The following is a 118,730-nucleotide window of genomic DNA, read 5'->3' as shown; positions in this document are numbered from 1 at the left end:
GTTTTAGTAATTTTTATTCCAAGAATAAAATTTGCCTCACCAAGATCTTTCATGTCAAAATGGCTTCTAAGAATATTTTTAGTTTCACCAATAACATTCATGTTAGAGCCAAAGATCAATAAATCATCAACATAGAGGCAAACAATAACATGTGAATTATTCCAAGACTTATGATAAATGCACTTATCACACTCGTTTGTTTTAAAACCATTCTTAATCATGCAGGAATCAAATTTCTCATGTCATTGCTTTGGTGTCTGTTTCAAGCCATATAGGGATTTAGTAAGTTTACACACTTTGCTTTCTTGGCCTGCTTCAACAAAACCTTTGAGTTGTTCCATATAAATTTCCTCATTTAGGTCCCCATTTAAAAAAGCAGTTTTTACATCCATTTGGTGAATATGCAAATAAAAAATTGCAAAGAATAGCAATTAAAAGCCTTATGGATGTAATTCTAGTTACCGGAGAAAAAGTATCAAAACATTCTAGGCCTTCTAGTTGTTTAAAACCTTTAGCAACTAGTCTAGCCTTATATTTTTCAACAGAACCATCCAGTTTTAATTTTTTTCTAAGGACCCATTTACACCCAATTATTTTACAACCCCGTGGTAAATCAACTAACTTCCAAGTTTTATTGGAAATAAGTGATTCCATTTCATCATTTACGTACCTCTTTCCAAAAAATAGCATCATCTGAAGATAAAGCTTCTTGTAAATTGAGAGGGTCATCTCCAACATTAAAAACATAAAAATCAGGACCAAAATCTTTTTCTACTCTAACTCTTTTACTTCTTCGTATTTCAAAATCATCATTTTCTTTATATTTCAAAACAGAAGTAGAAGAACTAGGTAGTGATAAAATATTTTCTTCTGTCCTATGACCTCCACTATTTCTAGAATCAAATGGAAATTTATTTTCATGAAAAATAGCATCACCCGATTCTATTATTATATTATCTTGCTCAAGACTAAAAAATCTATAGGTTGTACTATTTGAAGCATAATCAAGAAAAGCACAAGTAATAACTTTTTTACCCAATTTAGAAATTTTGGGATCCATTAGCCTTACATAAGCTAGACAGCCCCAAACTCTTAGATATCCGAAATTTGGCTTGTGACTTTTTCACAATTCAAATGGTGTTAATTTAGTCTTTTTATGAGACACACGGTTCAATACATAACAAGCAGTTAAAATAGCTTCACCCCAAAAATTTAGAGGTGCACTAGAATCAATAAGCATGGCATTTGTCAACTCTACTAAAGTTCTATTTTTTCTCTCCACTACACCATTAGACGCAGGAGAATAAGGTGGAGTAGTTTCATGAATTATTCCAACTGATCTAACAAAAGAATTAAACTCATTAGACTCATATTCACGGCCTCTATCACTTCTAATTCTTTTTATTTTTCTACCAAACTGATTTTCAACTTCTTGGAGATAAACTTTAAAAATTCAAAAGCATCACTTTTATTTTTCAATAAGAAAACATATGTATACTTAGAAAAATCATCAATAAAAGTGATAAAATATCTATTTCCTCCACGAGTTAAAATTCCTTCAAGTTCACAAATATCAGTATGAATCAAGTCTAACAATTCAGTTTTTCTTTCAAGTTGAAAATGAGGCTTTTTGGTGATTTTGGCTTTGCTACAAGGCTCACATTTTTCAAAATCCTTTTTAATCATTGGGATTAATCCTAAACTACTCATGATTCCCACATAACGATTATTAATATGACAAAAACGAGCATGCCAAAAATTAGTAGAAGAAAGCATATAAACAGAATTAGTAACTTTATTCATTTCAACATTCAATTTAAACATCCCATCACAAGCATACCCCTTTCCCACAAAAATACCTTTTTTCAATATTACACATTGATCAGATTCAATAATTTGCTTGAAGCCTGCTTTATTAAGAAGAAAACTTGACATCAAATTTTTTCTCGTGGAAGGAGGAAAAAGTACATCTTTCAATGTTAACACCCTTCCTGAGGTAAAGCTCAACTCCACAACTCCCTTTCTAAGCACTTGAGTAGTGTGAGAATCACCAAGCATGATGGTTTTGGGCTCTTCTAATGGAGTATACACTTTGAACCAATCTTTGTCATAGAAGACATGACGGTTTGCACCGTAATCCCCCACCATCCATCAACATTTTCAACCATATTTATGTTCGTTATCACCGCCAAGTGGCTCTTCGGTAACGTTCGCCCGAGGTGTAGGACCACGTTTCCGAAACTTGCAAAATCGAGCAATATGCCCACTCTTGCCACAGACAAATCATGGTCCTCCATTTTGTGTTTGGTTATTACCACTATTATTTTTCTTGGGAGGTCTACCGTTATTTTTCTTGATTATTTTCTTCTTAGGCTTCATAAAGGTATTTTTGTTAGCATTAGGAGCAGCATTATTTGAAGTAATTAAATTTACCTTATTTGTGACGGGTTGTAAGTTGCTCTCTTCCGTTTGCAAAAGTGCATCTTGGCCCCTTGCCTCTTCTTCCATGCGGATTCACATAATCAACGTCTCAAGAGAGGTTTCCTTTTGTTTGTGGCGCATAGTTTTTTGAAATTCCTTCCATGAAGGTGGAAGTTTATCTATTATGCCACAAACAATAAGGTTATCTCCAATTTTTATCTCCTCGGACATGAGCTCTCCAACAATCATTATAAAGTCTTGAGCTTGGTCTACCACTGATTTGTTGTCCACCATTTGGAAACGAAAAAATCTACTAGCAAAAAGATATTTTTCGGTCCAAATTTCCTCGTATCATATTTACTCTGCAACGCTTTCCAAATTTTCTTTGCAGTAGAGTAAGTTCTATCATAAAAATTATCTGATAGACAATTAAGTAAATAATACCGACACTTGTATGAATCTTCCTCGTACTTTTCAATTTTTTCTTGAAGAGAAATAAGTTCTTCATCATTCATGGAAGAGTTGTCTACTTTATTTGGATTCGTCTCAGTTAACACATAAGAAACATTGAGAAGACTTAAGTAGAAAAGTACTTTACCCTTCCGTCTCTTAAAATGAGTCCCGTTGAACCGAAATGGCTTGTTAAGATCTCCCACTTTGACATCTGCGGATTTTTCAATTGCAGCCATTTGAATCTCCTTAAAATTGTTGGTGATAATACAATAATAATAAAATTACAATTGAAAAATAAAATAAAATTGTCTTGGTACCGAGGCTCGGATATCTCGCTCTCTTTAAGGAGATTCAAGCCCACCGCAAAGAAATCTTTGCCGGCCCAAAGAAGAATCTTTCCGACTTGTCCCCTCCGGTGATACAAGCTCGATCACGTCGTATAACTCAACAAACTCTGGACAAGAAGTTGAGTCCAAAGCTCCACAAAGAATAACACCTTTCTTCAACTAATTCAACTCTCTTTTATTTTCCTCACTCTTCTGATAACTCTCCAAAGTATTTTTCTCTCTTATATATCACAAAGAGAAAGGGTGACTTCTATTTATAGAAGAAGAAAATCATCCTTATAATGAATTGGATGATACGTATGGGAACAAATGTTACAAGAGAAATAATTGCCATTGTCTTGCTCTAATGATCCCACTTCAGCCAATAATGGCTACTAAGAAATGATCCCACTTCAGCCACTTTTATGGTCACAACGTGTAAGAGTAATAAGGCATTCTAACAATAATATTTGCAATATTAAAAATGCTCCTTCACCCAACAGATAGTCTATATATGCATATTGGAATTTGGAAGTGATAAAGTCAAGTCGTTTGACTGGAAAATTTACAAACCTTTTTCTACGCACTACTTTGCTCCACTAGTTGCCCTCTTTCCTCGATATGGCACCCAGTTCACACTTCCTTACCAATACCTTATTCCTAAATTATTTTAGCTGCAGTTGTAAACTGTGATACTAAAAAAATCAGTTGTATCCATAGATAGAGCCTACACTCTGTTTCCACTTGGTTAATTTACTTCTTGACTCCTTTTAATGTGGCTATCTATATAAAGAAGCACTTCATGAGACATTGATGTAGCATAATTCCAAGAACAGCTACTCTAATCGATTCAGACTCATGAATGGTAAAGCTAGATTTAGTTGTTGAGATCTAACGATATCGTAGATAAGCAGCAAATGTGGTGTAAATTAAAAGGCCATCAACAAAGCCAAGTAAATCGCGAAAGATTGATTAGTAGCAGAGAAGTAAATGGCGTACACCAAATAAGATAATCTTCAAAGGAAAGAAACTTAATTGTTACCAGATTAATAACATTATGGACAGTCAAAACAGCAATAGGTAGAAATTGGAGGGGTATAGTGGACAAGGTACGGGGGCAGTAACAAAATATTGAGATAACCAATCAGGGATTAGTGAACAACATGCATATAGACACAAACCAAAAATAGGGACGAGAAAGTAAATAATCCCATTGGACAGAGAATAGGGTGTGGATTTTAGTAAAGGATAGGTGATTGACTTCAAGAATAGATTGCAAGAATTTTTGTCAGTGTGCTTGTAAATAGGAAGGGAAAATGCAACTGACTGTCAATAAATGCCCTTTAATTTGAGTTTGAGAAAGAAGCAGCGTGGTGTACACTGTGTAGATACGTAAAAAGAATTTTTGTATATTTTTTCATATTTAACTTTGACACCCCTTAGTAAAAAATTCTAGTTCCGCCAGAATGGCTTCATGAGAATTCAAAGTCAGTAACACAATGAAGGAATGAAGATCAAGTGAAATTTAATTTGGACCGAGTTTATGAAGAAGGGATGACGGTGGTTACCATGATATCAAGTATTTAATTTGTGAATGGCCAAATGAATCAATGAGCCAATATTACGTACTTTTGTTTGTAATGTGAAGTACAAATATGAGATAAGTACATCATCTTCATTAGATAATTAAAGTCATCTCCTACCTAAGATAAGTATAAGATTGTAGCTATGTATTTTAGTGACAATGGCATAGCAAAATGTTAAGTGTTGATGAATCTATCTCTCAAACAAGGACATTGGTTAAACAGCACCAGGAAATTACGTTCTCAACTTTATCCAAAGTGTTTCTAGAGACAAGTTTTACCATGTTAATATATAAGATCCTGTTTTTATTAGTTTTGAAAGATGATTAATTAGTACCACTATTTCGTCAGTATACTAGTGCTCAGGGATTCACATCTGCAAAAGCTTATATTTACCGCTACTCTGTCATGCTGACTGAAGTACAAATTTCACTGTGGAAACAAGTCTAAAGCAATGGGAAAATGACTCATTTAGCAATCAACAATGACAAGTCTAAAGCAATGGGGAAGACTTTGCTTGAAAGAGAGGTGCAGGTTACTAGACTGAGCATTTCCAGTATTTTCAGCTATCGGATTATTGGAGACACTACTAACATACTGAACCACAAAACAATTGAAGCTATTTTATTTGCAAAAGTCTGATTATAGGAGCTGTCATGGTGTCTTTTTCAGTGAGAAAACAAATTTGTGCTGCAAGTGATAGAAACCATTGAAAATTGAAATAAGAAACTTTTTATCTGTTAAAGAGTCAATGAAGGAATTAACAAGTTATGAAACCTAAGTCAAATGATCTAGAAATGAAGCAAAAGTTGTTTCTAAATTCTTATGCTTGTTATTGACTGCTATTTGATGTTCCAGTCAATTTAGGATTGGTACTGGAAATTGCTAAGTCAAATGATGTAGAAATGAAGCAAAAGTTGTTTCTAAATTCCTACGCTTGTTATTGACTGCTATTTGATGTTCCAGTCAATTTAGGATTAGCACTGGAATTGCTTTCTTGTTGGAGTCATTGGATTTGACTTGCCAAGCGTTAGTGATGTTGGAAGTAAGAGGAGTTTTCGGTCCTTGCAGTTTTTTTCATTATCAGGACCCACCTTAAATATTTGGGTTTTAAGTCTCAATTTCAATTGTGACTTGTGAGTGAGTGAAAAATATGGATCATATCTGTGCTTACAATCTACAGTCGAGCCAGCTGTTCATTGGGACAACTCCATTCAACTTGTTAAACAAAAGAGCCTAAGCTTGTACTTCAACATTTTACACTGCTCTTGATGGACTTCTGAAGTTGATATCTAAACAATAATGATCATTAATATTATACAAGGCATTCTTCCATAACAACTTTAGTACACATCTTATTTAATAAAGTTATTTGACACACACACACACGCGCCAAACTTGAAACATGCACAAGAGAAAAGCACAGGAAACAAGAAAGTTCAAATCTCAGACCAAACGTTGGTTGTCATCTCAATTGGGTCACCCAATTTTGCTTACACCAGGAGGAAACTTAAAGGCAGCACTACGTGTACAAAGTTTTAAACGGTATCAAACTTGAGTTGGCTCAGTCATCCTGGGATAAGAACTCATAGGCACACTCAAGAATATACTAATAGTAAGAAGACTGAGTTTTTCTCTTTTCCACTATCTACATAAGGTATATTTTTCAACATTCATCATAGTCGAATTTCCACAGACAAGAATGTTGATCCTTTTCCTTATAAATGACTTGATATATTTTACTCGCTGATGACAGAAAGTAATAATGAGAATAGCCAACGCAATAGTAAGTTCCAAAGCTTCAGTGTTTTTCTTCTCTCTTCTTACTTTTTTCTTAAGACTTTCCTGAAAACATTTGGCCTTGAGTAGAAGACCATATTAGAAATAGAAAAAGACATAAGTCTAACACATAATCTATCAAGATAACTATTTTGCTACCCCATCTACACTAGACCTCAATTTCTTTTCAAATTTTTCCCTTGTTACATTACACTCTTGAATTTTTTGAACTTTTAAGTTTCTTTCTTAATTTCACTGGACTTCGTTTTACTTTTATTTTGCCTTCTTAGATTAGACTCTTAAAAAAGTTGTCCTTCAATTCAATTCTCTTTTGTTTTTCAATTACAAGGGGATATATTTGTTTGGAAAAAAACAAAATACCTGTTTCTACATTTATATATGGTATAGACAAGACAATAATCATTTCTATTCCTGAATGGGGAGATCATTTCTCCACACGACATTAGAATGTTTTAAAAAGTTGGATACTTACCGTCTCATAAACCTTGTTACATCATTTGCGAAGAAATTCATGCTTGATCTTCTTGATATTTGCAAGGACATCTTTCATGTTCAGCCTCTAATTAGGACATTCAAATGTGCAATTCAATGCCAACTCCAAAATAGAGGACACACAATGCAACTTTTTCTCAAAATCAATCTCTTCTGGCTCCAATAAGGTGGCATCAATAATATCATCTGGTGCGATAGGTAGTGAATTACAGACCCAAGTCCTCATGCTCAAATTGCTTGAAACATTTCATCATATGGCTTTTCCTTGTGAAAGTTTCCATGAGCATAATGCCATAGCTGTACACATCACATCGTCTAGAAACTAATCCTACTGATCCATACTCTGATCCAATGTTACAAGAGTATAGTTTCTTGACGAGCCAAATAAAGAAATGAAAATAATATCTATATATTTGCTAGAAATTAAAAATAGTTGAATCTACGTTGAATAGATAAAAGCTTTTAAAACTAAAGGGATAACAAGAGTAAGGCAATCAATGGAAACAATATGATTTCTGGCAGATTAAATATTATATTAGACAGATTCAATCTATGAGCTCACTTGGCAATTTCACTTTCACACATACCTTAAGAGAAGGTAACACTCCTATTCACATACTTGCTAACTTGGCTGAACAATGCAAAATAACTAACCTTATTCACTGAGGCTATAAATCTTCCTTTCAAAATTATACTCACATTGAAGACTGATGTATTTGGCAAGCCTAACATTAGACAACTTTATTTTTTATCCTGGCTGAGTTTATATGGTCTTGAGTACACATCTTAGAGTATATGAGTCCAGTCATTGAACATTTAAATCCCTAAGTTAACTATGATAGATTAGATACAGAACTATCATATATATAGGAATGTATATGAAACACATACAAGAAAAAGTACAACATAATATGATGGAATTGCTACATTTACTTCAGTTAGCTCTATCATGCCTTTTCTTCAATGGAATTGAAGCCTTCCTTTTCTCCTTTAATTGATAGAGACGGGGCTTGAAGCCCTTAATAGATACAAGGCTCTCAGTATAGTAGAAAACTGAATGAATAACACGTGTTCCCATTATCCTACATTGTTTTGTTCTCAGGTTGAACAAGAAAGGCATGTTTGGAGAATTTTCAACTACTATATCTCCGCTAGTAAGACCCCAATGCGTAGAAAAATGGAAACCAATGCCAAAGGTGAATTTCTTTTGCCACACACCCTCTCCAAAGCTACCACCTTCAATCATCCAAACCTCAAGACACTTCTTGAATTCATCGTGTGAAGAGTATGCAAGCAATGCAAGTGACCCGTGATAGTTCATGGCCCTAAAACTGTGAGATTCAATTAACAACACTTCCGGTACTGGAATTATGCTAAATGTCTCGCTCCTCAAATCGAACGAGGCAAGAACAATTTCATTTGTGTTTCTGATAACCCAGTAAGTAAACCCTTCAACAATTGCATCACAATTACAGGTAGTCACGTTTAAGCGAACATCAGTCTTAACTTCTCTCCAAGATTCCAATTTGGTTGAATAAACCTCAACTATAGTCCCTGGCCAACCTTTATAATAGTTTCTAATCCTCACGACCTTGTAATCATCAGAATTCTTTTCATACCCAAAACCCACACTCACATAACATTTCTGTGTTTTTTGAACCTTAATATTGTGCATAGGGAGCAACTTGAATTGATGTATCGAAGGGTTCCATAGGCAAATCAATTTACGGGAACTAGTGCTTAGACAAACCAAACCATTGATTGAACCTACAACAGAATAAGCAAACCTATTGGGTTCAGTAAGCTTTATTAAGCAGCTCGGATTTCGTATTGGGGTCAACATCAAACCATTTATTGCACTACTCTGAACAAGGATATAATGGTCATTAGGGTCTGAACTAAATCTCTTGAGGTGCAAAGAAATGAACCAGGGGGTTGAAATCAGAGCGCGCCAGCATGTACACACGCACTTTAATTGCAGCAAAGCTTTGACAGGTAATCTTAAGAAAATCTCCACAATAATCTCTTCGGCAAGAATCGAAATTAGTCCTGAATTCTGCATCTTCTAATATAAGGAAAAGCGAGTCGTGCAGACAATTTATCAAACAGTTTGTGTGCAGAAAATAGAGTGGCCCTAATTGAACTGAATCTTTACAAGAAATTACCTTGAATGCTGATTTTCGGATTCTTTTTCCACAGTTGTCAGCTTCGCTTCCCAAATTCTTCCCCCTTCTCTCAACGGCTGACTTTAAGTCCATGGGATTGTCGGGAATTCTTTTTTATTTTTCTGGGAAAGATTCTTTTACTACTACTTTTTTTTGGGGTGGAAAGTCTTAAGATGCTGACATGAGGCTGACATGGAAAGCCACTTAGCATTTTTAATGATATACTAGAATAGGTTTGCCCCTGCCAATAATTTTGACACTCACATTTTGTTTTGTTTTTTCATTCGCTTTAGAGTCGACTAATTTGTATTCGTGTTAGAAAGTTTCACTATTAAATAAAATATTTTCTACTAAAAGTGATTTCATATCTAGAGTTCAAACCTTCGAGTTAATATTAGATAAATACTTATCAGTTCATTACACCCTTTGATAGTTTTTGGCAGTCAAATATTACTTTTTCTTTTCCTTCTTTTGAATTTCGAGTACATATAGTCAATTGATACACTAAAGCAGGTTCCTCATTATGAAGCATTTAAAAATTATTTGATTTACAAGCAAATTATACATAAATTATATTTAACTAAGAATAAGTTGATTAATAATATTTACAGTGTTGTATTTATAGTCGAATTTTTAGTTTGGTGCATAAAAAATTATTGATTATAATATTAGCTACTGTATAATCATATGAGATTAACATAATTGAGCATTAAATAATGAAATGTAAACATGTAATACTAATTCATTTATATAAATGAGAACTATTTTTATAGATAAATTTTGAGGTGGATGTGTCTACTAAACTATTAAAATTTAGCTATGACAACATTAATATGAAGATTGGTAGCTTTACAGATAACAGAATAGGCACAATATACTTGATCTAGAAGTCTGACAATAGTTTTAATAGGCCATTTCTGATAAAGGTTATATGCGATAAGACTTTCTCAATACCTTTTGTACAGAGAAACTTATCTGTTCAAATTTGGAAGTGATCAGCTATGGAGAACTATCTTTTGTAAAAAAAATGAAAAAATTAATCGAAACTTTAAAGCATCCAACATGGGAAAAATCATTTTGATTAACTAAGCATATCTTTCTAACCAATTAAATGGATTACAAAAAAAGGAAGTTCCCATCTAAGAGTATTTTGGCTTTTGCAAAGTACTTCTTCCGTCCCATTTTAGTTGTTATTTTTAGTTTAGAAAATTTGTCTCAGAATAATTATCAATTTAGCTATTCAAAATAAAAGTCGTTAATTATTTTCAACTATACTCTTAACACTGAATCATTCTTTTTAATACTGTTTTATTCTCAAAAATCATCTAATAAATAAGGTAACTTATTATTATTATTATTATTTTTAATGGACGTGAAGAACTAAAACGACAGCTAAAATGAAAGAAGGAACTATTTTTGATAACTTGTTTAACCAAACTACTCGCAAAATAGTAAACAAGGAGTATTATATATTTGCTACAAGAACAAAATTAACCAAAGTAAAAGGTTTACAGAATTATTTAATGATATTTTCTGAAAAAAATTTATAACTGACAAAAAGAAATATCTTGAAATAGGTTACTAAGTATAACTTTTAGTCCACTAAGTTTCAAGTAAAAAAATCAATTAGTATATAGTATATATATTTTAAGTATATGATTTACATAATTAATTTCGAAGAAGTTTTATAGATTTGCTAATAAAAGTTTATGACGGTAGTTCTTGGGCAAAATGACAGGAATGCCTGATATTACCACAACAAACTCCAGAAAAAGAGATATTCATGGTAAGACTATGAAATATGAAGAATGTAATAGAACATGAGCTACGAAAAAGGTAAAAGCAAAATAAGCTTGTAGTATATCTAATCTAGCAAAAACCCAATTAAGAAAGGCATTTAAGTGAACTTTGAAAATAAGAATGAGCTTGCATAGTAACTAAATTATCAGTAACTCGATTACATGAGATATTTCAAAAAGTTACAATTTAGCATTCGGATAATTCAAGAGCTCATTCATATTGAGCATTGACGCACCAGCTAAACATACATAAGATCATACCTATGTGAAGCACCAACTCTTCAAGTAGCTAGGAGCATCAAGAATAGTGGCCACACCAGTAAAGTTAGCATCTCCTACTTCACAACAGAAACTTAACATTGGATGATACTTGTCCCTTCTCTTACAAATACCATGAAACTTAATTGGGTGTCTGTGCAGTCACAGCCTGTACTCTGAACAAAGAAAAAAAAAACAATGGCGGGAATTGATGCACTGACATCAAGGTAAATTATTGAAAAGAGTTCATAAAATCAAACATACGGTAAGAACTAATGATTCAGCCAAGGCATATTATTAGATGTATCCTGCAATTACACTTGCACAGAATCTTATCACACAACAAAGAAGGATTTCGGTATGTTTCACAAAAAACAAGCACTCAACATTTGCTAGTAGTTTAAAATTCTTCTTTTGGGCATTATTTGTACTTTTTCCTAGAGTCTATGTTTCATTTATGCTAATTGCAGATTAAATATATGCTTAAGGTTCAGATAAATGCAGTTAACATTTTTCATTCTGCTCTTATCAATTGCTAAACTTATATAAATCTTCACTTTTTCCAAACTTTTGTAGCTTATTCCATTATGTTCGTAAAAAAATTAATTTCAAATTTATCAGTGTTAGAAGAACGATTATATACGTTCAAGCGATGCTTTCCTTTGACGGAACAAGGAAAGTCATTGACTTGTAAGTTTTCTAAGTTCTTTTACTTTTATATTGGATTTTTCATTTGCTAAAAAATAAACTTTATACGGTCAATTAATTGTTAGATTTTCAAAACAAAGTTCTTTTTGTTCAGGTATACTTTGCAAATTATTATTAAATTATTTATAATTCTTTGAGGTAAAAAATAAAAAGAATAAGATTAAGGCACACACAGAATAAAAATTAATCCTTCGCAGAAAAGAAATAAAAATGAATATCTATAAAACTTTCATTACAATTTTTAAAATAAAGTATATATGAGAAGAGATATATACCTTTTCATATTTTGTTAAAAAGTTCCTCACGTAACTACATAGTAGTAACATCAAATTATTTTATGATATTTCATGTGCGAATCTTCTTTGGATTAACTTTTTACAACTTTCAGTCCCTTGCTATGGTCTTTCATCTTGTGAGGATTTAAGGGCTTGTTTGAACATGATCTTCTTTTTGCAAAAAATAAATAAATAAATAAAAACAATGTTTGGTTACATAGTGGAGGGATTTTTTGAATTTTTTTTTTCTAAAGATGAGTTTCAAGTTTTAAAAAGTGATTTTGACCAATTTTTTATGTAAATTATTTTTTTTCTTCGAATTCTAATGTTGTCCAAATACAACTTTAGTTATCAAATACTACTGTTTATCAATATCACATTTTTTATATCCAAACGACTACAAAATTAACATATATTTTTTTATAAGTAAAGGCCTAAATCTATCAAGTACACTGTGTTTTGTTTATTGTTTTATTTCGAGTCAAATATTCATTATTGTAGTTATTAGGTGAAATCTTTCTAAGTTGCTTTTTTTTAAAAAAAATTCCAACTATGCATTTAAAGTAATAAGGTTTAAAAACTTGTCTAATATATGCTAAATTCAGTTCTCTTATCAGATTGTTTAATAAGGTTTTACAAATTATTTAATTACAAATTGAACTAAATATTTGAAAATTACATTGTGCTTCATTTAGTTTGTTATTTGGGATACACTTATGAAAAGACCAATCACCCCTAATTGATGCAACAGATAAACATCAATTTGATTTAGCTTCAAATTGGGGATCTTGGAAATGAGAACTTTGATTGACGTGTCAGATTAGCATTTAAGAGGGCTGACAGGACTTAAAAGGTCGTCAGCCAACATCATAAAATATTTTTTTACTCTTACTGTGTAATGTACACCTGCTCTAGGTTGGATATTTTTGATGAAATGACGAAACTGCCCTTGGCCATGTTCTTTCTTTGGATTTTTAACTAGAATGGATATTATGTGAATGGATAAAATTGCCCTTGGTCGTCCAAGGCTTCACATTTCTATATAATAGAAATAGAAATATGCAATCTTGATTTTAGGCCAGTTTGTGTGACAATCATAATGTTAAGACTTTAAGATATCATAATCATGCTATTATATAGGACATACAACTAAATGCACAAAACTGAGTTTAATATTAATCCTTTTTCAAGGAATGAATTTAATCTGGGACAAAATTACTAGCCAATATTAGGGAATGTATGTGCAACTTTAATCATTCCCAATATCAACACTGTTCTTTTTCTTTTCAATCCAGCTATGGAAAATTCTCAGCTTGATCAACCCATAATCTTAAAAAGAATTAGCACTTTGTTTGGATAGTTCTTACATATTGTTTCATAATGTACTGTATCGTATTGTATTGTTTTGATTGCTCCTTATTTTTCTTTTTACGATTTGATGAATTAAGCTGACCTAGATTTTATCAGTATTGATAGCCTTTGTGTGAACACAAAAATACTTTACATACCAGATTCCTTTATTTTAGCAACAATCACAATGACTAATCACAATACCATGTATGACCACATATTTTTGCCTCAATAAAGGATATGCTCTCTGATTTTTTCTTCCCTGATGACCCTGTATTCTATCCCTGATACCCAGCAATAGGTTATGCCAGTAGCACTCTACTGAATTTCTTCTTTGTAGACATCTTATCAATTGGCACTTTCCTGGATCAGGTTGAGCTACTTGCTCCAGTGTTTTTCTTCACTCCGTCTGGCAGAACAGGTTCTGTAACCTGTTTCATGGTGCATGAGTATGCTCCATCTAAACATTCTTCATTTTAGTAGTTTCTTTTAGATCTCCACTCTCCTTTCATTTCTCTGTCCAATGCTATAGCTTTCTACAAAAGGAGGTGTTTCCTTCATTCAAGCTGATCATGTGAAGTCCTGCTTTGAAAATTTTCCAGAACCTACAGTGGTGAACCAGGTTCATCTACATGTTTCCCCTATTGTTCCCCCTATCTGCCCGCCAATTTGTTGAATCAATAAACTTGGGCTTTAGCTGCATTCCCCTTCTTCCTTGCAAATAGTGAAAAAGATTGTTATTGTTGAACAAGATTGTTATTGTTTAAGTCTTATGTTATGATATAGCAAACACTATCCAGCTATCATTTTAGCTTGCTTTCTGTCACTCTTATTTGCAAGACCAATCAAAGATGAGTTCTAGGCACCCAGGCAAGCTTGGATCTTTTTCCTTTTATAACGGGATGAATCAGATCCTTTTTGGTCCATTCAGGCAGAGCCCATGTGAACCTGTTTCCTACACCTGTTGTAATCTTCCTGATTGGCTTGGAGTTTCTTGTTGCAGTCTTTAGATTTCTTTCCTCATAGCTTATCCCCATTGGACACCGATTTTGCAAAGTCCCAACTTGCCACAGAGAGTACACAATTCCTCATCTGACAATTTTTGTTTGGCTATCCTATCAAACCCAATCTTGTGGTTATATTGTGGGTTTGGCTGGTAAGATTTGGGAGCAATTGAGAAAGCTTAAGTCCAACATTTTGCTCTTTCAAGTTCATCCTGTTCTTAGCAACTTTGAGCTGATCTCTCTGGATTTTCTTTCTCAAGACGCAGTTCCTCTTTTATATTTTTTAGTTCAGATTCAACCCCAAGTTGTTCGTTGCTCATCCCTGTTTTAACCAGTTTTATTGTCTACTTAAGGACTTCATATTGAAGTGACAGGATAGATGAACCGAGTTGAGCAACCTGTTCTTTCAACAAACAGTTTTCCTTTTCATTCTTGTCTCTGCAGGCTTCACTACTCAGCAGTTGATCTTTTAAGTAAGTATATTCACTTAGGTACTCAACTCTTTTTGTACTCATCTCTTGGTATTCATCAATTCCATCAGTTTTTCCTTTGAGAGTAGATCCAACTTGCCTTTAGGCCCATATGTACTTGCCTTAATATCCTTCTCAGCATCGGATTCTGAGTCTTTAGTAGCCATGAGAGTTGTATGGTCAGATTCATCATCAGAGCCCTAGGTTTCCACCATAGTTTTTGTGGTCTCCTTGCTTTTTCTACAATGTGTTTGCCCCTTCTTCTTTTCCTTCTCTGCCTTTTTTCTTTTCCACTCAATTTCTCATAGTGGATAATCTTTGATCAAGTGATCAGTCTTCTCGCACTTGAAGCATACTCCAATCTGTGGCTTGACAAAGCTCCCTCCCCTTCCTGAAGAATTGTTTCTTCCATATTGATTTTTCTATTTAAGGAATTTGCAAAAGTTTCTGGCAATCAAAGCCATCTCATCTTCATCTTCTGCTTTTGTGGCTTTGAGTGCAAGAGATCTTCCTATGCCTGCTTTTTCAGCCTTTGCATTCTCCATATTTATCTCAAAAGTTTTCAGATTTCCTACAAGTTCATCTAGAGACACGATCTCTATATCCTTTGCTTCCCTTATGGCTGTAACCTTCATCTTGAAGGACTTGAGTAGAGTTCTTAGGATTTTATCTACTGAATCTTCACTAATGATGGTTTTTCCAAGGGAGGTCAGTTCATTAACTATGGAGATGTCGTGAACATCTATGAAACTGTTTCTCCAAGCTTCATCCTGAAATTTTCAAAGTTAATAGCCAACATAGCCTTCCTGAACTTCCTTACATAAGTAGTTCCTTCATGAGCATTCTTCAGGGCATCCCAGATTTGCTTGGCAGTTGTACATCCGAAGATTCTATTGTACTCGTCTGGTCCAAGCCCACAAATTAGGACATTCTTGGTCTTAGCATTCTTTTCCAGGATTTTGTAGTCACATTCTGTATGTTCACTCTTTTCCTTTTTCACTTTAGTTCCACCATTAGCATCCTTCATGAGGTATTTAGGTCCTTCATAATCCTGTCCCAGCTCATAACCCTCAGCCTGTAGATGATCCTCTATTTGAGCTTTCCACCATCCATAGCATTGTCAATTGAACAGTGGTGGCCTTCTAGGAGAGTGTCCTTCACCGTGTCTAAGAGGTGGTGCAGCATTCATCATGTTTCTTTCTTGAGGTGTTAACCCTTTAAAGAAAGATCGCTTTCATACCACTTGTTGTGCTACACGCCTACTATCCATGTCAATACTAGATTTTCGCCTATAGAATAGAACATATGACTCCACCTGTTTCACGCTAGCATTTGCAGAATAATAAAGAACAGTAAAGTAAGAGACGCAACAATTTTACGTGGAAACCACCCGGCTCACAAGGGTGAAAAAACCATGACCTACACCTTTGTAGGATTTTTCCCAAACTCCACTACAGCTGTGAGCTTTTGAAAATTCAAGTTACAAACTCTGTAACTTATGAACTAGCCTCTAATTCCTATCTTAATAATATCCCTAGAGTAGCAAGCACCCTTCAAGTTATCCCAAGTTGAAGTTGAATTTGACTTACAATTTGTACCTACAATTTATGCTTATATGAAAGCGGATAAAGATACAACTCGATGAACAGACCTAATAAATAAATCTAGACTCAAGAACTGTAACACATAAACTCTATCAAACAACTTCTTCAATCTTCTTCATTGTATTAGGTGGCACTTCAGTATTTAGAACTTTTCTCAATTGTAGCTTTGACAACTTTTGCTCAACTTCTGATTTTCTCTCTTTATTAATGTGCAAACTTTCTAAGACTTGGATATAAATAGCAAAGTAGGCGGTAATTGTCAAAATCTAAACCCTTTGTTACTCAGCCCATTAGTTGTAATAGGGTTCTAGTTGACTTAGTAATCTTGCCTTTCCATGCGACTTCATTGTCCTTGTAGAAGTCTAAAGTATCTTGATAATTATGGCAAGTAATCCTACAAATCTTGACCATCAAGTCTTTACCATAAAATACAAATCCTACTCCAAGTAGGACTGTGATCTAGAGCATATTTACCCACCTGTTTCACCCTCCTGGTTCGTCCGTGTCTGAATCTCTGCATTGTCTGAGATGGAACATGTTCATGGACTTGTTCCATCAACCAACTCTCATTCATTCTTCTGCTTTAGTCTTAAGCCTGCTTCTGAGATGGATAATGAAACATGTTTACAGACCTGTTTCATTCATCATGCTCTTGCTTTGTGTCTGTATCTTTCTTCTGAGATAAAACATATTCCCAGACTTAATTCAATCAACTCCATAATCACAGCTTTGTGTCTGTATCTTTCTTCTGAGATAAAACATATTCTCAGACTTGATTCAATCAACTCCATAATCACACCTTCTGCTTACATCTGGACCATTATGCTTTTACTAGCTTTGTCACGACCCGACTAGGGGCCATGACGAGTACCCGGGGCTAACCACTGAGCACCACTCATTCTATTACTCATTCTACGTTCATTCATTATTCTCATGCTTATAATCATAGGAGAACCATTTTCATTTGAAACATATTTACTTTTATATACATAAGCCCTTCGGCTATCAAAATAGTATACATACCATAAGAACATCATGAGACCATACTACCCACACATACGTATCTACGAGCCTCTACTGGAGTACTAGACATATGGACGGGACAGGACCCCGTCGTGCCCAAAATATATGTACACAAAATAATGAGCAATGGCACCTCCAGAACAATGGAGTGCTCTCAAAGTCTGTTGATAGCTCCTATGAATCTGGATCACCTCCTCGTCACCGTGGTCATGAACACGGCGTCCAAAGAAAAGGACGTCGCACGAGCATTGTACCGAGTATGTAAGGCATAAACAACAACAATACATCAATGAAATAATGAGACATCAAGTGAAGGACAACTTCAGAATCGATCGTCAAGTTTGATAGAAATAAAGCATGCTAATTCACTTCATAAACATCATCATATCATGTATGCATATCTATATAAACTGCCCGACCATATAGGTACGGTGTGATCATCATTAGCCTACGTCCAGGCCTCTCACGTCCGAGGTAACCATCTCATGCCGCCCACTAGTGGTGTCTACCCATGCCATCTAGACATTGTGTATACGCCACGGTGTAATATCATCATCATGTACTCATCATAATGCATGCATAGAAACTCAAAGACAACTATACTTTATCGGGGTGACATAAGGTCGTGAACCCCCGATTCCGTTATGGAGCATTCATAAGCATTCTGCCTCACCTTGAAGGAATTAGCACATAAGGTGAGTGTATACAATAAACAACATCAATGGATCATAGTTAGAATCATTAGCTTTAGAATCTTTAGGCTTAACTTATCATCATCACTATCATGCTCATAATATCTCCCGTTTCTCTGTCTCATGTGAAGCTCTTTATAATCATAGACTCATAATTTCTGGGATGTAAGAAAGTCATGGGAAAATAGGAGAATTCATGCCATAGGAGTCATGCCTTATAAGGAAGGGACTAGCCTTACATACCTTTTCGTTTAGCTGAAGCTATTCTATCGCTTGATCGTTCTCCTTCAATGCTCACGTTTCTACCTTCAAGAGAGTTCGTATTAACATTAGCTAATCGATCACATGAACATGCTCAACTAAAGCTAGAGAAAATTGGGCAGCATTTTCTTTGTTTATACAACTTTCCTCATATCATATATCAACTCCCAAACGTCTATAATTACATTCACAACATCATAAGCAACAATCTTCATACACCTACATTATCCACATTTCCCAAATTTCACTTCAATTCATCCATAACCATGGTCATAGTACACTATTGCATTTACTCACAATATAATGTTTATTCCATGTTCTTAATATCATTTATAACATAATCATAATCACAACATATCAAGAATCATGACTCATTCCAAGCTACTACTCAAAATCTCATTATGCTCATCTTTGTAACCCATTTTCTATCTCCTTTCATAATCCAAGTCTTTCAACCCCTCAATACCCTAAAAAATATGGACTGATCATAAAACTTACTTTAGATAATGTGGGAATGAGATTTGAGTGGAAATACTTCACTTGAGCCAAAACCCTAGTTCACTTCCAATGGGATTTCTTGCCTTGGATGAATCCTAATGAGTTTCTTACACTTGATTTTCTTGGTTTTGAAGAAGTTGATCATAAATTTTTCTTGAGTTCTTGTGGAAGAAGTGTGGAGAGCTTTCTAGAGAGTTCTTGAAGTGTGAAGTGAAAAATGAAATGAATTAAATGAAGTTGGGGTCCCTTATATTAATCTTAAAATCTGTCCCGACTCGGTTTCACGGACCAACATACGGTCCGTATCTTTTATATGGACCGTATGTCTGACCGTATATTTGGTCCAGTGAAAGTCCCCATTCTGGGCAGAACATACGGCCAGTATGTTTTATACGGTCCGTATGTTGGACCGTATATTGCCCAGCTTTTCGAAATTCGTTCTCGTCGACTCGTTTGATCTCCAATCCTTATGGAACCTTCTTAACACTTGTTTAACACCTCATTAACAATATAAGGGATGTTATAACTCTTCTCCAAGACATTATTAAGTCCTCATTAACTTGTTACTCGTAAATCTTTCTCGATACATAACGTATACCTTGCCTTTGTTGGCAAACTTTCTTCTCTTGCCTCGAATGTCTTTGAAATCTCAATTAGGATCATTAAATACTATTTCTTACTTATTGAAATATCGTATACTTCGTGTCCTTCGTTAGTCTATTCACTGTGCGTCAACGAAAAATTTTCCGAGGTGTAACAAACTTCTTCCCTCTACTGCTCTATACTGGCTCACCTCTGTATATCTAAACTCTGAAGATCATGTCTTATTCACTTCATATATCATCTATATACCGTGGAACATCCTTATAGATATGTTCCATTTATCCTTGTCTTGCTCTGATTTGTTTGCTTCTGTCTCTGATCTATTTACTACACTTGGCACTGTGACACGTCTGCAGACCAGGTTCACGTGTATAGTGTTTTGCTTGTCTGCAACTATTTAGTTCAAGATCCCATAGAACATATTCACTTCATATGTTTCTAGAACTGGTTTGTTATCTTGGTTAATTTACTTTGTCAGTCATCAAAATAGATATTCTTAAATCAACAGAAGCGCGCATAAAACTGATCAATTTTCTTAATACACATAGCAACTCAATTATAAATTTTAGACCATGATGAGGCAAGTCGCTAAGCCTTTAAATCACTAAGTAAACTACGGGAGTTTTGGTGGCATCACTATATCTATTTCAGTTCAGCTATATGTTGGATAGGATCTTAATCAATGTTGAGTTGCCTGATGAATTCTCTGTAACCTCAGTGATTCATCTTGTTAGGGTGTGTTCAGATCATGAACCTTTACTAGTGTCTATGAATTCTTTTACTTATACTCCTATTTCTATTATGTGAAGCTGAGCTAAACAAAGCAAAGTCAGAGTATGTTCACTCCCAAAAGCTACAAGATGTCGTTTTGAGGCAAAAAGCTTAAGCTAAATGGCTAGAACATAGGGACAAAAACACTGCATATTTTCACAGTGTGATCAAAAGGAGAAGAAGGATATTGACAATTCAAAGAATACAAGATGATAACTGAACTTAGAGGGAAGTCAATACAGAGATTTGCACTCCCTAAATGTTATTGAAAATGACATTGTCACGACCCAACTGGAGGGCCATGACCGGCACCCCAGAGCTAACACACCGAGCGCCTTTAAACAACATCTCACACCGAGCACCTCTAAACATACGTCTCATAATCATTTCTGAGTGGACCATAAAGATAGCTCATGGATATCATAATCTGTAAGGACATATATCACAACATAACGACACATCTCTATATAATCTTCAACAATTATGCCCATCATCACCAGCCGACAAAGCTACTAAAATATTATATAACGACATGAACCGGTAGGGTTATGAAACGTCTAACTGTCCACATATATGTCTACGAGCCTCTACATAGAATACAAGTGACCATAAAGACCAATACTAATAGAGTGCAGCTCCGAAGTAAATGGAGCGCTCCTGATTTCGCTAACGAAGCTCCTATGAGTCAGATCCGTCTACCTGTCTAGCTGCGGGCATGAACGCAGCGTCCACAAGAAAGGACGTTAGTATAAACAATGTACTGAGTATGTAAGGCATGGATAACAACATAACAAGAAATATGGAACATAACATAAGATGAGGATAACCTGTACATCTGATTGCCTCATAAGGCGGATACCATGCATGCTAACTTTAACTTTTTAAATCAACATTATAAGTATATATATAAACTGCCCGACCATGTAGGTACGGTGTTATGCTTCCCAGCTATATAAGCACGGTGTTATCATCATTAGCCCGCGTCCGGGGTACTCATCTCACGCTGCCCACTAGTGGTGTCTGCCGGGCCATGTAGGCACGGTGTTATTATCATTATCTATAAGCCTCCCACCGTAGTGTTGTCTGCCCGGCCATGTAGGCACGGTGTTATTAAAATACATATATATAAAGCATGCATGAAATCCCAATTAAAAGCCACAACTCTATCGGAGTGACGTAAGGTCAGTAGCCTCCGATTATATTATGGAACAATCATCATCGCTATATCTCACCTTAAACGGACAACTATCATAAAGTGAGATCAACAACAATGAATAAAATTAAGGAAATCGTGAAATAAGCTCAATAATCTCATAATAGCATCAAATCCATAAGCTTTGGAATCTCCAAAAATGGAATCATCATCATCATCATCATTATCATCATGGAACATACTTATCTTTAGCATCATAAGAAACTCTAAGAATCATGAACTTCTAACTTTTGGGAATAAGAATGTTATGGAAAACATGTATGGGTTCATAAGAAAAGAATCATGCCTTTAGAAAGAAAGGGACTAGCCTTAACATACCTTTTTGGTCTCCTACTACTTAACGCTTATCCTTTCAAGCTCGTAAATCTACATTCAAATTCACACTATTGTTAGGCTTATCGTCATATGCTTATCTTAAGCCTTCAAATTAAACCCCTTTAGAATCTGCCAATATTCGGGCAACATCTCTCCGGTTTATATCCCTAGCCTGAAATGACAATACCAACAACCAACAACCAACACAACAACAACACTAACACCAACAACATCATCATCAATACCAAAATATTCCATAAAACATCCCACACAATGTTTATCAACATACAGTAACAATATATACTTCTTTTCTTCCCAATCAAGGAGCATAATCTCATCAACACACCAACAACATTAGGTACCATCCATATACATGGAAATTAGCTCAACAACACCACAACATGCTCAAAACAGTCCATAAACTCAACAGCTACAATACAACACTTTATGACCTTTCCTCCATAACTATTTTCACTTTTAAGACTTGCTAAACCTTCAAATCAATTCAACAAAAGAGATAGGATGAAGAACATACCTTATATTTGAAGAAATTTAGCCAAACCAACTTTATTCAAGACCAAACTCACCACAACATCAAGTAGGAACAAGAACAATCACTTTTCATGAACTAGTTTAGTGTAATCTTGTTGAATTCTTGATTTAAGGGATTATAAGTGTTTAAGAGAAGTGTGTGGATGTTTTTAGAGCTCACAAGAAGTGTAAATGATGAAAAAAGGGAAATAATAGGGTATTTATACCCTATGAAAGTCGGTTCCACCGACTTTCCAAGTGGGGCCCGTGGGGAAGCCATTTGGCAGCTTAGAGGCTTATCTTGAAATGCCCATAACTCCCTACTCCGATGTCGTTTTGATGAACGGTTTGTTGCGTTGGAAACTAGACTTCCTGAACTTCAATTTAGGATTTTGTTGCACTTCAAAACTCCTGATATACTAGGAGATAGACCTCTCTAAATTTGACCCAAAATTTCTGTCCAAAATTCTGCCAAATTTTCCAAATTTTCGACAAATTTATTTCTTCCCGGTTACGACTTACGAGATCGTAATTCATCCTTTACTTCATTGTTACGTACTTCCCATGGCTTGTACCTTCCAAAACTTCATGGGACGTCTATGATACTCCATTAATACGGTGAAATACGTGGCGTGCTCATGTTCTGAAAGTGCGAGGTGTAACAGACATCCATTTTAGCGTAGAGATATTAGAAGAGCTCTTCCGATATAGAAGAACTTAATTTATAATACTACAAATAAAGTATCTCCAATTTTTGAAGACTTCCAATCTCCTTGGATATAATCCCTGCCAAATTGTAGAGATAAAAAAAGATCAATCAATGTTTTTTTCTAACTTCAGTGAAAACCCTCAGAAAGAGCATATCTGGATTAAGTTTGTCTGACTACTCAAGTTTACCAATGTTGCTTCCATGTATAGATTATGATATACACTATCGTTGAACCAATTTAACTTCTATAGACTTCATATATCAACAATCAACAACTTCATGCATAATGCAAGCAGAGACGCAGTTTAAACTTTCTATATTTTAAATTTTAGGGTAGTGACATCAGGTATTAGTAACTAGGTTCTAAATTTAATTTTTGTTCATATTTAGTGTATTTCTTAATACAAATACATGATTTGAATTAAAATTACTAGATTCGGCCGAACCCGTCTGTCAACCTATAAGTCAATCCCTGCATTGTGAAATGCAAGCCCCCAGGCAATAAAAGGGGACGTCAGTACATTTGAATTATACTGGTATATAAAGCAACTGAATGAAATAAACATGGCACATGAAATAATAGAACTGAAACTGTATCTGTAAGCTGAACATGAACATGAGTATCATTTGACCATGTAACATGAGTAAAACATTTTAAGTGGAGAGCCTTAGTATAACCGACATGTAACCACCACGCGAGCACGTGGCATCTGATCTCTGCCCGATCAGCTACGCCATCTTGTACCTTGCCGGGGTACAAGACATGAACATGACATGAATGGATCCAATAGCTCGCAATTGGTAACATGAAGGAATCGTCGCGATCCTTATCCTACGCTGGCATACGTAGTTTCAGGCTGTCTGAGCCTTCTCGGTAATCTATGCAACTCCCAAACATGAACATGGATATAATTGTCTTAGTAGCCCATGAATTATATAAACATGATTGTAAACATGATTCGTGATTGTATTATAACATGAAGATAGATGTATAGTATAACTTGTGTGAAAACATGGAAGCATGTAGAGGTTCATGAAAAAAGCATAACAGTTCATCTCTTGCATTTAAGAACCCATGGAATGCAAAGCATGGGTGTACATTGATTAGGATTCTCAATAACCAAAATGGAATATCAAGAATACAACAACGAAATAATACTACAAGCGTGGTATAACATGGCACTTGTAACTTAGGGTTATCATGAATTGTAATAGAAACCCTAGGTTTATGGAACTTCTTGTTTTCATGGATGAACATGGCGTGAAGAAGAACAATGATGTTCCCACATGTGGATAAAAATCCTACATACCTTAATCGCTCCAAAACTTGTTGTAATGGTCTGAACTTGAAGAAGAAATCCAAAAGCTTTAATCTTGAATCCTTGTGACGGGTTTTCTTGAAAACCCTAGGTTAGAGCAATGATTTTCTATTTAGAATTCATGTACGTATGTTAGAATTCACTTGGAGGACTTGGAATAGGCTTAACTTGGTGTATTGGATTGATGGGAGAATAAAACCTTTGTGCTAAGGCTTGAGAATATGAAAAATAGAATAAAAGGCTGAAGTCCCGTATTTATACTTTTACTGCATCCGCAATCATACGACCCATATTTAGATATACAGTCCGTATATCTTGGTCGTATTTCAATTAGTCAAATTTCCATAGACTAAGGTTTTTCCCATGAGATATACGGATAGAAAGTACAGCTCGTACTTAGATATACGGTCACAAATACTGCCTGTACTTGACGTACGGTCCGTATAAATTGGACGTATTTTACTTTGGCAAATTTCAGTAGCTCAAGATTTTCCACACATCGATACGGACCAAAAGTACAATCCATATTTATTTATACGATCAACTGTACGGCCAGTATAACTGGGCGTATAACTAATACTTCACTGAACTGAAACGAATTTAATTCTAACACTTCCCGTCTAGTTTTCTAAGTCCCGAATCATGAACATAGCTTAGTTTGAAGGTACGAGGTGTCACAGGGCACATGTCAGTTTATTGATGTCAGGAGTCTTATCATCTGATTTCCCACCAAATGAAAGTACTCTTCCACTGCTAGGGCATAATATGCTCGAAAAGTGGGGGACTACTTGTATGGGGTAAAACCCAGACTTGACGGTTGTATGATTCGGGAGGCGACATGTGGAGAGTAAAGACATAATGGGCATGATTAAGCAAGGATGACACTGGTCTCCATGCTTGACCACGATCGGTGAGGTTGGTTTCTCTCATTGGAAGGAATGGGATTATGATGCGAGCCCATCTATCTCAGGAGATACATGATCGTGTAGAAGATAATAACCGGTCAAGATAAATTCAAACTGTAACCGTCCTCGAAGAATCCAGAATTCACTCATGAAGACTTTCAACCACGTACATAACACTGAATTGTGTAGATAATGATCATCAAGAGGGGCGTGCAATATGAAAAATATTACTTAGGGTTTGGCTATAAAACTTCCCTTCCGCTCACTTGTATCCCGTCTGATTTTTCATCACTAAGACGACTACTTTACATCATTGTTGCTCTCAAGCTCTTAAGTTCACGAAGCTATTGTTATAGGCGTATAATAACAGTCGTTATAAAAGCCAAAAAATTTCGGAATGAACGAGATTGTTATAGAGAGGTTTGACTGTACTTAGTACGCATTTGAAGTTTGAACATAAAAAATGTGAAAAAACTAGCATTTGAAGTTAAGTTAAAAAAATATTTGAAAATCGAAGTTGTGTTTGGATATGCTTTTGACTTGAAATAAGTTGAAATTTTGTGAGTGCAGTTGAAAACTCGTTCTAAATTTAAAATATTGATTTCTTCAAAAAAAATAAAAATTAATTCAATATATAATCAAATAATGTTTTGAAATTACTCACGGGGGAGTATGAGGAGGGTTTAGTCATGTAGTTGGCAGGTGTTGGAAAAAATAGAAGTCTTTTCATAGAAAGTGAAATAAAGTTTATTAAAGACATCTCTCTTTTCTCTGCTATGCACCATAACAATCATCTGGTTTCCCGCCAAAATGAAAGAACTCTTCAATTTCTCAGGCATAATTCCATCTTGCTCGAAAAGTGGGAGACTATCTGTATGTGGTAAAATCTAGACTTGACAGTTGTATGATTCGGGAGGCGACATGTGGAAAGTAAAGACAGATCGGGCATGAGTCAGTAAGGATGACACCGATCTCCACGCCTGAGCACGATCAGTGAGGCTGGTTTCTCTCATTGGAAGGACCGAGATTATGATGCAAGCCCATCTAGTTTCAGAGATACATCAGCGTGTAGAAGATAATGACCGGTTAAGATAAGTTCAAATTGTAACCGTCCTCGAAGAATCCAGAATTCATTCATGAAGACTCTCAACCACGTACATAACACTGAATTGTGCAGATAATGATCATTAAGAGTGGCGTGCAATACGGACTAAGTTACTTAAGGTTGGACAATAAAAACATCCCTTCTGCTCACTTGTATCCCATCTGATTTGTCTTCACTAAGACGATTACTAAGTTCCCGATGCTAATGTTATAGGTGTATAATAACGGTCGTTATAAAAGCCAAAAAAATCTCAGAATGAGCGAGATTGTCATAGAGAGGTTTGACTGTATTTGGTACGCATTTTAACATAAAAATGTGAAAAAACTAGTATTTGAAGTTAACTTTAAAAAAGACATCTGGAAATCGAAGTTGTGTTTGGATGCATTTCACTTGGAAAAAGTTGAAATTTCGTGAGTGCAGTTGAAAACCGATCTAAATTAAAAAAATTAATTTCTTCCAAAAAAAAGAATCTAAAATATAATTAAACAGTATTTTGAAATTACTTGCTTGGAAAAAAGAAAAAAGAAAAATAATTCTATGGGCAAACTCCTTAAAGAAACAAAACTTTCTTCTCAAGGAAAGTGTGTGCGCTAGTGTGTATAGACGTAAAAGTGAAGGGGCAATATGGGTAATTTGTTCTAGCTTAGAGGGTTTTTGGAGGGTTTTAGCTTCCTCCTGTTGTCAATGGCAGTTCTGAGTAAGTAGCCGAAACTAAGAGGAGCCCATCAACATCCCCAATTGAATTGATAGGAGTTTGCTGCAGCCATGTTGAAGGTTCTCAAATCCTCATGTCTTCTACAAAGTCGTTTCCACGCTCAAGTTCGGTCCAATACGCCATTGCTTCGGGTTTTAGGTTCAAACCGAAGAGGTCCCTATTTGTATCGACGATTCTTTTGTTCGGATTCTACCGAACCAAACTCCGAGGCCAAGCAGGCCGAGGCCGAATGCGAAGGCGGTGGAGATGCTGCTGATTCAAAGGCTTCCGCAGCTATTGTTCCCACTGTATTTAGACCTGAAGATTGCCTAACGGTTAGTTGGACAGACCAATAGATATTTACAGTCTTTTACACAATTTTACATATAAACTAACATGTTTGGTGTTGGAAATACACAATAGTCTAATATTTGGTGGCTGCGCACCTCTCTACCTCACAAGGTAGGCCCCCCTTGTGGGACTATACTGGGTATGTTGTGGTTGCTAATTTGGACCCCCAAACAAAAAAAGATGTAAAATGAGATGCTTCTGTGGGTTTTAGTTTTGCATTGGGTAGTTGTCGCATGATTTGTCATGCAAATTTGTACATATGGATGACTGCTTATGATGAAATTTCTATTCATTGTGGTTGGCACTGACCAAGAATTGGAATACTTTCATATAAGATATTCCCTCCGTTTCAATTTATGTGAAGCTATTTGACTGGAAAAATAGTTTAAGAAAAATAGAAACTTTCGAACTTGTGGTGTAAAATGAGGCACATATATTTTGTGTGCCTATAAATCATTGCATAAAGGTAAATTGTTTCCAAATATGAAAAGGGTTCACATAACTTGAAACGGAGGGAGTATAATTTCGACTTTGGTTACCCGCAAGGGTGGCTCAGTTGGTTGAGCATGGGGCTTTCATAATGGAGGTCTCAGGTTCGAAACCCCCTGCCTACGACAGCAGGGGATTTGCCTTCTGGGTTGAGCTCGTCGCACGGGGCTTGCCTAGTGCGGTTATCTCTCCTGTGTGGTTTGCGAGCTATTACACAGGAGCGGGGTTTACCCTGTGCGCACCCGAAGGGTAGCGGCTGTGGGTTCCCATGTCATAAAAAAATAAATAAATTCGACTTTGGTTGCAACACTATGTTAAGATTAGGGCAATAGCAAGGGACGCTTGGTTAATAAGTTAATTTAGCTTTGTAAATTAAAAATGTGGATCACAAAGATTATATTTTCTAGTTTAATTGTATCCTCATTATTCTGTAGTGAAGGGCCTTCCCTACCTTGATTTGTCCTCCTACAACGTTGTGAAGGTCTTTAAACATTTTTGTTTTCAAAGAACAACTCTTGATACTCTCTCCATCTCAAAAGAATGGCTTTATCATTAGATGCCTTGATGCGAACCCTGCCACTCCATTTGGGTCAAAATGAATAGTATTGTAGACCTTTTTTAATCATGTTGTAGTATTAAAAGAACCTTGATTTGAATCTTAGGATCTTACCAGCCTCACATCGCTGAGCTACTCTTTTAACGCTATTGGAGCTTCAATTGGCATTATCATTTTAATGAAACAGTCTTGGAACTCTAAGAAATTTTATGAAGGCAGAAATTCGAGATGCCTATGGTTAGAGTTTGGGGATAAAAACACTAGATTCCTCTACAAGATGGCGAACACTTGTAAAATATTTAATTACATTGACTATTTGGTATCAAACTGGAGAGTTTTTGGAGGATGAAAAACACATAAGCAGTGAGATCTTGAGAATTAACAAATCCTTGTACACTGCCTTGACCAAATGAATACTTTCAGGAATCAGGACAACACTCCATCTACTTCTTGAGGAAGAGAATTAGTGGATGCAGAGACAAAGAAATTTTAGGTGTCATTACAGATTCTAATGGGGACAAAGCAGCAGGAGAGGATGTTTTCATCATTTCTTAAAAAAAATGTTTGAATACTATCGAATTTGATCTTTACAACACAAAAATGCTTGAGGCGAGGGGTTCCACTTTCCCTATTATAGTCTACAATGATTATGGAACGTTTAAGTAAGATGTTTTCAGCAGTGGAACGTTAGGGACGGATGCACCTAACGGTGTGGCCTAGTGATCAATGAAGTGGGTTGAGAACCATGAGGTATCATGTTTAAAAGCCAGCAGAGCCAAAAACACTAGGTGATTTCTTTCCATCTGTCCTAGTCTTGGTGGATAGAGTTATCCGGTACCTGTTGCTGCCTTGTTGGTGGGAGGCGGCTATCTCGTGGAATTAGTTGAGGTGCACGCAAGCTGGGCTGGACACTTTGGTTATAAAAAAACATTAGGGACGGGTTCAGGGGTTCAATCCTAGTGTGCGGAATCATGGGGATTTTCATCTTACTCATATTCTTTACACTGATGATTCCCTAATTTTCTGCAAACATAACTGGGCTCAGATTCTCCATCTTAGGTTGATTGTTTGTTTTTTGAAGCAGTGTGCAGGCTTCGTGTTATTACCCATAAATATTTGGGCCTTTTTCTAGGTGCGAAAACAAAAGCCATAACAATCTGGGATGGCATTTTGGAAAAGTGAGAAAAAGCTTCTTTGGAAGAGAAAATATCTTTCACTTGGAGGCAGGCTCTTATTGACAAACAAACATGATTCTCCACCCATGTGCACGATGTCTCTGTTTTCTGTACTTGTTTTAGTGGCGAAAAGGTGGGATCCAGAGAGATTTCTCGTGGCAACGGAACAGATATCACAAAACCTTCAATTTCAATTTGGTAAAATGGGATAGTCACTTTAGATAGGAGAGTACGGGGCCGCTTAGTTAAACATTTCAAGGTTCAAAACATCCGCTTGATCTACAAGTGGCTCTGAAGATTCAATCAAGAAGAGAAGGCTCTTTGTAGGTCAATTGTTGAACTGAAATATGGGCTCTGGAATCCTTGGACAACTAAACTTCCAGAGTCACATTGCTTCTATGGCATTTGGAAGCACATTAGCTCATTGGAACAAGTTGAAAATAAGAGGAAGATCAAGTTTTAGAAGGATGTTTGGCTTGGCCAAACAATTAAGGGAGCAGTATCATACCCTCTTTAATGTTGCAGTGTCTCAGGAAGCTATAATGTCAGGATTTCGGATGCTATGACCATATAAATTGGAAATTCTTATTAAATACTCGCAGGCAGATGGGGTTTGGTAGTAAATGGCTGAGCTGGATTGAGTTTTGTATTAAAACTGTCAGGTTTTCTGTTCTTGTAAATGGAGAATTTGTGGGGTTTTCCATCTGAGGGGGTTGGAGACAGCCAGACAGGGTGACCCTCTATCTCCTTTCCTTTTTATTCTGGCAACGGAAGGATTTGATAGCATGATGAGAATTGCAATACATAATAGATGGATCAGGGGATTTCAAATTGGTGGTAGAGCTGGGGAGGAAATGGAGATCTGCACTTATTGTATGCTGATGACACTGTTATTTTTTGTGAACATATCAGATTGATGTTGATAGTTTTTGAAGCTGTAGCAGGTTTGAGGGTCAATTGGGAGAAAAGCAGTCTATTTCCTGTCAAAGAAGTCCCTCATATTCTAGAACTGGCAAGCATATTAAGGTGCAGAGTGGAGAATTTGCCTACAACTTACCTAGGTATGCCACTGGGTAGCCAAGCATGAGGCACTGGAAATCTGGGATGGTATAGTGGAGAAAACTGAGAAGAAGCTTGCAAGGTGGAAAGCACAATATTTGTCACTTGAGGGAAGATTAACCTTGATTAACTCTGTGCTAGATTCTCTTCCCACATATGTGATGTCCTTATTTCCTATTCCTTCAACAGTAGTTACAAAATTAGACAAGCTAAGGAGGAAATTTCCATGCAAGTTTGCAAAGAAGGAAAGGGTTACAGTTTGGTGAAATGGGATAAAGTAATACTTAGTAAAGTAAGGGTTGGATTGGGAATCAGAAATCTAAGACTACAAAACAATAGTCTTATGATAAAGTGGCTATGAAGATATAATGGGGAGGAAAATGCCCTATGGAAGGAAGTGATCATGGCTAAATTTGGTGAACTTAGTCCTTGGTGTACAGAAACAGTCACTGAACCCTTTGGGGTTGGAGTGTGGAGAACTATCAGGGCTTTGTGGCCATTGATGGAAGCAAATCTGAAAGTTAATGTGGGTAATGGAGTCAAGATTAAATTCTGGAAAGAAGGATGGATTGACCAAACTCCTCTAATGGAATCATTCCCAGATCTGTTCATTATTTGTAATAATCCCGATGCAAGAGTGTGTGAATGTTGGGCACCCCAGGGGTGGGACCTTTCTTTTAGAAGGCTGCTAAATGATTGGGAAGCGGAGATGGTGGCATCATTACTTGGAAAACTAAGAGGCTCCAACGGTATCACAACAGAATCTTACAAGATTATATGGAAGCATAGCAAGGATGGTTGTTTCACAGTCAACATAGCATACAAGATAGAGATGCAAGGTGGAGCTGGAAGGCCATAATATCAATGGAATTCCATCTGGAAAACCTTGTTGCCTACCAAGGTGAAATGTTTCACATGGTTAGTGGTAATGAGAGCCTGTCTTACTCAAGAAGTTTTACAAAAGAAAGGGATGCAGTTAGTACCCAGATGTTTTCTCTGCAACAAAACAGGGGAAACTAACAAACATCTGTTTCTTCATTGTGAGTTCACTGCCCATCTTTGGGAAATCTTTCTCAAACATTCTAATACAAGATGGATCATGCCAGAGCACACTTCAGATCTGTTCAGTTGCTGGATTTGAAGGGGAGGGAGCTAAATTCAGAAAAGGTGGAGGATAATACCAGCCTGCATATGGTGGACTGTGTGGAGAGAAAGAAATGGGAGATGTTTTGAAGATAGATCCAATTCTATTCAGAAAGTTAAATGGAATTGTCTTGTATCTTTACTTTTCTAGTGTAAACAACTTTGTATAGAGGAAACAGATCAGATTGTAGATTTACTAGGTTTTCTGTAAGTATTTTTTCTTTCTTTTGGTTACTCACTTTTTGGAGGTGGCCAGCGTACCCTTAATGCTGAGGAATACAACTTTAGCCGTTTCAAAAAAAAAAAAAAAAAAAAGATACCACTCTATGACTGGGAAGTGGACACTGTGTCCTCATTACTGCTCCAGCTTCACAACAACAATACTCTCTGATTTGGAAAGGTGATGCAAAATGTAAATTTATAGTAAATGCTGCAAGAAACTAAGTGACCTTTCCAGTACTTTACCTCATTGGCCTCAGTGTTATCAAAGGCGAAAAGCGCAAAAAAGCTCTAAGGTCACCTGGAGCTTTAAGCGCAAAGCGCAAATAAAGTGTGGGCTTTAATGAAAAAAAGCGCAAAGGTGCGAACATACAAATATATATATGTTTAGTCCAAGACTAGTAATAATAACCATGAATAACAAATATATGGACAAGGAAATTGTAGAAACATTACGATAAAGTGAAATATCAATTATCTAGTGTCACCTCATCAAGAGAGGCTCATTGGCAAGGAAAAGTATGTCTTAGAGCCTTGATGAAGACACTGAAGCGCACATAAAGCGAGGCGAAGCGCTCAACATGTTTTGAGCCTCGCTTCAGGGCTTAAGCGCACCTTAAGCGCGCCTTTGACAACACTGATTGGCCTTGGAAGTGTATTTGGAGAAACAAGGTACCGTGAAGGTGGAGTGTTCCACCTGGCTGCTAGTCCAAGGGAGCATGCTTAACTCATGAAAATCTTCAAAAAAGAGGGGTCAATATATGTAGCAGATACTCACTATGTGAAAGGCAAAGTGAGGATATCGATCACATCTTCTTACATTGCTTATCGGTCACATCTTCTTACATTGCTCATTCACCAAGCAAATCTGGCATCTCATACTAAACGTTGTGGGAGTTAACCGGATAATGCCGAGGACAAACATAGAGCTGCTGTAATGCTGGTGCATTAAAGGGATGGGAAAGGCAAAAATGAAGACATGGAACTCAACTCCCTTAGCCGTCTTGTGAACTATTTGGATGGAAAGGAATGCTATCATGTTTAAAGCAAAGCTGGATCAGTAATTAGCATTAAATACAGATGTATCAAATGATATAGAGGCCACGATAGACTTTTTGAGTTTGTTATGGATTCAGCAGTGATGCTCTCTCTCAGGGGCGAATTTACATAAAAAAAAAATGGGTCACGTGAACCCATGGTCATCGGACTAAACTCGGTATATTATAATTCTTAAAATATATCTAATATTAAATGAAGGAACACATGGTCAAATGAGATTGAGTGGAGCACGGGTTAAGCATTGGATTTAAGCCCTTAAGGTCACGGGATCGAACCCTACTACATGCACTTTTGCGTCTTTTTTTTTTTTTTTTTTTTTTAATTTCTAAAATGGTGAACCTATCTTCTTGAAATCCTGAATTCGCCTCTGCTTTCTCTGTACATAGTCTAACAGCACCTTCAGGTTACTGGTTATTCAATATAATTACCTTTAGTGATTAAAAAAATTATTCTCTTTTCAATCATCTGAAACTAAATCTGTTATGACTGATTGTTCCTAATGATCTTGAATGATTTCTCACCTGCAAGAAAGCTGGTGATTCACATTGTTCAGCAAAAGAAAAAACATTGTTTGCTAATTGTAATTAAAATACTCTTCTTCCCATATCCTATTTCTAGAAGCCAGTTTCAACTAGTTATGCCTCTTAATTGTGGCTGTACAGAAGGCACTTTGATGGATGTTAACTTTTAACATTTCGTCTTCCATGTGGAGGCCTAGGAGAAGGTCACTTCATGCTTTAATTTAATTTAATCAACAACTTTTAGGTTATATAAAAAGTAAAGAATTGGATAATACATTAAAGATAGTGTAATAGGATTGTCCTAGTACCTCATTTTTTTTTTTCAAAAGAACTTTTGGTTCATCAATGTATCCCAAATTTTGCTAGTTGAGATAATGCAAGATCCGTGTAAAAGTGGTACTTAGCAACCTTCCCTAGAAAAAGAGAGGTACTACTGCAATGGAAACATCATTTCTTGTAGGCTTCTTATTTGCTCATAGTTCTATCTGTTCGTAAGATTTAAGGGGTGCTACCCTTTTATTGCTTTCTTGTTTGGTTGAAGTTTTACTTTTGGATAAGATTTATCTGTAAGACTTGCAATTAAGGGCTTTATGTCATTTATCATGCTGAAGATCCATGAAGTGCGCTAATTCTTTTTAATGATGCACGTTGTTTTGTTGGTGCAGGTTCTAGCACTGCCACTTCCTCACAGACCATTATTTCCAGGGTTTTATATGCCTATTTATGTGAAGGTATGGTTCCTTGTCTAGGACAATAACTATGTCTTGCTTTGTCTTTTAGATGTCCAGAATAAAAAACTTAAAGCATTCAGAGCATAATTACTGCCATATTTCTGAGAGTTGTACTGTTTCAACCAGCATTCAGCTTTAAGAATTCTACTTCATTGATAGAATATTCCTGGCTGTATACGGCTAAGATGGCGTTGTTAATAACAATGAAACTTTTTACTTGATCAAAAAAATAAAAATAAAAGAGAGAAGATTCCTGGCTGAAGTTGTAAGATTGAAAAGCTAAAAACCTTCAATTAGGAGCACTGAGCATCTTTTGCTCAATTGTAATTTTCTTTTTCCTTTGTTAGTTTCCAGAACGATACGTAATGACATGCAACAAATTGCTCTGAGGCTCCATAAAATCCGTAAATTTAACTGCAGGATCCGAAGGTATTAGCAGCCTTGGTGGAAAGTCGAAAAAGGCAAGCACCTTATGCTGGTGCTTTCCTTCTGAAAGATGAGCAAGGGACTGATCCTAATGTTGTCTCTGCGTCAGATACAGAAAAAAACATCTATGAGATCAAAGGAAAAGACTTGTTTAACCGTCTTCATGAAGTTGGTACACTTGCTCAGGTACATCTTGTTGTTACCTTATGTATTCTGGTGCTTTATTTTTGGTAATTGAAGAAGTTTCTGATCAAGGTTGATGCAATTTATGATGAGCCAGATAACAAGTATTCAAGGAGACCAGGTTATTCTTATTGGTCACAGGCGGATACGTATGACAGAGGTGGTAAGTAGATGTCTGCTTATGTTTTGCTGTTATTAGTAGCTCCATATGTTTCTTTTTTGTCCTCTTTACTTCTGGTTTTAACCACATTTTCCATCATCACCTTATTTTGAAGACTGTGGATTTGACATCTTGGGTTCGTACCTTTTCCTTTGGGCTTCATATATCTGAGAAGCTGTGAATTGTTAATCGATAGTGGTCTCCCTTTTTGGCTAAACGAGTTGTTTCTCCGCTGTGTGTATAATGTGTTACCAATAGAATGAAACACTCTTATTTATTCTTGATTGCCTGTTTGCTAGAGAAAGGAGCACTACATTGTGTTAATTTTGGACAACTGGTTTCCTGCAAAGTCATACGAATATATATCTTATTGAACTTCGGGGTTGTAGAAGAGAAAAGCAAATGAACTAATTCTATGTTGTCTAGTTTAGCATGTGTTTGATTGTCGACGCATTTGGTTTGAATGCATCCTAGACTTTTCCAATATCAATATTTTTGAATGAAATCCCGAGGGCAAGTGGCGTACGGTTCAGCACTCGCGGATAATGGGCCTGCCCCTATACCCTTCTCCACCTTAATACTAAGCTTTTATCTGCAGCAAGGTTTGAATCCGTGACGCGCGCCTAACCCACATATCATCTTGCGCTCTTACCACTAGACCAAAGCCCCTCCTTGAGGCCATCACAACAGTTGGCTCCAGAATCTGTAGATCTGCATTGTGACAAAAAAGATGAAATTGAAGAGTGGGCGTACCAGAAATTCGTTCATGACAAATTTGAATATAGAAAATAAATAACTGCAGTCGGCGCTTAAACATATAGTAAACATATAGGAGTTTGAACAGAATCCTAAATGTTGCTCTCTAATCTGGTACAGAGTCGTCTTCTTTGTTTTAGGTGTAAAGTTGGATACTGATGTCTCCGTATTTTTCCTTTTATTTTGTGGTTGAGGACCTCTTATCCTCTTGTATTGGACTTAAGTCTCTCAATCCCTCAGCTTTCTCAATAATAATTTTCCTATTATATTGTACATACTATTTGACATTTGCAGTCAGTATTCCTTATATAGTTATTTCTTTTATTTCAATAAACCTTTCTTCAATGTGGTTATCAAAAAGAAAAAACCTTTCTTCAATGTATTAGTTTGTAACAATTTGTAGACTATGCAGTTAGATTTTACCCGCTGTTGAATGTCCACTGTCAGCATATTGTTGTTTCTTTTGTCTCGATAAACCATTTTATGAAATGTACAAGAGTATCACGTACTGAAACAGTGACATCCATTTGCAGGTCAGTGAGGAACCCCTTACAGTGAAAGTTGATCATCTCAAGGCATGCCTCAATTGTTTGCGCATTCTTTCTACCGGGCAGTGGTGAACTCTTAATGCCTGATGTTCAATTTAAAGTTATTTCAAGTTTGTTTCCTTAATTATGATGCAGGAGGAACCATACAACAAGGGCGACGATGTTATAAAGGCGACATCTTTTGAAGTTCTATCAACCCTAAGAGATGTTCTGAAGACAAGTTCTCTTTGGAAAGATCATGTTCAAACTTATATCCAGGTGTGATTCATTTCTTCCTAAATGTTAAGCCCTAATTGTTTGATTTGGTGAGAACTCCGATATAAATATTTCATTTGCTAATCCACTACTTTCTTGCCCACTCTAAATTGCTTGCCTTTTGATATTCCGAGCGACGCTATTGTGTGAAGCTCTACAATGATGGTGATTCTGCTTAATTTCATGCCCTATGTTTGGCATTTCATGCCGTTTATTTTGGAAAATCGTTGTTCGTCTTGGTGGTACTCAAAGCCGTGACTAGATTCTTTGCCTTATATTTGGTGCCCTACTGAAAGAGTAGACTAACAAAAGACGTAAAGGCGGCTAAGAACTGGAAGTTGATACATGTGGATGTGGTTGTCTGAACAAAATGTATAGATTTATAGGGAGCTGGGAAGTTTATACGTATGGAGAACCTCCTGATAAATTTCTAAAGAGACAATACTGATTGTCTTATCAATAGTGCCATATCCAACAAAGGAGGAATATGTATCTCACAGTCTCCTGGGGTTAGGGACACCGGAATCTTGAAGAGATGCATTGTTGGATCTTTTTCTGAAGGAGAAACAGAGGTTCCCACTCTATCGGACATCAGGAGGTGGGTTGTGGTTACATGGAAAGCGATTTTTGGGATAAATATCCACGAGATGGCCAACAATATGTTCCTATTTGAGTTCCCCAACAGGAACATGGCTGAACAAGTCATTCAGAAAGAATGGAGGTGGAAGGAGACTAAATTGAAGCTCCAGTGGTGGAACCCAACAGTTGGATGCGCACCATCGAATCGAGTCCCAAACCACATGGATCAGAGCACTTGGGGTACCTCTCCACCTATGGTCCCAAAGGGTTTTCACTGAAATTGGGAATAACTGCGGTGGATGGGTCTCTACTGAAGAAGAGACTAATCTGAAAAATCATATGAAGTGGGCAAGAATTCAAATTTCAGGTGACGGTCGGAATTGTCCTAGTGAAGTTACTATAGAAAGAGATGGCATTAAATTCTATATTCCGATATGGGTGGAGCAGAGTGTTCGATTTGAAATTGCTTCGCCGGCGAATGGAAAGAGGTTGCTGGAATCCGACAAGCCCATCGAAGGAACCAGTGGTCTGAAGGAGGACTCGGACCAGCAGCTAAAAGCAAAGTCCAATTCAGAAAAAGGACAGAAGAGCAGGCCTATCACTGCTGATACACAGTGGGATCACATGGGGTGTGCAGATACAGCTGGAATATTTTTAAATAAAGGTCTGGGGCCACATGACAGGGAGAGGGCCTTTCCTTCACATCCTCCTTATTATTATTTGGGCCACCACACTAGGCCCAAAAATAAGAAGTGGTCTGGGCTTGATGGTGCATCACATGTTATTTTTAATGACATTAATGGGCTGCAGACTGAAAACAAGTTCGATCCCTTATCTATAGAATCTACAATTTCCCAGTCGATTTCTTCAGAACCAGTAGCACCGACACTTAAAGCTATTTCAATTCATGAAGAAACAGTAAGCTATGGGGGAAAAGACTCAGACACAGGCGTAGAAGACTTGCAGATGAAGAAAACTATTGAGAACATGGTGGTGAACCTTATTGCAGATAATTCTGAGATAGACAAGCAAGCACCAAAAGAGCAACTTGCCACAGTGATCAGGCAAGGTAATTCAGAAATTGAAGAATGGGTATTAGAAGATGCAGAACCTATTCAACAAGACATGAGTTTAATGTTGCATAAGGAGGAGATGAATACTACATGGGTGAAGCAAAACATGATTAAACTGGGGAAAATTTTTGGGATTGATTTCAAGGGGCATGAGGAGGAAGCAGTGGAACTACTGATGCAAATAGACAGCAGTAGACAGGCCAGAAAATTGGAGGCAGTGTCTGTGGCAAAGAGGACTAGATACAAGGGGACTCAGGAGCTCAAGGGACTTATTTCTTTTGATGTAAAGTACAAGAATGATGGGAAGAGAGATAAGGGGGAAGGAGGAAGCCGATCTAAATGAAGTTAAACCTGGTGTCATGGAATGTAAGGGGGCTGAACAATAGGGACAAGAGAAGAGTTGTGAAGAGCCTTATACAAGACTGGCATGCTGATATCATATGTTTACAAGAATCTAAACTGGAAGGGGAGGTTAAAGAGATTATCAAAGATCTTTGGGGAGGTAGATGGGTAAAATTTGCTTGTCTAGAGGCTAGTGGCACTAGAGGGGGAATTTTAATGTTATGGGACAGTAGAGTGTGGAAAGGGGAGACTTTGGAGATTGGTGCATATACTTTATCTTGCAAGTTTGTGGCACTCCTTCAAGATTTTGAATGTTATATAACTGGAGTATATGCGCCAAACAGTAGAGCAAAGAGGGAACATGTGTGGGATGAAATTGGGGCAGTTCGGGGTCTAATGGAGGGGCCTTGGGCTGTTTGTGGTGATTTTAATGTTACAAGATTTCCTTCTGAAACAATGAATTGCAGAAGAAGAACCCCTGCCATGGAAGAATTCTCAGATTTTATAGAAGATATGGAATTGGTAGATCCCCAGCTGGAAGGAGGGTGTTACACATGGTATAAGGGTGACAATTGTAGAATAGCATCCAGAATTGATAGGGTGTTAATTTCTAAAGAATGGGATGACAAGTTCAGAAATATCAAGCAGTCACTGTTGCAAAGACTGGAATCTGATCACTTTCCAGTCTCACTTCAGTGTGGAGTGTGGGGATACAACAAGTCTTACTTCAAATTTGAAAACTGGTGGTTGAACACTGAAGAGTTTGTGGAAAGAATCAGGGATTGGTGGAATTCTTTTGTCTTCGAAGGCAAACCTGATTACATTATGGCTTGCAAGTTCAAAGCTTTAAAAGCCAAGCTGAAAGAATGGAGTAGAACAAGCCAGGGAAACTTGGGTCACAAAAAACACATATTTTGAGTCAACTAGCAACTCTAGATGCTGTCCTGGAGAATAGGGTGTTGACAGAAGATGAATCAATACTGAAAGCATCGCTGTTGATGGATTATGAGGAGTATTTAAAAAATGAGGAAATAGCTTGGAGGCAAAGATCAAGGGCTCTTTGGCTCAAAGAAGGGGATAGGAACACCAGCTTCTTTCATAAGGTGGCCAATGCACATAAGAGAAGTAACAACATTGATCAATTGATGATTCAAGAAGAAACTGTGGAGGATCCAGAAAGAATTAAAGGGGAAATTATTGATTTCTATGAGAGGTTGTACACTGAATCAATTGGTTGGAGACCTTCATACAATCCTTTCAACTGTCCAGTGATCAATGAGGAAGAAAAAGTTGCTTTACAGGGAGAATTTGATGAACAGGAGGTGTTTTCATGTCTGAAAATGTGTGCCATGGACAAAGCTCCTGGCCCTGATGGGTACACAATGGGCTTTTTGATCAAATGTTGGGAAATTCTGAAGCTAGATATCATGGCCACTTTTAACAACTTTCACTCTCAGGGAGTTTTTGAGAAAAGCTACAATGCAACTTACATAGCCCTAATTCCAAAAAAAACAGGTGCCAAGGAGTTGAGAGATTTCAGACCCATCAGTCTTATAGGTAGTGTCTATAAACTAATTTCTAAGGTGTTAACAGAAAGATTGAAAAGAGTTATAGGCAAGCTGGTGGATGTTCAACAAATGGCATTCGTTAAAGATAGACAAATAATGGATGCAATTCTAATTACCAATGAAGCAGTGGACTCAAGAATCAAACAAGGCAAGCCAGGAATCTTATGCAAATTAGACATTGAAAAGGCATATGATCATGTCAACTGGGAATTTTTGCTGAAGGTGCTCGAATGTATGGGTTTTGGAGAAAAATGGATCAAGTGGATTAGATTCTGCATTTCAACTGTCAGATTCTCAGTTCTTATCAATGGCTCTCCTGAAGGTTTTTTCCCTGCACATAGAGGGTTGAGACAGGGGATCCTTTGTCTCCTTTTTTTTGTTTATACTGGTCGTGGAGGGCTTGAATAACATGATAAAAGTGGCAAGAACAAATGACTGGATCAAAGGTTTTGAGGTTGCCACAAGTGCAAATGTAAATGCCAACATGGAAATCACTCATCTACAGTATGCAGATGACACCCTGATCTTTTGTGATGCTGAAGAAGATCAACTGAGGATTTTGAGAGTAATTCTGGTACTGTTTGAAGGGATTTCTGGGTTACACATTAATTGGAGAAAGAGTCACATATATCCAATTAATGATGTGAATAATATGGAGGAATTGACCAGGATTTTAGGTGGAGAAGTAGGGGAACTGCCAACTACTTACTTGGGCATGCCTTTAGGAGCCAAATCAAAGTCCTTGAATATCTGGAACCCTGTGATTGAAAAATGTGAGAAAAAGCTATCCAGGTGGAAGTCACAATATGTATCTCTAGGGGGCAGAGTCACACTTATAAATTCAGTTCTGGATGCACTCCTACCTATATGATGTCTGTTTTTCCCATCCCTGTTGGAGTGATTGAAAGACTAGACAAGATCAGGAGGGACTTTCTCGGAAGGGTGATCAAGATAAAAAGGTTTTCCATTTAGTCAAGTGGGCTAATGTTCTACTGGGGAAGAAGCAGGGAGGACTAGGTATCAGGAATTTAAAGCTGCAGAGCAAAGCTTTAAGACTTAAATGGTTATGGAGGTACTCACATACACCTCAACCATACTGGGGAAGAATGATCAAAGCAAAATATGGGGAAGAAAATAAGTGGATGACCAAGGAGGTGCACACACCCCTTATGGTGTTGGTTTGTGGAGATCCATCAGAGCTCTTTGGCCTTTCCTGTGGAACCATTCCACCATTAAGGTGAGTAATGGCCACAAAACTTCTTTTGGGAGGACAAATGGTTGGGAAACACTAGTCTAAAGGAATTATTTCCTGTCATTCATGGGCTGGCAGTAAATCAACACAAGAAAGTAGCTGAGGTATGGGACAATCATGGATGGAACCTTCAGTTCAGGAGAAACTTCAATGACTGGGAAATCAACACACTGACAGAGTTTTTCAGGCTACTAGAAGAGTTTAAAGGCATACAAGAAGGTGCAGATAAATTGAGGTGGAAAGAAGACAGCAAAGGCATTTACAAAGTGAGCACAGCATACAAATTTTTGAACCAGAGTAACCAGCAGGTGCAACTTTGGCCTTGGAAGCACATTTGGAAAGTGAAGGTACCATTCAAAGTTGCATGTTTCACATGGTTGTTGGCAAGGGAAGCAGTACTGACTCAAGAAAACTTGTAAAAAAAGAGAAAATTCTCTCTTTGTTCCAGATGTTACTTATGTAGTGAAGAGGGTGAGACAGTCAACCATCTATTTTTACATTGTCGGATCACAATACAGCTTTGGAGGATCTTTGTGAATCTCAGGGGCATTGTCTGGGTAATGCCAAATAGGATTACTAATCTACTCCATATTTGGGAGGAGGCAGGAATAGAAGCCTCAGACAGATGGAGGATTGTCCCAGCTTGCATTTGGTGGACAATATGGAAAGAGAGAAATTCACGGTGCTTTGAAGACAGTAGTAGTGATGTACAAAAGATCAAGCTAAATTGTGTCAAACTTTTTTGTTTTTGGTGCAAGCAGATTTACTTTGAGGAGACTGATTCCATAACTGAAATCCTAGGCTCTTGTTAGATTTTCAGAGTTTTGGATCAGCTTTCTCACTTTTGCTGTAAATATGGTTCCAGTGCAATCTATGCACTGATCAAGTCAATACATACCAATGTTACATTTTCAAAAAAAAAATAGTGCCATATCCAAAAGATAATTTTGTAGCATTTTTCGCTGAAGAAGTGGAATGGGAGGGTAAAGGGACAGCGACTTATTGCTTTCATTCTTCTAAGGGAAGCATTTGCGTTCTGAGTCATCTCCAGCAATCTGTTGATGCTTTCAGTCTCGCAATCATTGAAATTTCTTCTACACTGAAAGATCCAGGTGCTGCCATCACAACTGTCTGATATGGTAACATCTTTATTCAACACTAGACTGCATAAATCAGGCAAAGAGTCGGCTAATGTATCATTTCCAAGCCGCTTGTCTTGCCAAAATCTAAACCTCTTCCATCTCCGATGCTTAATCTAGTGTATGTTTTGAATTCCTCCCACAGATTCTTGATATGTTTCCATATTGCAGTGCCCTGGGGAGATGCTATTTGAGTTGTTTCCCCAAATATTGGAACCCATATTTAGCCTTGATGACCTCCTTTTAGTGCTCTTACTTATGTCGCTCCATCTCCATAGCCATTTGAAGAGTAAACTTCTATTATAGAGCTTAATGTTCCCGACACCCAAACCACCTCCTTCCTTGCAAAGCGTGACTATTTCCCACTTTATCAAGTGAAACTTCTTGGAATCCTGATTACCTTCCCATAAAATTTCCATCTGATCCTTCACATGCTCCTCCAACTTGGTTGATATGGGCATCTCTGACATTGAAGATGTCAGAATGCCATCAAGTACGCTGTTAACTAACATCAATCTTCCACCCAAAGAAAAGATGTCTTTTCCATGTACATAATTTCTTCTCGCATTTTTCAATTATTCCTTCCCATATTCTGTTATCTCTATATTTTGCTCCAGGAGGTAGTCTCAGAAGAGGTGGGAAAAGTTTGTAGCTTGCAACCCAAAGTGTCTGTCAGTGGCTGAGCATGCTGGTCAGCATGTATTGAAAATAAATTGTCCTTCCTCAGGTTTATATGAAGTCCAGATACAGCCTCAAAAGCAATAAGAATCCCATTCCAATGTAAAATTTGCTCCTTTTCTGCATCACATCACATAACATTAAAGTGTCATCAGCATATAGTATATGAGATATTCCTATGCAATTACCACGGTTACCGATTTCCACCTCTCAGCCAGTTAAGTGACACTGCTTTAGATATCATTCTGCTGAGGCTTTCCATCAACATAATAAAAAGGTATGGTGGGAAAGAGTTACCCTGCCTCAATCCCCGTTAGGGCAAGAAAGAACCAACGGGAGCGCCAATGAACATATCTTACCTCTCTTTTTTACTTCCCCTCTTCCAACTCCTCCTCTTGTTTACCTCTATTCACTAAGAAGTTATATGTTGGTCTGTTCTGGTTGTGACTGGGTACCATGTGCCTCTGCTACACTTATTTTTTGGGAATACTTTAGGAGATCATCGTACTATTACTCTGTACTTTCTTGTCCTTCGATTTCTGCTACTATTTGTTGTTTCATGTACTTCGATTATCGTATTAATTTGTGGTTGTCTTGTCACTACTCCTTTTGTGGTTGTTACTGCTCTATCATGTTTTTGTAGTATTTTGCCATGGCCTATTCATTTCCTTTATTTCTTTTTTTGTACTGCTTTGAATTGCTTGTCCTTATGCCGAGGGTTTACCAGAAACAACCTCTCTACCCCCCAAGGTAGGGGTAAGGTCTGCATGCACTCTACCCCACTTTGTGGGATTTCACAGGGTATGTTGTCATTGTTTAGGAGATCATAGCTGTTGGATAGAAGAGGGAGAACCGTTTATGCTGCAAGTGTAGTTACCCCATCCAATTCTAAATGCACTTTACTGATTGATCTTCTAGAGGAAATCATTTTTCCTTTAGAGTCATCACAAGTTCCAATTAATTCTCAAATACTCAAAATGTCCTGATAAAAACAAAATCACAAATGCTCAAAATGTAAATATAAATTTAGACTAGTTGAGGTTGGCTATCCTTTTTTTGACAGGTTGAGCAGTGTACTTGTATTTATGTCTCTGGAAAGTTTACTAATGGTGTAATATTGTGCTTGAGCACCAAAGGAACTACCTCCCTTTGTCTCTTCCTCCGATATCTCGACCCCAGTAGCAGATTCTTACCATTGTCCAATATCACTCATTCAATTCCAAACATCTACCAGATGTCACCACAATTGTTATTATGCCATTCCACCGATTGGGGTTAGTCATGAATGGTTCACATCTTATACCTAAACTTACATATGAAGCATCAAGTGATGTAGACTTCACGAATCTTGACTAGTTTAACAATGAGTCTTAGCTTAGTATTTGTGTTTTTTGGATTTATGATCTGTATTTGTCACACTCTATTTGGTCTCATTCCCATTTTGTACACAGAGGGCACTATGACATTGCCATTCGTTTTTTAATAGAAGGATGCCCATATATTGCTAAAATATTGTCGCACCTTCTATTTTTTGTGTGAGAAATGATGGTATATCCTGATGCATACCTATTGCTGATCAAGTCCCAGCATCTTCTCCTATCCTTCATAATTTTCAGTGGAATAGTAGATATCCTGATCTTGGAAAATCATTCATTTTAGAAGATCTTCTTGTTACGCCTTTAAATCTGTTACAACTTCAGATTAAAAAATCTTGCTGTTCCACCATACGGTCTCAACAGAGTCAGAAATGTGCGATTTTTCCCTAGCCTGTCCTCTCTACTTCATGAAGAAACAGAAAGTATTCAAAAGGACCTCTTGTAATTTTTGGTGCAATAAAAATAGAAGCTCTTTTATCATTATTGCCTATATAATGATTCAACCAATAGATTTTTGTCTTTTTATGTATTGCATGCGTATTACTATGTTTATCACCATTCAATATTCTAACTTCTTGAAGCTACAGCATATTGGTGATTTCAATTATGCAAGGTTAGCAGATTTTGGAGCAGCAATATCTGGAGCCAACAAGCTACAATGCCAGCAAGTGCTTGAAGAGCTAGATGTAAGTTCCTGTGGTTCAAGAAGTTAGATACATACCATTTTCTGTATGTGCGTTGTGTCAATACAAACCCCTTGGAGAGAGGAGCCTGTGAACTTCTATAACATAATGACTACTGGGCGGAGCCTACATATAACTATATAAGTGGATGCATTGGTTTACCAGTATTGTAAATTCTATCCACTCTTGGAGACAGCGAGGTTTTATTACTAGGAGGCAGGTCTAAGAAATTTTCCTCGCCATTTGTTTTCTATAAGATTTAACTAAAAAATTTACTTTTGGTTAATCTTCTTTCAGAGACACAGAGAGAGAGAGAGAGAGAGAGAGAGAGAGAGAGAGAGAGAGGGAGAGAGAGAGGAGCCTATGAGCTTCTGCTAATGTAATGACTGCTGGGCAGTTACTACGTATAAGTGGATGTATTGCTTTACCAGTTTCGTAAGTTTAATCACTCTTGAGGACCACGAGGTTTTAGTACTATGAGGCAGGTCTAAGAATTTTTCGTCACCATTTGTTTTCTATAAAATTTATCCACACAAAGATTTATGTTACTTAGTGCTTCCTTGATCTAAAAAGGGAAAGGGCTGAAAGTTCAAAAAGGGAGGATCAAAGAAAACATCTTATCGGTAAACTCTCAATTTCTCGCTGATAGGCAAAATCCCTCTCATTGGCTTTCTTTGCTCGAAAATGGCTTAGGAACCTAAAGTTTGTTAAAGTGAAGCTACTTATTTTGAGAAATTAGAAAGGGAAAATATTCAGTTTAGAACAGCTAAGAAATTTTATTTCCTCATTCGATCATCAGAGACCAATTGGTGGGTTAAAGGATCATTTACTCGCATTAATGGTTATTTCAAGATTTTCAATTGAACTGAGCGCTTGAATGTCAAAACCAAGCGGTGGTTGTTTTTCCTTGGCTTATTGAACCAGCGTATGGACATTCCCCCTTTGATGACTCGCAATAGAGAAAGCCTAAATTTCCTATGTGGACTGAAAGGAAGTTGGAGATGGACATAGATCCCTTCCTGTCCGGCGTGTTGGAAATAAAGCAATGTCTTTTTTTTTTGTTGTATTTTTTTGGAAGCAATCTTCACTGGCACAAGGATCTCCCTTTTTGTCTGCTGAGGGATCAAAATACAGTGTGTATATAAGATTAAGTGAATGGTCCCTTCATTTTGTTTTATAGCTAACCTCATAATACCCACATCAGGTGCATAAACGGTTACAACTTACGCTGGAGATAGTGAAGAAAGAAATGGAGATTAGTAAGATTCAGGTAAATGCACGTACCAGAACTTTGAATTGTTATGCATGCATTTAGAAATTTACGTCTTCTTTGTTTTCTGCAGGAATCAATAGCAAAAGCAATCGAAGAAAAGATAAGTGGAGAGCAACGCCGTTATTTGTTGAATGAACAATTAAAGGCCATAAAGAAGGCATGTGGCTATGTGCAGCTTTTTATGTTAACATCCTTAAACTTAGTTAAACTTACATATGTTTATTCCTATATATGTTGAGCTTCTGATTCTTATGTCTGATCCATTGTGTTTTGAATGAAAGAGTTGATTTCAAAATTGCTTCCTCACACGGGCACTTTCGGTATGACTGTGATTTTGATTGCCTTAAATGCAGGAACTAGGTTTGGAGACTGATGACAAGACAGCTCTTTCTGGTTCGTTTTCTTAATTATTACTGAAATGGATGATGTACTTTTTGGATTTATTACGGCCAGACATGTCCAGTTGGCCAGTGAAACATCTTATACTGCCCTGGTAAAAATCCTGGGAGCAGTAGCATAAGAAAACCATTTGCAGTTTTGTCCTTTCTGTCATAAAAGTTATATGATGGCCGATTGATCTTGTTTTACCATTGACTCTCCACAAGAAGCATGAATAGCATTCAGGCTACTATTGGCTTTACTAATAGAAAGTTGAATGTTGATTTTTCGTTGTACACTGTCCAACCAACTTTATTGACACACCTTCTAAAACTATTTTAAGACATTGCTATTTGACAGATTAAAACACATATTATTTGTAAGGGGCTTTTTGGTTCTTACTAAAGCACTTGATAAGACGATATTTGGAATCCTTCAACTTCGATTTCCGAAAGGTTAATGTCTACCATACTTGGTATTGTTGCAAAGTTACTTCAACATGGATTTACTGCACATTATCCGAGGCACTGCAATGTCGTTTATTCAAGTTATGGACTGCTCATGATTCAGATTTATCCTCCTGCAATCTTTTCTTTTTCTCTTGAATTCCTTCCTGTTTCCCTTCTTAATATACTGCGGTATTTAGAAGGCTACTTGCTTTCTCCGTCATATACTCTTTCTTCTCCCCTTTGCTTCTGTTAAGGAATGTAATGCTTATGGAGGTTCTTGTTCTACATTTCTTGTGAGAATGAACATTACAACATACTCTAAAATGTGGTTTTCACTGTTTCATTTCTCAATAATTTACACAAACTAGGGTAAAGTTGCACTTTGTAACATTTTTGGACAGACCTTGTTTTGGTTTTGAAGTTGAGAGAAGATATTGCCTAATTATTAGGTTCGCTTGGCTTAGACCTACAGTGTGTTGTTTCCTTTTTATTACATCTAATGGTGTGGAATTACCTATGTTTATTACTGCAGCAAAGTTCAGGGAAAGGCTGGAGCCTAATAAAGAAAAAATACCGGCACATGTTATGCAAGTTATTGAAGAAGAACTTACAAAACTGCAACTATTGGAAGCTAGTTCAAGTGAATTTAACGTAACACGTAATTATCTTGATTGGTTGACTGCCCTGCCATGGGGTAGTTACAGGTTAGTTGCCTATCTTGACTCTTGTTGTTTCGTCTTGGGTTCAATTCAACTGATTTTATCTTTATCCTTGATTATCTATCATATTTTTTGATGACATATCCTTGATTATCTATCATAGTGGAATCTGTTTGAGAGAAGGTGACTTAAATAACAAAATGGGAAGTGTTCTTATATTTTGAGAAGGTAACTATATTTGTATATATATAAACTGGACTACACAAAGCAGTGTAATCTTCCATAATTAGAAAGTGAAGTACAATTATAGTTTCTAGCACTTTGTCTTCTTACAAGTAATCTAAAACATCAAAAATAGACCCAACATCTTCTAAATACTTTTGTGTACACCAAATATAGGAAAGGACTAGACAATTCACCTTCAGCTTCTGTATAGAACTGTTGTTGTCTTCACCACATCTTTGATTTCTCTCCTTCCAAATTGTCCACCAAATGAAAGCTGGGACAATCTTCCATCTCTCTTTCTAATTGGATAGGCTACCATCTCTATTCCAGCATGCTAGGACTTCATGAATTCTTCTTGGCATGACCCACCAAAGTCTTCGATAATTGATCTGTTATTCTACAGTACAAAAAGAGATTGTGAAGTTTCCTTTTTTTTTTTTTTTTTTTTTTTTTTTGGGGCCAAAAGCCATGCAAAAGAAGCAACTTGTATGGAATTTCACTTTCCATATCAATTTCCAAGGCCAGTTAATCTGATTATTTGAAATGTTAAGTTCCTAATAAAGTTGACTTAACAGAGAATTCACCTTGTCTATTCCCAGGCCTAAAATTACCATCTTCAGTGGCAGAAATCTCTCTGAATTGTTCTAGGGTGTTGTTAGACTTTGTTAACCTGCCAATCTCCCAGTCATTTAACAGTCTACTGGAATTGAGATTCGATCATGAGTTTACCCAGACCTCTCCCACAGTTGCTTCCTGCTGCTAATTGAAGTTACAAATATCAGGGAAGAGCTCCTTCAGTGATCTTTGGTCTAGGCTGTTGTCTTTCCAAAAGGATGTCTTCATTCATTTCCTACTTTGAAGCTGGGTTTGTTTTTGAATTTAGGCCATAAGCTTCTGATGGATTTCCATAAAATGACCCCATAAGGGTTGTTCACAACTTTAGGTATCAATTTCCATACATCCCATATTTTAACTTGATAACATCCTTCCACAGAGATTGTTCTTCAGCAGCAAACCTCCATAACCATTTCATCATTAGGCTTTGATTCTAGACTCTCAAGTTCCCGATCTCAAAGACCCCCTTCCTTCTTACTAGCTGTAAGTGGCTGTATCTGATCGGATGGACCTTTCTCTTGTCACTGTTTCCTTTGCCAAAGAAAGTTCCTTCTAAGTGCATCCAATCTCTTCACAACACTTGCAGGGTTTGGAAATAAAAACATCATATAGGTAGACATGACATCAAGTACACTGTTTTTTATAACCTTATTGCCTAGTGATGTGACTTGCCTAGATTTCTATCGAGTAATATTGAGTTGTCTTCAACTTTTCTTTCTCCTTCTGTTCCTCTTATTTGGGTTCTCACATGTCATGCTTCTGGCTTTAATAATGCTTCCTTGGCATCCCAATTTATGAGTTTAGCCCAGGGTCTATCATAAGAAGAATCGCATTCGTGAGAGCAAGATTAGGATTGTACTGATGATGGGCTCGTTATATAGGATAAGTTGGGAGCTTGATTTGTCATAGTCCATGTCTGCTGATGGCGCTAGACTTGGCTTTATAGTTTTGTTCTCTGCCACGGTTTTATTGGCATTGGTTCCTAAGATTTTCTTCTTTTGTGATCGAAAATGCAGTGATGAAAACTTTGATGTACTACGGGCAGAAAAAGTTCTTGACGAAGACCATTATGGGTTAAGCGATGTTAAGGAAAGGATCTTGGAATTTATAGCTGTGGGAAAACTCAGAGGAACCTCGCAAGGTTGGTAAATGCCAGTTTTTTATTTTTGGAAATAATGACCCTCATTTTTTTAACATCTTTAATTTTGCAAGATCTATCCATAATCATATACTCCCTTTGTCCCAATTAATGTGACACTTTCCTTTTTATTCTGTCCCAAATAAAATGTCACCATTTTATATTTACAAAAAATTAAACTTCAAAATTCTCATTTATCCCTACTGAATTGATTTATAGTTAAGGCTTGTTATGAAAGCACAAGTAATTAGATGAGAAGGCAGAGGTAGTTATTCTACAAAAAACTAAATTTGATGGTGATGTGGGCAGCCTAGTACCACACTTATAGAGATCTATATGGGTCAATTATTTTTATCGGGAAGCAAGTGGAACCAGAGGGGGCATATTAATAATGTGGGACAAGAGAGTGATGGAAGGGAGCTAGTATGCATTGGTCAACAATCAACTTCATGCAAGATGATAGTGTTTGCTCAAAATTTCACCAGGTTTCTCACAGGGTGTATGCTTCAACCTGTACAGAAAGAAAAGAGCTATGGTAGGAACTGACGGGGCACAGAGGTTTATGTAATTGTCTATGGATAGCGTGTGGTGACTTTAATACTACTAGGTATTCTGATGGAAGGAGCCATAGTACTTATTCTAAAGCTATGTCTGATTTCTCAAAAATCATTAATAACCTCGAGCTAATTGATCCCCCTTTTGGAGGATCTTACACGTGTGAGGGAAAATAACTACAGAATTGCTTCTAGGATTGATAGATTTCTGTTCTGTAGAGTGGGATGAAAAGTTTAGAAACTGATGGTTCCAGATTTCTGTTCTGACCATAGACCTATTCAACTTCATTGGGGGACTGGGTCGCCAAATAATTGTACTTCAAATTTTAGAACTGGAAACTTATGGCTCCAAAGAGAGGGTTAAGGAATAGTGAGAATCTGTCAAAGCTGCACGTAGACCTGATTTTAGTTTTGCAACTAAGTTAAAGCTGCTCAAAGATAAGTTTAAAGAATGGAACTCAATAAAGTATGGTAACTCGCAAAAGAGAGTGGCTGATATTCTTAACCAAGTGAGCACTCTTGACAAAATACAAGAGTGACCAGTCTATCTGATGATAAATTTCTCATAGAGGCAAATCTACCTATGAAGTTTGAAGCGATAGTCAGGTTTGAGGAATTGCTTGGAGACAAAAATCTAGGGCGCTATGGTTGAACAAGTGGATAGGGAGACAAACTATTTCATAAGATGGCCAATCTCCGCAAAAGGTTCAACAACATTGATTATATTGAGATTAATGGGAAAGTGATATCTGGAACGAGAGGGCATTAAAGAAGAAATTTTGACCTTCTAAAAAAATTTATATGCAGAAACTGAGACATAGCCTGCTTTTTACACTCAAAATTGTTTTCCAGTAACAGGAGAAGAAAAGACATAGGTAGAAAGGCCTCTCAGGAGCTGGAGGTGCTGAATAGCATCAAAATATGTGCAACTGACAAGGCCCGTGGACCGGATGGTTACACCATAGACTTCCTCCAAGCTTGATGGGAGATACTGAAAGGGGATATTATGAAGACTTTGAACAATTTCTACTCCCAAGAATATTTTGGAAAAAGCTTTAATATTACCTTTGTGGCATTAATTCCTAAGAAGAATGGCTGAAAGATTTCAGGCCGATTAATCTGATTGGAAGTGTATACAAAATAATTTCCAAGATTCTCCCAAAGAGATTGAAGCAGGTGGTGGACACACTAGTAGATAAACAACATATGACATTCATAAAAGGAAGGCAAATCCTGGATACAGTCCTGATAGCAATGAACTAGTACACACTAGACTGCAGACTGGGATTAATCATTTAGGAGACTTTTGAATAATTGGGAAGTGGACAGGGTGTCAAATTTGCTGCATGAATTGGAGGGCTTCAGTGGCACTAAATCAGATTCAGATTCTATAAGATGGAAACATAACAAGGATGGGCAATTTTCAGTTAAAAGGGTCTATGAAATTGACAATGCACAACAAAACAGAAACCAGCAAATTTTGTGGAAAAATGTTTGGAAAAATATAGCACCAACTTAAGTGAAATGCTTTACATGGCTGGTAGTTAGAAGGGCTAGTTTGACTCATGAAGTTTTGAAGAGAAAGGGACAGATCATTGTCTCCAGATGTCCACTATGTGGGGAAACAGATGAGACCAACAGCCATCTCTTTCTACATTGTAAATTCACTGCACAGTACCCTCACAAACACAAAATGACCATGCCTGAGCACACTGCAGATCTACTGAGTTGCTGGATTAGAAGAGGAAGCAGAAAGAGCCAGAAGAAATGGTGGAGAATTATCCCACACTGTATCTGGTGGACTGTGTGGAGAGAGAGGAATAGTAGAAGCTTTAAAGATAGGTCCAATTCCATTCACATAGTTAAATGGAATTGTATTGTATCTTTTTATTTTTGGTGTAAAGAGAAAGAAATAGAGAAATCAGAACTTGTAGATTTGTTAGGCTCTCTGTAAGTAGTATCTACCCCTTCTTCTTAGTAGTTTTTTTTTTTTTTTTTTTTTTTGTCTTAAGGTTGCCAGCATATCCTTAATGCTGAGCAATACAACATTACAAGTTTCCAAAAAAAAAAAAAAAAAAAAAAAAAAAGGAAAATTCAGTTGAGCTCCAGATGCTTTCTATGCCAGGAGATGGAGGAAAGCAATAATAATCTTTTTCTGTACTGTAAAGTTACTGATATATAAATGGCAGATGTTCCTTTCCTTAGTTGGGATCAATGTTGCTCGGGCTCTTCAAAAATGTTGCTGCATTCGTGTCGGGTCCTCCAAAAATGCACTACTTTTGGAGGATCCGACATGCACTTCTCGACATTTTTGAGGAGTCTTAGCGACATAGGATGTGATCCAATGGGTAATGCCAAAAGACACCAAGGAGCTGTTATGGTGTTGGGACAATATTAATACAAAGGACAAATAGAGGATGTGATGGAGGATGACTATTGCATGCATATGGTGTACTGCGTGGAAGGAAGGAATAGTAGATGTTTTGAGGATAGAAATAGTTCTATACAGAGAATAAAGCTGAATTGTGTTTTGTCTTTTCAATTCTTGTGGAAAGAGAATTATATAGAGGATGCAGAACTACTTGTAGACTTTTTGGCCTCCCGTAATTTACCAGGCTTCCTTTGTTCTGTAAGTACTTGGCTTACCAGTTGAATAATATACTGTTATCTTATTCCAAAAGGAAGTGTCTAAAGGTTGTTTTAGACACAAATTTCGAAAGTCTTCAATTCTTTCTTAAACTTCATGCCTAGTTAAACAGTGCCACATAATTGGGATGGAGGGAGTATATAAAAAAAGAAATGATCCAGTTATTGCTTACTTTCCATTTTCACGCATTATAATGGACCAATGGATTTTTTTTTTTTTGAAACTAGTAACTTTGTATTCATCAGCATTAAGGGTATGCTGGCCACCTCCAAAAATTTACACTTTATTGAAAGAGAAATACTTACAGTAATCCTAAAAAGTCCACTAACTGAACTTCCTCTTCTATGGATTGTTCCTTACACCAAAAACTTAATGAAGTAATGACCTTCCATTGGATCTTTTGCAATGAACTTTCCTTGCCTTTAAAAATTCTGTCGTTTCTTTCCTTCCAAATGTTCCACCAGATGCAGGCAGGAACTGTTTTCCACCAAATCTTCTGACTCTTGCTCCCTCCCCTTCTTATCCAACAGCTTAGAAGGTCTGTAGTGTGTTCAGGCATAGTCCAGTTCACCCTTAGCCAAATTAATGAACAATGCCCAGACTTGTGCCGTAACTTTATAATGAACGACAAGGTGATTGTTTGTCTCTAAGGCCTCCTTGCATAATGTGCATCTTGAAGCAATGTTTATAGTAGGAAAAAATTTAAAAAATGCTCCCAGGCACTTATCCCAAGGCAATGCACTAAAGTTGCTTTGTGATACAGGTCACCAACTCCGATGGTCCTTCTGATCACCGGATTTCTCACTCTACTTCCTTTTCTTTCAACCTTCTAGGAGATGGATGATAGCATTTATTTCGCGGTAGGCTTTAAGTCTTATGATATTACTAGATCCTCAAATACAACAGAACATTGGTTTGACGGGACCGAAAGAGGTAAAAATTTCATCAGAAGAGTTTCTTTGAACAAGAAGACTTTGGAATGGATAGTCCAGAACATGAGGGAGGCATCAAAGGTACGAGGCAATGTAGTGAGAAGATGGAAGAGAAGAGAATGTTTCTCTGAGACCTTTTGCTCCAGGAATTTTTATGGCTTTGGCAGATATATTAGCATTATCAGTTTACGAGGGAGAAGGAGAGCGGTGATAATCATACCCGAAGTATCGTTTAATGCTGGCTGGACCTATCTAGCTGACAAGATTGGCAGATTCATTAATAGCTTTGTTGACAAATTTAATGTGAGGGAGCCTAGGTTTGTGGACAAAGAGTTCCAATATGCAGAAGCAATTAAAAGCTGTAAATGGTCGAACAATGAAGTGGTTGGAGGTTCCGCATTAAAGAGGGGAGAAGTTATTCAGATAAAAGAAGGTATGACACGTTATCAGAATATGGTACTTGGCAGATGCTTGGTTGGTTACTTTGTAAATGAGGAAGTTCCAACTCTGTATGACCTACGAAGATGGACTTCTTCCACTTGGAAACAGATCCATTGGCTCAATATTTATGCCATGGGAGAAAATCGATTTCTGTTTGAATTTCCATCCAAAAGCATAGCTGAGCAAGTCCCTGAAAGGGGAGTGGCACTGGAAAAGAGCCCAAATCAACCTTCAGCGGTGGTCTTCTTTATCAGGAGTCATAGAAAAAGGAAATATGCCAAATTCTGTCTGGATTAGGGTTGTGGGTGTGCCGCTCCAATTCTAGTCATCTGAAGTCTTCAGTCATTGGTGAATTTTGTGGAGGCTGGCTAGAAATAGAGGAACAGACTCAACTCCGGAATCATCTAAAGTGAGCTAGAATCAGAGTCAAAGGAGATGGTAGAGAGGTTCCTAAAGAAGTCATCCTGCAGCAAGGCAGACTTCTTTTTACCCTCCAGGTTTGGGTGGAATCTCCGGCGAGAGTCTTCATCGGAGAAGAAGATGAGAAAGAGGTGTTACATTCTTTTACCCAGCAGATATCGAAGACACCGGGTAAAAGTACAGTTACAGTCGCTAAGCAGAAGGAAAAGTCAGATGTTGCTGACTTTGCACGTGATTCTGCAGTGGCACGTGCAGTAGGTTCAAATTCAAATACTGAGAAGGGCCAAATTTATGTTGGATCTGCGAAGGGTTTAATTCTGGGCCCAAATAAATTTAATCGTTTGGCCCAATGTGAGTCTGAAAAGGGACTAGTTTTAAGTGAATCACATGGTGGGTCACGTGCATCTTCTACAGAACTTAAAACTCCCGATAGTTCCACTGTAGATGGCTATAAGAATCACTTCAACAACTTGAAAGAGATGGCATCCAAATTCCTCGAGTGCTTTGCCAATTGGGAAGCTTCTACCAACATGCAAAAGGCAATTTCAATTCCCTCCTCTTCTAAATTATCACTTCACACAGATTCCCCAGTTTTAGGGTTCAAGAAAGTGTCGAATTTAAATATTGGGTCGAGGAGGAAAGATGCAGGAGATAAAGGAATGGATCAGTACCAAGAGTTTGAAGAAGAAGAAGATAGGCAGATGGTCTTGCCAACTGAAAGTCAAGAGGATGAAGAGAAAATTGAAGAACATGGGAACACAAACCAGCTAACTCTACTGGGAGAGACTACTCCCATACAAACTGATTTTTCTGAATGTGAAAAGGAAGCAGTGATGAGATCGAACCTGTGGGTTCAGGGTAATATTGTGAGGATGAGCCAGGAATTCGGAGCAACATTTGAAGGTTGCTTTAGGGAGAGGTCAAAGCTTTATTCACAAAGATTGACCAGAGGAGAGAAAAAGAGATAACTTCAGCTATCTCAATAGAACATAATGCTGATAAACAGACAGTTCCTAGGGAGCTAAGAAATTTGATATTTGATATGAATTTCAAAGATGGGGAACCAAGAAGTGAATCAAGTAGGGGGAGGAAACTAATAACTCTTTTATAATGAAGATAAAAATAGTTTCTTGGAACGTGAGGGGGTTGAATATGGAGAGTAAAAGGAATACTGTAAGGAGTAGAATACAACAATGGGGGGCTGATATCTATGTTCTGGTGGAAACAAAATTGAGTGGGCAAGTGGGAAATTATCTACAACAACTCTGGGGAAACAGATGGGTGGGGGGTGTATGGCTTGAGTCATTAGGCAGTAGGGGGGCATTATAGTGTTATGGGATAAGAGGCAGTGGAGTGGAGAAATAGTGGAAAATGGGAATCTAAGTTTAACTTGTAAATTGTGTGGGATAAATCAAGATCTCATCTGGTTTATTACAGCAGTTTATGCTGATTGTGGGAGAATTGTAAGGAGGGAACTGTGGGAGGAGATAGGTGCTATGAGGGCTTTATGTGAGGGTCCGTGGGTGGTTTGTGGTGACTTTAATGTCACAAGGTTCCCATATGAAAGAATTGAATGTAGCAGGCTATCTGGTGCTATGAAGGAATTTTCTGAGTGCATCAATGAGGCGGAGTTGGTGGATTCTCCTTTATTTCGGGGGTCCTATACTTGGAGAGGGGGGACAAATCACAGAACTGCCTCTAGGATTGACAGATTTCTCTTTTCAACACTTTGGGATGAAATGTTCCTACAGATCAAACAGGATGTAATGCCAAACCTGGGATCTGATCATAATCCAATCATGCTAACATGCGGAGATTGGTCCTTTAAGAAAACTTATTTCAAGTTTGAAAATTGGTGGTTGAAGGTGGATGGTTTCAGAAGCAAAGTGCAGGAATGGTGGAGCTCCTTGATGTTACAGGAAGACCACCAGACTACAAGTTAGCTGCAAAGTTAAACTTGTTAAAAGGAAAACTTAAAGAATGGAGCAAGGAGAGTAAGGGAAACTGGAGGGAAAGAAAAGACAAAATACTGGAACAAGTTGGCAGCCTAGAAGTCATTCAAGAACAAAGACCTCTGACTGAAGATGAGCAATTGCAGAAGGCTCGGTTGGCTATGGAGTATGAAGAAGTGGCTAGAAATGAAGAGATAGCCTGGAGACAGAGATCTAGAGTATAATGGATCAAGAGTGGAGACAAAAACACAAAGTATTTTCACAGGATGGCCACATCTGACAAAAGATTCAACACTATTGACACTTTAATGGTTGATGGAGTTAGCTCCTCTGAACCTATGGATATTCAGAATGCAATTCTAGAATTCTATCAGAACCTTTACCGGGAGACAGAAGCATGGAGACCAAACTTGAACATTCAAGGTGTCCAAAGCATTACTGGAGAAGAGCAAATATGGATGTCAAGGCAATTTGAAGAAGATGAAGTATTGGAAGGGATCAAACTATGTGTTGTTGATAAGGCACCTGGCCCGGATGGATACACAATGGCCTTCTTCCAGGCATTTTGGGATGTTTTGAAGGAGGATTTGATGCTGACTTTTCAGAATTTCCATTCTCAACAAATGTTTGAAAAAAGTTTCAATGCCACCTTTGTGGCCTTGATTCCAAAGAAGGTGGGTGCAACTGAACTAAGGGACTTTAGGCCCATTAGTTTGATCACTGGTGTGTACAAAATAATTTCCAAAGTGCTGGCAGAAAGGTTAAAGAGAGTGGTGAGCAAGTTAGTCAATAATCACCAAATGGCATTCATAAAGGGGAGGCAAATTATGGATGCTGCTTTAATAGCAAGTGAGTGTATTGACACCTGACTTAGAGGAGAAGAGCCAGGAGTGATGTGCAAGTTGGATATTGAAAAAGCCTATGATCATTTGAACTGGAATTTTCTTATCAACACTCTACGATAAATGGGGTTTGATTGCAGGTGTCTAAAGTGGATGGAGTTCTGCATTAAAACTACCAGGTTCTCTATTCTAGTAAATGGAGAACCTGTGGGTTTTTTTCCTGCAGAAAGGGGGCTCAGGCAGGGGGACCCTTTATCCCCTTTCCTTTTCATTATAGCTATGGAAGGCTTGGACAGCAGGATGAGAATTGCTTCTCAAAATAGCTGGATCAAAGGATTTAATGTGAGAAATAGGGCTAATGAGGCTATGGAAATCTCCCATCTACTGTATGCTGATGATACAGTAGTTTTTTGTGAGGCAAATCAGGAACAGATCTGCCATCTGAGGGTGATACTAGTGGTTTTTGAAGCATGTTCTGGGCTGAAAGTCAACTGGAGGAAGAGCGGTATATTGCCAGTCAAGGAGGTGCAGCAGATCCAAGTGTTTGCAAGCATTTTGAATTGCAAGATTGAGAATTTGCCTACTGTTTATCTTGGAATGCCTTTGGGATCAATGCATAAAGCAGTGGAAATCTGGGATGGCATCATAGAGAAGATTGAAAAGAAACTAGCTCTATGGAAATCTCAATACCTATCCTTGGGAGGAAGACTCATCTTAATCAACTCAGCCTTGGATTCTTTGCCAACATATGTGATGTCCTTATTTCCTATCCCAAGCAAGGTGATTAAGGCTTTGGACACTCTAAGCTTTCTATGGCAAGGAAACAATGAGGAAAAAAAGTTTCACTTGGTAAATTGGGAAGTAGTTCAACAAAGCAGAATGCATGGAGGATTGGCGGTGAAGAACTTAAAATTACAGAATAAAAGCTTACTCATGAAGTGGTTATGGAGATATAATCAGGAAGATCAGGCACTATGGAAAGAGGTAATCCAGCATAAGTATAGCCAAAATGGGAAATGGTGTACAAATGAGGTGACAAATACCTATGGTGTGGGGGTATGGGGGACATTAGAGCTTTCTGGCTGGCTCTGAAGGCAAATGTTAACTACAAGGAGGGTAGGGGTGACAAGATTCTTTTCTGGAAGGAAAATTGGAGTGGACAGGGGACATTACAACTACTGTTTCCTAGCTTATTTTCTATAAGCACAAATTCAGATAGTACAATAGAGGAGATGTGGTCTCCTCAAGGCTGGAATTTAGTTTTCAGAAGACTTCTAAATGATTGGGAAATAGCATGGGTAGCAGAACTACTGACAGTAATTGGTGGATTTCAAGGAACTAATTTTGAGCCAGATAAATTGACATGGAAGCATAATCAAGATGGACTGTTCTCTGTGAACAGATTGTACAACAAGGGTTTGACTGAAATTTCAGGGAGGACACTAGGACCTTGGAAATCCATTTGGCAGAATGTGGTCCCAACTAAGGTGAAGTGTTTCACCTGGCTGGTAGCTTGGAGAGCCTGCTTGACTCATGAAGCACTGCCAATGGAAAATATATCCACAAGACACTGAGATTTATGGTTCCCACATGCTATTTTGACATCACAGTGTAACAAGAATCTGGGGAGAAGTGAATTTTAGGTCATTTAAGAAATATTTAGTGGTCAAACTAGGTAATATTTCTATGTCAGTCGAGATGTTTCTCCTATTTTTTCAGCCACGACTGCTTGCATTAGGGTAGGCTATCTACATCACACCTCTTGGGGTGAGGCCCTTCCTGGACCCTACTAACGCGGGATGCTTTTTGCACCGGGCTGCCCTTTTCCTTTTTCTTCCATTAAAAATCAACAAATGTGATTTAAATAGCTGCACCTTGGGCCATAGTTTGTTCTAAGGTGCTTTTCTTACTTTCTGATATTGTGCTGACCATGATTGGGCATTTACCGTGTGGTGTTCTATTGATGATTGACTTTCATTACCAGCTGTAGTTGTATATCTTTACGACATTGAACTTGGGATGTGCTTATTGTTGAGGGCAATTTTTGAGAACTATGAACTGCTGAGGAAAAACAGATATTTGTATCGAAAGTAACAATATGATCGAAAAACGAAGGGTAAATTAGACTCTACAAAAAAGTCCTTCCACTATAGCTAGGACAATATCAGTTTCAAGTGATGATATTAATCCCATACACTGATACTATCTTTCACGTGTGCTTCACCAGATTTATCTCATTTTAATTTATGATGTGGGTCAGGAACTGGAAACACTCATTGCTCAGTTTTACTTGAACAGGGAAAATCATATGCCTCTCTGGCCCTCCTGGAGTGGGAAAAACCAGTATAGGTCGTTCAATTGCACGTGCATTGAACCGCAAGTTCTACCGATTTTCTGTTGGAGGATTGTCTGATGTTGCTGAAATAAAGGTATGGAAAGAATCTGACCACCTCAAACAGAGTTAATTTGTGGTGCACAGAATCTTGAATTTCCATGGCTAACTTTGGAATACACATCAAGGGACATCGACGAACTTATATTGGCGCCATGCCGGGGAAGATGGTGCAATGTTTAAAAAGTGTGGGAACAGCTAATCCTCTTGTTTTGATAGATGAAATTGATAAGGTATGTTATGGTTCGCAGAGTTGCCACATCAGTTATATGCCTTTTGACTACGAGAGACGTCTTGGTTCTTTTTCACTTTTGAATCTCTCTTTTTGTCTAATGACCACAAGGAAGAATTTTGAGCATGACATATTGTGTTTTTGCTTGGATTTCTTCTGCACACTTAATGATTGGAAAAATGTGGATAACTATAGATTAGTTTTTAATGATAGCCCTGTACTTTTTGCTTCTATGACAGCTGGGAAGGGGACATGCTGGTGATCCAGCAAGTGCTATGTTGGAGCTTCTTGATCCAGAGCAGAATGCAAATTTCTTGGATCATTATCTTGACGTCCCTATTGATTTATCAAAGGTTAGTTGTTTCCAGGTCCAGTTATCAGATAATTCTGGCTGTTGATTGGCCCTTGTGAAATGCCTCTAAAAGCATTTGATGAGTGGTGGCTAACGTGATGTTAAAATCTTCCAAGTATCTAAAATCATTCTGCTCTTTCACTTTTTTTTTAATTCCCCCTCCTTTTTATTATTGGTTGATATTTGCTCTTGCCTCGTCTTTAGTATGTTTGGTATAAGTTTCATGACTGAACCTGCTTTTCTATTGTCCATAATGAAAGGTTATTGGAAGTATTTTATTTCACGTCTCTGCTACCTCAGTTTTTATCTCTCTGACTGTATTATTATTAGTGTAAGTAGAATGTTGTTTTCTTGATACTCGATCCAAAACTAGGTTTCTTTGGCATTGGGTTCTCGGTGAGCGTTCAATAGGAAAGGTTGATGCATTGAGCTTTCCTACTGTCTGTTGAAAGTATCTTTGAGGTTTTTATTGACGAGGGATATGGTTTTATACCGCTTGAAGTTTTTGATAATTGGAGCAGCATCATTTGAGTATTTAGCAGTTAGTTTACCTGTTGAGTAAAGATTTGTCCCTTAATTCAATTATGACAACTTTACACCGAGTAGTAGTATTTCATTTTGTCTTAACAAACATCAGAAAATCAACAAAATGACTAGAGAGAGAAGGTGGATGGGTATATTTGCATACAATTTCATTTTTTTTTTTTTTTGAGAAGGTAGCATTCATTTGTATTTATCTTTTGACTGTGATAATTTACTGTTTGTAGCATTCATTTGTATTTATCTTTTGACTGTGATAATTTACTGTTTGTTCCTATGTCTTTTCGTGATGGTAAATATTTGTGTTATATTTCCAAATTGCATTGTTAAAAGAAATCATCTTTCTGTTAATTAGGTTGTACTTTTGGTCTGACTTGGTTATTGGCAGGGAGGCAAGATCAGAACCTTGAATTATAGATGTTGAGTTATATATGAACCTTATGGAACTTATAAAATTCAACCTCAAGGTTTTAGTGAACTTGTCCAAAGGATAATTATGATTGTAAAATTCTTTTTCTTGCCAATAATGGAAAACAAATCGGAGCTTTGACGCCTTCAGGTTCCTGAAGGCTTTCAAGCCTTGTTTTCTATCCTCTTTGTTTAATACAGTTACCAACTTCATTGTACTTTAAGGAGGAACAACACGTTTATTACTTTTTCGAATGCGAAATCTGATGTTGATACTCATTTTTCCTTTTTGTGGCTGCAGGTTTTGTTTGTCTGCACAGCCAATGTCGTAGAAATGATACCTAATCCTCTTTTAGATAGAATGGAGGTAATTTCAATCGCTGGTTACATAACTGATGAGAAAATGCACATAGCACGGGATTATTTGGAAAAGAGTACTCGTGAAACATGTGGGATCAAGCCTGAACAGGTATGTCTCAAAGAAACGTCCCTAGTTGCATCTCACTGGTTATCTCCTGTACATGTCACATTTGTCGGTGGAGTTTGTGCATATTTTTAGGTTCCAATTTTGAAATCTCAGAAGCAGACATAGGTCTGTCAGGAAAGTGTTCACAACTTGATTGGGCAAGAATTTAACTTCTTAAAGTAATATGTGAAAAGCTTTATCCAATTAGAAGTTTATGGAATAAAATATATGATTGTAAAAGTTCAGGGGATCAATCTCTCTGCACTCTTCCCTTTAGAAATGGCTAACATGGATATAGTAAATTCTTTTCTAGGTTTTGCCATATGCTTTAATATTTCCTGGAAAATATACTGTTTGATCCAGTGATGCATTTTCATCTCCGAGCCTCATACATTTTAGCAATATTCTTACCTCCAATGCTAATGGATTATAAAATTTTATACTATCTCTTCCCCTCACTATCCCTTGCAAAACGTACTTAGGTAGTTCACATAAATAGCTAAAGAGTCCATGTTGCAGTATATATCCTCTCAAGCATTGCTTTCTCTTGAGGAATGTTTGCATGATCGAGCCAAACTGTGACTGCCTTTGCTACCCAATGTGCTCGTGCATCATTAACACAACTAGTGTGCCACACTTGGCTGGGGATATGAATTAATTATCAAGCTTTTTTTTTTTTTTTTTTCACCTAAAGTATAAAACTACCAGTAAAAGCTTACTTGGCAAAAATTACTGTCGAGAATGGATCTTGGGCCTAACTCAACCCCAAAAGCTAGCTCATGAGGGGAGGATTTCCCAAGTCCATATAAGGAGACCATGTACCCTTTAACCTTGTAAGTCATGGTTAACTCTAGGATTATGATCTGTGGTGTTTTTGTGTTAAGGAGTTACCAATGTTTGTATTAATCTATAATTGTGGACCAGCAATGCTGTTATAGGCTGATTCTGAGGCGAACCTAAGCCTGAAATTTAGTTAAAATCAAGTTGTGCGCTTTGTATCGCTGAAGTAGCACTTTAATGTAGGTGCTTAGGTGCTAAGACGTGAGCTCATTCCCCTCAGGCTCTTTCTTTGAGAAAGCAGTACTAAACATCAAATATAGTTGGTAACCTGATATATTAATTGTTAGAAAACGTTGCAGATGAATTTTTGATGATTAAAAACAAGCGACTAAAAGTTTAGTATAAGAAAGCTAGCTGCAGGAAACGTAAAACTTCGTCTTTTGCATCTAAATCAGAAACTTAAATTGATTTCTAAACATGATTGCTATGGTTTAACTTCACATATTTTGCTTAGTTGTTGTAACTTAAAGTTATTTTTTGTTGTATTATATATGTGTGTTTTATTGTTTTCATTAGCACTTTTCTTTGTTAAGGCTTATGTTTGATTCCATATTGCCCTTGGAGCCCCAACAGACTTTGTCCATTTTCTCTGTTTTTTGCTTTTGACTGTGGACGTAAAACTGTTTTATGGTGCTTAATTGGTTCCCGGGTGGGGTTTAATTGATTAATAAGGCAATTGAAAGGATGCAAGTACATATATATTCTCCCACAGCCTTAAAGATGAAATTGATGTAATTCGGGGAACTTTATATTTAGCTCTCTAATTTGGTCTTTAGTTGAGGTAAATGACATTTTTCGGAACACATTCCCCCCCACACACCCCCCCCCCCCCCCCCCCCGAAAAAAAAAAAGAAAAGAGAAGATATCTTCCACTTTGAATATGGGCGTCAGAAGTTAATCAGTTGATATCTGGGAGGGCTTATGGATACCTTGGTTAGTCGCGACTTTTCTGAGCGAATAAAAGCAGTTCAAATTTTGTACCTTTTCACGACATAGTAGTAGCTTTTTGCTTATCCAATGGCAGACAGAGACAGGATTAGGGAATAACTTTGCTGGAAATTCTAACTTCCGGATACTCCTGTAAAAATGTTCAAGTTGATGGGTAATCAAGTGGAGAAGATGCAGCGTTTGAGCTAGTGGCGGAAATTTGGCGAAGAGTGTACATATTTTCTTCTCACTTGTGTTGAGGGTGTGCAAAAATAAATATATACTCATAATAGCTAACATTTAACCTATGTACACTGCGTAATTTTCAGGTGAAGGGTGTGTACTGGACCACCCTTCGCCTAAGGTGGGTCCGCCCATGGTTTTAGCTCGTGTATATGTCACCTCTCTCCCTCTCCCTCTCTCTCAGGCTATTTACATGCTGAGTGGTAGTCTCTCAGATGTAGAGAATGTGAACTCAAGTTCGAGAATTAAGTGTGCAGACATTATGTTAGTAATTCACTGCAAAATTCAAAGGGCTGAATTGTTGATGTTTGATTTTTATCTTTCCACATGTATAATTATCCTGACAGTTAGCATATGTGATTTTAGGAAGACTTTTGATTGATGCCTTGATGCTGTTTTTCATATATGTCACAAGTTACATTGAAGCATTGCTTGCAATAAGCTAATGCTATTGGCTTCATGAATTCTTTATTTCAGGTTGAAGTGACTGATGCAGCTCTTCTTGCTTTAATAGAAAATTATTGCAGAGAAGCTGGTGTTCGCAATCTGCAGAAGCAGATTGAAAAGATCTATCGCAAGGTTCTGTGGCCTGCTCCCTTTTGCTTAAAACATCTGAGATGACATTGTCTGAATTTCATGCCTAGTGAACTTTCAAAAAAGCGAAGGTTATTTCATGAAATGCAACACGAACACTCGGAAATCATTTTCATGCTCTGATGCTTCGCACTTCCTGTTCTTGCTTTCCAGATAGCTTTAAAGCTTGTTAGGAAAGATGGAGAGATTGAGCCTCAGAATGCGGTGGTAGATGAGGTAAAAGCAGAATCTGTCCATCTATCAGACGAAATCAAGTCTAAGGAAGAAACTCAAGCTGGAGCTGAGTCAGCAGAGGGTAGCAATGATGACAAGTCCTCTTTAAATGTTGCTGAAGCTGAAGCACAGAAGTCTACCGATGAAGATATTCATTTACAGGTAAACGGAAAATAGTAAAAGGCAAAAATATGATATTAAACTTTGTACTTCAGGTGATTCTTGCCAGTTGCAATTATGTATGTTACAATGTATTTGAGTGCTTTTATCTATGCTTGAGATATAAATACAAGATGCAGTGTAATAGGTTAGTCTTGTATGCACAGAAGATATGTCTTTTTATACCTTGTTTTATTGTGTCATGTTGATTAAATGTGCTTAGCAGATGAATGTAAGAAGTCACTTATCTGACAATTATATAACATCAAACCAGCAAGGGAAGCACTTGGTATTCATTTGTACAACTAATTCTGCCTGGTATCCTTAAAAAGGTATCTATGCATGATTTGCATTTGGCTTAATAGCTCGGGACCCCCTTGAACTTGACACCTTTTGGTTGGTGTACACGTGGACTATTGTTAGTCCTGATTACCCCCTTGAGCCTAGTATTTTGATAGCCTTCATTCCCTTTCTAAACGCTGACATGGAAAAGAGTGTCTCCACAGACACTCTTTTAGGTGCGTGAAAGTGTAGAAAATCAGCTTCCAAGTGGGGTATTTTTCCACAGTTAATAACCAGTCATATACAAAAGTTTATTTGTTCCGAACAGTGCATTTCTTCTTACTTAATATACCACACATGTTTTACCTCAACTTTATATTTTTTTATTTCTTCTTTAGGTGCAAGGGTTATTTGTTCCAACTGTGTATTTCTTTTCTTCCAGTCCAAATTTGTAAAAAATACTTGACTAGAATTCTATTATTTTTAGCCACATAAACGGTTGTAACCAAAATAATGGAGTTCTAAGTGTAAAATTTTCTTTTTATGTCTTATTAGAGACAAACGACTATTTTTGCCTACTGCATACATTTTCTTTTTTGGGTGAGATCTGTAGAAAGAAATTGCTAAGCTTTATTATTTTTGCCAAATAATGAACTTTTCAACTGTGTTATGTTTGTTTAGATGCGGTGACGATTTTTTTCAACTGTGTATTTCTTTATTTTGGGGCTAAATCTGTAAAAAGAGACTTAGGTGAACCTCCATCATATTTATCCAAATAAAAAAATTTAGCTTAAATAATGGAGTTCCAAACATGTTTTTTAGAAATTTGTCTCAAAAAATGATTCAGAAAATTTATGAATTTAAAAAGGTAAAAAATTAATATTATAAAATGCCATGTGGAGAGAGGGTAGCACATCTCCTTGGACTAAGGTCGTCCAGGGGGTGAAGACTATTAAAATATCACATTCAGAGGGGTAATTAGGACCAACAGTAGTTCAGGTGTAGATTGAACAAAAGGTATCATGGTCTTGAATTATTAAGCCTTAGCATTTAATGTCATACATTGTAATTAGATTAGTGGTTTAAAAGCAAATTCTTTGGGGATGGAGGGGTTTCTTTAGTCCGACTAATTATACTTGATAGTCAAATTCGTTTCAATAAGTTGGCTACAATGTTTGAATGGCTTGCTTAAACTCAATTGTTCTAATATAAAACACGCGCACGCACTTTGATGTGTTTGATGTTATTTTTCCGCGCATACGCATACACTTTGATGTGTTTGATGTTATTTTTCCCCTCATATTTGCTTGTACTGAAGGAAGAAAATGTAGAGTTCTACAAATTAAGCTGCTAGTGAATAACGTCCTTATATTTTCCTGATATTGTGTGATTTATACTTGGAAGTTTACATAATCTATGTTTAATTATCCAACTGAATTTTGGTTACGGTGGTTGTGATCTTAACAGGATTCTCAGGAAACTGAGAAAGCTACAGAAAGTGAAGCAAGTAAAACAATAGATAAAGTGGTCGTGGACTCACCAAACCTAGCTGATTATGTAGGCAAACCTGTTTTCCATGCTGAGCGCATATACGATCGGACCCCAGCTGGAGTTGTGATGGGTCTTGCTTGGACTTCAATGGGTGGCTCAACACTCTATATAGAAACGTCTATGGTGGAGCAAGGAGAAGGAAAAGGGGCTCTCAATGTAACAGGACAACTAGGCGACGTAATGAAAGAAAGTGCCCAAATTGCCCATACAGTTGCCAGGATCATTTTGCAGGAAAAGGAGCCTGATAACCAGTTCTTTGCAAATAGTAAGCTTCATCTTCATGTTCCTGCAGGTGCTACCCCTAAGGATGGCCCTAGTGCTGGTTGTACTATGATAACGTCCTTGTTATCTCTTGCCATGAAAAAGCCTGTTAAAAAGGATCTGGCAATGACTGGGGAAGTCACGCTAACTGGAAAAATTCTTCCTATCGGAGGGGTATGTTTACAATTCTTACACCTTTCCTTAATGTGCTTTCTAATTTTCGATGATTTTATCTTTTATGGTGTTTATGCTTTATTATTTTCCTGTGTCGTGTGTAAGCATAATAAGAGTGGTCTATTCATTTTGACCATCATTAAAAGGATTCATGAGAGTTTCAAAGCTGTATCAACTATAGTGTTTAGTAGCATTTGGAACATAATTGCGACCCTGCCAACGTTGAGTTCATCTTGTGAAGTGCTTACTTTTTTGGTTCAATAATAGGTCAAGGAGAAGGCCATAGCAGCACGGCGAAGTGGTGTGAAAACTATTATCTTCCCTTCAGCTAATCGAAGAGATTTTGATGAACTTGCTCCTAATGTCAAGGAAGGGCTTGATGTACACTTTGTGGATGAATACAAGCAAATACATGATTTGGCATTTTGACAGCCAGAGTACATAATATTTAAGTTGTTTTGGTGACAAATTGTCCAGCTGTAGGTTGAGTTCGCCTGCTCATTCATTCTGGTCCTTATGCCCGGAGACGTAGTTTTGTTTTCCTCCTTGTTTCATCTTTGCAAACGTTTATTGATGTCAAAACAAGCAGCTTTGATATTTTACACCATTGTATCACATAATTCATAAATCTCATGAAGGTAAGATTTGACGGAAGTTTCTGATTTATTAGACTCCACCTACTGTTAAAGTTTCTTGGATATTGTTTTTGACCTCTTGGCATCTTTTTTCTCTTACAGGCGAAGAGACAAAAGAAGGAAAAACGAAAGGAAGAAACGGAGAACAGTAAGGAACCTTATATCCGTTTCCATCAACGTACAGACAGTTGGTTCTTTATGTTAGCTGTCTAATCTGCGACCAGTATGCAAGCATAGCTAGTATTGATGTGTGTACTCTTTCTTGGTCACGAGATGGTCGTCTTAGTCTCTTTTTGTTGTTTCTTTCTTTGATAGTAGTAGCTTGCAAAGTGCAGTTTCGAGGATCAAATTCTGCTACAAAAGAAAAGTAGATATATCGATGCTTTCATCAATAAAATAACACCTGATGTACTTGTGTTAAAATCCATTAAATGGGTATTAATAGAACTGTTAAGAGTAGACTACCCCAAAAATTCATTTTCACATTCTACTTTCCAAGGTCTCAATTATCGTTTGATCGCTAATACAAACTTTTTACCTATCTTCCTTTCAATAGTGATGAGAGAGAACTATAGTTTGGTTACGATGCTCTAACTGCAACTTTTGAGGGAGCTTCACTTTTTTCTTGGTCTTGTCAATTTTGTAACTCTTGATGAATGGGTTCCCTTTCCTTAAAAATCTATAGATCTTTGGAGTCTATTTAGAGATGCAGCTTAAATAATTTGCCATTATGAAGTTCAAATGATTGGGCCCAAATACATAGACGGTGCCTCCCGTCGAACTTGAGCGTGTCTTGCCAAACATTTACTTTCCAAACAAAAAACATACTTTTTAAGAAGTTAATGGTGAAATCAAAATGTAAGGTCAAGCGATGATATTTTGCCGCCTTAAAATTGTTTAGAGAGTTCGACAAGGGATGATTCTTATTGGTGCTAATACTTTAGAGGGCGATACATATGAATGGGGTGGCAAACGGGCGGGTCGCGTCGGATATGGGTCGGGTTGAAAATGGGTTAACAAAAAACGGATCAATTACCCGACCCACCCATATTTAACACGGATAAAAAATGGGTTACCCAACGGATAATGTGGATATCCATATTATCCCAAGCTACTTAAAAGATGTTGGCTTCATGTAACTAATATGGGGAAGATTAATTTACCTTCTTGTCCACAAATCCAATCCGTAGTACATAGTTGCGCCTCAGCGTTTGTCGAAGAATAAAACTTCGAAACATTCCAATGACACGACCTCCGACCTCCAAAAAACCTTTTCTGGAAAATACTCACCCACCCCCTCCCAACTCGTCTATTTGATATATCTTGTTTTACTTTTATAAGAAATTATAAAAAATGAAAAAAACATTCTTACCCCCACCCGCCCCATTGTGCCCCCACCCTACCATCCATCCCACACCAAATTTAACCACACAATTTTTTTATTTTTACAAAAATTTTATAAAAGAAAAATAAAATATATGAAGTAGAAAACTCGAGAGGGGTAGGGATGCTGGGGGGGGGGGGGTATTAAAATAATCATTTTTGCAACGTAGCCTTTCTGAGATAGTGGCCACTTATGTAAAGTAGCCATTTTTCTAAAAGTGACAAAAATGGATACTTTTGTAAAGTGGCCTTTTTTTGAAAAATGACCAAAAAAGTTGCTATTTTTGCAAATTTGCATTTTCGGTTGTTTTGCAAGAATATATTTTTGCAAAAATAGTCATTTGATGTCACCTTTAAAAAATGATCAATTTACAAAAATAGCCATTTTTGTGCCACTTTTAAAAAATGGCTAGTTTACAAACATAGTCACTTTTTTGGATTGTCGTCAAAGTGCAAAGTAGTCATTTTTTTGGTTGTTTTAGAAAAAGATCACTTGCAGAGGTATACACATATTTGGTTATCTTATAAAAATAGCCACTTTGTGAAAGTATTAAAATAACCATTTTTTCCATGTGTCCTTTCTAAGATAGCAGCCACTTTTGTAAGGTAGCCATTTTTTAAAAAAGTGACAGAAAAATGGCTACTTTTGTAATGTGGCCATTTTTGAAAAATGACCAAAAAGTTGCTATTTTTTCATATTTGCATTTTCGGACATTTTGCAAAAAATACATTTTTTGCAAAAATAGCCATCTTTATGTGACTTTTCAAAAATGGTCAATTTACAAAAATAGCCATTTTGTGTCACTTTTAAAAATTGGCTAGTTTACAAACATAGTCACTTTTTTGGGTCCCTTGCAAAGGTATGCACATATATGGTTATCTTATAAAAATAGTCACTTTGTGGAAGTAGCATCTTTTTCAAATGCAGGGTGGGAATTGGAGTGGGGGTGTAGGAGGGGAGAGCTAGTGAGTTGGGGGATGAAGGTTTGTGTGGTTAGGGGGTCAAATTGGTATTTCCGTCAAACTAAACACTAGAAAATATTTTTCCGGAAATGTTTTCCGCATCCAACCAAACACAAGAAAATAAGTAGGAATATCACTTATTTTCCAAGAAATCATTTTCTAGGAAAACATTTTCCATCATACCAAACACACCCTATATGTTGTGAGTTTTATCCATTTTACCCATTAAGTTACTCATATTTTAAGTGGATAATATGGGTTGACTCATATTGGACCCATTTGAAATGGGTTGGATATCCGACCCATCTAAAATGGGTTGGATTGGGCGGATAACCATATTTTTTACCCATTTTGCCACCTCTACTGATATGATCTTCGTTTTTGTAGACGTACTACTGGGACAAGCTTCTGCTTCCATGAGAACAACCTCGTGATCGCGAAGTTCGGTCCTGAACCAGAACTTAGCTTTTGTGGCCCGATACTACGCAATCGCAGAATGAGTTAGCTAGGACTCCGCGATCTTTGATAAACTCTGCTTTTGCGGTATTTGAGCTTTCAATTACGAACCCTAGCTGACCCATGCTTTCTTGATTCATGCCTAACCACCGCGATCATGGTTCACGAAGACAATTTTATGTTTCAAAATACGCTGACACGTCCAAATCTCGTGGTCACCTCCCAAATCATCCCAATATAAATACTAGCTTAGTGTACACGCGATGCGCTCGTCCTTATCTCAAGGAGCATTAATTATTTTAAATATCACATAAATATCTTTGTCAAAAAATTATGTTGGCGTTATAAAATAAAAGTGTAAATTATTTAAGATGTCGAGTGTTGATCCAATTTATTGACGTAACTCTAGATGAATTAGAATACGATAAAACTTGAAATTACGATCATGCACCAAAAGCAATTACACCACTGATTCGGTTAGAGAATATGGGCTATCGGTGCGGTGGCTTTGGCTGAATGGAAGGCTGTTAAGAGTATTATTGTTTAACAATTCCATAAGAAATAATATGTACTCTTATTAAAATTAACTTGAGCAAGGAAATGTCTTAGATGCTAAAATTAAGGAATATGACTCATAAAAAAATACTTAAAAGATTTATGGTAGTTTTAGAAAAATTCGGGGGCTTTATATTTGTAGTTTTCTTCGTGCTACAAAACGCTGGTGAATTGATTGCTTCTTTCACTATCTTCTTTTAAATTCTTTAAAGTAGTTTTAATAGGAAATTTAGCAAAGAAAAATTATACGGAGTCAAGAAAGGGTTTTATACAAGTTAAAATTTAATGGACTTTAAAGTCCTAAATATTCGGAATTTAGACTTTACACAAATCTTTGGTTGAAGTTAGTACGCAGACCCCTTTTGTTCTCCTTCCAGTTGATTTTGCTGACTTCTTTTTATTCTTTTTCGTGGTTTTATTTTCAGAGATATGGAGATGGATGTTCGAGATCGAATTTGGCTGCTAATCAAAATGTCACACCCCGACTTTACGAGGGTGTGATGGGCACCCGACCCCATGTACGGAGCCGAGCGAACCCGCTGACTTATATTACATACGTAACCTCTTTAAACTTCTACATCAATAAGAAGTGGAAAACATAGTAAGGCTATTAAATTTTTTTGAAAAAACAAAAATCAAGCTATGTGAAATCAACACAAAATATAAGGACACATCGACCGACGAGCCACCGATGACTGACTCCCAATACCCACGACTCTGTCTGCAAAGTCTCTAACTTCGAACAAGACATCATGGCATAGCACGCTGACTGGGCTACACTCCAGACAAACGGAGCTCGCCAACTTCGCTGAAACATCTTCTATGCTAGCTTCGCATCATCTGGGTGCACCTGCGCGGCATGAAACGCAGCCCCCGAAGAAGAGGGGTCAGTACGAGCTATGTACTGAGTATGTAAGGCAGGAATAGCAACATAGTAAGAGATACAAGCATGAATAATAACAGGATATCATATCGTGAGGTAAAGGAATAACCTGTACATATGAACAATAACTGCATGGAGACATAGAACATATCATAGGATAGCAGAGTAACCTGTGCATATGAGTGCCCCTGGGGGCGGATGCCATGCATGCTTGTCTGGTCATATGGTATCATGGCGCCGAACAGGTCGGCTCGCCCACATTGCGCCGAAATACTCCGGCTCGCCCATAAATCCCGCGTCGGGATGATAAGCCACCGATCAGTGGCAATGAAACATGTTTCCCTTCCCATTCCCCACATATACATGTTTCCCTTCCCCCCACCCCATGTACATATACAGGTATGGCATGCATGAGAGCCCAAAGAAGGTCATGTATTCATCGGAGTGACGTAAGGTCGGAAACCTCCGATCACATTATGAAATAATCATGATCGTCATGTCTCACCTTGAAGGAATGATAATCATAAGGCGAGACTATCAACGGAGAATAATCATTAAGAGAACGTAGAACATATCATACCGTATCATATCATGTCGTGTCATAGACATTTTCTCATATCTGACATCATCATTGTCATCATAGAATCATAGTCGTTGTTTTAGTCATAAAAACTTTCAAAATCGTACAACTTGGATTTGGAGAAGAATGAATATTTTGGAAAACATTTATGAACTTTTAGGAAGAAAATCATGCCTTGGAATCGAGGGATTAGTTAAAACAATTATTATTTAGTAGTCGGAATGATAACCAAAAGTTTCCTTTAGTTATAGTACGAAAATAAACCAAACGGAGCAATAAGAGAGAATTCGGGAATAGTGGGCCCACCTCGAGTCAGCTGAGGTGGCGTACACAATTTACGTACGTTAGGCTTCATGGAGTCACTTATGAAGGTCTAAGGGTCACTCGGTTCCATTTGGGCAAGTTAGAGATGTTTAAACAATTATTTCGATAAAACACACCAAACTTAATTCAATTCTATTGAATGAAAAAGGGGAAATTTCAAGTTCGGATTTCTAGGAATGGAATCATCCCCGAGGCGCGTATTCAAGCCTATTATGTCTAAGACATGCCAAAGAAGGAAGGTGAAACCTTACATACCTTTTTCCGCTTCTTACGCTCCTCCAAATTCAAGTTCCAATTTCGCCAACATCTACAATTTGGTCATATTTACCAAATGTTAACTTGAGCATCTAGAAGTAAATTCTCAAAGTAACACTTGTCTACCAAAATTTGGCAAAGATTTCCCCGTAATGCGCCATCCCCGAGATTCTAACTCGGCCCAATTCAACAACAACAACCCGAGAATGGAACTCGGCCACAATATCAACAACAAAACCAACAATAGCATCTCCAAATATATTCTAACATTAAGTCCTAAAATCAGTCCATATTCGGCTATAACATCAACATCTACACGGCTCAACTTTCAACATGCAAGACTTCATAAATTTCATTCATTTCTTCCTACTACGACATGCATAACCATTCATCATTCATTAACAACTTCATTCATACCATTATAAGAAAACATACTAGTGCCACATTATTTCTTCAACAATCCAATAATGAATACAACTTCATTACAAGTCATCCAACCTTCATTTTCATCATGAAATCCACAATTACAACAACTAGAATATCAATTAGACTCAATTCATCATATCCACACCACCACCTCCATACGGCCACACCATACATACATATATGTTTTCCATGAATTCCCATCCATTTCTTCATAAAATCCATTACAACAACAATCAACATACTAAATAAACATTGGTTCATCATGCCCACATAACGCAACACACACGGCCACCATGCATACACACATTTTCTATGTATTCCATTCATTTTAATACACTCCAATCATGCATAAATCATTCTTAACACATAGTAAAGAAGGTTAATCCTTACCTTTCTTCTTCAACTCCTTCACTTGACCAAAGTGCGGAAACGATGAAACGAGTGACCTATCTTCCGAAACAATTACACCACGTTGTAGAGAACCCTTGAATTTGTAGGAATACCACAAGAAAATAATTTTTGGAACAAGATTTCTCATGGCCAAATTTCCATGGGGTTGGCCGAACCCCATGCTTTCATGCTCTCTTCCTTTTTTGTTCTTTCTTCCTCCAAATTTGTTGAATTAAAAAGATGACTTCATATATATATACATCCTCCACCACTTTTATGTATTAACACTTAAGTCCCTCAAGTATGGTCACATGTCCCCCTTCTCCCTTTCTAGAATTTTCTTCTTTTTTCTTGATCTTTCTTTTCTTCTTCTTTTCTTGAAATTCTTTTAACAAAAGATGACTTATTTGTCATCATTTCCATCCTTTTTCTTGAAAATTAATAAAGAGGACCAAGTGTCTTCTTATGTAAGTTTTGGCCCTTCAAGAGTTTTCTTGAACTTTTAGTGAAATTACCATTTTGCCCCTTGACTTTCACAATATTACGATGGGCCATTTTGCGAATTTTCTCTTTTTACCCTTAACCTTTCTCAATATTTCCATACTAATAATGGTCATAAGTAATATTCATGACAACTCGTACATTAAAAATTTTTGAAAATGGTCTCGCCCTTAACTTTTCACGTCGACTTTGAAATTTTCAAACGTACAAAATACGGGCTATAACACAAAACTTCATGCTATTAGCACCAATATCTACCATGTCGAACCAGATTGTTGTGCTTCCCCTGATGTCTGTCATGCCAATCTAAAGCTTAGTACCATTGGCGTCAATCCGTGTAGAACCAAAAACTTTGTATAGTTAGCACCGTGGGCGTCGATCCGTATAGAACCAAGAAGCTCCTTGCAATTAGCACTACACGCATCGATCCATATAGAACCAAAAAACTTCGTGCAGTTAGCACCGTAGGGGTCGATCCGTATAGAACTAAGAAGCTCCGTGCATTTAGCAACGCAGGCACTGATCCATATCGAACCAAGAAGCTTCGTTCCATTGGCGCTATGACGATCGTATTCTATAATTTAGCGACACAGCGGCTGTACTCCCTCATTAGCGGCACAGCAACCGTATTCCACCAGTAGCGACAACGTAACCGTATTCCATCATTAGTGACACATCGACCGTATTGCATCCTTTGCGAGCGAGCATGTGGCGCATTTTCGAAAAAATATTTGTTTCTTGATGTAGGAGTGATGAAATCACACGCTACTTGTTCCTAAAAATTCAGATCTCGAAGGGCATAATTCACGTTTGATTCGACTTCACAAGCTATTTGTTTCTTGATGTAGGAGTGTGACATAATTCACATTAGATTCGACTTCACAACGAGTTAACCATGATAAGTTAAGGACAAGACTATTCCGGGAGGCGAAAAACCAAGTAGAGACTTTTAACTACGACTTTGTTTTAAGACATAAGTTGCTTATGATTTTAATGGCATGGAATATTAAGGAAAAATTTGGGGTTAAAAGTGAATATTGGAAAGTTAAAATCCATGAAATAAAAAAATGGCCAAGTGGCCGGCCACATGGGTGTGGGCCATGGGCCACATGGATGTTTTATATATGTGATTAGAAGATGACTAATTAAATCATCTTCATCATTCTCACCCTTAGAAAATTCAAGAAACTTGGAGAGAAAAGAAAGAAGGCCATTCGGCCATGGTGGTCAAAAAAATTGAAGCCCAAAAATAGTGATAAAAAAAAAAAATATTTTCTTCTAGTATTCCAACCAATTGGAAGGTCCTTATTAACGTGCTTAAAAATTGACAATCATGTTGTTGCTTCATAATTTAAACTCACGTTGACAGTATTATATTTCGTATTTTTGTACGTCGGATTATTCGCAAGCTGAGGTGGGGCCCACACATTGAGATTTTTTTTTGGGACATGCGACAATTTATATGAATCACATATGTGAAGTTAAACATAACTCAAGAAGGACCCTTGAGCCAAATCAAAGTGGAAGTCCTCCAAACAAATATTTTTAAGTAACGTTTTCGGGTGATCTGATTTCGAGGGCCAGAAACGGTATTATAAGTTTGGAATTTGGAAAAACACCAAAGATAGAAGTTGTAGATAATTGAATTATATTTCCAACCATAGGTCGTGGGCCCACAGGTGACATCGGGATAAGGAGATATGGACGTTTTAAGACGGAAAGGTCAGTGGGCTAGGCCCAAACCGGGCCCAATCGGGTTAGGCCCATGACCCATGCCTATTTAAGTGAAATTTCAGCCCTTTCCTCTCATTTTTCAGACCAAGAACACCAGAAAATTCTGGAAAGAGAGAGAGAAGAGCCTTGGAGAGAAGAAAAACCAATTTTGACCGAATTCTGAGCCCCGAATTCCGAAGCCCATGAAGAGAAAAGTGTTGTACGCTGCGTTGTCTTCAATTTGAGCTAAAAATCAACCAAGGAGAAGAGTGATAACGTGGGGGCTGCATGCTTAAGGTATGAATACGGTTCCTTTTCATTGTTAACGAGTTTATTTAGAATTTTAACGGATTAGCACGGAGGGAATAGCCGATAAATTCGTTTGTTGGTGTTGTGAATTATGGAAGGAGATTTGAAGAGAATTTTGGATGAAAATAAATGTATTTAACTTGTAAAATGTGAAGGCTGTTGTTATTGATGTTGTTCATATGAATTCCGACTCCTTTACGGAAATAAAATTATTAAATAGTTATATCGCAAATTTGGTTGGTTGAGAAATTTAGAAAAACAGTGTGCGGGCTGTTTTATGCCATACGTCGGTATTGGAAATGATGTTAATACTATTGGTATTGTTGTTGATGTTGTTGGTTCTTGAATTGAGAATTCGGGCTAGGCATATAAACGGGGAAATCTTTGCCCAAATTTCGTAGAATTAAGTGCCTACTGGGATTGAATTCCTAAGTGCACGTAGCTAATGTTAGTATTTAATGATGTTGTTGTAGATTTTGGGAAGCCGAGACTTAGTTTGGATTAGCTTAGGGAGCGGACAAGGTATGTAAAGCTTACTCCTTCCTTCTTTTGGCATGTCTTAGACGTAAGTAAGATATGACATGATATGTGCCTTGGGATTAACTCCATTCTTAAGTTCCGAGCATGTTTACGATTCTTATTTGCTTCTTAATGTTGGCATTCTTAATGTAGTAGAATTATGGACCTTACGTCTTTTGTATGATTGGATTTCAAATGTTGTAAAAGAGTTTTGCTCCAAAAGGATTTTTATGTTGAAAAATGTCCGTAACTTTCTTAGACGGAACCGGATTGCTTTGATATGTCCGCAAATGATCCTATAACGTATAATGACTCTAACTTTCATGGGCGGGCCCGGATTGGTTGATGCATATCCGTGGTCCCCGAGATTTTCTTTTGTATAGTCCTAACGACTTTTTTTTGAAAGAACTTAACATGATTACCGTTTTAACTCTCGAGCGTCGACTACTTACGTATCCATTGAGTCTGTGATGATGATTTATGTGCATATGGTTTCTCACTACTCGCTCGTGCAAAGCTCAATATGTCTTTCACCGAGTCCGGCCGGGTACGTATTCGTGCACACTCCACTGCATTGTTCGCCGAGTCCCTCACTAGAGGGCCGGGTATATATATATATATATATATGATATGATGATGTGATGACATGATGATGTGATGATGTGGGGACGGCGGCCAGGATGGCATATGATGATTCTATTCACCGAGTCCCTCACTAGATATACGGTATATATATATATATATATATATATATATATATATATATATATATATATATATATATATATATGATATATATAATGACATGATGCTATGATGATTACTTCACCGAGTCCCTCACTAGTATATATATATATATATATATATATATGTACATGTATATGATGATTTTACTTACCGCGTCCCTCACTAGAGGGCCGGGGCACGTTATATCTATGCATATGTACAAGATGATTTTCTAATTATGTTTCTCAGTTTCATAATGAATTTGATATGATATTGACACGCATGATTTATGTTTCAAGGCAAACCTCATGATTTTCCTATACTTCTTATCTCAGTATGATTCTGTCTTGTGTTTCATGCTTTACATGCTCAGTACATATTCCGTACTGACCCCCTTTCTTCGGGGGCTGCGTTTCATGCCACGCGGTGTATGCAGATGAGTAGGAGATGTTCCAATTTGGATTGGCGAGCCCCATTTCTTCCGGAGTGCTGCCGAGTCAGAGTATTTGTGTTGTGGTATCTTGGGTTATGTTAGAGACTTTGCAGACAGAGTCGAGTGTATGATATGTCAGTTTTGTAAACGGCTATGTAAGCCGATGTGTCATTATGCATTTTGTTGCAGATTTCATATGTTTACCGATTTTACAGGATTTGAGAAAGATGAATAGTATGTTGTTCTTGAAAAACTTTCTTTATGCATTCCTTTCATGATATAAGGGCCCAGTAAGATTATGTGTATCACGAGAATCAGCGGGTTCGCTCGGCCCTAAGTAAGGGTCGGGTGCCCATCATGCCCTATCGGAAATTAGGGTGTGACAAATTGGTATCAGAGCAGTTCGTCCTAGGGGTTGTCTGCAAAGTCGTGTCCAGTAGAGTCCTGTTTATGGTGTGAAGCGCGCCACATTTATAAACGGGAGGCTACGGGGCATCTAGGATGGTTACTCTTCTTTCACATCTTAGATCGTGCCATAGAGCCAAGTCATAGGAAATGAGATTCCTTACCCTGACCTTTGATTTCAGCAGAAGAATGGCATCGACAGAAGAAAGTGATTAGCGATATTGGAAGTTACAAAGCACACAGGTAAGCAAAGGTATGAAAGGTATATGTCGGGTAAGGTATTGAAGTACGATCGAAATGTAAAGTTGAACACTAAAAAGGAAAGTAAACAGGAAAGTGTAACAGGTGCAGTTTGAGTGGGGCATACGAGGTATGTTCATCATTTTCGTCTTGTTGTTGATATTGGAAGCCCCGTGAGGCCGTGATATGATATGATATGCATATATGTATGTTTACCGCGTGAGGCCTTTGTTGGTATTTCTGCGTGCGAGGTTTTGAGATAGTAAGAAATGTAGAGGAAACTCGTCGAAATTTTCCCGAAATAAAAAAGAGAATGAGATATAGGTTTGTAATACGACTTGAAAGGTCGTGCCGATAGTAATGGTGAGATACGGCTAAGCTACGAGTATGGTGACATCGAAAAAGAAGTTAAGTACTAAATTGAGGATAAGAATAATTAGAAGGTCGATATCGATATGACAAAAGAAATTGGAAAGGGCTTGTGATGCTAAGAGATGATTTAGAAAAGGTTGGCAAACCTTGATAGAGAGTTATTTAAGGTACCGACTGGATTGATAGCAGGGATGAATTATGACGAGCTTATGATTAAAAGAAGTAATAGTATGATTAAGACAAGGGTACGGAGGGAAAGAAGTGTGACGGGTATGAGTGTGTTGATAGGACGACTGTGAGATATTAAGGATAAGTTTGACCGAAAGGGTGAGAAGTTAGGAAGTGTTACACTATGGGATCGAATACGAACAGGACATAATAAGGATTGTTACGAAAATGAGTAAAGCCTGGTGAGAAAGTGGCCAAAGCTATGATGTGATCTATGTAGCTAGAGTGTAAAGGTAAGTGTGAAACGGAAAAGCGAGCTATAGAACGAATAAGGAAGGCTTATTAAGTTTTGTATGGGAAGTTAGAATAGAGGGCATATGGTCACGGAAATGACGGCGAGTGTAAGAAAAGAAAGGGAAATTGGAAGAAGGAAATAAGAAGAAAGCGAGATAACAGTGTAGTAATAGGTCATGACATGTGTAGCCAAGGATACGAGTACTATAAGTGACGGGACTGTGAAAGACTCGGTTACAGAGAGGATGAGGAACGAGGTAAAAGGAGAGCAGAAATCCAAAGGCCGATAACCAAGTATTTATAAGTAACGGCGATCAAGGTGTGTTCATCACCATTGGGAACCTGGAAGTCTAAGACGGAAGATAGTTGTACCCACAGGTGAAAAGTGAATATTTAGGATTGAAAGAGGGCTAAAATAGTAATTGTGTTATGGGAGCGTTCGGAAATCTGTTAAGACTTCAATTTACTCCGGATTATGCGATGGAGGTCGTGCGGTGAGGTGGACGCGATCATACTAGTATTAAGGTATCGTATTTCGCCGGAGTTCCAAGGTTAAGCGTGTTGGGGTGAGAGAAATTTCAGGATGGGTGACCCCCTGGGAAGTTTACTAAAAATCCTATAAAGTCACCCACAGGAGAGCCAAATGGGAAGCTAGAGTAGTCTAAGGGGAACTAGAATATATAGAGTGGGCGGAAACCTTAAGAGGTCGCGCAGGTCGAGGCGGACTAAATCGGTGAAGAGAAAGAAGGTGCGTTACAGCTGTAGAATTAGGGTGAGTTTGAATAGCGTTTGGGAATGTTTTGTAAGCAAGATAGTAGTAATTATGTTTATATAGGTATGCATATGATATCCCGTATATGGCTATATCAGCGGATATGTGTATTCCGGCAGTCAACGCAGCGGTATATGGAAGGCATAAATCGGACAGGGTCACGCAGTTCAAGTGAAAAGAAAAATGAATGGCACAAATGTTACAGGGCAAGCTGATGCTATTTTCGCTACAGGTTAAGCTTGGGAAGTACTAACACAATGATACTTGGAAAAGAAAGAAAGTGCCGCCTAATTAAGATTGGGAAATGCGGACACAGGGCAAAATATAATCAGGCAATAACATAAGTACGCCCCTAAAGGGGGGAAGCGGGTGCGAGAAATGCAAGTGCCAGATAGAGACAATCAACACTACAAAATATTGGATACGGATACTCGGGCTACAGGTAGGATTCCTTGCCGAGACAAGTTAGTAAGATCCAAAAGCTAGAAAAAGGGGTAGAAGCTAGGATGGTAATTGAGATAGTCGAGAATTAATTGTAGAGATCTTGAATGATATGACATCGGAAAGTGGAGGCTTAAAGGAGAATACGACAAGAGAGCGATAACGAGTAACTTACCGAGGCATTGTGAAAGGTAACACTGCGGTGCTAGATTAGAGGCTAAGATGTGGGCAATAGGGTTGTTCGTTAATGGTACTGCGACCTAAGAGTAGTAAGGGAGAAAAATAGAAAACCTCCTATAACAGGAAATGAGAGCATCAGAGGAGTGAATAAAGGAAAGGAAAAGAGTAGGACAGGATAGGCTACAAGCGAATGTTAGGACGGAAGGAAGATGTGGGGCAGAGTGAACCAGGAGAAAGGAAGATCGTGACTGAGAATGAGTGTACTCTATACAAAGGGTACAAGAATAGTTATGCAACCTACGAATATTTGTATGTTAAGAATGAGACCAAGCGAATATCTAATGAGAAAAGTTTGGATTCAGTAATAACAATACGGTGATCATATTCGGGTGCATTAAGGAAAGATGTAAAGAAGGTTTGAGCTAAACTACCGAGATAGAAGTAGTACTGAGGACGAACAGGACATGGCTATGGTTGAACCAAAGATCTATTTCGGTATCGGTTGTAAGAGCAAAGAGGCGGAGACAAAGTAAAACATAAGGATTAGTAAAGCCACGCTAAGGTATTTTTGGGCTAACTTGAGCACCTTCGCATATTTTTGTAAAGATTGCAACATAATGTGTGACCGGAAGGTTGCGGGCAAGATCTGAGCAAAGGGACGGTAGCAGAGTTCGAATTAAAGATAAAGGAATGATACGAGACAATGTGCCTGGAGTGATACAAGCCGAGTAAAGGAGGATTATAAGATGATTTAAGCAAGATGGTCAAGCTAGCTGGTTACTAAAAGAGGGTGAATTTATACGTCAAATTTTTTCAGAATTATATTAGCTGATGATAGTTAAAGTAGGGGACGGCTATTAGCAACTCAGAGACGACAGAAACCATATGACGACAATCGGTGTCGACACTTAGAATCTCAGATTGGCGAGTGAGTATGCTTAAAGATATCACCCATGAAAGGTGTAATAAGATTCGACAAGGAGGGAAGTTTAACTCGAGATATATATTGGACCTTATTACAATGTTCGCAAGGTAAGGAGGTTGCGTACTAAAGACGTGGCTTTGGTTAAGATATTGTGGCGGAATAATAACGGGGAAGGAGATGACTTGAGAAGTAAAGAGAAAATGAAGGAGAAATGTAATCAGTAGATGGGACTGCATACTATAGTAATAAAGGAAACCCCCCCCCCCCCCCCCCCCCCGAGATCCTTATGAGACTTTATGAGATTAGTTGAACATTCGAGGACGAATGTTCTAAAGGGGGGAAGGATGTTATATCCCGTATTTCGTACATCGGGACAATCCGAGTTAACCATGATAAGTTAAGGACAAGACTATTCCGGGAGGCGAAGTAGAGACTTTTAACGACGACTTTGGTTTAAGACATAAGTTGCTTATGATTTTAATGGCATGGAATATTAAGGAAAAATTTGGGGATAAGAGTGAATATTGGAAAGTTAAAATCCATGAAAAAAAAAATGGCCAAGTGGCCGGCCACATGGGTGTGGGCCATGGGCCACATGGATGTTTTATATATGTGATTAGAAGATGACTAATTAAATCATCTTCATCATTCTCACCCTTAGAAAATTCAAGAAACTTGGAGAGAAAAGAAAGAAGGCCATTCGGCCATGGTGGTCAAAAAAATTGAAGCCCAAAAATAGTGATAAAAAAAATAATATTTTCTTCTAGTATTCCAACCAATTGGAAGGTCCTTATTAACGTGCTTAAAAATTGACAATCATGTTGTTGCTTCATAATTTAAACTCACGTTGACAGTATTATATTTCGTATTTTTGTACGTCGGATTATTCGCAAGTGAGGTGGGGCCCACACATTGAGATTTTTTTGGGACATGCGACAATTTATATGAATCACATATGTGAAGTTAAACATAACTCAAGAAGGACCCTTGAGCCAAATCAAAGTGGAAGTCCTCCAAACAAATATTTTTAAGTAACGTTTTCGGGTGATCGACTTCGAGGGCGAGAAACGGTATTATAAGTTTGGAATTTGGAAAAACACCAAAGATAGAAGTTGTAGATAATTGAATTATCTTTCCAACCATAGGTTGTGGGCCCACAGGTGACATCGGGATAAGGAGATATGGACGTTTTAAGACGGAAAGGTCAGTGGGCTAGGCCCAAACCGGGCCCAATCGGGTTAGGCCCATGACCCATGCCTATTTAAGTGAAATTTCAGCCCTTTCCTCTCATTTTTCAGACCAAGAACACCAGAAAATTCTGGAAAGAGAGAGAGAAGAGCCTTGGAGAGAAGAAAAACCAATTTTGACCGAATTCTGAGCCCCGAATTCGAAGCCCATGAAGAGAAAAGTGTTGTACGCTGCGTTGTCTTCAATTTGAGCTAAAAATCAACCAAGGAGAAGAGTGATAACATGGGGGCTGCATGCTTAAGGTATGAATACGGTTCCTTTTCATTGTTAACGAGTTTATTTAGAATTTTAACGGATTAGCACGGAGGGAATAGCTGATAAATTCGTTTGTTGGTGTTGTGAATTATGGAAGGAGATTTGAAGAGAATTTTGGATGAAAATAAATGTATTTAACTTGTAAAATGTGAAGGCTGTTGTTATTGATGTTGTTCATATGAATTCCGACTCCTTTACGGAAATAAAATTATTAAATAGTTATATCGCAAATTTGGTTGGTTGAGAAATTTAGAAAACGTGTGCGGGCTGTTTTATGGCATACGTCGGTATTGGAAATGATGTTAATACTATTGGTATTGTTGTTGATGTTGTTGGTTACTTGAATTGAGAATTCGGGCTAGGCATATAAACAGGGGAAATCTTGCCCAAATTTCTGTAGAATTAAGTGCCAGCCTGGGATTGAATTCCTAAGTGCCTGTAGCTAATGTTAGTATTTAATGATGTTGTTGTAGATTTTGGGAAGCCGAGACTTAGTTTGGATTAGCTTAGGGAGCGGACAAGGTATGTAAAGCTTACTCCTTCCTTCTTTTGGCATGTCTTAGACGTAAGTAAGATATGACATGATATGTGCCTTGGGATTAACTCCATTCTTAAGTTCCGAGCATGTTTACGATTCTTATTTGCTTCTTAATGTTGGCATTCTTAATGTAGTAGAATTATGGACCTTACGTCTTTTGTATGATTGGATTTCAAATGTTGTAAAAGAGTTTTGCTCCAAAAGGATTTTTATGTTGAAAAATGTCCGTAACTTTCTTAGACGGAACCGGATTGCTTTGATATGTCCGCAAATGATCCTATAACGTATAATGACTCTAACTTTCATGGGCGGGCCCGGATTGGTTGATGCATATCCGTGGTCCCCGAGATTTTCTTTTGTATAGTCCTAACGACTTTTTTTTTAAAGAACTTAACATGATTACCGTTTTAACTCTCGAGCGTCGACTACTTACGTATCCATTGAGTCTGTGATGATGATTTATGTGCATATGGTTTCTCACTACTCTGCTCGTGCAAAGCTCAATATGTCTTTCACCGAGTCCCGGGCCGGGTACGTATTCGTGCACACTCCACTGCATTGTTCACCGAGTCCCTCACTAGAGGGCCGGGTACGGTATATATATATATATATATGATATGATGATGTGATGACATGATGATGTGATGATGTGGGGACGGCGGCCAGGATGGCATATGATGATTCTATTCACCGAGTCCCTCACTAGATATATATATATATATATATATATATATATATATATATATATATATATATATATATATATATATATATATATATATATATGATGACATGATGCATATAATGACATGATGCTATGATGATTACTTCACCGAGTCCCTCACTAGAGGGCCGGGTACGGTATATATATATATATATGTACATGTATATGATGATTTTACTTACCGCGTCCCTCACTAGAGGGTCGGGGCACGTTATATCTATGCATATGTACAAGATGATTTTCTAATTATGTTTCTCAGTTTCATAATGAATTTGATATGATATTGACACGCATGATTTATGTTTCAAGGCAAACCTCATGATTTTCCTATACTTCTTATCTCAGTATGATTTTGTTTACTGTGTTTCATGCTTTACATGCTCAGTACATATTCCGTACGACCCCCCTTTCTTCGGGGGCTGCGTTTCATGCCACGCGGTGTGTATGCGAGTAGGAGATGAGTAGGAGATGTTCCGGCTGGATTGGCGAGCCCCATTTCTTTGGATTATGTTAGAGACTTTGCCGAGTCGAGTATTTTTGTGTTGTGGTATCTTGGGTTATGTTAGAGACTTTGAGAAAGATGAATAGTATGTCGAAAAAGTGTATGATATGTCGATTTTGTATCACGAGCTATGTAAGCCGATGTGTCATTATGCATTTTGTTGCACGGATTTCATATGTTTACCGATTTTATCACGATTTGAGAAAGATGAATAGTATGTTGTTCTTGAAAAACTTTCTTTATGCATTCCATTTCATGTACATGTCTTAGTGATATACCATGTTTGTATTAAAAATTCGTTATTGTGTTCTTGATATTCCATTTTGGTTATTGAAAATCTGTCTGTAATCCATGAAAATCCATACTTTGCATTCCATGGGTTCTTAAATGCAAGATATGAACTTTTATGTATATTTTCATGAAATACTACATGCATCCATATTTTCATACAAGTTATACTATGTATTTATATCCATGCTATACTATACTCACGAATCATGTTTACAAGCCATGTTTATGAATCAAGTTTACAAGTCATGATTACAAGCCATGTTATACAGACCATTGGCCCAAATACCAACTATTTCCATGTTCATGTTTTTGGGAGTAGCATAGGTTTACCGAGAAGGCTCAGATAGCTTGTAACTACGTATGCCAACGTAGGGAAGGGTCGTTCAGCTTAGATTAGGACGCCACCTTCAGGCAGTTGAATTGGATCCACTTTCATGTCATGCTTATGTCTCGCACCCTGGCAAGGTGTGGGGTTGCTCTGCTGGTCGAGCCAAGTACCAGACTCCACGTACCCACGTGGTGATTCTATGTTGTCGGATATACTACGGCTCTCCCACCAGATACATACATACATACATACATACATGCACATGAAACGTTTTACTCACGTTATACATTTACTCATGTCAAATGATGCTCATGTTCATGTTCGGCTTACAATTTCAGTTTCAGTTTCAGTTCTATTATTTCATGAGCCATGTTTATTTCATTCAGTTGTTTTACATATCAGTACAATTCAAGTGTACTGATGTCCCCTTTATTTTCCTGGGGTCCTACATTTCACGATGCAGATTTACAGGACGACAGATCAGCACATTAGGACTCAGCACGTATCAGCTTTTGGTGAGCCCCATTCTATTCGGGGTTTTAGCTTTACTTATGTTAATTTCAGTCATGCAGTTAAGGTATGTCGGGGGCCTTGTCCCGGTAAACAGTTTTGTAGTCAGATTCATGTCATAGGTTTCATAGACTAGTCAGTTATGTTATGTCAGATATTCAGAGTCGTCTAGCCATTTTGGCTCATTATTATTATGTTTATTCAGACTATTCCGCATTATGATATTGTGATATTTTCAGACTGATGATTTATGGTACCATGCTTTACTAAAATTATACATGTTCATAGATTATTTCGCATCAGTTCATGCCCATGTTGAGTCAGCAAACCATGTGGTTCGCTTGGCCATATGCAGTCAGGCATCGAGTGTCGTGTTACTCCCAGGCCATGGTTTGGGGTGTGACAGTCCCAGGTCGCCTCTTTTGAGGTTTTTAACCTAGCGAACATTTTTTGTTGTTGCGCCATACACATATTAAACTCAGGTAGGCCAGGAGCATTCGACTTGAAGATGGAGCTTTTGTTACTTTAAGACTCTGCTCGATTTTGAAGAGCTTTGTAACTTGAGAATTTAGATCACATTTGAATAGCTTTGCAACTTGAAGATTTGGCTCAAATTTGAAGAGATTTGAAACTTGAAGATTCAGCTCAAATTTGAACAACTTTGCCACTTGAAGATTTTGCTCAAATTTGAAAAGCTTTGCAACTTCAAGATTCAGCTCAAAATTGAAGAGCTTAGAAACTTGAAGATTTGTCTCGTATGAAGAGCTTTGTAATTTGAAGATTCCTCTCGTATTTGAAGAGCTCCGCAACTTGAAGATTTGGCTCCTATTTGATGAGATTTATGATGTGCAGTTTGGGCACATGTGTCAAGAGGCACTTTAACTACATTTTAGACTCGTGATATGATGAGCATTTCAACTTGCAAATTTAGCTTGAATTTGATGAGTTTTATGATGTGTAGTTTAGGCCCGTGTGTCAAGGAGCATTTCAACTTACAATTTAGGCTCGTGCATCAAGGAGCGTTTCAACTTGCTGTTTAGGCTCTTGCGTCGAGGAGCGTTTCAACTTGTAAATTAGGCTCTTGCATCGAGGAGCGCTGTAACATACATGGACTATTCTATTTCATCTTTGGATTGAAACTTGCCCCCACAAAGGAAGTCTTCTATATCTTCATCTTCGCGAGGCTCACGGATAGTAAACCATTGATCTTCACTTGTATCAATGCTTAATTCCATATCATGTGCCTTTGGTTTCCAACTCTTCAAATGTCTTGGCCCTTGCAATATGTAACGAAGACTGATGCATGCCTTGGATGCAAATTTCGATCTAAAAAAAGTTTCACTAAGGCGATCTTTGCAATTAAGGCTCAAGCTCCTCCACCGATTGATGAATTCAACAACTTTCTCACCATTTATTTGGCGAGCATCTGTAAGCTCTATCATGGTCACAACACGCCTTGTGCTGTAGAAGTGGTTTAGCAATTCTTGCTCTAGTTGCTCTCACATATCAATGGAATTAGGTTTAAGGTCTATGTACCAATTAAAGACATTCCCTTTGAGGGATCGAATGAATTGTTTGACAAGGTAATCACCATATGTTCCATCATTATTGTAAGTTTCAACAAAGTGTGTTACGTGTTGTTTCGGATTTCCTTTGCCGTCGAATTGCTGCAACTTAGGAGGTTAATAGCCAGTGGGCATCTTCAAGTTATCAATCCTTTATGTATAAGTCTTTGCATATGTAAGACAATATTTGGATGCAAACTCATATTTATGCTTGACGATATCTCCATGATGAAGTCCTTCAATTGGCCAACAGTAATCAGACCAACAGCGGAGACTTAGACCTCTTTGATTGTTGTTTCTTATTTTGCGCAGGACTCTTCTTCCTTTTGTGTTTTATGAAGCTTCACAGGTGCTTAGGTAGATTCTCCTTCGGCCATGCTCTCTAATTTATTTGTTAACTTAGTGATTTTAGCATCTTGCTCTTTAACGTACTTTGATAGGCCTTCAACTGCTTTTGTCAAATTCTCAAGTTGTTCTTCTATGGTTGAATCATTAGTCATCATCGCATGCATCGCCATCGTAGATGATGGAGAATAACATGGATTTTCGCGAACATGGGATGCAAAAATGTTATGCGGAGTAGATCCAACACTTAATACATCATCATCAGCTTGCGTGAAGGATTTCTTGGACTTAGATAAACTAAGTTAGGCAAGAATCACCTTGACCATTTTGGCGACATCCTCCCCTTATTCAATAATGTTTGCAAGAGATCTCACACCTTTTGAAGATGAACCAAATACAACAACAGATTCAGATTACGCTCGCGGAGCTCATTTTCCTAGCAGTTTGGGTTCCTTGTGGCAGTTCCGACGCTCCCCTCAGTAACATCTAGGATGTTTTCCACAGCAATGGAGAATTTGGATCGAATAGTTTTTGTGGATGCGTATTTCGAGTTAAACTTCTTAGAAGTCATCTTGGTAGTTTTGAACTTCGATTATGGGAAAGAAGAGATGAGAGGTAATGATGGTCCCACTGGGCGTGCCAAATTTGTAACGACTAACTTTTCGTTTCTAAAAATAATAATGAAGACAAGAAAATTAGTGAAAAATAATAATATTTGATTTCAAGAATTTGTGCGGAGGTTACAACTTTATGAAATCTTAAATATAAGATGTAATCCTCTGATTCTTCTCCTCACGATATGACCGTCAATCAAGGGCTTTGCTTGTTCTTGAATGACGGATTACTTGTTGTTGCGATTTCACCACGAATGCAGAGCTAAGCTTTGATCCCGAATGTGGAGTTATGGAAACTTGCGGCTCACCACTTGGAGCGAAGAATTCTTAGTATGCGGAAGACTTGCGGATGAGTGCTTCTCTATGTATTTTTCTTGATGCCTTTTGGATTTATGAAGACCCCTATTTATAGTTACAGGGAAGAGTTAGGGTATGTATATGATTGGTTGAACCATGTCATCTGAACACATGGCGATATTTGCTTGGTTCTTATATTGACTTGGCATGCTACGTCACTTATGCATGTGCAGCGATTTTACTGATCCTTTACTTGACTTGGCACGCTATGTCATTTGACACGTGGCATTGACCTTGGGCTAATGGAGCGGTCTCTTTATTTGAAGACTGACTCAATGGACTAAGCCCAATAAAGGACTTTACTTTAAATCCATGTCTTGGACTTAATGTAACCCTCAATTGGACTTGATATTTCTTGAACATGGAAATTTATCCAAACCAAATATGGATCAATTCCACAAAATCCATATGCCTATAGTATCATTAGCAAAACCCTTACTGGACTACTCAAGAAGGATGGGTTTGTTTGGAATTCAAGAGAAACTGAAGCCTTTAACCAGTTGAAAACAACACTCACGACTGCTCCAATGTTGATCCTTCTCGATTTTTCAGTCACCTTTGTGGTGGAGACTGATGAATGTAATTTACGGGTGGGACAACTAGTGGCATTTTACAGTAAAAGGATATCAGTCCAGCACCAATCTTTGTGAGTTTATGACAAAGAATTACTGGCATTGGTGATGGCTATTGGGAAATGGGCACAGTATCTAACAGGAAAAGCCTTTATGGTCAAAACAGACCAAAAGGCACTTAAATTCTTTTTGGAGCAAAAGTTACATAGAGGAACACAACTTAAATGGATCACAAAATTAATTAAGTATGATTTTTGCATTGAATATAAAAAGGGGAAGGAGAATAAGGCAGTTGATGCCTTATCTAGGATGCCATTGTCAGAAACTGCTGCTATGACTTGGTCAACTACGAAAACTAATTTACTGGAAATGATTATGCTGAGTTGGAATATGGACCCTGAGTTGAAGGAGTTAATTTAGACAATCAAGACAGAGAAATGTGAGAATAGAGGATACACTTTTATTCATGAGCAATTAAGGAAAAATGGAAGATTGGTGGTTGGACCTAATGAAAAGCTGGGGAAAGAACTCGTGCAATATGGCATGATTCTTCTATGGGGGTCATTGTGTCATTGAACATACTTACAGGAGATTAGTCGTTTTTTCCATTGGAATGAGTTGAAAGATGATGTACAGAAGCATGTCAAAAGTTGGATACATGCCAGATTCATAAATATGTCAATTTTCCTCATCCAGGTCAGATACAACCCTTGCAAGTCCCAGCAACTGCTTGGGGTAGTATCAACATGGATTTCATTAATGGCCTCCCAAAGTCAAAAAGAAAAAGTGTCATACAGGTGGTTATAGACAGACTAACAAAATATGCTCATTTTGTACGTTTATCTCTCCTTTATTCTACTGCAGAAGTGGCCAAGGTATTCATGGAGAATATTTGTAAACTTCATGGCATTCCTGAGGACATAGTAAGTGATAGAGATTCTATATTCACAAGAAAAAATTGGCAAAAACTGTTTGGAATGTTAGGGGTCACATTGAACACATCTACTGCCTACCATCCATAGACAGATGGACAAACAGAAGTGGTGAATAGATGTTTGGAAACATACTTGAGATGTTTTTGCTCTGATTCTCAGCATGATTGGTTTTTCTACTTAGCTACAGCAGAATGGTGGTACAACACTACCTTCCACAGCTCCATTCAAACAACACCTTATGAAGCACTATATGGACAACCACCCCCTTTGCACATACCTTATGCAGCTGGAGATTCTGCTAATGGGGAGCTAGATAGAACCTACTAACTAGGGAATTCAAGATTCAACTCTTTGCAGTACTATCTCAAAAGAGCTCAGCAGAGGATGGAAGGGCAAGATAACAAGCACAGATTAGCTAGGAAATATGATGAGGGAGATTGGATTCTTTTGAAAATACAACCCTACATGCAAGTCTCATTATTAGGAGGCAATTTCACCAAGTTATCTGCAAAGTTGGTTATAAGTTATCACTTCCTGATCAGCTGCTATTACATCTAACTTTCCATGTATCTCACCTCAAACCTTGCCACAAATTTCCCACAGCTATTTCTCATCCACATGTTGTTGCACTCTCGAGTCCATCGCCTCAACCTCTCAAAATTTTGGAAGAAGAATGATTCTGTAACGTCGTTATTGCCTTTTTAGTGCTTTTGACCCTTTCCCAAGCCTTGTTAGCTCACATTTGACCTGAGGGAACCATGGACACACTTCCCGAGGTCTTTGGTTATGATTTGGGTGACTTTATAGGAAATTTGGGCTTAAAGCGAAAAAGAGTTGACTCAAAGTTGACTTTTTAGTAAGGCGGACCTTTTTCGAAAATCCGTCGATTCCGAGAGGTCCGAATGATCTTTTATAACTTGTGTGTATATTTGGTTTGGTTCCCAATGCACTCAGGTGCCATTTGGGGCTTGGGTTGGGAAGTTGGTTTTGAGGTATCGGGGGTTGACTCGGTCAACGAGACCTCCGTTGGGAATTCTGAGGCTACGAGTGCTTTCGTTGTATATTTTTATGTATGTCTGCATATGTGGTTTGTGAGTAGATGGTCTCGGAATTTCGAGTTGAGTTGATGAAACTTGGGTAATTCTGGTGTCTGGTGTCCCGCATTAGCGGCACCAGGACTGCGGCAGCGGTATCGCTATAGCGGTGACCCTGCCACTATAGCGGTGACCCTGCCACTATAGCGGCCGGGTACATTTGGCAAGGACTGCGAAAGCGGGACCGCTGAAGCGCTAGAGTGAGCACGGAAACGGGTGACAGGCAGTTAGGTTCATTAAATGTGTGTTAAAAGCCCTAAATCTTTCATTCAATACCATTCCGACTTTAGAGCTTTTTGGGAGCATTCAAGGCTGTTCTTCATATAAAATCATTGTGGTAAGTTCTTTCACCTTCTTTTCCATTTCTTGTTCCATTAATCACCTTAGGAATCTATTAAACATGCTAGTTTCCTTAAGAAATGGTGGATTGAAAGAGGGTTTTGTGTGTTTTTCATTCTAGGCTATTAACCTTGAATTGTTGATTGGGTTAGCTTCATTAAGCATGGAATTGATGATTAGAAACTATTATTGCATGATTCCTTCATAATTAGTGGCTAAATTATGAAATTGGAAGTTAGTGTTCATACTCAAATTTGGGGGTTTTGCCTAGAATCCGAATTTAAGTGATTTGTTAGTTCTTCTAGCTTATAATTGGTGGGAGTTGATCACCTAGAACATTAATTTCATGTTGAGACCTATAGATTCCTTATTTCATCTTTTTAGTTCATAATCTCATTCCATAGGTTGAGATTTGGATCTTGAATAGAAGTAAAGGTTGAATGATGTTTCTTCTTGATTCTAATTTCATAATTCATATATGATTAGACTTCCATTATCTTGAGGCTCAAAGCAAGGGAAAGACTAAGGTTTGACTGTTGGAGAATTCTTTGTTTGGCTTTCCAGGTAGGTTACAGTTTACCTTATGGTGAGACTTCGATTAGCAAAGCATATGTTTAGATGATATTGTCGGAGAATGCATGTAAACCTTCATGTATGAATTTGGGTTGGATATTTCCTTAGGTTGGGCCTTGTTGAATGATTTGGGGGCTAGCCACCCCGTTGTGTTGTTGACTTATCTTGTTCTATTTACTTATTGGCTTGTTGCCATGTTGAGACATCGGATATTAGTGGTTAGTGATTTATCATGACGATGATATCGCAGTACTTTACTTGATTTGCTATTGAGATGAGAATTATGATTTCATTGTGGCTTATTATGTAGCCTTATTATTGATATTACTTGTGTGCTATGTGTGGTACTGTTTGGGATTGAATTGGTTGTTGATATTACATTGCATCGTATTCATACTCATTTCCATGATACACTGATATTGCATTGTTATGGGACTTAGGATGGAAAGTGAGAAGGAAATACTGATGTGTTGAAACACATTGTATATCGAGTCATCTCTGGGCTGTGTGGGGAATGACTGATATGAGGCGTATAGGTGGGAATGGAGTCATCTCTGGGCTGTGTGCGGAGTGACTGGTACATGGACTTCGCGGGTCCCCCATGAGTTACGCTGCCGAGATGTGATGTTCCATCGGTCGAAGTACATATGTACGGTGCATATGCATTGCATTCATACATTATTGCATTGCATTGTACCTCTTGGTTTTCTGTGATATGGTTGTGATATGGTTATGATATGATTGTGATATCTTTGGTTCCGAATGGTTATACTGAGATTTGGCACAGTTGGGTTTAGATGCTATAGCATAGGTGATATGACTTGTTGTGATATGATTATGATATACTGGTTCGGATTGGTCACGTTGAGACTTGTCATAGTTGGGTTAGATGATATAACATAGGTAATGACTTGTACCGTGGTTATGGATTCGTGTTGACTTGTACCTTGTTGTTTTACGTGTTTATCTTGCTTTGTTGGCTTTATATACGTTAGCTAGTCTTAGTCGGCTTATGATACCTACCAGTACTTGTTGTTTGTACTGACCTACACTTGCTGCATTCTTTTATGAATGCAGAGTGCCAAGTTGGATCTACTTCTACCCTTCGTGGCTGATTATTGAGGTTGTGGCTGAGTCTATTCAGGGTGAGCATGAGGACGTTCGCTGCCTGAAGACTCTTCTTACTATTTATATCTTATTTCCATTTTGAGACATCTTTTGAGATCTTATGCATTATTTAGACATGTAGTATTTGGTAGATGCTCTTGTATGACCAGACCAGATACTGGGGTTGGATTCTCATTACTTCCGCATTTTCTTTATATTATTATCATGAGACTTACGTTATTCTATCTTCTTCCGCTTTATTTATGTTTTATGATTGTTGGGATAAGGGTTCGCCTACCGAGGTGGGAAAGGTAGGTGCCCGCACGACTTAGTGAAAATGGGTCGTGACATATTCAAAAGGATAACAAGGCAATTGCTTAAGTGAAGGTACAATTGGATCAGTTACCAGAAGATCGGTCAACCTGGGAAGATTATCAAGCATCAAAGATTTCCATCTTTTATTCCTTGAGGACAAGACAATGCTTAAGGGGGAAGGAATGATACGCATTTGAAGAGGGTTGAAGCAGAATAGTTGTACCAACAGCTGAAGGGAATGTACCTAGTAGTTAAGTTAGTTACAACTTGGAAATTATACTTGGTTGTTTCGGATTTACAGTTTAGTCCTTAAGTATTACTTTAATAGTTTCTTGTATTACTTGAAGGCCCTCCTAAGTTGTACTAGACAACAAATAGGCCATATGAGTTAGTTATGCTATTTTGAAAGTTAGTGAGCTAGGAAGAATATAGTACTGTATTGTGGCACTGCTGTTTCATCAATGAGAATTATCTATTAGCTATAGTCCTAGTTTTTCTTTGTTTTCCAGCTTTAGTTTCTTCCTTTTGTACACTCAATTTACCTTATCACATCACTGACATTGGATTAGGTGTGGCAATTATGCTTTCCCAATCAAATGATGCTTGTCGTCTAATCTGTTTGCAGCAAGAAAGCTAATGATTTTTAGGTATAAAAATAGCAATTTTCATGTTAAAGAATTTTAATTCGAGGTAGTGGAATTTGCAGACACAATAATCTTATTGATGATACATCTAAATTGAAAAACCAACCTTTCATTTTGAGTATTTACGTTCTACATGGTATTTCGAGCTTATTTATATATTGCTTATCTATACTATATTGAAAGCACGAAGGGCATTAGAAATGTTGTTTGAACTTTTTGTCCTTCATTAAAAGACTCTACAATTAATAGACAAAATAGTCATTTACTAATTATATATAAACACTAATAATATATTTTTGGAAAAGAAAAAAAACTGCAGTTATTATCTATTGCTTTTGTTTATTTATGTTTAGGTTTCACTTTAGGTTTAGAATTCTTTTACAATAATCTTAATATGGACTCTTCACAAATTCACCGCCTGGTTTCTATATATAAAAAGGTAACATTGCACATCAAAGACTAATGAACCTCATCTACGTTTAACTTTCTCCTTTAATGGTTGCTCAACACAATTAAGCACCAACTTTTCTCTGATCAGTGATCCCAAAACTTTGGTGGTCCAACTTGGATTCTTAAAGGTATATGCTATTTCTGAATCTAAATAATTCTACTTATTTTATATGCTCTAACTACTAAAAGGTTCAGAGAATCTGCAAACTTTGAATATCCTTTGTCCTGTATTTTCATTGGTTATTTTATTGACATCCGTGCTCTAATCGTTCATATAAATCCTTTCCAAAACAGAATTTTTTTTTAAAGCTGTATTGCCTTTCAATTTACTTTTGTCATGAACAAATTATTAATGGATGTCCGTTACGTTTGCGTCATAAGTCTTCCATGAGTACTAATCTGAGGTACATAAAGGATGTGGCAGTAGAGCAGTAATAACACCAAGTAAACTTTTCAACAGGTATGTCTTATGAAACATATCAATCCTAATACGTGATATTGTATTCTGATATGTGCATATGCACAATGCTTCTTGTATTCTTCTGCCTTACTTATTCATCAGGTATATTTTCATTACTTATTTTCTTCTTTAATGTGTTCTTATAGCCGAGGAGAGATATATACTAGTACTTTATTTAGCCAACTTCAAGTACTTTTTGATGATTTCTTAATCTCTTTTTCGTTAGGGAATTGGTGGATGTCTTCAGATTGGCTATTATTCTTTATGTCTTGTTGGAATTTCAAATAGAAAATTGGTGATTTTTCATATATAAATTAATTTAATGAGAGTTTGATGGAAAAACAAATCTGAAATCTTAAAACATATCTGTACATTACCAATGACAGAAAAAAGAAAAAGAAGAGTAAAAGAATGAGTGATTAACTTTTAATTTGCTTGCCACCATCTACTTCAAATTGGCGTAATAGTATTCAGCCTGAGTGTAATGACGTGCTTTACCATGTGTATATCAATGTTATGTATGAAAGAATGATCGTATTTATTAGTAATAGTATTTATTAGGCGCGATTCCTTATATCTTTTCCTCACAATAAATTTGATTTTGTTCATATATAAGTTTTTGGTTTAGTTATATTTGTAACAACATTCAAATTCCTTTCAGGGTTCTAGCTGGTTTGGAGATGAGTTATGCATCTAGTAAATTTTGCATAAGTAATATCATGTTTGGTAGTTGGTTAGGAGATAAGTTATTCATGTATAAAATTAATATGTATTTGGTTTGCAATTTAGAGATCGGCAAAAAAAGTTAAAGGTTTTCGTCTTTTTCCAAGTGAGCTTCACATGTGTACCATAGCAAATTTGAGAGCAAGGTATATTGTTAACCAGTATAAAAGTCAAATAATAATAAACTTAATAATACTGAATTCTCTAACCGTTGAATGAATATACAAGATCCGCATAGTCTAACCCAACAAGTTTGAAATTGAGAAAAAAAATGATCTTTCCTTTAAACGTATTATTTTCGTAGTCGATTTCTTCGATCCTTAAGCAGAACATGTTATCCATTAATATGAACTTGATAGTTGATTGCAATACAATACAATTTTTACGTATTGACGCGATATACATGTGCGAACGCACGAACACTAAACTAGAATAAAAGTACGAAGACATTAGAAATATTGATTGAACTTTTTGCCCTTCATTAAAAGGACTCTACAATAGACAAAATTTTCATTTATTATTTTACTTAATATACATAAACACTAATAATATATATTTCCTTTCAAAATAAAAATCTGGCGTTATTTTTGGCAAATGATTTTCTAATTAAATCTTTCCTTATCTATCTATCTAGAATAGGAGGGGAAAAGGAATGAGAGGATGTCAAGTGTAATCACCTTAGAATGTCAAGTGTCAAATTATTTTAAAATAGAAAAAGAAAAAAAAAATATTGTCATTCAAAAAAGTAGGAAACGATTTTTACCCTACTTTTGAGGAACTTAAGACTTGATTTAAGGGATGTATCCCTTATTTTCTATTGAAAGTGACATAATAATTAGGACAAGAAAAATAACTGTTATTATAAATTTTGGAAATTTTACATTAAAATTTTAAACTTGAAAATTAATTTTCGGTAATCTAATCCTAATGTGCAGTTTGATTTGAAATTCAATACTTTCTCTGTATGAGTAAAATTTAAGTATCTTTTTAAACAAATCGATATATTACTTATTCAAAAGTTGATCTATAATATTTTTTCAATATTATATTTCACGCTACTTTAAGCCAAATCAACTCAGATCTAGATTTTATAACATATTATACGACAAAAGTCAAAACTTTAATTTTAAATAATATCAGCTTCTTATCTGCATGTGAACTTGAGTTGACAAATAAAACTTTTATATTGAAATGATATAAAAAAAAATTAATTGAAATATAAAGATTTAAAACTTGAATTTAATACTTACAGTTTTGGAGGTAGTTACAACTTCTCCACATTATCCTACTTAACGATAAAATAAAAAAGGATTCACTAACCTAAACCAACCCCACGTCTGCATAACTTTTCCATTCCCCATTTCACTCATGCATCATCACACACAATCATGGTGGAAGAACATTAGAACTGAGATTATGATTGTGAGGATGGTGAGACTTAATTGTGGTTTCTTCTTCTTCATCGTTCTTCTTTTCTCATTATTTTGATCTCTGGAATGGATGCATGGAAAAAAATTATGTGTCAATTTATTATCTATGGTAAATTATTGGAAAGAGTTTTACGTGGACCTTCCTTTGGATAAGTCTACAATATTATGTAAAATTAATTTGATTTGTCTTAGAACTAGAACTGAGATTATGATTGTGAGGATGGTGAGACTTAATTGTAGTTTCTTCTTCTTCGTCGTCTTCTTCTTTTCTCATTATTTTGATATCTGGAATGGATGCATGGAAAAAAATTATGTGTCAATTTATTATCTATGGTAAATAATTGGAAAGAGGTTTACGGGGACCTTCCTTTGGCTAAGTCTACAATATTATGCAAAATTTATCTAATTTGTCATATAATAGGTAATTCATTTTATTTATCCTTTTAGGTTGCACGAGGGGGTGATGATTTACTGTATTTTGATTAATCATTTTGCTTTTGCATTTCTTTGCTACATTGCACATATTCTTACAGCTGTTTGGAGGTAATTTATTTATGGAATATATAGCACATAGAGAAATGTATGTTATTACCTATATACTACTTTCAGTATTAGTACATAAATATTTCTATGGAGAAATTATTGTTTAGAGAATGGAAATTTACTGATGAGTATTAATCAATGTGCATCAAGAATAATATTGCTTCAAAAACTACTTTCAAAATACTTTTTATTGAAGTCTTAACTGTCTTATGGGTCAATGGGTTTGAAAGCAAAATCAGCAAAATCTCAAGGTATAATATTGCACTGTCATTGGGTTGAAAGAATCTCTCACGTCAACACTGACAGTCAAGCATCCCTTGTTAATAGGGTTCGCGGAAGCGCCATATCCCAAAGGGTCTAATGTAGACGATACCCTAATGCAAGCATTATGTCACATGGACACTAAAGCGAGAAGTAAAACATTTGAACTTTTATTATTCATGATCAGGTAATGCGTATCGGAGTCAAATTTTTATCCTATAAAGATTTTTAAATTTACATTTCTCATAATTTTTTGTTCTTAGTTATATTCCATAGAGAACTAACATGTATCAATTTTCTCCGGCGGTTAAAAAAAAAAGATGATTTGGAGCTAATTTGGTGTCCAACGCTTCAAGATTATGGAGTTGAAGGTGATTGATCTGTCCTGCATGGAGAAGCTGAGTATTGCATAATTAAATAAGCTTACAAGTCCAAGAAAAAAGAAAAGGAGAAATAGAACAGTACCGATATATTGAGAATTCAACTTTGTTGAGAGGTACTACAACAAATTGTATAGAACATTTTTCTTATGCAATGTGACTCACAAAGATTAGCTATTATTTAATATTCACTTTATTTAAAGAAAAAAAAATCTATATCTAAATTTTAGAATAAACATAAGTCCAATTTAAATTTGAGCTAAAAAGATATTGTGAATTCCATAAGCAATTTTTTTTAAAATAGCTTAATGTCAAGTTAGTACTCAATTCATTTAAAAAAAAAAAAAAAAAAAAAAAAGAGAAAAGGAAAAGAAAGGAATTATTAAAAATTTCAAATTATCATCATGGAAACATAGGTAGATAATTCCTATTTAAATTTGAGATGATCATAATTTTGCATGCTAATTTTAAAAAAGAGCACGTAATTTAATTCTTAATATAGATAAAGCCAGAAAACGTCTATTGTTGCTCTAATAAAAGTTCAATAGATGCTTTTATATAATTAATATTGTAGTTTTGCAAAGGAAGATGTATACTAATAATAACAATTAAATGTTCTTAAATAAATAAGATAATAAGTTTTGCAATTAAATTTATTTTTATTTTAATCTTGTTCGTGCATTGCGCGGGTACTGATATTAGTTCTAAGAATGTATGATCTCTTACACTACTGGTTCCAAGAACAGAAAGGACTTCAAGTGACTTTGATGAAGGCTATGAGGGAACGTACTCTATTTATAGAGTTTTCCAAGGCGGCTGATTCATTTTTTCGGTCTTACAAGACAGCTGTTTTTTTTTAATACAAGGCATTAAACTTTTAGGTCGTTGGCCAAAACCTATTCCAAGGGGTACGAAGCTGTATAAAGTTGCAAAAAGGTTTAGGATTTTGACAAGTTTAATTGGGATTGCAATTCATGCCCAATATGATATTACTAGAGGCTTTTTACCACAACAAACTCTAGAAAAAGAACATTCACTATAAGAATCTGAGTTATGAAGAAGGTAAAGAACATCAGGTATGAAAAAGGTAAAAAGGACATGTCACGAACCAACCCGCCATGACTAGCACCCACACTAACTCCTAGTGGGCGAACCAATTCGTAAGCCATCTACTCATTCAAGTCCATTTTTATATTAACCATCTCAGTCAGTTATTAACCATTCAAGCACAAGATAAATCAAATCAAGTCATGCCATAAGATAATGAAGTAAATGCGGAAATCCTAACTATTACAACCCTAAAATCCGAAAACTACCGTAGAAGGACTCTAATCCAAAACATGTCTAAGGAATGTAAGTTGTCTAACTAAATAATCAACAATGTCTGGAATGAGAATAGACATCAGAAAAGAAGATATTCGGGCGGCCTGGCATGGATAGAAGCGCACCACCCTTTAAATGTCGCGACAACGGCCTCAACGCTAGATATGAGGTCGGGTGTAGCGATCTCGAGATCTGATCGCACTCGAAAAAGAATGTAGCAAGGTAGTATCAGTACAAACACTATGTACTGATAGCTATCATAGGCCGACTAAGATTAGTATCATGCATACATCACAAAATCAATAAAATAGACAAGCAGTCAACAACACATAATCAATTAACCCAACAACAAGCCAACCAAGGATATTAACAATCAAGTCACCCAATGATATCAAAATTCATATCAACGGAAGCAAACAACAGATATAAGTCTACCAACAACTACCATATACATGTTGTACACACATGCTAACTGATGTCATTGCTCATCAGTCATTACTTGCAGGGGACCCATGGTGTCCATGTACCACTCGTTCCGGACTCACTCCTCTAACCCGAGCTCACAACTAGGCCAAATGCGCCTGTTCATAGCTACGCCTCATCCTTACCCCCTATCAAATGAGCCTTTTCATATATATTCATACTTATTGTCACATCGCTTTCAATAGTCGATTTATCATTTTGTACTTCAATTTCACCAAGAAGATCATATTAACTTCTCCCCACAACATCATCAACCTGTAGGTTCCAACACAATGAATAGTGGCACGAAGCCCACATAATCACTCAATCAATAGCATATAGGAATTTCAACCATACACATCATGTTTGAAGACTAAACATGCTTTCTCCTATCAATTTCACAACACATACAATCAACTAATCAAAGTCTAACTCAAGTAAATCGTAACCTACCTCGAATGTAGAGCTGGAACAATGCAGACTACTCTGCTATAGCCTTTCCCTTCCGTAAAGCTTCGGAACGCTCAAAGTCTAGCAATTAAGATGCTAAATGAGTCATAAGTACTCTAGTCACAAAATCAATTCAAAGAACACCCTTCCTTTTAGCCCCATTCCAATGGGCGAATGATTTCTAGGTGTAATTCAGTCTAACATTAGCCTTAGCAACCACCAACTATCAATCTACAAGGTCATTTAATCAAAACATCTATTACAAGCCGTTTCTATGGTCAAGCTATCATTTTTATGAAATCTTAAGTCTCAATTCACTTAGTTCATGCCTCTAATGGTTTAATTTTTGATTAACAAGGTGATACCCCAAGCCATTAGATGATAAATACACAATAACAATCATAACCCATCGATTATTGCAAGTCTATTAAGTTCTAGGGTTGCTATTACCAATTCACCATTGTAGACCCATAAAAGGGATGATAATCATGAAGATGAAAGTGTAATGATGGAAGGAATGGTTGAGACTTACCTCTCAAGGATATTCTTTCCCTAGCTTGGAATTTTGCCTTAGGTGCTTGTGGGGAACTGTTTTGGAGTTTTATGAATAAAGAATTCGAAACTAAGTGTTTAAAAGCCGACATTCTGTCTTCGTCGACCGCTGCGGCAGTCAAATCGCCGCTGCGATGGTCTCGCTATAGCGGCCAAGTGCCCACTATAGCGGACCACGCCAAACCTGTCCTCCGCTATGGCGAGCCTGGACCCGCTGCAGCGTTCCCGCTACGGCGGTCCAGTGTCCGCCATAGCGGACACCCCATTTCCCACTTTTCCGCAGTGGTAAGAGGATCACCGCTGTAGCGGTCCCGCCATAGCGATACCTCCCTCGCCGCAGTGGTACCACTGAAACAGTAAGCTCACAATTTTCCCGCCTTTTTCAACTCTACCACCCAACATTTCATCCGAGGCCTCACAAACACAAACATAACATGTACATAGATATAAAAATACCATACGGACTCACCCGTGGCCTCGTAATTCCCGACGGAGTTCTAATTTCCTACGTCACCCCCCCCCCCACCCCCATGGACTCAACAAAATCGAGAAATAATCACAAGAAGTCAAGTTTTTCAGTTCTCAGACTTATACAATCAAGTTTCTATTAGCTCCTTCTACCCTTGGGAAGGTTCTATTTGGTGGGGTGATCCTATATTTTCCATAGCGACCAGAAGGGTCGTACAGGACATCGGCTTATAGTATATCTAATCTAGCAAAAACCCGATTAAGATGTACATAAACACATAAAGTCAACATGTAGATGCATATGAAAGACGTCAAGTACATAATTTCAAGTAGTTTCCCTTATTATTTTTTTTCCTGAAAGCATGTATATGCCAATCAATCCACATGGTATTTACACTACAAAATATTTGAACTAATTTTCCTCTAGGTAAGTTAATAATTATACTCTAAAATAGTAGTATATTGATTCATGCGCACATCATTATGCTCTACACAAGAACAAAGTCCATAGTTAGCTCAGAAGTGTCAAAAGTATACACACAGTGATAGACTAATCAAAATACTTATGTTGAATGGCATGCAGTCATGACTTGGTGAAAGCCAACCCTCTTTCTCTAAGAAGATAGTAGACCAAAAGCATGTTGTTCGGCAGAAATAACACCCAAGAAGATGTGAATTCATCACACTATTCACGAATGATGCAGAACGTGTCACTGGTCTTCTTAATCCATGGCTATGAAGAATCGCCCAATGCCCTGCAGAAATGCAAAAATAATTAATCATTGTTATATCCTCCTTTGAAAAAGCACCAACTAAAAAGCACAAATGTCTAAAGTAAAGTTTACCATGTCCCTCTATGAATGGTACATATCAACTAATTATAAAAATAAGTCCCTACGGATCTCGACATGCAATTCACTCACTTCGGGAAGAACTAACAGAAAGAGAAGGCCTTTGTACCTTAATTTATGAATCTCGAAGATAAATGTCATCAGTAAGATGAAGGGAGATTTTGGTGGTGCTTTTCATTTTTGTAATGTTCTTGAGCATAGAGATGTAGATGACTTTGATCTTCAAGGATTTCACTAACTGGAGGAGGCATACTTTCACAGACTTGGGCAGGGAGAAAATAACTGGAAATCTTACTCTAATTATGTAGAGCTTCCTTTCAGTCACCTCCAAGTCGCTTCTTTGACAGTAATGCTGGCTTTAGCTGCAAACATAATTTAATTTCTTAGCCCTTCGTAAGGCTAACAATTGATTGTGAATGTTTATCATTGCTTCCTAGAAATAACAGTAACATTGATCGGGTTTTTCTACCACATACATAAGGTCAGATCATATAAGCAAGTTACATTATGCAGTAGCTTTATAGTGAACTCCACACAATGAACTCACAATGGACAATGCTTATATCGCCTGATAAACAGTTTCAAAGAGGATAAACACGATCAGTTTCCCCCGAGTAATCTGGGAGATATTGAATAGCTGCTAAAGCTAAACTATGCAATTTAGCATCCAGATTACACACTCTTATTTATATTGACATCGTAATTTGGCAGTAGCCAACTTCACAAACTCAGACTTTCATTCTGCAACTATAGGTTGCATCAAGCAGTTGTAAGCCATGAATGATGCAGAGATGGACTCCTAGAGAACAAGAAGAAAGATATAGAAAATAATTTTTTTGCTTCTAGATAACTGAATAAAAATCTCCTTGCCTCTATATAAAATACATATGCCTCTAGCTAATGAAACGCCTAACTATTTGCAGTTTGATGAACACCTTCATTACTATTGTGACTTCTTATTTAATAGCAGAAGCTCTAAAACAGATGCAAGTTCCATGTGGTTGTAGTTCATTGACAAGCTAATACTTGAGTCCTCTTGCATAAAGTATAGGTGCACCTCTCAAGCCATCAATGATAGCTTCATGAACCCAAAAACCCAACATAACCTCAGTTATCTACAGAATAACCATTGAAAGCTTAAAAAGAATATTTACATAACCTCTCTCAATGAAAACAAAATAGAGAGATGTATTCTATAATGATCCTTTTACTCGAATTAATTTATAAGCTGATGCAAGTGAATTTAGCTAGAAACTTCACTTTCCATAGCTACAAGGTACGGAGGGGTAAATCACTTCATCGCTCGCTATTTAAATCATTATCATACAGTAAGTCCCTGTATTGGTAGCTTAAACTGATTTGATCTCTTACTTTCTCTAGTCTATTCCACTTTATATACCTATTGATTGCACAAAGTAAAAAGGTTAAATGAGATGTTTTATTATTTAGAAATTATTACAAAGATAAATCGAATTTCTCCAATGATGAAATAAAAGTATAACTACTACTGCTGATGTCACATTAACATTCATTAATCAAGTAGACATTTTTATTTTTCCTTGATTACAACCTTTCCTCGGACCCTGCATGTGAACATGAGAAGTTTTGTGCACCGAGTTGCCATTTTTTTTCCTTTTTCTTTGCAATATATGGTTTGTATTGGGTAGTTACGTGCCTCTTCATATTTTAAGTGATGAAAAGCACATTCAAGTAAATTTGATCTAAATATGAATATTTCTTCACAATCAAAACTAAATTAAATCACTGAACCTAGGTGTGATGTACATAAAAATGAGAATTACTCACCCCAACATAATTTTGCTTTGGATATTGTGCGGGCAGCTGTGAACTCAAAGATTCAAATGCATAAGTTGTGTCTTAATCTTCTAAACAAAGAGAATTCTTGGAGACCAACAAACCATGTCAATTAGTTAATCAGATAACCACTAGTAAAGCTATTAATGTTTCCGTGTAGATGGATAGCTCGTTGCCAAAGTTCTATTCTTTCAACTTTCTATCATATAGCGTTAGACTATTATTGAATATTGAAATTGTACTTAAGGGATGCAGTAAGGAAATGTCTGGAATAAGTTGGAAGTTTTTCTACTTTTTCTACCCAGGAGAATATTCTTTTAGGCATGTTTTTGAATAATGGTTTCAATCTATCAAGAGTAGAAGATAATAGATGAAGTGATCAAGATTAGAAGATAATAGATGAAGTGATCAAGATTACCTATTATTTCACCCATGTTGAATGGTGAACTGTTTGAGATTTTCTACTTCCAACTCTTTCGAGCTATCATTAGATTATTCAATTCTTCTATCTGAGTAACAATAGAATTCACCGGGACTTCATAATTTTGTCAGTAGAAACATATGTGAAATTTCATGTCGGCACCAAGAAATTATTTGAGGATAACGTATCCCATTCTCTGCTGGGTTAGGAGCCACCTTGCAAAACCTATATCCGACGAAAAACAGCACCGGTTAGTTGCACTCCCAAATCAAAGGGATTTGATTATTTGTGCATAGTACTCAAAGTATGATTTCATTTCTCATGATTCAACCTTATTGAGAGTAATTTGCCTTTATTTATAATTTAAGCTCTAGAACTGTATGAATGTCTGGTACTCATAAATCCAGTCCAGATATAAGTTAACTATCGTGTGGATGATCTTTTGCAGAAGTAGAATCACTTGACAAACCAAAGTTAATTCAGGGGAAGAATTTGGACAGACAAAACACAATTCTCATGAAGGACAATGAACTTTCAAGGGAAACAACAAGCATTACAGAAACAAAATCTAAACATCCGCCATAAATTCCTAAACAGGAGCACAAGTAAGATGGAAAAGCTTATAAATTTTATGCCCAACGTATTAATAACTGATGGCTTGCCAACATTGGGGTAACCAACAAAGATTGTGTAAAATTGACAAATAGTCATACCCGAGGAATAGAATAATTAGGAAAAGATTATACTTGCTTAAATAGATATCAAAACAACAACCGCGTGCATCTCTCGAAGCCAAAGAAAGAGAAAAAGCAAATCACAATTAGTTGCTTCCAACAAGAAATCATGATTTTAGCAAGAAAATTGAATAAATAAATAAAATAAAAATAAGTAATTTTATCTCATTTCCCAATGAATTCCCGTCGATGCGTTTCAGAAGAAATAAAAATAGGTTTCCACCGACCATTGTCCAGAAGGAGTAATTGCAATATTGAGGTTCAGTCAATGTTTCTAATGGGGCAAAAAGAAGAATACCACGCTATGGCTGCAAAATAACTTGTTGCATGTGATAGATAAACTTCAAATTATATACCTTTAGATTTGCCAAGTCAGATGGGGTCTAATTGTCTCTGCCCAAATAGCAGGGTGTGCCTACATCTATAAATTAATACATACTTAGATTGAAAAATCTGAAGCTATCCATTTCCTTGCTTCTCTATAGCAAAGAAGCTGAAAGTCACCGATGAAACTAAAAAAATAACACCAAAAGCGAATAGTACCAAAAATAAAAGAAACAGTGAACAAAAAGGAAAGAGGAAGAAGAAAATATACCAGAAATAAGAAAGCTGAAGCAACAGAAATGAAACTGAGAAATAGAGTGACAGTGAAAAATGAATAATTAAAATTTTGCTTACAAGGAAGAACTGAAGTAGCCAAAGTTTATGGTGTATTCCACAATTAGCACGCTCTATTAGAAACTAAAGGTAGAATTAGGGCTCAAATTAAAGCTGGTGGTGGAGGCTGAACATGGAAGTTCTCGAAGAAACGGGGTGGATCTGAAAATTAGTCAGAAAGTGAAAGTAGAAGCCATATATCTTTAACGTATCAAAGTGACGGTTCTACCCTTCATTGTACCAACAGAACCACACTTATTATATAGTTAAATGTTAGCTTGGTCACGTGACTTTTCTCATTGCTTGGGTTGGCATTCTTTTCAATATGAATTGGATTAGGTGATAGTCAAAGGTGACTACAAATTGATCTTGAAGGACGGCCAAGCTATGCCACATGATGATCATCTCCTTAATTAAGTTGTTTACTTTTACAAGGGAAATATGAAGAATATATTCCAAATTTAGCTATACTTGAAAAAGTTATATGGCAAGTCTTTAGTAAGCATTTGAAATGAGATAAAACAAAACACTGTTTTCCACAGTACTACAAGCCTCGTCCTTCAAGTTCGGCAAGTCTACACTTCGACAAGCCTTGAAGTAGGGGGAATTTGTAGGCATATAGATTTTATGGATTTTGTAGGCAAGGGTCGCTATCGTTGAGTTTCTCATTCCGTGTAATCTCTGAACCTACACTGAGGCACCACCGGTCTTTATTTCAAATCTAGGTGACGACATATTTAAGGTACATGAAATTATGTCTGTGCAAAGCCTTAATTATGAGTGTAAAGAATGCCACATCCATAACTAAGAATTTGCAAGCCTCTTTTCCGTACTCGAAAATTTGTAGTCATCGATCTCAAACCAAATTTTACTTCCGCATAAGGAACACACTTTTCTACCGACCGAGTCAAACTACATACGGCCTGATTCCCAAGAGTAGGGATATGTAGGAGAACTCACTGTAAGAGCTCGGCCGTGATCCAAACTCCCCCAAATCATGTCCCAAGCTCCTAGTCTCATAAGTTCGACACATGGGCAATTTTGAACAATAACAACAACCCAGTGAAATCCCACAACGTGGGGTTTAGAGAGGGTAGAGTGTATGCAGACGTTACTCCTACCAAAGTAGGATGGCTATTTTCGAAAGAATCTCGGCTCAATAGAAAGCATAAAAAGAGGTTAGATAAGGCCAAGAAATTCAAAGCGATATGGAAATGAAAATAACGAAAGCGACTAAGCCATGATGAAACAGTTTGCAAAGGGGCAGTAGCTATCACAAATAAAATAAGATAATCAAAGCACAAGAAATTATATCGCGATAATGCGACTACTAATATGAAAGGATAAACGATACTATCTACTAGCCTTCTACCCTAATCTGAGTCCTCCATACCCTTATATCTAAAGTCATGTCCTCGGTAAGCTGTAACTGCGCCATGTCATGTCTAATCACCTTTCCCCAATACTTCTTTGGCCTACCCCTACCTCTTCTGAAACCATCCATGGCCAACCTCTCACACCTCCGCATTGGGGCATCTGAGTCTCTCCTCTTCACATGCCCAAATTATCTCAGTCTCGCTTCCCGCATTTTGTCTCGGATAGCCTCATTCCTAATCCTATCACTCCTAGTGTGCCCACACATCCATCTCAACATTCTCATCTCGGCAACTTTCATCTTTTGAACGTGAGAGATCTTAACTGGCCAACACTCCGCACCATACAACATAGTCGGTCTAACCACCACTTTGTAGAACTTGCCCTTAAGTTATGGTGGCACCTTATTATCACATAGCCTTGTATAATATACCCAAGGTACTTGAAACTATTTTTATTCTGGATGGCCTGGGTACCAAGCCTCACTTCCACGCCAGCCTCCTGAGGTGCTTCACTGAACTTGCACTCCAAGTACTCGTCTCGTCCTACTCACTTGAACCCTTTAGACTCGCAGTCCGTCTCCAACCCTCTAGCTTAGCGTTAACTCCGCTATGAGTCTTATCGATCAGGCCTATGTCATTCGCTAAAAACATACACCATGGTACCTCACCTTGAATTTGCCGCATCAATCCATCCATCACCAAAGCAGATAAAAACGGACTAAGAGCTGATCCTTGATGCAACCCCATCACAACTGGGAAGTGCTCTGAGTCTCCCTCTACTGTCCTTACCCTAGTCTTGGCTCCCTCATACATGTCCTTGATCATCCTAATGTACGCCACAGGTACACCTTTAGCCTCCAAGCATCTCCGTAGGATCTCCCTTTGAACTTTGTCATAAGCCTTTTCTAGGTTGATGAATGCCATATGTAAGTCTCGCTTCCTCTCCCTATACTGCTCCACCAGTCTCCTTACAAGATGGATGGCTTCTGCAGTTGAGCATCCCAGCATGAATCCGAACTGGTTCTCTAAAATAGACACGCCTCTCCTCACCCTCATCTCCACCACCCTTTCCCACACTTTCATAGTATGGCTTAGCAGCTTGTACATCTATAGTTGTTACAACTCTGGATATCGCCCTTGTTCTTGTATAGAGGGATCATTACACTCGACCTCCATTCTTCGGGCATCATTTCGCCTTAAAGATGACATTAAACAGACTTAGTCGCCCACTCCAAACCTGCCGAGCCCACGCTCTTTCAAAATTTCCCAGGAATCTCGTCAGGTCCGGTTGCTATTCCCTTACGCATCCTACGAACAACACCCTTAACTTCCTCAACCTTAATACTCCTGCAATACCCAAAATCGCGAAGCCTCCCTGTATGTTCCAAATCTCCCAACACAATGTCCCTATCCCCTTCTTCATTCAAGAGTTTGTGGAAGCATGACTGCCATCTCCGTCTAATGAGAGTATCTTCTACCAATACTTTTCCATGCTCGTCCTTGATGCACTTCATTTGATCCAAATCACGTTCCCTTCTCTCCCTCGTCTTAGCTAGCCTGAACAATTTCTTATCCCCGCCTTTTTCCACTAGTTCAGGATAAAGGAGTTCAAAAGCTGCCGTTTTTGCCATCGAAACCGCCAACTTCGCCTCCTTCCTCGCCATATTATAAAATTACATATTCGTCCACTTCTCCACCTCATCCTTGCTTTCTATCAACTTCATATACGCCATCTTCTTTGCTTTCACCTTTCCTTGAACTTCTCCATTCCACCACCAATCGCCTCGATGCCTACCACGACTACCTGTCGAGACCCCAACACTTCTCTAGCTACTACCCTAATGCAACTAGCTGTCCTATCCCACATACTGGTCGCATCCCCACTACTATCCCAGGCCTCCATAGCCTTCAATTCCTTTCCCATCTCCAGGGCACTAGTCATGATCAAACTCCCCCATCTAATCCTAAGTCGGTCATCCATGACCCTCTTCTTTCTTATCATCTTGATCCCTAAATCTATCACTAAGAGCTTATGTCGGGTTGTAAGGTTGTCTCTTGGGATGACCTTACAGTCTTTTCACAGAGCTTTATCATCCTTCCTAAGGAGTAAAAAGTCTACCTGAGTCTTAGCCACCGAACTACGGAAGGTTACCAAGTGCTCCTCCTTCTTTGGGAAACTCGAATTGGCTATCACCAACCCAAAAGCTCTTGCGGAATCCAAAAGTGAGACTCATCTTCCAGTCCTGTCCCTGAAGCCAAAACCTCCATGCACATCATCATAACCCCCCGAAATAGGCCTAATGTGCCCATTGAAATCACCTCCCACTAATAGCTTCTCAGTAGGCGGTATGCCTCTCACTAACTCGTCCAAATCCTCCCAAAAGCGCCTCTTCTCCTCCTCGTCTAAGCCAGCTTGCGGCGCATACGCCTTAATAATGTTCAAAGTGAGCCCTTCAATGACTACATTAATCGACATCATCCTATCAGTTACCCTCCTAACCTCTACCACCTGATCCCTTGATTCACTATCTACTAAAATGCCTACCCCATTCCTATATTTTGACCTACCAGAGAACCAAAGCTTATACCCGTCTACCTCCTTAGCTTTAGGACCTACCCATTTGGTCTATTGGACACAAGCTATATTAATCTTCCTCTTTTAAGAATCTTAACTAGCTCTATGGACTTGCCCGTTGACGTTCTAATGTTCCAAGAACCTACTGTCAGCCTAGACGCTCCTCTAACCCACTTACCCCTCCTAACTCTCCCCCCCGTCCCCGAACGAGAACATGACCCTAGTCTACCATCAATAACCAAAGCCACAAAAGCGAGTATGAACTAATAAATTATTGAAAGGGTTACAATCAGCAAAATATAACTACAGGTGTATGGACAAAGAATGGATACGAGCAACCGGAGGTACCAACTCCAGTTGAACTGAACGTATTCGCCGCCGAAAAACACTGTTCAACGCCGGAGTTACTGTTCACTATCGTGGTATTGTTCACTGCCGGAGTAATGTTCACAAAAACCTAAAAGGGAGAAGAGAAGAGAATTGGGGGGGGGGGGGGTAGGAAATAAAAAAGGAGAGAGAAAGAGAAGAGAGGACTGGCCGAAAAATGATGTCGGAAAAAGTTGTCGGGCAGCGATGTTCTGGCCGCCAGTCGGAGCGCCAATAGCAGATAAAAAAAGGAAAAAAGGGAGAAGTAGAGAAGAAGAGAAGAAGAAGAAAAGAGAAGAGAGAAGAAAAGTAGATCTGGCCAGATAAGTGGTTGGCGTTACCTGGTCTTGTAGTGGCCGGAAAAGTGGCCGGCGTTACTTGATCTGACTGTTAGGTACAGTGACCGGAAAAGTGGCCGAAAAAGTGACCGTTACCTTATATATATACAGAAAAATAGAATTTGTATGGAGTATGTAAAATTTTGGAAAGAACATGGGCAATTTTGAAAGTTTTCAAAAAATCGAGTCGAACTACAAATGGCTTGAATTCTCATATAACCTGAGATATATAGGAAACCCAATGCCAGGGTCTGGCCATAATTTGCAAAACTGCGTGCACTTTTCTCTTTAAGACATGAATTAACTTGGTTGGTCAAAATTCGGGTTTGTCAAATTTTGTTGCTCAGGGATGGTCCCGCCATCCCCGAACAATGAAGGGGCAGTTGTTGATACCCAATTTTTTCCGTCCAAAAATTCAAATTAACTAGTCAAGCTTCTTGAATTGCAAACAGAGTAAAATATTTGTTAAGAAAAATCAAAAATATTTCCTAAACCTTTTTCGGCGATATTTTGCCATTTTCATTTAGAAAAATACACTAATATATGTTATGTATATTTTACTTATAACTTTAAGCAATCATGTACTATTTTTAGAATATTTATTAATTTGAAAAATCGAATTATGTCAAAACAAGTGTTTTAATTAAGTACGCATTTTTAAATTGTCAAATGAAGTCATTTACGGCTTAATTACTATAATTGATCTATTATTGTAAATAAATATTTTACTCTGTTAGAGTTAAGAAGCTTGATTAATTAATTGATTAAATGGTTCTTCTTAATTTCATTTCAAATAAGTTTAATTTGGTTATTTCGTCAACAAAGTGCTACATTTTAAAGTCAATTTTAGTTACCTTTTTTAACCCCAAGACAACCTTCCTTCAATGTATTTTCAGCCCAATTTCGCCTAGGCCTAACATTGAACCCACAAACCCGGCCCAACTTTCACGTAAGTCCCCAAACATCCTCTCTCTTTTCCTTTGGAAATAACAGCATAAACCAAACGGACCCTTAGCCCTTCAACCAGCAAAACCAGCGATTTCCAGCTCACCAAAGACCAATTTTGGTCAAGAATCGCTTCACCTTTACTTTATCAGAGCCTTTGCTCAACTAAAAATAGCAAGTCATTAATGACACTTTGTCTCCTCCTTCAGTAAATCAATGAGCAACAGTAACATGCTCTTTTTCTTTTTCTTTTTCGATTTGTTTTAATGACCAGTACGGATTCAGAGAATCTCTAGCCTTTCTTATCCTTGCATTTGAATTTCAAAAGATTTGGGGGAAGTCCCACATCGATCCAAAATGCCAAAACCCTAGACGTTTGGGGTTCTATAAATAGAACCCCATTTCTTCATTCACAGACAAGTTTTGAACACCCAAGTCCTGAACTTTTCAAAATACTTAGCTTTAAACAAGAAATTTTCTCTTGTAAGTCGAGTTCTTGAATTATCGGAACAAGTTAAAATAATTTTTTCTAGTTCGAGTGAGTTGTCATGTTGGTTCGAAGGTGATCGACTCAACTCTCGTCACCCCCGTTGCTGCTCGCAAAAAAGGTAACATCGTCTCCTTAGCTTAGTTTTCTCTTTTAGATTTGTGTATTTTCAGTTCTGTTCAAGTTTAGAAGTAGGATGATTTAGTTTTGATGTGGTTTGAATTAGATAAGTAATTTTCTTTTCTGTCTTAGTATTTTTTTTTTAGTTTTTTTGGCACGACTCTAGTTACCGATCGGGCGGGCACCTACTTTATTATCACTAGTAGGCGAACCCTTACCCGTTAACCCTTTAATCACTAGCCACTTTTAACTTCTTTAATCATTTATACTAAAACAATCAATGAACATGTGAATGAATATATAGTCTACCAAGTCATCATTATAACTGATACAAGTGCGGAAGTCTAACTATTACATCCCCAGAATCTGAAAGTTATCATACAAGGAGTCTAACCAACAATGTCTAAAGAATGAAGTATATCTCAATTATAATAACAATAATGTCTGGAATAAAAGTAGACATCTGGAAAGAGAGATCTTCAGGTGGCATGGAATGGATAAGAGCTCACCCTCGGATCCGTTCGAGCAAACTAGCTTCAAGCTAGAGATGTAGTCTAGATGGAATCTCTGGAGCACAATTTGCACTCAATAAGAGTGCAGCAAGGTAGTATCAGTACAAACACTATGTATTGGTAAGCATCATAGGCCGACTAAAATTAGTTTACGTATATAAGAATAAAATCAACAAAATAAACAGATAGGCACTTAATACTCAAATCCAAGTCACATAATATCCCATAACAGAGTCACAACCTAAGATGAAGCTTCTAACCCACAAGTCTATCAAGTTTCAATAATCTCACCTGATAATCACAGGTCCAAGTTCCTTCCCTAGGTAGAGTCACTAATCCATAATTTAATTTAGTCAATGATCATATCAATACCACAACCGCCGTTTCAGCAAACCACACCAAAATCAGAACTAAAAGAGGCATATAATAATGCAGAATAAAATGTAATGATGTGCAATGCACTGGCCAAATACACACTGTACACACATGCTAACTGATGTCATTGCTCAGTAGTCATAACCTACAGGGGACCCATGGTATCTATGTACCACTCGTTCCGGATTCACTCCTCAGACACGAGCATAAACCCAACCTCGGACGCGGATCCACATCATGTACCACTTATTTTCGGAACGAACCTTGGACCACGAGCTCACAACTAGGCCACATCCTCACCCCCGGTTAAATGTGTCTTTTCATATGTATAGTAACACTGTCACATCACTCTCAAGGATCAATTCATCAAGTACCATGTATCAAATAGTATCACAAGTTCAACAAGATGATTATATTAACTTCTTCACTAATTTCACATCACAATGTATGTCTCAACGTATTCCAGTTCACTAGTATGTATGGACTATGAACAATTAGCAATATCAATGTCAAACACAAGGCATCATGCCACAAGTCTCCCAAACCATTTCCATCATGTATGAGTGTATGAATGCATAAATGAGTGTAAACGTGGTAAATCAATGCAAACCAATAAAACAACCGTGAAGGTACAAGTCACAAAGCCACAAGTCATATCAAGACTTGGATCAACTCAGCCATGAAATGAATCATACAACCCGTCTCAACCAATAGTATAGTCTATGTGCCTCTTTACTTCCACATGTAGCAAGTACGCCTCACAACTAAGTCTTGTATCACCAAGAGACTCCACTTTTCTATATATTATCATCAACAGTAAATCATACATCAAGTTTTCATCCACGTACTGGCGTAAGTTTATATCACAATTCAAGCCTAAACTCATTATCCTTCCTTTCTCCGATAATATGTGTCATAATAAGAGAGAACTAAGTACAACACAACAATTTAGGCAATAAGCCTAATCACAGTAACAGGGCAACAAGCCACCATCAACAACAATCAACCTAATAGAAATCCGTCCCGAATCACCACAGTATGAATACAACTACACTTCATATTCCAGTACATAACGTAATAGTGACGAGCCCACAAAATCAAAAGTCATACCAACCTAGCTAATATCAAATCAAAACACCATGTCTGAAGACCTAATCATGCTTTCTCCTATCAATTCTACATAATACATACGTTTTGCTAATCAAAGTCTAACTAAAGTAAGCTGTAACCTACCTCGAATGTAGAACAGGAGCCACGAACTACTCCACATGAGTCTTCTATTTCTGAAGCGCCTCATAACGGTCAAAGTCTAACAATATGATGCTAAGTAAGCAACAAACCATATATTTAAACAAGAACAACAATTTAGGAAAGAAGACCCACTTACTTCTACCCTTTTCAATGGATGAAACCATCCTTTAATGGTGAATTTATTATAACTTCTATCTCTACAATCATTAACCTTCAATTCATGGGTTTATAATTAATTTACCCTTTCAAACAGATTTTAGGATAAAATTTCCATTTTTATTAGAACCCTAAGTCTCAACATGCAATTTCAACCATAAGAAATCAAATTCCCTTCCTGGAAAGTGATAACCTGTCACGACCCCACCCGAGGCCGTGACGGGTGCCCGGTAGTATCCTACCGGCACCTCTTATCATGTATTCTATTCGTGCTACTGAGTAGGCCATATGGACGATACAATCATATCTTACTCAATATAAGCATCAATAACATACTCGTGAACGAGTGCAAGTGGATTTTACCCAAAAGACTATACAGCCATAAAGGCGAGCAGGATTACATACATCTTACTGTACATGTCTGTCTACGAGCCTCTAAATAAGATACATATGTCCACATGTCGGGGCCGGAATCTACCGTGCCCAAATATGTACACAAGAGTAGTACCGGTGGAACCTCGGAGCTCCGAACAACCGAGCGCTTCCAATATATCTTCGGGTGGGGCCTCTAGGGGATCGGATGCGTCTACCGTCTGCCACGCGGGCACGAACGCGGCGTCCACAAGAAGGGACGTCGACGAGCAATATGCGAGTATGTAAGGCATGAGTGTGAAGATAGGGAAGGATACATAGCATGAACTGTAACAAAACGAAAACATAGGACATATCATGTCATGGGATAAAGAGCAACCTGTGCATCTGTGTGCCTTTGAGGCGGGTATCATGCATGCTTAGCGCTGCGGAACGTGCAGCCCGATCCATATATATAATATCATATTGCTGCGGAACGTGCAGCCCGATCCATATAATACGTTGCTGCGGAACGTGCAGCCCGATCCACATACATAATATAATAGTGACGAGGAACGTACGGCCCGATCCATATAGATATATAATAGTGCCGAGGAACGTACGGCCCGATCCATGTCCACACATCCCGCGTCCGAGCATCCCGCGTCCGGGACGGTATCATGTCATATCATACCAACTGATCAGGTGGTTACGCGTATATAACGCTCTCGCCCTTTTCCATATTCCCATATACATATACATATACACATATATCATATTCATAAGTCATATTCATATATCATAGTCATATATCATAGTCCCATCGTATCCTTTCAAAAGTCGTCAGAAGTACATAAAAGGGGAGTCGCGGGACCCACGAACGGGTGTCGACCCGAGCCGGTCCCGCCTATGGAAAACATAGTCATCATACATCATGGAATCATTTTTGATCATATCGAGGCGATCCGGTTCTATCTGTGAAAGTTACGGACTTTCGTAGTTTCGGAATCGTTTAGAAACAAACTCTTTTGAAAGCAAAATCTTTATGCAATTTTTGAAACTTGGTTATACAAATGACATAAGAACTAGGATTTGACCATATTAAGAATGCAAATATCAAGAATCCAATGAGAATCATAACCATGCTCGGGTCACCGGAATAGAGTTGCCTCGAAGTTCGTGTCATAACTTATTTTCAACTAAGACATGCCAAAGAAAGAAGGGGTGGGCCTTAACATACCTGCTCGACCTCCTATTGGCTACGTCTATCCGCCCGAGCTCACAAATCTACATTCGAGAGAATTCACACTAATGTTAGTCTCCGTATTACATACTTTTACCTCAAGTTCCATCTTAAGCTATTTTTATAGTCTATCGAAAATCGGGCAGCATCTCCCCTGTTTAGGTGCCCAGCCCGAATTCTCAATTCATCAACCAACAACAACAACAACAATACCAATATCAATGATATCATTTCCCATATCAAAGTATTCCATAAAACAGCCCACACGCTGTTTTCCAATTTCCATAACTAGTTGATTTAATTTTCAACCATTTAATTGTTCTACCGAATTCATAAACTACGCCAACAGTCCGCATGCCAACAATCATCATTCTTATGAACACAACAACCTATATTAACATCGTATTACTTTCCAAAACAGCCCACAACAATTGCAACATCAACATAAGTCATCAAACATTCATTTTCATCATAGAATCTACAACAAATAACAACCAAAATCCTACATAAAATTAGCTCATCATGTTTCTTCCAAGAACAGCCCCTACACGGCCACACACAACACCCCACGGTTCAACACCAACCTTTGAGGTTTCATGATTTCCATCCACTTCAACATACTACAACAATTAACATGCTAATTGGAATTAATTCATCACCTTAACATCACACACATATACACGGCCAAACATGCATAGACACGGCTTCACTTCAACATCCCTATTTTCATAGGTTTCATTCATTTTCACACTCACAACATACACAACCATACATAACATATAAAAAGGGAGATTGGACCTTACCTTTTCCGCTTGATTCTTCAACCTAACTAGAGTTTGTTCTTGAACCAATTCTTGTTCTAACTATTCCAACGACCACCCTATGTTGTTCTCCACCTCCTAATGAGTTGAATTGCTAGAGGGAATTATTTCTTTTGGTCCCTTCCTCCTCTTTCTCTCTCGATTTTTCTCTTTCTTTTTTTTTCCAAGCTTGGCCGAATGGCCTTGTTGCTTTCTCTCTAGTTTTTTTGAAATTTCTAGAGAAATGGTGAAGCATGGTCTTTCCATGACCAACACATATATATATATATATATATATATATATATATATATATATATATATAT

At 37.4% G+C, this 118,730-nt stretch overlaps 2 protein-coding genes and 1 long non-coding RNA gene across 4 annotated transcripts in view; 1 reads left to right on the top strand and 2 right to left on the bottom strand.

Moving 5' to 3' along the window:
- The first annotated feature begins 27,260 nt into the window (after positions 1-27,260).
- Positions 27,261-68,952, top strand: LOC132034679 (lon protease homolog, mitochondrial-like). Its single transcript, XM_059425055.1, has 21 exons — positions 27,261-27,682; positions 34,585-34,650; positions 35,071-35,262; positions 35,357-35,422; positions 36,709-36,750; positions 36,859-36,981; positions 45,573-45,671; positions 46,873-46,938; positions 47,012-47,098; positions 47,295-47,334; positions 48,301-48,472; positions 50,284-50,408; positions 60,492-60,622; positions 60,714-60,818; positions 61,057-61,170; positions 62,419-62,586; positions 65,071-65,172; positions 65,341-65,562; positions 67,309-67,827; positions 68,095-68,465; positions 68,565-68,952. Exons 1-20 carry the CDS (start codon positions 27,419-27,421, stop codon positions 68,254-68,256), a joined length of 2,865 nt encoding a protein of 954 aa, XP_059281038.1. The 5' UTR covers positions 27,261-27,418; the 3' UTR covers positions 68,257-68,465; positions 68,565-68,952.
- A 32,843-nt stretch (positions 68,953-101,795) lies between these two features.
- On the bottom strand, positions 101,796-107,730 carry LOC132047975 (uncharacterized). Of its 2 annotated transcripts, none has more exons than XR_009412868.1 (4): positions 107,450-107,730; positions 106,118-106,345; positions 104,180-104,246; positions 101,796-103,788 (listed from the first exon to the last, which is right to left on the bottom strand). It is a non-coding gene; the product is annotated as an uncharacterized LOC132047975 (long non-coding RNA). The 2 variants fall into 2 exon arrangements; XR_009412869.1 differs by having other exon boundaries at positions 107,533-107,730.
- Positions 107,731-111,117: 3,387 nt separating this feature from the next.
- LOC132047488 (uncharacterized) overlaps positions 111,118-118,730 on the bottom strand; it is a 12,888-nt gene continuing 5,275 nt past the window's right edge. Inside the window, exon 3 of the mRNA XM_059438525.1 lies at positions 111,118-111,513. Coding sequence (XP_059294508.1) covers positions 111,118-111,513 — 396 coding nt within the window. The remainder of the gene's footprint in view (positions 111,514-118,730) is intronic.

This window comes from Lycium ferocissimum, chromosome 2 (genome assembly GCF_029784015.1).
Source record: "Lycium ferocissimum isolate CSIRO_LF1 chromosome 2, AGI_CSIRO_Lferr_CH_V1, whole genome shotgun sequence".
NCBI lineage: Eukaryota > Viridiplantae > Streptophyta > Magnoliopsida > Solanales > Solanaceae > Lycium > Lycium ferocissimum.
This window is presented reverse-complemented; position numbering and strand designations above follow the sequence as displayed.

Excerpts from the sequence above, each read along its gene's own strand:
- LOC132034679 (XM_059425055.1), top strand. The coding sequence starts at position 27,419 with ATGTTGAAGGTTCTCAAATCCTCATGTCTTCTACAAAGTCGTTTCCAC. Across the intron at positions 47,099-47,294 it reads AATTAAAGGCCATAAAGAAG|GAACTAGGTTTGGAGACTGA; the intron begins GCATGTGGCTAT and ends CCTTAAATGCAG. Across the intron at positions 65,563-67,308 it reads ATGAAGATATTCATTTACAG|GATTCTCAGGAAACTGAGAA; the intron begins GTAAACGGAAAA and ends TGATCTTAACAG.